The 144179-nt window shown below is 43.8% G+C and overlaps 1 protein-coding gene across 3 annotated transcripts; it reads right to left on the bottom strand.

Moving 5' to 3' along the window:
- Nucleotides 1-30980: 30980 nt before the first annotated feature.
- Nucleotides 30981-130939, bottom strand: rerg (RAS-like, estrogen-regulated, growth inhibitor). 3 transcript variants are annotated; one of them, XM_080207820.1, is made up of 5 exons: nt 130856-130939; nt 122308-122514; nt 63936-63992; nt 44792-44865; nt 30981-32029 (listed from the first exon to the last, which is right to left on the bottom strand). In XM_080207820.1, exons 2-5 carry the CDS (start codon nt 122366-122368, stop codon nt 31622-31624), a joined length of 600 nt encoding a protein of 199 aa, XP_080063946.1. In that variant the 5' UTR covers nt 122369-122514; nt 130856-130939; the 3' UTR covers nt 30981-31621. The 3 variants fall into 3 exon arrangements, with proteins under 3 accessions (XP_080063946.1, XP_080063947.1, XP_080063944.1); XM_080207821.1 differs by lacking the exon at nt 130856-130939 and adding an exon at nt 128221-128327; XM_080207818.1 differs by lacking the exon at nt 130856-130939 and adding an exon at nt 123569-123744.
- Between the last annotated feature and the right edge of the window lie 13240 nt (nt 130940-144179).

Genomic DNA, 144179 nt, shown 5'->3' with positions numbered 1-144179 from the left:
GGAGAGAATGTTTCCTATTGTGGGAGAATTTATAATAAAGGGGTCACTGTTTAAGATAAGGGTGTCACCCATTTAAAACAGAAGGCGCTCACCCCGAAACCAGAAAATCCCACCCAAGGTCAATGGGCCTTTCCATGTTCCACCCTTCGCCCACTCTAATTCTTGTGGCGGGCGCATTCTGGAAAATTCGCCCCAGAGATTAGGCAAAGTTTTTTTAACTCAGAGGGGCATGAGATCCTCAAAAATATTCAGACTCTGCTCCCACCATTGTTTCAGGAAGAGAGTTCCAAAAATTCACGATCCTTAATCCCAACCATCGTTTTTACTATCTTTGATCCCCAATACAAATTTTAAGATGGATTCTCCTAATTGACCCCCATTGTAAAGTATGTTCATCTGTCACTTTTTCACCATTCGCGAGGTTTCATATGGAGACTTGACAGCAACCTCCTGTTAGGTCGTTCTCAGAAGCTCATCCTGACAGCGTTACAAGGCAAACGTGTCATTTTTAACAGGGTCCAACATAATTACATGCTACTGTCTAGCAAATTCAACTGATATGTAACAGCAGCCAGTATTGTCAGGCCAGAATGACCTTACACTATTAACCAGGTGGATACTAATTGTCTAATTATAGACATTGCGCCATGGAATAAACCTACTGACCTTTAAATTGGGAGCTAAACATTTGTTTGAGTGTACTTTTAAACTTACTCTAAAAAAGCAAAAAATAAACACAAAGTCACACCAAAATATTTGTCACAGCTTTTCCCACAAGAAAAAGCAAATTTAAAATATAGAACATTGCAGCACAGTACCTTCAGCCCTCGATGTTCTGCTGACCTGTGAAACCAATCTAAAGCCTATCTAACCTACACTATTCCAATATCATCCATATGTTTATCCAATAACCATTTAAATACCCTTAATGTTGGCAAAACGACTACTGTTGCAGGCACGGCATTCCATTCTCTTCTTACTGTCTGAGTAAAGAACCTACTTCTGATATCTATCCTATATCTATCGCCCCTCAATTTAAAGCTATGTCCCCTCGTGCTAGCATTGGTCCAATTTATGATCTTATTTTAAACATTTATTTCACCTGTAAGACAGATGATGAAAGCTTCCTGGCAAATCCTATCTAGCTGCTTGATGTTACCTTTAACCAACTAGAACGTCCTTAGCTACAATTCAAGGTCTAATCATGTGATGTTAATCCTATTGAACAACCATCTCCCTGACATTTTTCTATGTTAACCCAACACCATCCGGATCACTCTTCGAACAACTGAACTGCCCTTCAATTAAAAAAAAAACAGGTTAAATATGTACTGGACACCTAGTTAATAACAAAAAGGCTAATAATTGCTGCAGTGGCCAGCTATGGTTCAGTGATAGCCACCTCATGATCAGAGGTTTGTAGGTTCTAGTCTCATTTCAGCAAAATCTTGACTGCAATTCAGCACAGTACCAAGGGACGGCACTATTGGCAGTGCCACCTTACAGATGGAGTGTTAAACTGGGGCCCTACCTGCTCTCTCTGTTGAGCTTAAAGAATTTCACACCATTACTTGAAAGATGACCCACAGTCTCCTGGCCAACATCGCTGATGATCTGTGCATGATCACGTTTCTGTTTGTGGGATCTTGCTGGGGTATTGAAGCTAACTGCTGCATTTCCTACATTGCTACAGCAAAAGAACCGCACGAGTATTTCATTGGTTGCAAAGTGCTGGGTGACATAGGCCAGAATTCTCCCATCCCGCCTGCCAATGGAATTTTAGAGAATGCGAAACGCCATCGACGTTTGGGTGGGAATTTCCGGCTTTTAGACCAGCGCGGCTGGAGAATTCCGCCCATAGTGCTTGGTGACAAATGGACCTATGGAAATGCACATTTTACTTTGAATAAATTCATATTAACACAAAGATTATGCAATTTATCTGCAGGGACCATCAACACAGCGCTGAGTTCTTCATATCCATCTGTACTGAAGGAGGTTTGTTTCTGTTATAGAGTGTCTTTTGTTGTTTCTCGAACTCTGTGACCAGTGGTGTTTGAATCTGTAAACATAGTCAGACTGTTATATTAAAAAAATTCTACACATGAAAGTGATGTAAGCATTCCAATTTCCTCCAGAGAGTTCTGTGGGCCAAGTGGGAAGTGTTGAATGCACATATTGTTTCTGTTAGAGATAGCATGTTGCCAAGATCCTCATTAAACTACTTTATTTAAGTTATCAACATTTATTCTTCGAGTCAAGCCAAACAGTAAAAGCGTGTGGCTCGGAGCCTGCTTCCATAAGGGGTTGTTCTGAAGAAATGAAAAACCAGCTCATAGTTTGACTGTTCTTCAAAAGGTCATATAGAATTTGACTCTTTCTTCACATGCATCGGCCATTTTGGTCCAATTGTGCATACGGTAATAACATTTTACTAAGATGCCTGCAGTTTTAGCCAGTGAATGTTGTGTTTGTAATGCTGTAATTCTGGCCTCTTCTGCAACTCCCGTGATCATGTAAATGTGACTCACTATTTCAGTAACAAATTGGTTAAAAGTTCCTGCTCTACCTTATGGAACATTAACATCTCACGATCTAAATTGCTCTCAAAATTGGTTTATTCATTTCCCTTCCTATTCAATTAGCCCAGCGTCAGGAGTGGCCAAGTTTTTATGCTGTTTATATGGTGCAGCTTTGTACTGTCCTCCGTCTGTCCAACAATAACTGGAGGGGTGTAAGGATCGTCAAGGGATCGAGATCTATGATATAAGCATAATGTTGTACAACCCAAAATATCACCAAAAAGCGTCTCTCACAAGCTGTCATTCTTGTTTTGTAGGAGTTAGGAGTCAAGAGGCTTATGCGACTGGTCCAAGCCTCCCATGGTGCCCCTAAAGAGGACCGCCAAAATGGTGGACTCTGTCACTGCCACTTCCAAAGCAAAAGGGAGCTCTGGATCTGACACCTGCAGAGCTGAAGGTTTGGCTGGTGGCTTGTTTTAGTTCAAGAATGGCCTGGGTATGTTGTGCAGACGACTGCCAAGGAGCCTCTTTCTTGAACAGTGGAGTGGCTTTAGTGGCAAAGCCATCAAAATGGTTTCTGCAATTGTCCACCAATCCCAGAAAGGAGACTTCATAATTTGGGCCTCTTTGGGGTTCACCTTAAGTCTCAATACACTGAGGAGAGTTAGCAATTCCCGAAGGAGCTGGAGATGATCCTCCTCCGTGTTTGTTTGGAGGAGGAGAACATCATGAATTAAGCACTCAGGACGAGAAAAGCCAGCAAGCCCTTCAGCTAACTTGATGAAAAATTGAGGGAGAATTATGAAACCCTTGGGATAAACAGATCCACGTATATTGTTGGTGCTGGAAAGTGAAAGCAAGTTTACATCGATACTCACGTTTTAAACGGATGGACCAGAATCCATTGCTAATATTCAAGAGAGTAAAGTGTTGTGCTGGTGGGACTTGCTTCATCATAGTCTCAGGATTGGTTGCAACTTTGGGTGCAGTTCATGGGGTGATGGTTTAATTCTCAATAGTCAATTGTTAATTGCCAGGAACCATCAAGCTTCCAGATCGACCAGACGGGTGAATTATTGATTAATGCCACAGGGCATAACACTCCCTGCTGCAACAGACTTCATATAACTCACAATTTTTTGTTTTCTGTTTGTTTGGTAATCACGCACTGTTTCTATGGTTTCAGGTTGGGGTCATCTATGACCACCTTACTCATTATTTGACCACAGTCATGCTTGTGCTTAGCAAAGACAGATGCATACTGTTTGATAATTTCCTGCATTTCCGAATCGTCAGGCACATCTGAGGATTTTACCCACAACCGCAACGACTGTACAAATTCTTTCAGAGTTTGTTCCAGCAGGAACCTCTTTCGGGGCCTCAGGTATTTCCCCCATCTGTCAAAGCAGCATTTCACTGGGTCAAATGACAAATTACACTTCCTCACTAGGTCAACTCCAAAAATATGTTCTGCTTCAGGATGGAAGTTAACTAATATGGCCAGGTGGTAACAGGCAAGATTCCCCTAAAAGGCCAATTTTGAATCCCTTTTGTGAGTGAATCCGTTTAATATAATGGTTCTTTTAGTGCGCCAAGATAGTTCTATTCCTCTGAATATGTTAAGGGTGGTGCAGGAGACCCCAGTGTCTCATACCATGGCAAGCCACACTTCCTTTCTAGTGATATCATGCTGAGCCACTCCAATGAAATCTCCCCATCGGTGGACATGTATTCAGAGAGTTCGCATGTACAGAGCAGCTTGACTGATTTCTTGTTCTTATGAGAAGTAAGAGGTTTCATATCAGCAGACGGTAAACCCTCTGCCCCTTCTAAAACACATTATTCAAACTTTCCAGGTACAAGAAAATGGGATAATCAAATAATGGGTGCAGCACAGGTCCTCAACTGCAGTAACCATATGGGCAGTTAAATTGGCAAAGCAAGGTAGCCGATAGGAAAGGGCACAGCAGTCCCCAATAAACAAGCAAATAAACTCAGTCACTATAAATCAAACTAAAATTGAGGACCTGGCAGAGGACTAAGGAATGGACGGTGATTTAAAATAAATTTGAGATGGAACATTCCTCATCTCATTTAGTAATGGAAAGCTTTGATAACTGTTAAGGATGGCATCAATCTTAAAGACGAACAATATGTGGTACCGACTCAAGATCACAGTCAAATAATCTACCGGTGCCGAGATATTCAGGAACATCAGAAAATAGAAACGACCACAAAGCAAATCAAAAGCTTGTGCTGATGGCTCACTGTAGGTAAAGCATTATGTAAATAGCCTTATTAGTGTGGGCCCAAAATAACCCAGAGCACTACACTAACAAAGGAGAACTTGGGCGCACCAGAACAGGGGAGGGACCTTGGACAAACCTGCAAATTGATTATGTACACCCTCTGCCACAGTGCAAGAGGGATATGAATACATCCTGGTGACTATTGACACCTTCAGTAAATGGGTCGAAGCATTCTGCACTAGAAATAATATGGCCAAGATAACAATGGACATATTAGTATGGTAGATTTTTACCAGGTGGGGACACCCAGGTAACCCTGAGACTGACCAGTATACCCACTATACCACCCAGGGCAAGCAGAATGTCTTATTGGGAGTAAATCAAAAGTTTCATATAGCCTACCATCCAAAGTCTGGATCGAGACTTTGAATGAATAAACCCTTAAAATCAAACCTGGGTTCCTTGAGCTGTGAGGCAGCAGTGCAAACATCTGTGCCACTCCAATGGTTAAATTATGAAGAGTGATTACACAACCTAGAGTCGTACTCAATGTAATTTCGAAACGTAAACAGTGGTTCAATCAAAGTTTTCAAATTATTAAAGGGAACAGATTAATTATAGAGAAAAATTATTTCTGCTGATTGGGCTAACTTGCACCAGAGGACAAAACCTTTTTTAAAAAGCCAGCTAGAGTGAGATAATTAAACACTCCGATATTGCAGAGAGTGGTGGAAATGTGGACCTCTCCTCAGCAAATGACAACTGATGAAAGGTGAATTGTTAATTCTAAACCTGTGACTGATAGATTCTTGATATCCAAAGGTTTAAGGGAACATAGGGAAAGGGCAAGTTTGTGGAGTTTGATCATAGATCGACTGTGAGCTTATTGAATGGTGGGACAAGCTCAAGGAGCTGAATGGTCTACTCCTCTTACAATGGTGGAGACCTGCACGGTCCCTTTAAGGATCAATGTGTCAGCCACACATAGACCTGGTTTTGCTGAATACAATTGGCCTGCTGGTGACTACTTTTAAGGGAAAGCAATAGGTGAAGACGGCATCAAACGGTCTAAGGCTCCTTGCTTCCATGTGTAAAGGGCCCAACACCTGTTTCAGAGACGAGGCCTGGAGATTTTCTTTGGTACAGCAAGTGGCACACTCCTTCGACAGCACCTTCCAAACCCCTGACCTCTACCACCAAGAAGGACAAGGGCAGCAGAAGCATGGGAACATTTCCAGCCTCAAGTTCCTTCCAAGCTACAAAGCATAATGATTTGGAACTCTTATCACCATTCCTTCAAAATCCTGGGAATCTCTACCGGTCAGCACTATGGATCACTGCATGGATCATAGTTCACGAAGACAGCTCACCAGCACTTTCTCAAGGCTGGGCATGATCATGGGAGTTGCATAAGTGGCCAGAAATACAGCATAACAAATACAAGGGTTTACTGACTAAAACTGCAGCTGTGTTATCAAAATTATGTAACTGTGTGCGCTGTTGGATTAAAATGGCTGATTCTTAAGAAGAAATTCTATTTAACCTTTTGAAGAACACTATTAGTTTCTTTTTCATTTCTTGAGAATAGCCCCTTATAGATCCAGACTCTGAACCACACATTTTTCTGGTTCAGTTTGATTTGAAGAATAAAAGTTGTCTGGCCAGCAATGCCACAATGCCATGAACAATTATATTTTTAAAAATTCAAATGCCAGAAATTGCTGCCGTTCATACCAGGGGGATTTTATGGTCCAACCAACAGTGCATCCCATCTGTGGGCTTCCCGGCAGCAAGGAGTACATTCAGCGGGAACCCCCTTTTGACAATGGCAGAACGATAAGATCTCGCCACCAGCCAGTGTAACACTGCCTTCCGCCACCGCGAAACATACCACTGAGGGAGAGGAAAATCCTGCCCAAAGTGTGCACAAATATTGGGGTGGCACGGTAGCACAGTGGGCAGCACTGCTGCTTCACAGCTCTAGGGACCAGGGTTCGATTTCTGACTTGGGTCACTGTCTGTGTGGAGTTTGCACATTCTCCCTGTGTCTGCCTGGGTTTCCTCCAGGTGCACCAGTTTCCTCCTACAGTCCAAAGATGTGCAGGTTAGGTTGATTGGCCATGCTAAAATTGCCCCTTTAGTGTTCAGAGATGTGTAGATTAGCGGGTAAATATCTAGGGATATGGAGGTAGGGAATGGGTGGGATTGTGATCGGTGCAGATTCAATGGGCCGAATGGCCTCTTTCTGCACTGTAGGGTTTCTATGATAATCTCTGCCATTTCAGATGACTCGGCAGTTTGTAAAGTAGTATCATCCAATTCTTCAGCCTGTGAGTCTTACTTTAATAGCAGAAAGACAAAGATGTACCTGACTAAATTATCCCAATCATCTTCATGAAATAGGACCATTCCTTCAACAACAGTTTTGCCGTAATTTAAAGATTGACTCGGGCTTATTAGAAACATGCAAACTATCAATCCCTGCTCAGAAAACCTTTAGGAGAAAATTAATCTGGTGGAACGCTCTCTACAATCATCATGAAAATTACTGAATTGTAATTTATCCTCAAGACAATTTCACTTTCTAAAAAGATAATTACAAAGAAATTGTGTTCTTGAAAGGCTCAGGTGCTCTTCACGCGAACCTTATTATTACCAGGTTGGAATAGAAGTGTCACTTTTAAATCACTGCCAGGCCTCATTACCATGTCACAGATCATCTGTCCAAGCAAAACATTCCAGCCTGGATATTGATGTCCTCCATTATAGAGCAGGAACTGTTAGGAACTATGGCAAATGTTCCCCAGCACCAAAGTAAGTCTTCAGGAAAAAGGCTCCAGCAGAGAACGTAGGATGGAGGAGGCCCAAAATTTCCACTTTCTTTCTTATGTTGGTTTTAGGTCAAGGACTTGCCCAATGTTATCCAGCTATTATGTAGTATTGGGAGGTGTCACATTGTTCACAACTTGTCACACCAAATACAGACTGGCAGCCACCACTTACAGGTGTAGTACCAGTGGCATTCTTAAACCAGGTACAGACCTTTCACCCAGAGGGTGGTAAGGGTCTGAACTCACTGTCTGAAAGGAGGCCAGAGGCAGAAAGCCACAATTGCATTAAAAAAAAACTTGGATATGCATACATGTCAGGATCTGGAGTGTTATGGACTGTGATCTGGAAAGGGGGATGAAGCTGAATAGCTCTTTCTGCCAGTATATTCACAGTGGGCCGAATGGCCTCCTTCTGTGCCATACATTTCAATGATTCAATTCTACACTCAAATTTCAATACGCACTTTGGATAGATTTGGGTACTGTAGCTTATTGCAAATGCTGGACTTTATAAGACAACAATGGTTTAAACTGTATCCTTTAATTCAAGGCAAAATGGAATGCTCTGGAAAGGAAGATTTGACCAATGAAATCTACCTAAAGATCATGTGAACTAGTTGTCATGGGGATGGGGCTTCAGGTCAAAGCTTTTCAGAGCAAGTTTAAAAATCTGGACAAACATAGGAGGAGGCAGCTAGTGTTGCTGTGTCTAGACTCTCAGACACTCAACATCAGTCAGACAGAGATACCTGAGGATGCAGACCATAAACAGGTGTTGCTATGCCAAGTAGAAACAAAGTGTTGGTGAGGATGGACTCCCTGTTCATAGAGGCAAACCTTATGAAGAGTTAAACACCAAGAAGTCAACAGAGTATCAATTCAATAACACTCAGATGATTGAGTGAAGGGTCTTAATTTTGAGATGACACAGGAAGAGGCTCCCTGGTGGAGCAGGGGGAAGAGATCCTGCTGAAGCCAAGAGGAACTTGAAACTTCATACAGGAATCAGTACAGGTGAGGCTGAAAAATTTGGGGAGCAACCAAAAGTCCATTGACTTTGGCCAAAATCCCACTCGACAGCTCTGTTGATAATGTGGTGGCATGTATAGTTTACATCTTGATGGGAATTACATATGATGAGAATTACATATGAATCACATTACATATGGACTAGGAGAAGGAGCAGGCCACCCAGCCCCTCGAGCCTGCTCTGATATTCAGTAAGATCGTGGCTGCTCTGATTGTAACCCCAAAGTCACATTCCTACCTAACCCTGGTAACCTGCCATCTTTTGCTTATCGCGAACCTGTCTAAAAATAGTTAAAGAGTTTGCATTCACTGCCAGGGACTCCCGACCCTCTGAGAGAAAAATATTCTCCTCATCTCTGTCTTAAATGAGTGACCCCCTTTTTTTAAACAGTGACCCCGAGTTCTAGATTCTCCCACAAGAGGAAACATCCTCTCCACTTCCACCCCGCCAATACCCCTCAGAATCTTAAAGATTTTGGTCAAGTTGTCTCCCACTCTTCTTAACTCTAGTGAATACAAACCTAACGTCTCCAATCTCTCCTCAGAAGACAACCTGCCCATTCCTGGTATTAATCTAGTCATTCTCTGAACTGTCTCTAATGCATTTACATCTTTCCTTAAATAAGGAGATCACTATTGTATACAATACACCAGATCTCACCAGCGAAGTGAAGCATAACATTAGTACTTGTGTAATCAATTCCACCCACAATAAACAGCAAATACTCAACTGAAACATTCTTTGAATAAGCTGAGAGGCAAGGGAAAACAAGGCAGTAATGAAGAATGAGGCAGACAGGGAGATTTAAGCAGTGTGTGTCAAAACAGAAGTTGCATCCACTCTCACAATGCATCCATTGCCTCTTCCTAAAAGGAAGATTAAGGAACTGCTTCAAGTCTCACAGAATGATTGAAAGGGGATGGAAAAAGAATTCAGAGACGTTGCGTGGTGTGTAAAGTAAAAGGCCAGACTTAGCCTGAATGATGGCCAGTAATGTTGATATTCTGTTTGTCTCCTTATAGGTTAAACACTAACATCTGTGCTGGAAGTAGTAATTATGGATACTGTTCATTGTTGTGAAATACAACATGGTGTGTGTATATGTAATTATAGACTGCACTCAGGAAGTGTGGGGTCAGTTTAGTGGTAGCTGCATCCCTTCAAGTGTAGCTCATTGCCAGAAAATAATATTAATCAATAAAACATCCTGTAAAAACTCATAAAGTGCAATTTATAAATCTCAACTGTTTCGCCTTTGGCTCTTTATTAACCACATTATTTATATAACCATCAATCTACTTAACTAATTCCTCATTTTGACCTTATTTTTCTTATCCCCACAAAAGCCTTTATTCGCTCTCCCATCTCAGCCAACCCCGTCCCCTCCCAGGTCTGCTCCCACCCTCCCACCCTACTCTATCCTTGTGCCCTCAGGTTCACAGGACATGAGCATATTTGGCACTACTTCAAGCCACTAATCGCAAGATCTGGCTAGACCGCATCAAGCAGGCCAATTTTGTTGGGGTTAAATGGGGTTCTTAGTGCACTGAGTCTGAAGAGTGAGGGTTCAAGGCCCATGCCAGCAACTTGAGCACAAAACACAGGCTGGCATTACAGTGCAGTAATACTGAGAGAAGCTTGCCACTAGAGGTGCCACCTTTCAGGTGTGACATTAAACTGAGTCCACAACTGCCCTGTCAGAAAATGAGCTTGCCCTGGTAGTACCATCATATCATTGTAATATATCACTGGCTGAACAAGGGACCACAAAGATGTCTACATCATATGTGCCAGGACTGGAACTGACAACCAGTGGAGTGACCACCAAGTAATCCACTCAGCCACCTCCATCATCCTGACCATCAGAGGCAGAATAAACTTGATGTCACTGGACTCCAAGACTCTGAGAAGAAAGCGCTACTCAGTTGGCACCTCAGAGCTAACCCGGTAACAACCAACCGGACAGAGTTGCAGATTTAAATGCCACTGTAGTCCGTGCCTGTGAAGAGGTACTCAGGCTCTCAACCAGGAAACACCGAGACTGGCTTGAGGAGAACGATCAAAAGATCCAAGATCTCCTTGACCATAAACTGGCAGCTCCATGAAAACTCGAGTGAGAGGAAACAAGTCTAGAGGCCACTGAAGGTTAAAGTGCAAGAAAGAACCCACAGCCTAGAGGACAGATGATGTGTGGAAAGACTGCTGGAGACTCAGCAACTCAGTACATGCATGGCTTCTTCAGCACAATTGAAACCATCTGTGGTCTGAGTACTCAGGGACCCACCCACTGAGAGCCTAAAACAGAGAGGCACCCAGTGAAGACAGAGGCAGACCAAGCCTGCAGGAAAGAGCATCTTGAGGACCTCCTCAACCAAGGAGCAGCCTTCGACATGCTACCCGCCACCATCTTAGCGCAAGCCCAGCTCCCCGTGAGGTTGGAAAAGCCATCCAACAGATGAAAAACAACAAGACCTTCAGTACAGATGGAATCCCCGCTGAAGTATTCAAATATGGTGGAGAGGCAGTCTTGACAAGAATTCACAACCTCATCACCCTTGTCTGGAAGGAAGAGAGCATGCTGGGAGATCTCAGAGTTGCCTTAATTGTGACCATCTTCAAGAAAGGAGCCAGGACTGACTAGTAGGTTTTCCCTATTGTCCACCACGGGAAAGACCATTGCAAGAATCCTCCTCAACCACCTCCTCCCAGTGGCTAAACAGCTCCTCCCTGCAGCTTCCACCCAACAATGGGCACAATGGATATGATCATTGATTTGGGCTAACTTATTGCATTGAGGTTCCTGACATTAAATGTCACTGACGGGTCAGGGGGTAATCGCTTCCTGTTTTCACATTGACGTGAAACTCAACTGGGACCTTCTCGTGATATTTTCCACTTGTTTCCAACAGGAAAGGCACGATCATCCTTTCAGCTACAAACTGGAACTCCAAATTCCCATTTAACAGCCTGTACAGAGTTTAGGACAAGTTAGATGTATACATATACGAAACGTGAAACATTACTCTGATAATATCATCCAGAAGGAGCAAACTTAGGAATTCCTCCTGTTAACAACGTCAAGCTGCTTTTCCACCTAAGGGAAGAGAATGGGATGGGTGCTGAACCCAGGGTAATGCTCTGTGAATCTGGGTTCAAAACCCACCGTGGGCAGATAGTGAACTTTGAATTCGGAAAAATCTGGAATTAGAAGTCTATTAATGACCATGAAACTATTGTTGATTGCCATAAAAATCCATTAGATTCATTAATGTCCTTTACGGAAGGAAATCTGCCATCCTTACGTGACCTACATGTGACTCCAGAATGTGTTTGACTCTTACCTGCCCTCAGAGATGGACAACAAATGCTGGCCCAGCTAGCGATGCCCACATCTCACGAACGAACAAACAAAAACCTGTACACTGGAATGAAGGGAAAAATTGAACAGCCAGCCACATTTTCTGTCGATACACCAGGAAATGCATTTAGTATTGAGGCACATTGGACCCACCTGAGTTCATCGACGGTAAGAAGGGCTGGCACGGAACCAGATGAAATCTTGAAGAGCTGGCACCTGATTTTGTTTCTCTTCAAAATGAAAAGCTCCTGGACACTGGTGGCCAAAACCACACCCATTATTTCCCAATACTTCAATGGAAGCGCAAAATGACCATCTGCATTAAAATGGCAACAGTGTGTAACATAATTTACAGTCAAAGAAAGACATTACAATTGCAAACAGCTACGTGCCCATTAAAACTATCAACTGCTCGAAAATGAGCTGGCTATATAATAGAAGGTCGGAAGGAGCTATGAGCTGGTTGTGTGATCAAAGAGTTCAAATGACATTGTAAATATAATCTGAGTGCAGACTGTGTAAATATCTTGTAACACATGGCAGAGAGCCATCCAGTGCATGTCCTGGCAAGAATAGACTTCAGATGGAACTGTGAACGGCCTTTTGAAATAAACGTTCAAGCAAAAGAACATGTCACAACAGAGAAATGTTCAGCATTTAAACCATCTCTTGACTTTGAAACTGATGACACCAGTTGATTTGTCGACATGAGAAACTAATTATGGGTAATGTTTCCGGTAGTAGGTCCAGTCGACTTGGAGAAGCGCAGAGACAATGAGAATTACCTTTGTCTTCAGGCAAACTTCTAAATGGAAGGCAGACTGACCATAACAGAAGTTACAGCCTCGCAGAGGGAGCTGGCAACTCCCATTGGAAAAAGAACACACTCTGAAAAAGACATCTGATATCTTTGGTCAGGAAAGAACGCGATTGATCTGTCTTTGCACTGTCATAGTCGAAAGCAACAACAGGGAATAATGGGCCCAAGATAGGAAGATAGTACCCTGTTTTAAATTAACACTAGTGGCCTCGAGGGAATCTATGCAGTCTGAAAGAACTCGCACTAACATAGCACCTTTCAGAACCTCAGCATCAGAAAGACATTTACATCCAATCTAGCACTTTTGAAGTGTTATCACTTGCATTATAGCAAAACAACAGGCAAAAAAAGTCAAATAAACAAAAAGGAATAAAACTGGAAGGACCACATGGCATCAACTGAGGCACCAGAAACAGCAATAGCACACCTACCTCTGCCAACTCCTCCATACTCCATGCCAAAACTGGGAGAACTGTCTCACAGACCAGCCAAGCAACAGCCTCAGAAAGTCATACCCTACACAAAGGGTAGGATTTTACAGCCACGTTCACTCCAAGGCCAGAAAATCCCGCCCGAGACCTTTGCATGGTCTTTGTCCCTCCCACCCACTACAATTTCTGTGATGAGTGGGATGATAAAATTCTGTCCACAATGTCCCAGACACCACCATAACCATCCCTGAATGTGTCCTGTCCCAGCGACTGGGACCAGAGGCGGTGACAGCACAGTGGTACATGGTTAGGGATCCTGAGATTCCTCAATAGTGCCTCCAGACTCCATGGAGTTCGTGGCATCAGCTCAAACATGGGCAAGAAAATCTCTGACTGATTGTCACCCACCTCCTCCTCTCAGCTGATGAATCAGTACTCCTCCACGTCAAATGTCATTTGGAGGAAGCAGTGAGCATGGAAAGGGCACAGAATGTCGTCTGGGTGGGGGGCTTCAGTCCCTATCACCAAGACTGATGTACCACTACCTCTCTACCACTACTGACCCACCTAACTGATTCATATCTACCAAGCTGGATCTGTGTCAGGTAGTGATGGAGACAACAATGGCAAAAAACTCACCAGTCTACCTGTCCCAAATGCATCTGTCCATGACAGTAGAGATAGCAATGACCACCATACAGTCTTTGTGAAGTCCATCGTCACGCTGAGGATACCCTCCATCGTGTTGTGTGCTAAATAGAATAAATTTAAAACACATCTAGCAGTTTAAATGCTGGCATCCAAGGTGCTCAGTGGGCCATCAGCAGCAGTAGAATTGTATTCAAACACAGTCTGTAACTTCACAGCTTCACACTACTATTATTATCAAGCCAGGAGCTATAAAACAGCACTTACATTTACTAACCCTCTCATTGATGCTCAGTGTGGGCTCTGCCAGGGCCACTTAGTTTATTATAGCTTCGGTCCAAACATAGGGGAAAGAGTTGAACTCAAGAGGGGAGGTGCGAGTGACTGCCCTTGACATCAAGGCAAGATGTGACCAAGTGTGGCATTAGGAAGCGCTGGGAAAATCGAAGTCAATGGGAATGTGGGGGGGAACGCTCCACTGGTTGGAGTCATACTTTGCACAAAGGAATATGGTTGTGGTTGTTGGAGGGCTATTACCTCATCCGAGTGTCACTGCGTGAGTTCCTCAGGGTAGAGTCCTTGGACAGACCATCTCATTGGCTTTCCACAAGAACACAAGAAATAGGAGTAACACTCTATCTATGATGGAACATTCTCAACTTGCAGTTCCAACAACACTCCAGGGCTTTGATACCATTCAGCATAAAGTTGGATCGTCACCCCATCCATCAACTGAAACATTCACTCCCTCCATCACCAGCACAGTGGCAGCAATCTTCGCCACCTACCCTAACCCTAACCCTAACCGTAATCCTAACCCTAACCCTAACCGTAATCCTAACCCTAACCCTAACCCAAACCCTAACCCTAACATGCAGCAGCTCACCAAGACTTCTTCACCCACATCTTCTAAACACAGGACTTCCCCACCACCTTGAAGGACAAAGGCAGCAGACACTTGGGAAGAACACAAGCAAGCAAATTCCCCTTCAAGCCCCACACCATTCCGGTTTGGAAGTTTCCCACTATAGTTTCACTGTCACTGAGTCAAAGTCCTCGAACTCCCTTCTTGACAGCACTGTGCACAAGATAGACGACAACTGTTCAAGAAGATGGCTCACCCCCACCTTCTCAAGGACAATAAGGGATGGGCAACAGATCGTCAGTCATGCCAGCAACGCCCACATCCCATGAAAGAATAAAAATGATTGATCATGGCAAGGTCCCACAGCAAAGGGCAAGATGTTCCATCGGCAGAGATCACTTACCATTGGCCGCTGCTGGGATCTTCCAGTCCTGCCGATGTTTGTGGCATTTTGCATGGCTTGCCTGTCGCGGGAGGTCACCTTCTGCAGAATTGGAAGATCCCACTGGCAGGAAAAGTCAGAAAGTCTCCTGCAATATCCTCATGGCCTCAGACGCATGTTTAAAGCTGGAGGATTAGGCACTACTGTGTCGCCTTTGTGTAAATTAGCCGGTTTAATCTCACAGAAAGTTGTGTCCCCAGTTTGATAGGGAAATATGATTATCTACTAATGCTGTATTTATTGATATCAATCCTGTTCACATCCTCAAAGATAAAGGTCCAAAAACCTTCACTGCTAGTGAATTACTTTTAAAGTGTCATCGTTGTCATGGTGTCGAACTTACTTGGGATGAATGATCAGTTAATATGTTTTTTAAGGTGTCAGCCTTGGCTCTTGCCTCTGAGTCAATGAGTTCAAGTTGCATTCCAGAGAATTGAGCACATCACCTTGGCACTGGCTATTCTTTCAGTTGAACATAGAAGATTAAAAGGTGCTATTCGAAGGAAGGCAGGGAGTTTTCCCTCATTTAATAAAATAGTCTTCAGGTCAGGCAGCATCTGTAGAGGGATAGACAGGTTAATGGCCAGAATGGTCCCAAAAATTTTGTAAGTCCCCAACATGTGGGAAAATGGGAGTAAGTCTTGGTGGTATTTTCAGCTTTATTTTCAGAATGAATCGCTAACACCCTGTGCATCACAAGTGCCCAAGTGGGATTCACTCTGGAAATCAGGGAGTGGGACCTATTCCTGCCCCACAGGCCAGCAGCATAGCACGGAGCAGGCCACTGCGCTTGTGCCAAACTGTCACCATGGAGATCCACACATGTGCAGTGGTTCAGCGTTGCCAGCCTCCAGATCGCTGGCCAGCCCTGCAAACTCCCCATTGCTGGCCTTCCAATCACCACCTCCCGACCCACCCCCCCACCCCCCCACCACCTCTTTACCACCTCCCCTCCAGGACCTCCCCAGGCTAGTCCCGATGGCCCTTTACTCAGCTAGCCCCAATCTCCTGAATCAATTTCACTCCCTCCCGGCAACCCTGAACACCCACCCCACGGCCAATCCCAATGTTTCCCCCTCCACCAATCCAGATGGCAAACCCCGATCATGTCTCCCAGTGATCCTAGTGCATAGAGGCAGTGGGTTCACCCCCTCCACTGACCACTCCACCAATAGGCCCCACTCCCTCTGGTTCTGCCCCTCGGCACTACTTGATGCCCAGTGGGCAGTGCCAAAGTGACACTTGATTGGCACAACCCAAGGGCAACACTCCTTACCTCTGACATCCCGGGGGGGCGGGGGGGGCCTCAATGGCCTCTCTGCCTTCCAGTGGGGTCAGCCGCCTGTTCCCTATTAGTAGGGAGCAGTAGTAAATCCCTCTGGAGTGAACTTCCCCTGGCGGGGGAAGGGAGGAGACATTAGCAGGCTGGGAGAGTGGGCCTACTGATCACATAGAAATCGTCATTTCCATAATTCCATCAGTTCTGTGCCGATTTCTGGCATGCAGCTGATTTCGATGGAAGTTTTTGCCTGGGAGTCTCGTGCAGGCCGTGATACCAGGCAGGAAGCCCGGGAAATGTCGTCTCCTCATGTCTCCTGGCCTGCTGTACTACTCAAGCAGCACAGCAGGCTGGGACAATCACCCTTAATGTTTTGTTTCTGATGGAAACATATCGCCCTTGTAATGACTCGAGGGTGACTCGTTGTGATTTCAAATTAAGAAGGCTTCATTACCAACAATATTAATATGCAAATACAAGCAATGATCAGTCTGAACTAAAGACATGACTACAGTCTCTGCTCCACTGGCTCCAACTGAGATTCCTCCCCAGCCCCGGGTACATGCCCTCGCTCCTGATTGGCTCAGCGTCGCATGCTGCTTCTCCATTGGGGTCTGACCCGATCACATGGCCCTCAGGTATTGCCCCCCTCAAAGGGGTCAATCCTCCACGACCCTGGAACTGCCAGACCTGCTGAGTATTCCCCACACTTTCTGTTTTTATTTCAGATATCCATCTTCCTCAGCGTTCTGTTTTTCAATGAGTTCTACCCCCTGTCCCGATTAATAGATTATCTGATTGTTTAACTCATTCCTGTTTGTGAGCCCTTGCTGAGGCTATGGCTCCTAATATTACAATGGTAACTTTATCTTAAAAGTGCTCCATTGGGTGTAAAGGGCTTCAGGACATCCTGAAGGGTGCCAGATAAATGTAGGTTCTTTCCTTCTGGTGGTTCCAGTGGAGTGTTGGCCAAGTAATTGCAACGTGAATTGAGAAAGGAATGATGGATGAAAATGGCAGTGACACCAGTGGGCCGGGGGGGGGGGGGGGGGGGCGGGGCTGGTGTTGGGATTTTCCATTCCTGCTTTCATTCGATGGGATCAGCAACGGGAGTGGAAAAATCCCGCAAGATGTCCAAACTGTATTTCACATGGTTGTAAAAGTATGATGCAGTGGTCCCTTCCAGTGACGTAACAGGATTCCCGATATTCAATATCGCGAAAGTTATTATCATACATTTATGGCATATTTAGAGCATAACCTTTTGAAAGAGGATTGGCACTTTGGTCAAGAAAGGAAACAACTTATCTTCAAATCATGCACAAGGTACAAGTTAGGAGTGCATTGAAATAATCTTCCCTTGTCTAAGTGGGCTCAGCTCCATTAGCACTCATGAAGCTCAACGCCATCCAGAGCAGAGCAACCTGCTTGGTTGGCATACCAACTACCACCACCTTAAATACTCTCCATCTCCATCACTGGCATGCTTGGAAGAACAAGGAAACAGCAAATCCCCTTCAAGTCATGTACCATTGTAGTTTGGAACAAAATTGTTGTTCTTTAACATCAATGGTGCTAATCCTGGAATTCCCTCTTAAGAATGTAAGCAAACTTATACCATAAGGATTACAACAGTTCAAGAAGGTGGATTACCACCACCTTCCCAATTCTGGACAGGCAATAAATATGAGTTTTCCCAGCTATGCCAAAATCTTATGGATAAATATAAAAAATAATGTGCCTTTAAATGGGCTGTGGGCCTTGTTTTCATTTCTTAATTTCTTATAAATTTTAAAATAAACAAATGTTTATTTATTGGATATATTTCAAATATTATTGTGTTGCATTAAATGTGCCAAATATTTAATTCCAACATGTTTTCAAAGAGCAAAAATGGAAATCTAATCTCTGTGGAAAAGTTTACAATAATAAACTCTGCAGCTTTTGTGAATTTAGAATCATAGAATCACTACAGTGCAGAAGGAGGCCATTCAGCCCATTGAGACTTCACTGACAACAATCTCTGTAACTCCATCTATTTACTCTCCTAGTCCCCCTGACATTAAGGGGCAATTTAGCATGGCCAACCCACCTAACCCATACATCTTTGGACTGTGGGAGGAAACCGGAGCATCCGGAGGAAACCCTGCGCAGACACGGGGAGAACGTTCAAACTCCAGGCAGACAGTGACTCGAGGCCAGAATTGCGCCCTGGTTCCTGGCACTGTGGGGCAGCGGTGCTAACCACTGTGTTTAAAAGAAAATACATGTTTGCTTTTGCAGCTTTTGCTGCGATGAGCATGATTCATCAGGTTTAATGATAAGAATTATCCAGAAGAATTAAGGACAGCTCTTTTCACTTGGTCAGCGTTGGAAATAGACCGTAATTCTGGAAAGGCACTTTGCTTGCAGGCCCCCTGAGGAGGTTGTATGGCTGCAGGCAATTTTTTTGAATGTGGCCGAGGAGGGGACAGCCTGCGAAACATGCTGTCATTTCCAATTGAGGGAGTCCTTTCAGCCCTCACTCCTGGCTGAAGCTTTCTTAATGGGAATTCATGCAGCGGTGCTAAATGTCACACAGCTTGCCTAATTATCACCCCGTGTTTCTTTAACCGCTACTCACCAGGCTCACTGGTCTCTCTTTTAAGTCAGTCTGAAAAATGTGCTTCAAGCTCAATAATTTCCACAACTTCTTAACCTCTTCCTCGCTGTTACGTGTGAACGCCTTACTCTTCCTCTCTCCACTGCTCTCTTGTCACAGGGATATCCACACGGCATCCCTCAGAGTCCAGATAACTCAATCATTTCCCATTGTCGGCTGGTCTTGCTGAAATGGTGTAGGCCTAAATGTTTGAAAGGGACTTATTATCCATTATCCCACTGCTAATAAATCCTAAATCAGAGCACCAAGATTGATCAGTTTTAAAGTTCAGGGTAAAAGCAAAACACTGCGGATGTTGGAATCTGAAGCAAAAACAGAAATGTTGGAAAGTCTCAGCAGGTCTGCCAGGGATCGCAATTGTTTACAATTTACGTAGAATGATTTGGAGTTGGGGATCAAGGTAGTGTGTCAAAGTTCGCAGATGACACTAAGATGAGTGGCAGAGTGAAGTGTGCTGAAAGTCTGCAGTGGGATATAGATAGTCTAAGCAAGTGGGCGAGGGTCTGGCAGATGGAATACAATGTTGGTAAATGTGAGGTCATCCATTTGGGTGGGAATAACAGCAAAATGGGCTATTATTTAAATAGTAAAAAATTGTAGCATGTTGCTGTGCAGAGGGATCTGGGTGTCTTTGTGTAAGAATCACAAGGAGTTGGTTTGCAGTTGCAGCAGGTAATTAAGAAGGCAAATGGAATTTTGTCCTTCATTGCTAGAGGGATGGGGTTTAAAAACAGCGAGGTTATGTTGCAGCTGTACAAGGTGCTGGTGAGGCCATACCTGGAGAACTGCGTACAGTTTTGGTTGCCTTATTTGAGAAAGCATGTACTGGCACTGGACGGGGTGCAGAGGAGATTCACTAGGTTGATTCTGGAGTTAAGAGGGTTCACTTATGAGGAGAGCTTCAGTGAACTGGCACTATACTCACTGGAATTTAGAAGAATGAGGGGAGACCTTATAGAAACATATATGATTATGAAGGGAATAGATAAGATAGAAGCAGGGAAATTGTTTCCACTGGCAAGTGAAACTAGAACCAGGCATAGCTTCAAAATAAGGGGGAGCAGATTTAGGACTGAGTTGAGGAGGAACTTCTTCACAGAAAGGGTGGTGAATCTGTGGAATTCCCTGCCCAGTCATGCAATTGAGGCTACCTCATTGAATGTTTTTAAGGCAAGGATAGATAAATATTTGAACGGCAAAGGAATTAAAGATTATTCTGAGCAGGTAAATGGAGCTGAATTTCGAGAAGATCAGCCATGATGTTATTGAATGGTGGATCAGGCTCGAGGGGCCAAATGGCCTACTCCTGCTCCTAGCTCTTATGTTCTTATGTCTGACATTATCTGTGAAGAGACAATCGAGTTAACATAGAACATAGAACATTACAGCGCAGTACAGGCCCTTCGGCCCTCGATGTTGCACCGACCAGTGGAACCAATCTAATGACCCTCTAACCTAAACTATTCCAATGTTATCCATATGCCTATCCACTGACCATTTGAACGCCCTTACAGTTGGCGAGTCCACAACTGCTGCAGGCAGGGCATTCCATGCCCTTACTACCCTCTGAGTAAAGAACCTACCTCTGACATCCGTCCTATAATTACCACCCCTTAATTTAAAGCTATGTCCCCTCGTGTTAGCCGTCACCATCCGAGGTAAAAGGCTCTCACTGTCCACCCTATCCAATCCTTTGATCATCTGATTTCAATTCTGGATGTCACTTCATCAATGCAGAAAATAGGAAGACATTTCTACTGTTGGGTTGGTTGGGAGAGTAATTGACAAAGCTATCATAGACAAAAAGACAAGGGGAATGTAAATGGTGGCGATCATGGTTAAAAAGAGCACAGACACATTTAGAAATCAGAGTGTACTGATGGCAGAAATCTCACGAGTGTTAATGCAAGCCTTCTCACAAGTAGGCTGCCCTTAACAAGTTAATGAGGTTCCTGTGAAAATCCCCTAATCATGACACTCCAATGTCTGTTCAGATACACTGAGGGAGAACTTAGCATGACCAATGCACCTAACCAGCACATCTTTTGAACCGTGAATGGAAGGCAGAGTGCCTGGAGAAAACCCATGCAGGCTTGCGGACATTGCGCACGCTACACACAGATAGTGACCCGAGGCTGGAATTGAACCCGGGTCCCTGGCACCATGAGGCAGCTGTGCTAACCATTGTGCCACTGTGCCGTCCATGATGGCCCTGAAATGTTCGTTCTATTCTCTATCCACAGATGCTCTCAGACCTGCTAAGATTTTCCAGCATTCTTGTTTTTGTTTAAAGGTTGGGGTTGAGGTGTTCTATTTGATATCACAGTGCTGGTCATTCCAGTGAGTGGCTTGAGTGTTTAATTTTGAAGAGTCCTCCTGTAATGGCTGCTATCCAATGATACAATAGTACATCAATCTATGCTCCGAACTGGAAAGTTGTGACTTGTGCATATCCTTGTATGCCTTTTCCAATTGTTCTCCAAGTTAGTCTGACAATTTGAAAGAAACAATTTGTTTAGCTGTTTTACTTCAAAACAAGTGAATCTACAGAGCAACAGGCATGACTGGATTCACTAAATCCAATGAGGACAACTTGCCTTCATGTAAAAGTGCAAACTAATGATTATGCTACACTCTAAACAAGCCAGTCTCTTTCCCTCAACCTTTCCACACCCTGACGATGCATAGGTCAGACTGTTCCTGGAGTTAATTATTCCTGGAACAGGTTGCTAGTCTGTTGCCAGGAGCTTTTAGCCGGAGGGGCATTGTGCCAAACACACTCAGACAATCTAAGGGGCAATTTTAGCATGGCCAATCAACCTAACCTGCACATCTTGGAGGAAGCCGGAGCACCCGGAGGAAACCCACGCAGACATGGGGAGGACATGCAGACTCCAACTAGAGAGTCCCCTGAGGCTGGAATTGATCCCGGGACCCTGGTGCTGTAAAGCAGCTGTGCTAATCACTGTGCCACCATATACCAGTAAATCACTTTAATCATAAAAATTCCTAACTGCTTTCCTGTATTGGTAAGTAAAAGATAGCAGTCTTGGCTTAGTGATAGCATCCTTGGCTAGGAGACATTAGAAACAACATTAAATAATGAATGTCTCATCACCATGTTGTTCACATTTCAGCTATTAAAATACTGTATGTGCACTTTGCTTTAAAGCACAATTCTCCAAAGGTAACACAATTTTTCTTTATTTCTGCGGACAAAGCTGAGATTTATTTAGAACATAAGAACATAAGAAATAGGAGCAGGAGTAGGCCATCTAGCCCTTCGAGCCTGCCCCGCCATTCAATAAGATCATGGCTGATCTGTCGCTGCTCAGTTCCACTTTCCCGCTTTCTCCCCATAACCCTTAATCCCCTCTCTTATCAAAAACCCATCAACCCGCGTCTTAAAAATATTTAGCGAGGCAGCCTCCACCACTTCAACGGGCAGAGAATTCCAGAGATTCACCACCCTTTGAGTGAAGAAGTTCCTCCTCAACTCTGTTCTAAACCGCCCCCCTTTTATCTTGAGGCTGTGCCCCCTAGTCCTACTGTCTTTTTTGAGCGGGAAGAGTCTTTCCACCTCTACCCTATCCATCCCATTCATCATCTTATACGTCTCAATGAGATCTCCCCTCATTCTTCTAAACTCTAACGAGTACAAGCCCAGTTTATTCAGCCTCTCCTCATAGCTCAACCCCCTCAACTCCAGTATCAGCCTACTAAACCTCCTCTGCACTCCCTCCAAGGCCAAAATATCTTAATATTTAAGTTATAGGAAGTTTGATGGAACCCTTACTATCACTCCTGCTGCTCTTGGCCCACAAGCAGTGGTGCAAATGTATGTAACTCATAGATCCAACCCCTCCCAAATACAATTCCTGAGATTCAAGGGTTGAAGCTAAAGTTGTAAGTGCAATGAAGACATGCAGCCTCCTTACTAGATCTTACTCACACACCCACATCTGTTAAAACTGGAATTGGATGTGTCGGTGGTGGGTTAGGCTCTGGTTTGAGAAATGAAAAAGTTTTAATTTCAGCCCACTCAGTTGTTCTTAGGGATTAAAATATGTCCCCAGTGTCTCTTTATAAAAGCAGTGGTGGGGGCAGGGGTGTTAGTGGTGGGAGGGGGAGTGCAGTCAATCATTCTGTCAATTATTCTCTTTAATCTACTGTTGTTAACTCAAATTCCAAATTGCACGCTTGTTTTCAATACCTTTTCACATTTCTCCTTTTGAAATATTCACCTAATTCCTTTTCAATGACATGTTCGCCTGGTTAGCCATATGTGCCACAGAATTGCACACTCCAACAACAGTAACAATATACGCAGTGTGAAATGATATGAAATTGATTTTAAAGAATGCGACCAATAATTTGTTTTTATTGAGTTAACATTTTGAATAAGCTGATAAAATGTAGTTATGATGTGGAGATGCTGGCGTTGAACTGGGGTAAGCACAGTAAGGAGTCTCACAACACCAGGTTGAAGTCCTAAAGGTTTACTTGGTAGCACAAGCTACGGACCACAAGCTCCTTCATCAGGTCAGTGGGAGTTCTGTTCACAAACAGGACATACGAAGACACAAACTCAATTTACAAAATAATGGTTGGAATGTGAGTCTTTACAGGTAATCAAGTCTTAAAGGTACAGACAATGTGAATGGAGAGATGTGCAAGCATGCTGGTCATCGACATAGATGCCATCATCTCACGTGAGATCATCCACCAGGTAGACGGTACCTACTCTTGCAACTCAGCCAATGTTGTCTACCTGATATGCTGCAGGAAAGGATGTCCCAAAGCATGGTACATTGGGGAGACCATGCAGATGCTACAACAACGAATGAATGAACACCGCTCTACAATCACCAGGCAAGAGTGTTCGCTTCCTTTTGGGAACACTTCAGCAATCGCAGGCATTTAGCCTCTGATCTTTGGGTAAGCATTCTCCAAGGTGGCCTTCGTGACACACAACAACGCAGAGTCGCTGAGCAGAGACTGATAGCCAAGCTCCGCATACATGAGGACGGCCTCAACCGGAACCTTGGGTTCACGTCATACTATCTGTAACCCCCACGACTTACCTGCGCTTGCAAAATCTCACTAACTGTCCTGACTGGAGATAATACACATCTCTTTAACCTGTGCTTAACCCTCTTTCCACTCACGTTGTCCGTACCTTTAAAACTTGATTACATGTAAAGTTTCACATTCCAACCATTATTTTGTAAATTGAGTTTGTGTTTTTATATGCCCTATTTGTGAACAGAACTCCCATTTACCTGATGAAGGAGCAGCACTCTGAAAGCTTGTGGCTTGTGCTACCAAATAAACCTGTTGGACTTTAACCTGGTGTTGTGAGACTTCTTAAAATGTAGTTGAGTTTTGCTACAGTCTTCATTAACATAGCTCTATCTGTAAGTCAGAATATATTGGGCTGTTTGTTACAATACTTTGTGCTTGATTACTTATTCCTTGGAGTAAATCAGAAGATTAAACTGATAATGTACTCAAAACAGGATTACTGCAAAACTGTGACTCACCAATCTGGATTCCCACAAAGCCCACATCTATTAAACTGTGATTTGATTGCAATGGAGTTTATAACCACAAATTGCAATTGCCTTGAAGTATTTAAGAAGATGAGCCATAAAAGACATTATATATGCAAATCTATAAAGAGGAGGCCAAAACTAGCAAAATTCAATTGGTGTAAATGCGACAATACCTGTTTCTCGTAGATCTCATAGAATGCACAAGGAACAATCTGTTTGATGTGGACAGCATTACTCCTGTAAGATAAAGGTTTTGTCAGAGATTGTGAGATTGTTATTTTCAACGCAAGATGATCTTAAACACAAGATAATCCTCTAGTTTTGTTTTGTGTCTATCTTCAGTCATAAGGAGAGAGAGTGGCATGGTGGTATTGTCACTGAACTAGTCATCCAGAGACTCTGCACAAGACCTGGGGACCTGGGTTCACATCCCACCATGGCAGATGGTGAAATTTGAATTCAATAAAAATCTCAACTTATAAGTCTAATGATGACTATGAAGCCATTACTGATTGTCATAAAAAAAAAACCACCTGCTTCACTAATATCTTCTAGGAAAGGAAATCTGTTCTTGAGGGAATTGGATATGGCCCTTGTGGCTAAAGAGATCAAGGGGTATGGAGAGAAAGTGAGAATGGGATGCTGAGAGTGCATGATCATATTGAATGGTGCTGCAGGTTCAAAGGACTGAATGGCCTACTCCTGCACCTATTTTCTATGTTTGTCCTTATCTGGTCTGACTTTCATGTATCTCCAGACCCACAGCAATGTGGTTAACTCTTAAAAAGCCCTCTAAAATGGAGGGCAGTTAGGGATGTGAAAAGAGTGCTGCCCAACTAACAATTTATTCATTTTTTCATACATGGGATATGAGCTTCGCTGGCTGGCCAACATTTATCGTCCATCCCTAATTGCCCGCGAGCAGTTGAGAGTTAACCACATTGCTGTGCCTCTGGAGTCATATGTAGACCAGACCAAATAAGGACCACAGATTTCCATCCCTAAAAGATATTGGTGAACCAGATGGGTTTTTCTGACAATGGTTTCATGATCATCTGTAGCTTCTCAATTCCAGATATTTTTTATTGAATTCAAATTCCGAAATCTGCCATGGCGGGATTCGAAACTTAGAATATTAGCTGAGTTTCTGGATTTATTGTCTAGCAATAATACCACCAGGCCATTACCTCCCCAGATGTTCACATCTTGTCAATGAATCAGCTACATTTTTCCAGTCATGTCTGACTTTACAATCAAAACGTAACAAAATGGTCTGAAAGGACTCATACCAACTCAAAACATAAATTCTGTTTTTTCTCTTCACAGGTACTGCCAGGGTTGCTGCGATTTTCCAGGATTTCCCATTTTCAGAGTGTTTGCTGCAACACACTTTATGAATTGACTCACAAACAGAGGGCTTGGAGACTCACGCTGCAGCCTATTACAAAGAAAGGAAAACACCTCTGCTCATCAACAGATAGCAAGAAAAAATAAAGGAATTCAGTTTTGCTGCCTCTCTGTAACACTGAGTAATACATAATACATTCCTCTCTATTTTGTAGCAGGAGTCCCAAAAGTATTTGGATAAACAATGTCTTTGGCCTACTAGTGGAAGGGAGCTTGAAGTGATACATATACCAGCGCCATAACTAAGTTGTACTTACTGGTGTTGTGTGAACAGCAAAAAATGTTCTTTTATTATTTTGCATGTGCCAATGTTAACAATATTTTATTTTTAGCTCCCGCAGTGCACAGCTGAATCAATGAACTGCACACCCAGCCACATACAGCAATTTTGCTACCATACTGTAGTGAACAGTGGACAATTATAGGCCTGGGTTACTAACATATAAAGATGAGTGTTAGGAAACGAACACGTGGCCTCTAGCCCACAGAGTTCTGCTACATGATTTGCCATCCCTTAACAGTTGCTCCACAATGTCCTGGAGATTCATTTAAAAAGGCAAAGACATGCTCGATTGAGGGGGCATTTTCCCAAAGAAAATTCGGCATTGGCCACGTATAGACTATATTTCACTTTGCTTTTATAAGAGGGATCAGTCATTTATGATGGAGATGAGGGGAAATATTTTCTGCCAAGAGGGTTGAGTCTCGCTGAAACACTTTCCCTCAAAAACCAGCAGAAGCAGAATCTTTGAATATTTTTAAGACAGAGATGGATAGATTCTTGATTAACAAGATGGGGGGGTGGGGAAGGTTATTGGCAGTGGGCAGGAATGCATGGATGACGGTACAGTCAGATTAGCCATGATCTTATTAAATGGCATAGCAGTCTCGAGGGGCTGAATGGCCTAACCCTAATTCATGTGTTCATATCTTGGTACGATCTCTGCCTGAGATGGCAACTAGTCCAGCTCGCCAATGACCATTTGTTGAATGAGCATTCAGCGCGTGAACCAGAAAGATTTTCTATCCTCTGGGAAAGGAAAAGCCACTTTAACATTTAACTACCCTTATATGGATGATCCCTACCCTTCCCCAATCAGTCAAATTGTAACATTCTAGCATTAGGGACACAATCTAGATTTTGTCAATTTGAAGTGCCTTTATCAAGTCTTCCATAAGCATAACCATCTCTAAGCTAAGGAGACCAGTAAGTCTGGTTTTGATGTACTTACCCTTGTGGCCCTCTTTTGGACCCTTTCCAAAGCTTTCATATGACTCATCACAGCCCAAAACCTGACGGTCAAGACATTCTAAGCAACAATGAACGGGATTTTCCATCCAACCCCCACCCCACGTGATGGTGTGTTTTCTGGGGGTGGAGGTGGCTCAGCATTAGCTGCCAATAGGGTCTTCGGGTCCCATTGATATCCACAACACTTTGCATATCTTACCCATCCTATCAACGGGGTAACTGCCAATGTATGAAGAGGGGAGGGCTTAATGGGGATGGCCTTGGGCGGGACTGGAAAATCCCACCTACAGTAAGATCCAGAAAATCCCACACTGTGTACAAGGACAAGATGTGGTGAAAATGAAATAGAAAATGCTGGAAATACTCAGTGAGGACAGCATCTATGGAGATGGAGACATAGTTAATGTTTCAGGATGATGACCATTCATATTACTGGGTAAAGATGCACAGGTTAGGTTAATTGGCTATGCTATATTGACCCCAGTATCAGGGGGATTAACAGGGTATATATGTGGGGTTACGGGGATAGGGATTGTGGCCAGTGGTGATTTGATGGGCTGATTGGCTTCCTTCTGCACAGTAGGAATTTGATGAACTGCAATATTGACATCGTCGCCCTCTTTTGTGAAGGCATAGCCACACCTCCCACCTCCAAACTTACGTTACCTTCCCGCTCTATTATGGGCCCGCCTCTTTCCTTACTTAGCTTCTTACCCCTCTTCACCAAACTCCATGCTTTATACCCAATGCCTGAACTACACACTGTCCACTTGTGGTAACTAATGTTACTTGACTATCTTTTAAAAGCAAAAAGGAGGTCATGTGATCAAACCTGTCGCTACAATAAACTGAAGTGGGAGCATTGCTTGCTCTCTGGGAATGCCCAGAAGTCTGGGCAAGGGAAATCATTCACAGACATCAGCAATTCTTGGTCCTCTATAAACAGTGTGAAACATGAAATCCAAGAATATTTGGAGCTTAAAACAAGAAACCCCACAAACATAGGAACAAATGCCCAGCAGAAAAAACACATGCTCTATACTGTAAGGTAGGCTACATCACCAAGTTCATAATACTATGGTTCCTGGTTGTATCTTGTGGGGAGCTTGTATCATGGTGACAGTCTGTTAGCAACAATCGATACTGTCATTATCCATTTTAAAACATTCCCCAATCAGAGAAGGGGCCATTGGTCCATTGTGCCTTTGATAGCTCTTTGTAAAGTTGATTTATTAGTGTCATAAGTAGGCTTACATTAACACTGCAATGTGACAATCCCCTCGTCACCACACTCTGGCACCTGTCTGGGTACACTAAGGGAGAATTTAGCATGGCCAATGCACCTAATCAGCACATCTTTCAGACTGTGGGAGGAAACCAGAGCACCCAGAGTAAACCCCATGGGGAGAACATGCAGACTCCACACCATGACCCAAGCTGGGAATCGAACCCGAGTCCCTGGCGCCATGAGGCAGCAGTGCAAACCACTGTGCAGGAGACATTCAATCAGTTCCATTCCCCAGAACTTTCCCCATAACCCTGCAATGTTTTCCCCTTCAAAGATTTATGCTCTTCCCTTTTGAAAATGACAATTGGATCTACTTTTATCATCCTTTCAGACAGCGCACTCCAGATCATAACAACAGCTGGTAAAGAAAAGATGTCCTCATCCCACCTCTGGTTATTAATGAAGATTCATCGTTACATCAAGAACCTCACTCAGACAGGGTCGAAAGTTTTTTTGTAGACCTGTGGTAGTTTTGAGAGCTAGCAAGTGAATTCTGTTGAATGAAAGGGAGGGTAGAAAGACTATCCCACAAGGTTCTGGATTGAGGTCATGTTGTACACGTATGGTATAATTGATCCTACACAGCTACTAAAATTCCCACTATAAAAGTTGCACCAGTATCTAAATTGTACACTACCCTAATGCCTAGCACTTCAATGAAAGCTTCATTAAATTGTACTTGAAGAGGACCATATTTCCCAGTAAACTAAGTGATAACATACTTAGGTATTTATTGTCAGGACTCAGGTCTACGTCTGACTAACATGCAATCTTAAAGATAAAATAACTTTGGTAGAAAAAGATATTATTCAAATTAGGACATCTACCTTGTCTGCACATTGATGGCATCATCTGCTGCGCTGTGGACAGGAATTGGCTTCACTAGTAGCAGAAGCAAAACTCAGCTACCAATTTCATTAACATAATGAACAAAAAGCCTTTGTGCTCATCCATGTGGCTGTGACAGAGATGTGAAAAGCACAAATAAATGCCCCTAGCTTGCCCTACGTATATAGCAACCCTGCAAAGTGCAGACACTCCCTCTCTTACCAGCTCCAATGCACACTTGTCAAGTCGGGACAGATCCGGATGCGGAAATGTGTGTACACTGATGCAGTAAATCAAACATTTCAAAGAGTAACAAATATTTCAGGATTTATTTTGACATGGAAAAGCAAGTTACAACAGCAAAGTGACAGCAATTATTTGAGGAGACCTCTTTTATACATTTTCTCAGCTTTTTCAACACTAAGCATACTCCCAAATCAGTGGTTAATTGTATAGTTTAAGGAGTTGCCTGCGGGGAAATAAATCAATCTGATAATAAAACATCTCAAGCATTTCCGGGCATAACACAAATATATCATGTATAAAGTATTTATTTTGTAAATTGTAAATTGTAGCATTGATCAAGTGAATTATCCTTGGGTTACTTTAATTTATTTGAACCTTTTTTCTTGAACAACTCACAAGAGGAATTGTAAGAGCATTTTTTTTTAAGAAAGAAAGCAACATCCTTACTTCCCGTGAGAAAACAGAACAAAAAATGGGAAGCTTGTAGCAAAACCGTTCTAAACTTTTAAAGGCTCTTTGATTCTTCAATGACTCATTAACAAATTCTAATTAATTTAATTAATAGCTTGACAACTCACGACATCAATTAACAATTTACAATCCCCAAAAATGGTAAGCTGCTATAGATTGTACAAGGCGTTGTGTAAACAACGAATAGGAGATGGCCAACCTTGGATTTAATATTAAAAACTCAGCCTAAATGAAAAGGGACCGACTGCTTTTCCAAGCAAAGTATTGACTGCATTTATCATTAATGTCCATGATAAATGGTCAGCAGTACAATGGGATCTGATTAAACTGCATAGTATTCAAATAGATCCAATTTGAGTTGGATATTTTAAACAGCATATATATATATATATGTATGTATATATATATATTTACAATTTAGAACTACATCATTTCAAACATATAGCGATGTTATAATAATGTATACTGATATTTTTCTTCTTCCCCTATTCCAATGGTGTTATCTCTGTGCGGGGGGCAGGAAAGGAATTGATTTATCGGAGACAGTATCTCTCCAGTACTTTACCCAACTGTCTACTATTCACATCCAGAACATTGACAGTCAGTTTAACCATGGAGTGGGGGGAGGGCTTCGCAGGCAAGCTCAATCCAGTCCTCATCATGCACACTACCAGCAGAGATTGCTGGATAGTAATTGAGATTGCGAACAAAAGGGGGGTGGGGGGAGGGACGGAGGCAGGCAGGCGGGGGTGGGGGGGGGGGGGGAGGATGGGAGGATGGGAGGGAGACAGGGGTGGGGGGGAGAGGATGGGAGGGAAGCAGGAAGGCGGGAGGATAGGTTGGGAGAGTGGGGGAGAGGTGCTGAGGCCAACTGCACTGAGCCGACTGTCACACAGGCTCAGATCCACAAACTCAGCACGAGCAATTCTGGGACCAAAATCTGATCCTTGTACCTTAACCAGCTAAGCCATTGTGGTGGGACCCTTAACCTGTTGACAAGTCAGGTTGTTATCTGCAAACCAATATCCTGTGTATTGCACCTGTTCAAACATTGCAAATGAAACTGGCCTTTTCGTCAAACTTAAAAATGAGCGTACCCATCAGAGGAGTTAAAAACCTGAAGTCATTATTTTTCCTCACATGTTTAACCTATTTCAACTTGAAATTCATTTAGTATTTGGGTCTGGAAGGGAATTAAAAATGAGTCTTATTGACTTTTACACAGTGAGAGTTATCAACGCACTCTGAGGTTTGGTACCTAATGCTATAGAACACCATTCATATCTATCAGATGATTGCTGGGTTTTGTCCATTTGACAGATCTGAAGCTTCTTGGAGTTGGAAAGCTAACACCCTTAAACTGCTTATGCCCTATTTTGTGTAATATAATTCTACTTTGTTTTTCAGTTTTGAAAAGACGTTTCACTCCCCACAGGTTTAGCTACTTATTTTGGTCAACATTTTGTTGATAGCCTGCTTGACATGGGTCGTTGAGCTTCTCCGTCTTGTCTTGCCTTGGATCATCTTGCGCCGCCTCACCTCTCTGCACAGTTCATAGAATGCCTCGTTGATGTTGCCTTCTCCGGTGCACGCTGAACACTCGTAAAAAGCGCAGGCCATTTCGGTGGCCACTTTCTCCCCTTCCTCTGTGGTGACCTGCCTGGAGTGGTCGAGATCAGCCTTGTTACCCACGAGAATCAGGGTGACGTTCTTTGGCTTTTTGATTTCATCCAGGAAGCTCTTCAATGAAATCACTTCCTCAAAGCTAATCCTGTCAGTGATGTCATAAACTAGGACAAACCCCTCTGCCCAACGCATGTGACTTTCCCTCTGGACAGCATCTTCCTGAAAAAAACAATGTCACATTTCAGGATAAAAGCAAAATACCGTGGGTGCTACAATCTGAAACTGGAACAGAAAATGCTGGAAAATCTCAGCCATGAGGGCCCTCCACATAGGCTGTCAGACCCACTGAGATTTTCCAGCATTTCTGGTTTTATTACATTTGAGGACATCGACAAGATTACTAATGTACATACAGAAAGACAAAACAGTGAACAATCATGTCCCAAACTACATAAAATGCATTTTGTCAGTTTACTCTTTCAAGAATGGATGGTTATTCTGTGTGAGTGGCTAAAACAGAGCAAGAGTTTAAGTCTAAAGTTGATTTATCAGTGTCACAAGTAGGCTTACATTAACACTGCAATGAAGTTATTGTGAAAATCCCCTAGTCGCCACACTCCAGTGGCTGTTTGGATACACTGAGGAAGAACTTAGCATGGTCAATGCACCTAACCAGCACATCTTTTGGACTGTGGGAGGAAACCGGAGCACCCAGAGTAAACCCATGCAGACACGGGGACAACTTGCATAGACAGTGGCCCAAGCTGGGAATCGAACCCGGGTCCCTAGTACTGCGAAGCAGCAGTGCCAACTTTGGCCCCTGTCTGGGTACACTGGGGGAGAATTTAGCATGACTGATGTACCCAACCAGCACGTCTTTCGGACTGTGGGAAGAAACCAGAGCACCTGGAATAAACCTATGTATACACGGGAAGAACGTGCAAACTGCGCACAGTCACCCAAGGCCAGAATTGAACCCTGGTGCTGTGAGGCAATAGTGCTGACCACTGTCACCATTCCTCCCAAAACTTTAGTCAGCCAGTCTGACCCCATATGTGATTTTGCCCCACCCGTAGGAAATCACTTCAACAAAACATCTGTCACTGCAACATGTAAAACGGTCAGGACCGATACATTTTTGTCCTACATTGTCCCTTCTTCAAAAGCACAGGGAACAACTGCCATTAAACTACAGATGTTATCAATAGAAACCTGACTAAGAGGCTAAGTGGTGGAACGTAACAAATGCCATTAACCCGAGCTCTGGAGCATTTATTGGTAATAACAGAACATACTCTGCTAGCTAATTTATTACAGACTGTTTTATCAAATTACCGCTAAGCCTTATTTCCTTATGTACATATAGAATAGCTAAAATTTCCATCAAATCCAAAGGTTGTGATTGATAAAACCTATAAACCTCATCCATTTACATATAGAGCAACAATCTCCTGAACAACATTCTCCACTACCATCACCAAATGGAATGAGACCACCATGGAAAACAATCCTTAATGGGTCCAACAGTCTACTCTATCACCATGCCAAATCTAATGTGCAACTAGGGCCAGAGGGGACACCAGGAGGATCACCTGGCTTGGGCTACAAACTCAAGGGAGCCTCAAATTTAGACACTTGTTAATTTTTTGGCATTTGATAAAGCACAACTCGTTTTTATGCACATAACGACATAATACAGGAAAAGAAAGCAAGTTTTGCTGTTCCATATTGTGCATCAGGCAATATCTACACAGCCAATCCCACTTGCGTGTGAAAGAGAGGGCAGGTACGTGCATATGTTAAGGCAGCAGTGCTAACACACGGTGGGCAGCTGTCGTACTATTTGTTCACTCTATAATGGATGTTTTTCAACATAGAGACCTCAGAATGAAATTGCAAGGCAAAGGAATTGCTTAAAGAAATACTCAGAGTTGGACTTTCTGGGATGCTTCATAATATCACAATTACATTGGGTATTTTTGTCAGTTTGACTGCGTCAATGACTTCAGGTGAAGGCACTTTTGACATGTTGAAGCAGGAAAAGAATGATCATAGTTAAGCTAAGGGGCAAGAGTGTTTGAATGATCTTGTTGTGCTTAACATCAACTGTGACATTGCACGAAAGCTAACTTTTCCTCAATAGTTAGTGCATTTGCACAGAAAAAGGACAGAAGAGAATTTGTGAAATAAAAATAAATATTCAAATCATATCTCACTTTTGTTTGGTGTCCTATGTTGTTTTCACGTATCTTCATTTTTTTAAATTATGGCTTGGAGCCTCAAAGGCTGGAGGTAGCTGGCCTCCTGTTTGATCATAGCTGAACAATGCCTCGCTTCCTTTCTCCCATATCCCTTCATACTTATCAAGAAGTGACCAATCACAGTCTTGGGAATGGACAACTTATTTTTATGTAGCGTCTTTAACATAAAATATCCCATAGTGCTTCAGGGGGGCCTTATAAAACAAAACAACCCCTTGGTTGAGTGGTCAATCACAAGTAGACCCAGTTTTAGGGCAAGGGACAGGAGATTCAGAGGCAATCTGAGAAAATATTTTTCACTCAGCCTCGAGGATCTAGTGGAGGCTGGAAACCTTACAACATTTAAAAAACATTTGGATGAACACTTGAAATATCGTATTATTGAAGGATGTGGGACAGGAGCAGGAAAATTTCCCTGATATAGGAGGGATATCTGAGGTAGATTCTTTACTCAGAGAGTGGTTGGGGTGTGGAATACACTGCCTACTGTGATAGTGGAGTCGGACACTTTAGGAACTTTCAAGCGGTTATTGAATAGGCACATGGAGCACACCAGAATGATAGGGAGTGGGATATCCTTGATCTTGGGTCTGGACATAGCTCGGCACAACACTGAGGGCCGAAGGGCCTGTACTGTGCTGTATTGTTCAATGTTCTCTATGTTCTAAAATGGGATTAGCATGCCTTTAGTGTAGGTATTGTTGGTACAGATTTGATGGGCCGAAGGTACTTTTCTGCACTGATTCTAACTTAGTTTGAGTGTACAAAAGTATGTTCAAAAAGGGAGGTTTCCCTGCTGCCATCAGACTTTTGAATGGGCCTATTTCGCATCAAGATCATCTTTCTCTGCACCCTAGCTATGACTGCAACACTACATATTATACCCTCTCCTTTCCTTCTCTATAACTGTATGCTCTTCACAGAGGAGGACGTGAATAATTTGCCGGGTGTTAGCGATGGAAAGGTGGTAGGACTGGAGGGTCTCGATGACATTACTGTTACTAGAGAGGCGGTGCTCGACAGACTGGAGGGGCTGATTGTGGACAAGTCCCCAGGACCGGATGGAATGCATCCGAGGGTTCTGAAAGAAATGGCGGAGGTGATAGTGGATGCCTTGGTGGTTATTTTCCAGACGTCGCTGGATTCCGGGGAAGTGCCGGATGATTGGAAAACGGCTAATGTTACGCCGTTGTTTAAGAAGGGTGCCAGGCAAAAGGCGGGGAATTATAGGCCGGTTAGTTTAACGTCTGTGGTAGGTAAAATGTTAGAATCTGTCATTAAGGAGGAAATTGCGAGGCATCTTGAAGGGAATTGCTTGATAGAGCAGACGCAGCACGGTTTCATTAAAGGGAAGTCACGTCTGACAAATTTACTGGAGTTCTATGAGGATGTGTCTCGGGCGGTGGATAGAGGAGAGCCGGTGGATGTGGTCTTTCTAGATTTTCAAAAGGCGTTTGACAAAGTACCTCACAAGAAGTTATTGCAGAAGGTCAAGGGACATGGAGTTGGGGGTAGGGTGTTAGCGTGGATAGAGGATTGGTTGTCAAATAGGAGGCAGAGAGTGGGGGTCAACGGGTGCTATTCGGATTGGCGGATGGTGACTAGTGGAGTGCCCCAGGGGTCGGTGCTGGGGCCTCAGCTTTTTACCATTTATATAGATGATCTGGAGGAGGGAACCGAGTGTAGGGTGTCAAAATTTGCTGATGACACCAAGATTGGGGGAACGGCAAATTGTGTGGAGGGTGTGGAGAGTCTGCAGAAGGATCTAGATAGGCTGGGCGAATGGGCCAGGAAATGGCAAATGGAATTTAGTGTTGGCAAGTGTGAGGTGGTCCACTTTGGTAGGAAGAATGGTAGGAAGGACTATTACTTACGGGGCGAAAAACTGCAGCAGGCGACGGTGCAGAGGGACCTCGGGGTCCTTGTGCATGAGTCGCAAAAACCCAGCTTGTAGGTGCAGCAGGTGGTCAGGAAGGCGAATGGGATGCTGGCCTTCATAGCGAGGGGGATTGAATATAAAAGTAGAGAGGTCTTGTTGCAGCTGTATAGGGCATTGGTGAGGCCGCAGCTGGAGTACTGTGTGCAGTTTTGGGCGCCGCACCTGCGCAAAGATATTTTGGTCTTGGAGGGAGTGCAGAGGAGGTTTAGTAGGCTGATACTGGAGTTGAGGGGGTTGAGCTATGAGGAGAGGCTGAATAAACTGGGCTTGTACTCGTTAGAGTTTAGAAGAATGAGGGGAGATCTCATTGAGACGTATAAGATGATGAATGGGATGGATAGGATAGAGGTGGAGAGACTCTTCCCGCTCAAAAAAGACAGTAGGACTAGGGGGCACAGCCTCAAGATAAAAGGGGGGCGGTTTAGAACGGAGTTGAGGAGGAACTTCTTCACTCAAAGGGTGGTGAATCTCTGGAATTCTCTGCCCGTTGAAGTGGTGGAGGCTGCCTCACTAAATATTTTTAAGACGCGGGTTGATGGGTTTTTGATAAGAGAGGGGATTAAAGGTTATGGGGAGAAAGCGGGAAAGTGGAACTGAGCAGCGACAGATCAGCCATGATCTTATTGAATGGCGGGGCAGGCTCGAAGGGCTAGATGGCCTACTCCTGCTCCTATTTCTTATGTTCTTATGTTCTTATGTTCTTTGTCTGTATAGCATGCTAGAAACTATACTTTTCACTGTATACTAATACGTGTGACAATAAAAAGTCAAATCAAATCAAGTCCTACAGAGTTTCTTAAAGGTGGAAATGTGAGATGGAATCATAGAATCTCTAGAGTACAGAAGGAGGCCATTCGGCCCATTGATACTGTACCAGCAATAATCCCACCCTATCCCCATAACCCCACATATTTATCCTGCTAATCCCCCTGACACTAAGGTCAATTTAGCACAGCCAATCAACATAATCTGCACATCTTTGAACTGTGGCAGAAAACTGGAGCACCCAGAGAAAACGCACACAGACACAGGGAGAACATGCAGACTCCAACAGACAGTGATCGAAGCCGGGAATCGGACCTGGGTCCTTGGCACCATAAGGCAACAGTGCTAACTGTGTCGCCCCAGAGAGGTGTAGAGAGGGAATTTTAGAGTTTAGGGGTGAAGCATATAATTAAAAATAGGGATGCTCAAGAGGCGAGAACTCAATGAGCAGAGAGAACTCAGAAGCATGTGCAGCTGGAGTAGATCACTGAGATAGAGAGGTGGGAAGACCATGGAGGGATTTGAAAATAAGGATCAGAATGAGGCAGCACAGTGGCATAGTGGTTAGTACTGCTGCCTCACAGTGCCAGTGATCCCGGTTTAATTCCCGGTTTGAGTGGCTGCCTGTATGGAGTTTGCACGTTCTCCCTACGTCTGCGTGGGTTTCCTCTGGATGCTCTGGTTTCCTCTCACAGTCTAAAGATTTGCAGGTTAAGTGGATTTGCCATGCATAATTGCCCCTTAGTGTCAGGGGGACTAGCTATAGTAAATGCATGGGGGCAGGCCCTGAGTGGGAGATTTGATGGGCTGAATGGCCTCCCTCTGCACAGTAGGGATGCTATGGAATGTTAAAATGTGAGCATTGCTTGACCTGGGGTCAGTGAGCAATGACGGTGGGTCAATGACGCTTGCTGTAGGTAAGGACAAGGACTGAAACAGTTTGAATGAGCTCGAGTCTTCGGCAGCACTGGAAGTGGGAGGTCAGTCCATAGAGCACAAGAATAGTCAAGTCCGGGCATCAAAGGCATGAATGAAGATTTCTGCAGCTGATAAGTGAGGCAAGGGTGAGGTCAGGTGGCTTTACAGAAATGGAAATTGGCAGTCTCAGGATGGCACAGATGTGTGGCCAGAAGTTCTCTCAGGGTCAGATATACCGAGGTTCTGACAGTCTGGCTCAGCACTCTCGGGTGTCTGACACAGTGAGTTCCCAGTTTCCACTCAACTTTACTCTCAGACTTCAGTTCCGAAATGAACCAGCTTCAATTTACGGATCATCTGCCTCTTTTTTAGATTCTACCATGTCTTCAAGGAGAGCTGGGGATTAGATCAGCCCAAACCCTGCACATAATTTGGGAATGTGGGAAGGAGGCAGGGGTGCTGGGAGGGAGGGAGGGAGCTGTTTCCAAACCTCTTGACCACTTCTTTGAAGGAAAATTTATAGTATGGAGATGACAGAAAGACAAATGACTAGTTCATCTTAGAACCCCTAGTATCTTACTGCTTTCCAGACCAAGCCTGCTAACAAAGCATAATGACTCTTAACAACGATTTGGAGAGTGGATTTCCCACTCAGAACAGACAATTTTGCTGGATTAGTTACAAAGCAATAAGAACAGGAGAATTCTTCCCAGGGTCCTGGCCAATAGTTGACCTTCAACAACATGGATGAATAGATTATCTGGACATTATCTCATGACTGTGTGGGATACTGAGCAAACTGGTCGCCTTGTTCACAACAGTGATAAGATTCCCAAACTATTAAATCTTGCAGTTGAATGTAACATCTGGATTTTCTCCCTATTCATTCTAATTTTATCTTATTCTGGGCTGGTAGTTATGGTTGTGACCAGAATGGTCTAGTAATTGAGCACTACAACGAGCAATGTACTGAAGATTGGCAAGGACTCATCCATGTCTTTAATGAATAACATTCCTCAGCGTGTTGTTTCTAGTTAAGAAATACGCTTTGCAAGTTGTACAATAGAAAGTACAATTAGTGGAGGCAAAGGCCTAGTGGTATTATCGTGAGACTATTAATCCAGAAACTCAACTAATGTTCTGGGACCCGGTTCGAATCCCACCACAGCAGGTGGTGGAATTTGAATTCAATAAAAAAAAATCTGGAATTAAGAATCTACTGATGACCATGAAATCATTGTCAACCGACAGAAAAACCCATCTGGTTCGGTCAAGCCCTTTAGGGAAGGAAATCTGCCATCCTTACCTGGTCTGGCCTACATGTGATTCCAGAGCCACAGCAATGTGGTTGACTCAACTGCCCTTAGGCAACTAGGGATGGGCAATCAATCCTGGCCAACCAGTGTCACTCACATCCCACAATAAATAAAAAAAAAATTAGGGCAGTATTAGAAATATCTTTATTCCTTTTCTATTTATGCAATAGCTGGTCCTATGGTCTCCTTTGTTCTCATTGTGTTATATATGAGTGATGCCACTACTGGGAGGTTGGTGTGTGACCTCAGTCTCAATGAACATGAGGATCCCTAGTGTTCTCTCTCTTTATATTTCATTTCTCTCCTTTTTTGAAGGGAAAGACTCATTGGTATAGTTATGGGAAGTATGTTGGCCAAATCCAATAAGGCCTTACATTCGGTGGGGAAAAGCCCTGGAGTTTATTTATCAGTGTCACATGTAGGCTTATATTAACACTGCAATGAAGTTGCTGCGAAAATCCCCTAGTCACCACACTCCAGTGTCAGTTCATGTACACTGAGTGAGAATTTAACATAGCCAATGCCATGTCCATGGCCAAGGCCATAACCAGCATGTCTATTGGACCATGGGAGAAACCAGAGCACCCGAAAGAAGCCCAGGCAGACACGGGGAGAAGGTGCAGACTCTGCATAGAGAGTGACCCGAGCCGGGAATCAAACCCAGGTTAGCAGTGCTAACTACTGTGCCACCCATAATGGTTTAGGATTCGTGCTATGGAATGGTTCTTGTGTGTTCCTTTTATTTTGGATTTGAAGAATCATTAGTTGGTAACTGGTGCTTCTAAGAGTACAGAGAAGTCTAATTTATATCTGGTGAAATGATTGCGCTGTCCTGTACCAGTTTGTCAGAGTGTGTCACTTTGTTTGTACAAAATAAATGGAAGGACACAAATAAAAACACTTCTTTAAAAAAACTTAATCAATGGCAAAGTGTTTTTGCATGTTTTAAAGACTGTGAAAGGCACTATATAAATGCAAGCCTTTCTTTCCCCTTTCAAAGGGCAACCCACAGCTCACAGAATAAAACTGGAAAACGAACAGAGGGGAAAAAAATACTCTTGAAAGAGTTTTTATCGCTGTTAAAACACAGCAAAAAAAACTGCAGCATCCATCTCTAAATACATGTGACCGTGGGAGCTTAGAAAATCTCCTCAGTACTCAGGGAAATCTGTTACCCAGGTCACGCTGGGGGTGGGCTCCACAACACCAGAATAAAACAACAAAGGGGTAATAAAGATCGGAGGAGTTCCTGTGATGTGTCTTGGCATTCCTTATGGGAGAAGAATGTTCCTTATCCCATCTAGCTTGCTGTTTATGCTTTTGTAACAATCGTTAAAATGATATTTATGATGTAGTAAGGACAGAATGTAAGTATTTTCCCAGCTGGAAGTCTCTCGGTGCACCAAGATCCGAGTTATATGCAATTATTCTTTTTTGACCAAAAACACAAATTATAGCAAGGCTGAGATATTTTGTTCCATTTATCAATGCACTGCTCTGCGGTGCGTATCCTTTTACACAGTCTTAAGATGGCACAGGCTTAATCAATTTTGCAAAAGAAATCCAATAAGTAACAGCTTCATTTTATATTTTTGAGTTAGTTTGCACAATATTACTGAGATTACTATTGCATACAGCCATGGTTCTAAATGTGGATGCTTTGACTTAGAACATAGAAACATAGAACATTACAGCACAGTACAGGCCCTTCGACCCTCAATGTTGTGCCGAGCTGTGTCCAATTCCAAGATCAAGCTATCCCACTCCTTATCATTCTGGTGTGCTCCATGTGCCTATCCAATAACCACTTGATAGTTCCTAAAGTGTCTGACTCCACTATCACAGCAGGCAGTCTATTCCACACCCCAACCACTCTCTGAGTGAAGAATCTACCTAGGACATCACTCCTATATCTCCCACCATGAACCTCACAGTTATGCTCCCTAGTAACAGCTACATCCACCCGAGGAAATAGTCTCTGCACGTCCACTCTATCAATTCCTCTGATCATCTCATAAACCTCTATTAAGTCGCCTCTCATCCTCCTCCGCTCCAAAGAGGAAAGCCCCAGCTCTCTCAACCTTTCCTCATAAGACCTACCCTCCAAACCAGGCAGTATCCTGGTAATTCTCCTCTGCACTCTCTCCAATGCCTCCACATCCTTTTTATAATGAGGTGACCAGAACTGCACACAATATCCCAAATGTGGTCTCACCAGCGTATGGTATAGTTGCAGCATAACCCCACGGCTTTTAAACTCAAACCCCCTGTTAATAAGTGCTAACACACTATAAGCCTTCTTCATGGCTCTATCCACTTGAGTGGCAACCTTCAGAGATCCGTGGATATGAACCCCAAGATCTCTCTGTTCCTCCACATTCCTCAGAACCCTGCTGTTGACCCTGTAATCTGCATTCAAGTTTGCCCTACCAAAATGAATCACCTCGCACTTATCAGGGTTAATCTCCATCTGCCACTTTTCTGCCCAGCTCTGCATTCAATCAATGACTCTTTGCAGCCTGCAAGAGCCCTCTACCTCATCCACTATTCCACCAATCTTGGTGTCATCAGCAAATTTACTAACCCACCCTTCAGCCTCCTCTTCAAAGTCATTGATAAAAATCTCAAATAGCAGAGGACCCAGCACTGACCCGTGGTACACTGCTGGTAACTGGCCTCCAGTCTGAAAACTTTCCTTCTACCACCACCCTCTGTCTTCTGTGATACAGCCAGTTACTGATCCAATCGGCTAAATTTCCTTCGATCCCACACATCCTTATCTTCTTCATGAGCCTACCATGGGGAACCTTATCAAACAGCTTACTAAAATCCATGTATACGACATCACGGATTTTAGTAAGGCGTTTGATAAGGTTCCCCATGGGATAGAAGGAAAACGGGATTAGAATAGGTTGGTGGTTGATGCCCAGCACAGATACGATGGACCCAAGGGCCTTTTTCTGTGCTGCAAAACCCTATCACATAATTGAAAAGAAAGTAAATGTTACATCCAAACTCAAACAAGAATGTCCAAGAATATCTAAGGTGTGAAATTCTGTTGTGACAGACTGTTAAATATTTGTCAGGTACGAATGCAAGTTTTCAACTGGCTGAAGATCACAGAATCCCTACAGTGCAGAAGGAAGCCATTCAGCCCATCGAGTCTGCACTGACTACAATCCCACCCAGACCCTATTCCCGTAACCCCTCACATTTACCCTGCTAATCCCCCTGACACTAGCATTTAATTTAGCATGGTCAATCAACCTAACCTTCACACCTTTGGACTGTGGGAGGAAACCGGAGCACCCGGAGGAATCCCACACAGACACGGGGAGAATGTGCAAATGGCATGCTATCAGTGACCCAAGGCCGGAATTGAACCAGGGCCATGAAGCAGCACTGCTAACCACTGTGCCACTTGGATTCCAGATTCAAATGAAGTGGCACGCACTAAAATTTTAAACCTACGACAATGTTGTTTTTATATTCAGCGAACCACTTAAGAATTGATTGCAGTAATGTAACAGCATTTGTGAGAGAATATTTAAATGAATGCCTTGCTCTGCTCCGCACTCCTCAGCTTTTGGTTGTGTGTGCTCCAGTTTCTGGCTGTCCACCCACACTAAATGACACTCCTTCAAGGACACGTTTATTGTTAAGCAAGATAATTTTCAGATTCTTAACTGAAAGAACCACCGCTGCTTGATTTAAAATGGCCTTGAAGTTATTGAGTGCACAAATCTGACTGGCTTTATGCGTCAGAATTACAGCATATTGCAGTAAATAAATAATGTGTGCTTGGTAAGGACTGATAACGTTCCCATTCATTCTTGAAAATGCATCACGCTTCACGTAGAACAATAATGAGTATTGGTGATTCGTTTGATGTGAGAAAAAGATTAGATAATTAAACAAGAGTGTGTGTAATCCCCATTAACAGAATGTTCTCATTAATACTGAATAAATACCGTCTCCTGAGGGTCACTATACTTCCAAAAAGGGGTCTTTCTCTTGAGGAACATACAAATTCAACAGTAGCAGGAATCACATAGCCCACTGACTGCCAAATTGCATAATATTGGCCATCGTCCTTCTTTCTCTCTCTCTCTCTCTCCCCACCTCCACAAAACAACACCCCCACCCCTTGCCTTGGCTCATCTCATCCTTGCTTTTGTTACAATCTTCAAATTCCAGGCTTGAGCTAATCCAAATCTTTGGTGCCCACGCCTCACACCAAGTCCTTTTCACCTCTCCCCATTGTGTCTGCACTCACTGAACTGTTTTGTCTCCTGCCCCATTGATGGCTTAAATTTAAATTTCTTCTCCTTGCTTTTTGAATCCCTCGATGGCCTCCACCTTTCCAACCCTTTAACCTCCACCAGCCTTCCGAGAATGCCGCATGCCTCCAATTCCGGCCTTTTAACTCATTCTCAGCCCCCTTGGCCCCTCCATTGGCATCTGCAGCACAGTGGTTAGCAATACTGCCTCACAGCGCCAGGAACGTGGGTTCGATTCCCGGCTTGAGTCACTGTCTGTGCTGAGTCCTCACGTTCTCCCTTTGTGGGTTTCTCCTGGATGCTCCGGTTTCCTCCCACAGTCCAAAGGTGAACTGCTCATGCTAAATTCTCCCTCAGGTGCTGGAGTGTGGCCACCAGGAGATTTTCATAGTTTTCACTGCAGTGTTAACGTCAGCCTGTGACTAATAAATACTAATTAGAAAGTTCAGCCTGGCAAGTCTTGAGTTCTGGGACTCTGTCCCTAAAACATTCTGACTCTGCTTGGATCTATACTCCCAAAACCCTAAGCCATCCCTATTTATACAGACCTATGCGCACCGGATTGTGTACTAGTGCACATGCATGTCTATATACTCATGTGCACGCACATGGCATCACAGAAGAATCAGAGAATCCCTACAGTGCAGAAGAAGGCCATTCAGTCCATCAAGTTTATACCAACTACAATCCCAGCCTGGATCTAGTCCCATAACCCTATGTATTTACCCTGTTAATTCCCCTGACTTTAAGGGGCAATTTACCAATCCACCTAATCCACATGTCTTTAGATTGTGGGAGGAAACCAGAACGCCCGGAGGAAATCCACACAAATAGGGGAGAACGTGCAAACTCTACACAAGACAGTCACCCAAGGTTGGATTTGAACCCAGGTCCTTGACACTGTGAGGCAGCAGTGAGAACCACTGTGCCATCGTGTTGTGTATGACCAGTTTCAATGAATAAAACCAGCAACTATCCTGTCACTCTAACCTTTTCAATATCTTCTCAAAAATTTGTTCTAGTTCCTGACAACTGCACTTAGTCACTTGGGAGAAGGTAGTGGCGTAGTACTGCCTGGGGCAACTACTGTTGTGGTAAAGGTGATGCTGTCGATACATTCAGTAGGCCCCACACAGAGAGTCATCCAAGGTTGGGATTGAACCCGGGTGCCTGGCGCTGTGAGGCAGCAGTGCCAACAACTGTGCCACCACGTGTTTCTGTGAGTATAACACACACTGTGGATGAAAACCTGTGGGACTCATTTTAGGAAAGGGGATTTAGGATTAAGGAGATAGGTCAATCTCAAAGAAATATATGTGTTATATCTCCTTTCTAATTGGCATGTCATGATAGTTTCATGATTCCCATACCTTTTTCTGGCGAGTTTTCAAGTACGCATGCAGAAAATAAATTGAGAGAAAATCGTCAAGCAAGTAAATAAATGCTGTACAATGACAAGTCTGAAGATGATCTCGGGGGAGTGATCTGTGTCACAAACTTACCTGGCCTGCTGTGTCTAAGATTTCCATAGAAACGGCTTCGTCGTCAATGGTTGCTTGGTGGCGATAGGTTGACTCTGGCAATTTGTATCAAAAAGAAATCTTGAGTTAGTGCTGATGTCCACATTACATTGGTTGTAGTGCTTAACAGCAGGATATATTTTGCCTTTATTTCTCATGCAATGTAAGAAAACATTTTGACCATTTACTGAGGCACTGTCCCAATAGGAAGCACTTCTGAGATGGACCAATCCCCCAAAATAGACCATTTTGACAACCTTTGCTTGTAAGGTTGTGTTCAGGCCACACGGAAAGCTTTACAATTTAATTGCGAAAAGGAATTAAGATTATGAAATGCCTTATTTAGCTTGGCACCAAGAATTGCTATTTATGAAAACAAAAATACTATTCTTTTTATTAAATCGCAGGAATTAAATGGCCACAGGGTGTGTGTCGCACAAAGGGATATTTTGTCTGCCGTGTTCTCTTCAACTCTGCACAAAGCACCAGTGCGAGTTACTCAAAAATATGTCTCAGAGATACTCATAATAATTATAATCCAACTTACTCTGAGAAACTGACAGGATCAGGAGGAACACCAGTTAGATGGAGCATGAAACCATAGCCTGATACAGGAAGTTTCCTCAATGAGCAGCCTGGCTTACAACTGTGACCAAGTTCCCCCTCAGTGTACCCAAACAGGCGCTGGAGTGTGGCGACTAAGGGATTTTCACGGTAACTTCATTGCAGGGTTAATGTAAGCCTTACTCGTGATATTAATAAACTTTAAACAATATTTTTTCAATAATATTTTTCCACAATATTGAATCAGTGCTGACACACTCATTAAAAACTGAAGCCTTTGCAGAAGTATGCTGGGCGACACGGTAGCACAGTGGTCAGTACCGCTGCCTCACAGCGCCAGGGACGCGGGTTCGATTCCTGGCTTGGGTCACTGTTGGGTGTGGGGTTTGCACGTTCTCCCCATGTCTGCGTGGGTTTCTTCCAGGTGTTCCGGTTCCCTCCACGGTCTGAAAGACATGCTGGTTAGGGGCATTGACCTGAACAGGTGCTGGACTGTGGCGACTAGGGGAATTTCACAGTAACTTCATTGCGGTATTAATGTAAGTCTTACTTGTAACTAATAAACTTTACTTTTACTTTTTACAACCTTTGATACAGTCAAGTGGCACCGTTCACTCACAAAGCTGTCATCTGGGTAGTGGGCTGTACGGATGTACTCTTTTGTCCCTAGCTCCAAGGTGCCACTTGTTCATCTTATTAAATAGAATACTGATGTTACTAAATAGAATGCTGGTGAAATTATTGTTTCAGGAGTTGCTGATTACTGACACTTTCACTGTTTTCAGGATCCTTCCTGCTTCCCTCACACTTTACTCCATCAGCACACCGTTCTCAGTGTAAAGTAAAAGTATATTTATCAGTCACAAATAAGGCTTACATTAACCCTGCAATGAAGTTACATTGGGCAGCACGGTGGCACAGTGGTTAGCAATGCTGCTTCACAGCTCCAGGGTCCTGGGATCGATCCCCGGCTCGGGTCACTGTCTGTGTGGAGTTTGCACATTCTCCTCGTGTCTGTGTGGGTTTCCTCCGGGTGCTCCGGTTTCCTCCCACAGTCCAAAGATGTGCGGGTTAGGTTGGTTGGCCATGCTAGGAAATTGCCCCTTAGTGTCCGGGGACACGTAGGTTAGAGGGATTAGTGGGTATAATATGTAGGGATATGGGGGTAGGGCCTGGGTGGGATTGTGGTCGGCGCGGACTCGATGGGCCGAAGGGCCTCTTTCTGCACTGTATGGTTCTATGATTCTATAATTAACATTGCAATGAAGTTATATGAAACTCCCCCTAGTTGCCACAGTCAGGCGCCTGTTCGGGTCAATGTACCGAACCAGTACATCTTTCCGAATGTGGGAGGAAACCAGAGCACCCGGAGGCAACCCATACTGACAGAGGAAAATGTGCAGATTCTGCACAGACAGTGACCCAAGCCAGGAATCGAACCCAGGTCCCTGGCACTGTGAAGCAGCAGTGCTAACCACTATGCCATCCGGTGCTCTGTCCACACAGTGTGACTGAAGAAATCATTAGGTTTAAGCACAATAACCCCAGCTCATCTCTCTCCACAACCAGTTACAAGGACATCAGAACCTCGCTTTTCAGCAAACACTGTCCTCTTTTCATATCGTATTGATGTCTCATCCGTTCTGCCTGTTAGCTCAACCGGCTGTAGTTTAGTTGGATTTCCATTCTCTGGGTGGTGAATCCAGCAAGGCTCCAGCTTGGAAACACAAGAGCATGAGGCAGTGAGGTCAGTTTGTTTCTCCGGATCTCAATTGCCGGAAAAACACTCAGCGCCCGCGAGCTGCAACGACCTCCTTGCCCCCTCTTCAATCTGTATTCTCATGAGCAAGGCTCCACATTGGGAAGAACTGCCTCAATGACTTTATCCTTGTGACCTTATAACTAAATGATAAGCAGGAACTTTCAGATGTTTCCAATAGCTGCTTTCAATACAACATTCCTCTGTTTCAGAACCTATCCTGTATATCACTGTGAAGGGTTGCCATTCCCTCAGGACAACACAACAAACGCTCTTTCAGATTATCGTTTAATTGCTGTGACCTGTGTCACGGCTAATTCCACTTCCACACAAGATTATTTTAACCATTTCCCTTTACAAGTCACAGTAAAAAAAAAGTTATCGTTTTATTGGCCTCGTCACTGTATATTTAGTCGTGTTAAACGTGGAAGCAATGAGCCCCTGAGGTTTGCGTTTCTTCACATTTCAATTTATTTCCACGGGATCCCTAGAGTGCAGAAGGAGGCCATAAGAACATAAGAAATAGGAGCAGGAGTAGGCCATCTAGCCCTTCGAGCCTGCCCCGCCATTCAATAAGATCATGGCTGATCTGTCGTGGCTCAGTTCCACATTCCCGCCCTCTCCCCATAACCCTTAATCCCCTTGCCTATCAAAAACCTATCAACCCACGTCTTAAAAATATTGAGCGAGGCAGCCTCCACCACCTCAATGGGCAGAGAATTCCAGAGATTCACCACCCTTTGAGTGAAGAAGTTCCTCCTCAACTCATGGGCCATTCAGCCCATAGGGTCAGCCCCAGCTCTCTGAAGCAGGATCTAAGCCCATCCTATCCCCATAACCCTACCCTTTACCATGGCTACTCCACCTAACCTATACATCTTGGGATACTAAGGGGCAATTGAGTATGGCCAATCTACCTAGCCTGCACATTTTTGAACTGTGAGCGGAAATCGGAGCACCCAGAGAAAACCCACACAGATGCAGGGAGAATGTACAAACTCGGCTCGGTGGCACAGTAGGTTAGCACTACTGTCTCATAGCTACAGAGACCTGGGTTCGATTCCCAGTTGGGTCACTGTCTATGTGGAGTTTGCATGTTGTCCCCGTATCTGTGTGGGTTTCCTCCAGGTGCTCCAGTTTCCTCCAACAGTCCAAAAATGTACAAGAAAGGAGCAATCTAGCATGGCCAACGCACCCAAGGGCCCTGGGATGAGGGATTAGTGGGGTATATATGTGGGGTTACAGGGATAATGTCTGGGTGGGATTGTTGTTGGTGCAGACTCAATGGGCTGAATGGCCTCCTTCTGCACTGTAGGGTTTCTATGATTTCTATGCTTCCACATTACAGTCACCCACGGTTAGAATTGAAGCTGGGTCCCTTGTGCTGTGAGGCAGCAGTGCTAACTACTATGCTGTCATACTCATTCTTTGCAAAGTTAACTTCTCCTGCCAATAATTGGTGAAATCCAACAAAATACCAATGAATGAGACTGTGGGCGGGAGGAACTGCCACACAATTTGTGGCAATGGAGGGCAGCTTGCCAGTGGCTGGCGGTGGGAGATCTTTGGTCCTGCCATTGTCAAACAGGATTTCCCGTCGAACACAGCCCTCACTGCCACCAAATGTTGGGGGCACCACACTGGGACTGTAAATTCCTGCCAGCACGAAGGGGTAGAAAATCCCACCCTGTATCTCTATGAGATGTACTATCAACATCGTACAGACCAGAAAGTAAAATAACTTCTACTATATACACTACCTCAAAAAAACTATGGAACAACTTTAACTCTCTTAAAGTTGGCAAAATGTAACATGGTTCAATGCCAACTCAGAAGACTTGATTGTATGTCTTCTAAAAATTTTGTCTTGTAAAAGTTTGTTTAGACAAGTTACGCTTTCATTCGTTGAATAATATTTGCAACTTACAGTTGCAGTCCCTTTAATATTAGAAAAAGGATATACATCTTTGGGAAGGCGATGGTGAGTGGTATTGCTGCTAAAATATTAATCCTGAAGCTCAGCTAATGTTCCATGGTGGAATTTGAATTCATTTTAAAAAATCTGGAATTAAGAATCTACTGATGACCATGAAACCATTGTCAAGTGTCGGAAAAGCCCATCTGGTTCATTGATGTCCTTTAGGGCAGGAAATTTGCCGTCCTTACCCAGTCTGGCCTACATGTGACTCCAGAGCCACAGCAATGTGGTTGACTCTCAACTGTTCTCTGAAATGGCCTAGCCATGGGCAATAAATGCTGACCAGCCAGCAATGCCCATGTCCCACAAATAAATTTTAAAAAAATCACAATAAAGTGAGGGAAAACAGACACTGAGTCCTGATAGGTAAGATTAAAATGGGGGATGGAGGAGTTAAAAACATTGGGGTATTTTTAAAGGAGAAAGTAGCAGAGAGGGGAGGAAATTTATTATTTATTAGTGTCACAAGTAGGTTGACATTAACACAGCAATGAAGTTGGTCAGAAAATCCCTTAGTTGCCTTACTCTACTTGGGTACACAGAGGGAGAATTTAGCATGTACCTAACCAGCATGATTTTTGGACTATGGAGGAAACCCACACAGACACTGAGAGAATGTGCATACTCCACACAGGAAACCACCCGAGGCTGGAATTGAACCTGGGTACCTGACACTGTGAGGCAGCAATGCTAACCACTGTGCCACTGAGCTGGAGTTTCAGACAGTAGGCTCCAAACATAATTGCTCAACCATTAGAATTTGTCTGTCCAGGGATAACATGTCAAAACTTTAGTGGGAGCTGCAGTTTAAGGGTCTCTCACGTAAACGTTTAACATGGGGCTGAGTACAGTACCAGCCACACACTGAAGGAAGGGAACACATGACTTGCATTGAGGGGTCAACACAGTGTTAGATAGCACGCCATGTGTAGAAGCAAACATGGAGACAGTGGTTAGCTTTGATCTTTACTGTACCTGTGTATATAGTTTCTAGTAGTTAATGTTTACACTTGAACCACCCAAGACAACAAATACTTTAATGATACCGAACTATGTTTCGCACCTTACAGCAGGAATCACCGGCATCGCCTGTTAATTATTGAGTGAGCTCCGTGTTTGTCCTCATATTAAAACAGATTAACGGGACAGCACTGAAGCAATCTGAAAAACCTGGCTGAGGTCCAATCTGCCTTTTATCCCAAATTGAAGTGTGCAGATGTTTGTGTAAAGATACATTTATGAAGTCTGAGAAACATTTTCTTGTAGGTTAAATGATTGAATTTAATAAATTTTTGGTCCTGGCGTGGAGCTTAATGCCAGGGACACATATCCACAAAGTGAGAAACAGGGGTCAGCAAACTCCACAGGGATCCTTGTCCATTCATTTTAATTGACAGAAAATATTTCAGGGGTCACTGGCCTCGGCGCTCAGTGTGCAGAGCTCTTTGCTAGGACTAGAAACATGTAGCTTTATCCTCACACTACAGAATCATAGACGTGACAGCATAGGAGGACAATCAAGAATATATTGGTGACAACCTTCCATCTCCATATATCTATACCTTTCTTTAGGGTGGTTTAATAATGTTCAATTAATGACAGATATCCTGTTTTAGTTCTATCCCTTTCCACAGAATCATTAAATCCTACCATGCAGAAGGAGGCCATTCTGCCCATTGAGTCTGTGCTGACCCAGGCCCTACCCCCATAACCACATGCATTTACCCGAGCTAGTCCCACTGACACTAAGGGGAAATTTAGCATGGTCAATCCACCTAACCTGCACATCTTTGGAGGAAACAGGAGCACCCGGAGAAAACCCATGCAGACACGGGGAGAACGTGCAAAATCCACGCAGACAGTGACCCAACCTGGGAATTGAACCCACTTCCGTGGTGGTGTGAGGCAGCGATGCTACCCACTGTGCCACAGAATGGCCAGTGAGTGCAAGGATAGATAAAATAAGGTGCGTTTCTATAGCACCTTTCAAAAATCAGCAAGGAACCAGAATTAGATCCGAAGTTAACAAGTGAGTTTAACACCTACATTATCACTAGTGTGTAAATAACACAGCAATCTGTGGCGAGGAAGAAATAAAGGTGAATTTTTCAATCCCACAAATCATGGGAAGAACAATTTAACGGAAGGGCAGTAATTTCCAGTCCCCAGATGGGTGGGAGATTTCCAGAGTTGCGACTGGCCACAAATTGTTGTGTGACTTTGCCATTCCACTGGTGAGAACAAGAGTTTGCCCTCAATTTTCCCTGAGTTCCAAGAAATTGCTGCATTCCTGCTGCAAAATCAATGTGGAACACTGGGGCAGGTACTTAATGACATGAGGATACATTAAACATTCCTGATCCAGTCAGCTCAGAAAGGGAAGAATTGAGACTACAGGCGGGATTCTCCAGTCTCATCCGTGGCCACCTCACCTACAAAGTGGGAACAGAAAATAAGGCATTCCGGCCAAAGATCCATCAGAAGCACTGGAGAATCCCACGGCGAACAAGGACGGAGATTTCCAGCATTTGAAGCTTCATTCCTACTGATAGGAAACTCTGAATGTTTTAAAAAATGTATTTTTTTTTAAGTCTTCATACCTCTTCTTTCTCTCTCACTAATCACTTGGCTGCAGACTTCGTTACAACCTTGGCCCAATATGGACAAGAGCTGAATTCCGGAGACATAGGGAGAGTGACACTGAGAGCACCTCAAGGTGGATTTTGACAGTGTGCCATTAAGGAGCCCAAGAAAAGTTGAAGTTATTGGGAATTGGGAAGAGGGGTGTGGGGAGGGGGTGCGGAGGTGGTTTGGAAACTCTCCACTGGTTGGAACCATATGTAACACAAAGGAGGACTTGATATAGAGTTGCTGGCATTGGACTGGGGTAGGCGCAGTAAGTAGTCTCACAAATAGGTTTATTTGGTAGCACAAAGCTTTCGGAGTTTCGCTCCTTCTTCAGGTCACCACTCACCTAATGAAGGAGCAGTGCTCTGACATCTCTTGCTACCAAATAAACCTGTTGAGCTTTAACCTGGTGTTGTGAGACTACTTACAAAGGAGGATGGCTGTGTTTGTTTCAGGCTAATCATTTTTCTCCAGCACATTGCTCAAGGGATTCGTTGGGGAAAAGATGCTTTATGGATACAATATGTTGTTTAATTGTTGTTGAGATGGTCACTATTGGTCACAGGCTAATCTGGATCAGCCACATAAATACAAGCACAGATCAGAAGCTGGGAATTCTGTGGCTAGTAATTCAACTCCTAAAATCCCAAATCTTTCTCCCATCGACAAGGCATCATTCAGCAGGAATATTGCAACAGTTTATACAGTTCTTCGACAGCAAAGTAAAGTTTACTTATTAGTCATAAGCGAGGCTTACGTTAACACTGCAATGAAGTTACTGTGAAATTCTCCTAGTCGCCACACTTCGGTGCCTGTTCGGATCAATGCACCTATCCAGCACATCTTTCAGACTGTGAAAGAAAACCAGGGCACCCGAAGGAAACACGGAGACATGGGAGAACACGCAGACTCCACACAGACAGTGACCCAAGGCCGGGAATCGAATCCAGGTCCCTGGTGCTGTGAGGCAGCAGTGCTAATCACCGTACCACCACGCAACACTCATACCCGAGACCTCTACCACCTAGAAGAACAAGAGCAGTAGGTACTTGCAAACATCACCACTTGTAAGTTTCCTGCCAAGTTACACACTATTCTGACTTGGAACAGTATTGCTGTTCCTTCCCTCTCATTGGTCTGAAGTCCTGGAACTCCCTCGCTAACAACACTGCGGGAGTACCTACACTGCGGGAGTACCTACACTGCACAGACTGCAATTGTTGAAGCAAGCCACTCACCATTACCTCCTCAGGGGAAGATGTACAATAAATCCTGTGCAATAAATCCTGACCTAGCCAGTCACATCCCATGAAATAATATTTTAAAAGGCTGTGAAGAACCTTTGAATGTCTTCAGGTTATGAAAAAATATCTTTCTTTTGCTTAAGGGTTAACTGAACAGCAGGTAGTAAGTTAATAAGCTTGTCTGTGTTGGGACAATAAATTCGAATTTGTAAAATTAATCAGGCTACCTCCTTTAAATGGGTTTATAATTTAAGGGGGCATAGTTTATTATAATCAAGTCCAGATTCATTCTTGTAAACATTAACACCACCACAACCTAACACAAGTCCAAATGCATCATAAACCAATCACACAAAGTAATGAATGTAACAGCACAACAAACCAAGTGTAATCAAGTTCTTCCTGTCTTGCCTCAATCTTCCAACGTTTAAGCATAAAATTGGTTTCAAGCATCATAAAATTCACCAAAATGATCCCCATAGACAAATGCCAATGATACTTGCAGTGTGAATAAGTTGAATTTAAGCCAATACTGAATCAACTATTTTTCATTCACACCTCACAAGACGATTTAATGGACTGAAAGTTTCCTCCCTAGGAATCATACTTCTAAATTTATTCCTGTGATGTATTGATAAGGCTATCATTTGTCGGTTTATATGGCCTTAAGAACACAGTTATGAGCCAACTTCCTGAACTGCTAAAGTCCATCTGGTACAGTTACACCTCGAGTGCTAGCCATTCTATACGACTGAGTAGCTTGCTAGGCCATCTCAGTGGGCAGTTAACTTCCAGCTACACTACTGCAAGTCAGGAGTCATGTGTAGGCCAGACCAGGAATGGATGGCAGATTGTTTTTTTTTGTTCAATCATATAGGTGTGGGTGTCGCTGGCTGGGCGAGCAACTATTGCCCATTGCCAATTGCCCTCGAGAAGGTGGTGGTGAGCTGTTTCCTTGAATGGCTGCAGTCTGTGTGGAGTTGGTACATCCATAGTGCTGATAGCGAGGGAGTTTTGACCCAGCAACAGTGAAAGTTTCCTTCTCAAATGGACATTAGTTAATGAGATGGGTTTTTACACCCAATGGATTATAATTTCATGGCACCATTAACTTAGACTAGCTTTCAATTCCAGATTTTTTTTTCAAATTAAGTATTTTAATTTAAAATGCACCAGCTGCCATGGTGGGATTTGAACCTGCTTCCTCAGGGCATTAGCCTCAGCATTACTCACACAGTGGCATTACCACTACTACAACATCTCCTCAAAAATGAAAGTGAAAGGGCTCAAACCCAAATGCAAGCAGGTATATATAACTGGCACTAAACTGAATCATCCAAGTCCAAAAGATTATGGGGTGGTCACAGCACAAAATGAAAATTCTCTGTTCAAAAGACAAACACAAGTCGACAAACACAAGTCACCAAACAAGGTGATCGACAATGTTCTCAAATCGCTTCACGCAGAGCTCCAATATTAGTTTCTCTGATAAATAGTGAATTTTCCACTTCTAGGCTTACAACCCAGCATGGTGCTGAGACAGTACAGAGGGTTTAAACTTTAACAGAAGCATTAATCTTCAGCCTACCTTTTAGTTCAGGTAGAATGTTAAATACACCGTGCCCAATACTGAAGGAAAGGAACGCTCCCAAATTCACCTCCTACAATCAACCAATACCAATATAGTTTATACATTTCATTGCTCTTTACGGGACCTCGTTATGGACAAAATAGCTGCTGCTTAACCTAAAACAGTCACTTCACGTTAACCTGACAGATCTGATTTCTTTAGTTTATTTGGAGCATCGCTGGCTGGACCAGTATTTATTGCTCATCCCTAATTGCCCTCAAGAAGGTGGTGGCAAGTCACCTTAAACCACTGCAGTCCATGTGGTTTAGGTACACTCACAGTGCTGTTAGAGTGTTTCAGGATTTTGACTCGGTGACAGTGGACAAATGCTGATAGATTTCCAAGTCCGAATTTGCAAGTAGTGGTATTCCCTTGCATTTGCTGCCCTTGTCCTTCTTGGTGATTGAGGTCTGGAAGGTGCTGTCGAAGGAGCCTTGGTGAGTTCCTGAAGCTCATTTTCCAGATGGTACACACTGCTGCCAATGTGTGCCAGCGATGGAGGGAGTAAATGTTGAAGGTGGTGCATGGGATGCCAATCAAGTGGGAGTCTTGGTCTTGGATGGTGTCAAGATTCCTGAATGTTTTTGGAGCTGCGCTTATCCAGGCAAGTGCAGATTATTCCAGCATCCAACCTACTTGTGTCTTGTAGATGGTCAGCACACTTTGGGGAGTCAGGAGGTGAGTTACTCACGCTGGAATGCTCAGCTTCTGATCTGCTTTTGTAATCACAGTATTTATATGGCTGGTCCAATTCAGTTTCTGGTCAATGATGATCTCCTGGATGTTGACAGCGAGGGTTTAATGATAGGAATACCACTGAATGTCAAGGAGTGATGATCAGATTATCTCTTGTTGGAGATGGTCATTACCTGGCATAATGCAGCACAAATATTACTTCCCACTTATCAACCCAAACCTGAATGCTGCCCAGATCACGTTACATATGGACAGGGACTGCTTCAGGATATGGTGCTGAACATTATGCATCATCAGCAAACATCCCCTCTCCTGACCTCATGATGGAAAGAAGGTTATCGCTGAAGCTGAAGATATTTGGGCCTCGGACACTACCCTGAAGAACACCTGCAATGATGTCCTGGGACTGAGATGATTGACTTCCAACAAACACAACCATCTAGCTATGACTCTAACCAACAGAGCATTTTTCCTCTGATTCCATTAAACTCCAGTTTTGGTAGGAATGCCAAACTCAGTCGAATATTGCTTTGATGTCACGGCAATCACTCTCACCTCATCTCTTGAATTCAGCTGTTTTCTCTATGTTTGGACCAAGGTTTCAATGAAGCAGATAAACACCTCAGACCGACATGGAAACAGACTGTTAGTTTTAACTAGACCGTGTCACCCAAGTCTCTATTCATCCTTCCTTATCAGACTCTGCCATCATAACCCTCTGTTCCCTTTTCCCTCAAGTGTTTATTTAGTTTCAATACCATTTACCCCAACCATTTCTCTTGATCGAGCAAGTTCCTTATTGCAAATAAGTCCCCATCCTTATAAATCTTTTTTTGCACTCTCTCCACTGCCTCTTATATACTTTTAATAACATACCAAGCCAAACAGCACAAAGTACTCATAAGTGTGGTCTAACCAAGTTCAACACAAGTTCAACATGACTTTTTTGCTTCTCAATTCTATCCCTCTAGAAATAAACTCAAACGCCTGGTTTGTTTTCTCTTCAGCCTCACAACTTCTAGAGATTTGTACTCTTGAGATTCCTCTCTCCCATTTAGACTCAAATCATCCTAACTTATCCCACGACAACAATCTCACACTCATCTGTGTTGAAATTCATTTGCCAATTATATGCGTGTTGTGCAAATTTATTTTTGCCTTCTTGTCAATTTACTGCAGTTATCTTTAGGATTAACTCCGCAGCCTTCATCACCGATTTGGAGATGTTTGAAAATTTAGAAATTTTGCTGTTGATTCTGAAATCAAAGTCATTAATATAAACCGCGCACTGATCCTTGTGGAATCCCATTTGCTACCTTGTTCTACTAAATAGCTGCCTTGTACTTATACTCTCTGCTTTCTACTTGGAGTCAATTAACTATCCATTCTGCGACATGTTCTCTGATGTTGTGTGTTTTCACCTAATTCAATAATCTATATGTGGCACCTCCTGAAGCCCAGATAAATTGTATTTAATTCAGCTTTAACTTCTCTCTCTCTGTTACAGTTTCGAAGAGTTTAATAAGGATGGTCAAGCAAGACGTTCCCTTTGAAATCCAATTCTGCTGCTCACGATTATTTTTCGGTTTCTAGATGCTTTTCTATTATCTCCTTTAATGGGGATTCCATTATCTTTCCTCCCACCAATGTTAAGCTGACTGGCCTATTGCTCCCTGGACAAGTTCCGCCTCCCTTCTTGGACATTCATTCACTATTCATCCAGCCATAGTCCCAAAGGGCCATCGGCACCCCTCGCTATCAGACAGCCATTTTGTCTACTCGTAGTTTGAGGGGAGCCACTCCGCAAGCAGTGGGGCCAGGTGAGGAAGCAAGGCCTCCCTGAATATCACACCCGGTATGGGAATTGAACCTGTGCTATTGGTGTCGTTCCGCAACAAGCTCCTGCCATTTAGCCCACTGAGCTAACCAATCCTTCTACCTTCTTAAGTATAAGTGCTGTGGTAGCTATTCGATACTGTAAGCAATGCCATATCCGAAGGAAATAGGAATGGGATGGATTACCAAGACATAGCTATAAGGGAAAAATGAGGACTGGGAATGAATATAGATCTAACAAATTACTTAATATGTGGAGTAATGTCTCAGCTGTCTCATCTCTAGATTATTTTAATAGTGCAGATGGAATCTCGCTGGATCAGGGTTTTACCCTCTTTGTTCAATAAGAGTGTCAAGGTTATGGGGCAGAGAAGAAAACAGAGTGGACTTGAAAGCACAGCCAGATCAGCCATGATCCTATTGAAAGGGGGAGCAAGAGAGTGGTAAGGTAGCGCAGTGGTTAGCACTGCTGCCTCACAGTGCTAGGGACCCAGGTCAATTCCCGGCTTGGGTCACTGCTTGTGTGGAGTTTGCACATTCTCCCCGTAGCTGTGTGGGTTTCCTCTGGATGCTCCAGCTTCCTCCACATTCTGAAAGATGCACTGGTTTAGGTGCATTGACCCGAACAGATGCCAGAATGTGGCAGCTAAGGGAATTTCACAGTAACTTCATTGTAGTGTTAATGTAAGCCTTACTTGTAACTAATAAATAAAACTTAAACTTTAAATCGAAGGGCTGAATGGCCTACTCCTGCTCCTAACCCTTTTATTCTTGTGTTTTTGTGTTCACTTTGGGTTTGACAAATTTATTTAATTTTGAATATTTTAAAATAAATTTTAAGTGCACATACCATTTTATACCCATCTTTTTTTCACACAATCTTCTGAAGTCCAATTGATCCCAGTAAAAGTTGTTATTTTATATTTCTTCCATTCAATCATTGCTGCTTGTGATTTTATCTTATCCATTCCTAGGGTGCCCTAATTCCCATCCAAACTTTTGTTTTATTATTTATGTGCCTTTAGAATAATTTACTGTTTTATGTTCTTTAATAATTTAGTTTTATATTTGTTTTTTTTCAACTTCTCGCCTCGCTTCCTCAGTTTCTTCCTCCTCATGCATATCCTTGTAACTTAGAACATGTCTAGTTCCATTCCCTCGGGTGTTTTTACACCCACAGTATTGCATTAATGTTTAATTATTTTTTTTAAAGTGGAAAATATTTTTCCTAAATTCTGCTGAACATCTTTTCAAAAGCTTCCCATTCATGTTCTACATCATTGTTACCAAAATCACAATCCATTTTATTGTTTCAAGTTTCAGTCTCAGACCCTCAGAATAATCTTCACAAATCTATTACCCTGGTCTTCATCATGCCATTGTCATAGAATCCCTACAACACAGGAGAAGGCCATTCAACCCATCAAAACTGTACCGACCACAATCCCATCTAGATCCTATTCCCGCAACCCCATTCATTAACCCTGCTAATCCCCCTGATACTAGGCTCAATTTAGCATGGCCAATCAACCTAACCCGCACATCTTTGGACTGTGGGAGGAAACTGGATCATCCAGAGGAAACCTAGGCAGATACGGAGAGATAGTGCAAACTCCGCACAGACAGTGACCCGAGACCGGAATTGAATCGGGGCCTCTGGCACTGTTAGGCAGCAGTGCTAACCATTTGGCCTCCCATGTCGCCCATGTCCTTTTCAACTATTATTTTGAAGTGTATTGTATTATGGTCATTATTGCCTAAATATAGCCCACTTTTGTTTCTCTCATCTGCTCTCATTCATTCTCTTGCATACTGGGTTAGAGCGTAGTCCTCTACAGATTGCTGGAACTCCGTTCACTCATCCCTTTCCTACTAGTCAATCAACATTGTTATAATTGAAAAAGCCCTGTGATTATTATTCGATGATTTTTAATAACGTCCCTGATTTGTTTTGCAATTTTTGTCCTTTGCCTTCCTGTCGGCCACCTCAATTACCACTACTCACATGGATTCCATTTCTGTCTTATTGATGGCAATAACACTTTTTGACTGACATTACATTATCTTTAATAAGTGAGGCTACTATGGTTCCACGTTCCCCCCCTCTGCATTTATTAAATATTTTATATCCTGCATTGTTTAACTCCCAGTCCTTATTTTCCCTCTTGTAACCGCGTCTTGGTAAACCCTACCATATCTAGTTTTTCAGGATACATTATTTCCTACACTTCCCCTTTTTATTTTGGATACCGTGCGCATTATTTGACAAGCAGCTCATTCATTTTTAATAACAGTTCCTCTCACTTTATTTTTACGCTCCAGTTCTATAACTCTATTTATGCCCTGGCCACTTATTTCCTCCTTCAGGTCCTTTGCTTGCCTCTCCTGCATAAATGCATGTCCTTTCTTTGCTTTATTGGGTGGATGGCACATAGCAAACATCTCAAGTACTGAGCAGATAACCAAAGCAACGGCTCACACTTCATGATCACACATCCTACTGTGTTGTGTAGCATTTAACTTCACAAACCAATGACTCTTGTTAACGTTAGAATGAGCAAACAAAGTTTATAATGAAAAAAGAAACTCAAAACCAGATGGCACAGTGGTTGGTACTGCGGGCTCACAGTGTCAGAGACCCTGGTTTGCTTCAGCCTTGGGTGATTGTGTAGATTTTGTACATTCTCCCCATGTCTGTGTGGTTTCCTCCCACAGTCCAAAGATGTGCAGGTTAAGTGGATTAGCCATGGTAAATGCCCAGGGTTATGGGGATAGGGCAGGGAGGTGGGTCTCTACAACATCCTCTGTCTTCAAGCCAATTTTGTATGCAATTGGCTACCTCAACCTGGATCCCATGAGATTTAACCTCGTGCAACAATTGAGCATGCAGCACTTTGTCAAAGGCCTTGCTAAAGTCCATATAGATAAAATCAACTGCCCTCATCAACCTTCTTGGTTACCTCTTCAAAAAGCTCAATCAATTTTATAAGACACAATTTTCCACTCACATAGCCATGCCAACTGCCATGCCATTAGTCCTTGCCTCTCTAAGTGCCTGCAGATCCTATCTCTCAGAATTCCTTCTAACAACTTACCCATTACAGATGCGGAGCTCACCAGCCTGTAGCTTCCAGGCTTTTCCCTGCTGCTCTTCTTAAACAAAGGCACAACATTTGCCACCCTCCAATCTTCAGGTATCTCACCTGTGGCTGTTGATGATTTAAATAACTCTGCTAGGGGACCCGCAATTTCCTCCCTAGCCTCCCACAACGTCCTCGAACACATTTCATCAGGTCCCAGGAATTTTCCTAACTCAATGCGCTTTAAGATTCCCAGCATCTTCATATCAAGTCTGATATTTTCAAGGCAGGCAGCAGCTTTCATCTAACCACAACTCTGGGGTAAATTCAAACCCCCATGTCAAGTGGAATTTTATGTTAGAACATAGAACATAGAACATTACAGCGCAGAACAGGCCCTTCGGCCCACGATGTTGCGCCGACCAGTTAAAAAAAAACAATGACCCACTAATCTAAACCAATCCCTTTTCGTCCATAAACCTATCCACGGATCTCTTAAACGCCCCCAAACTAGGCGCATTTACAACCGCAGCAGGCAGGGCATTCCAGTCCCTCACCACCCTCTGGGTAAAGAACCTACCCCTGACATCCGTCCTATAACTACCCCCCCTTAATTTAAAGCCATGCCCCCTCGTGCTAGCTTTCTCCATCCGAGGAAAAAGGCTATCACTATCCACCCTATCTAAACCTCTAATCATCTTATATGTTTCAATAAGATCCCCTCTTAGCCGCCTTCTTTCTAGTGAAAACAACCCCAAATCCCTCAGTCTCTCCTCATAGGACTTCCCCTCCACACCAGGCAACATCCTGGTAAACCTCCTCTGCACCCTCTCCAAAGCCTCCACATCCTTCCTGTAATGTGGGGACCAGAACTGCACACAGTACTCCAAGTGCGGCCGCACCAGAGTTGTGTACAGTTGCAACATGACGCTGTGACTCCTAACTTCAATCCCCCTACCAGTGTTGGTGACAGTGGTCTTAAGTTGCCAGCTTGAGAACTGGTATGAGCTCACATTGCCTCCATTGGGAAGCCCTGCCAAAATTATTTTCCCTCATCTGGCCAATACAAGCCTCCCCTTTGATCAAGGACATTGAGGGTGGGGGTCCTGCCCCCACAATCTGCTAACCAATCAGAGGCGGGAGGCTCCCTACTGTCTGTCAGTGCCACCGTGAACAGTGATTGGTGACAGGAACGCACCCAATAAAGCCTAGGACCGATGAGGGACCCAGGCCACACGTGAGTGAGGGCAGACTGGGGATCATGGAGAGGGGGTTGCTGGAGGAGGAGGTCCGAAGAAAGGACAGAGTGATAGCTCTCCACTGACATCCCCCTCCCCAAAAACCGGATCCCTCATTCAGGCACTGAATTTGAACGTGGTAATTGCCAGACTCATTACTGGTCGAATACACGTGATGGCAGGTTAAGGCTCACAAGTGGCCATTAATTACTCACTTACGGGCCTCAATGTGTGTCCAGGAGGGAGGGCACTTCTCAAGCCCTCCTGCCTTGGGATTAATCAGGCAAAGACAGGAAATCACCATGATCCCCAACTGCCACTCTCTCGCTCAATTCAATACCCTCTGTAAGATTAAATACCCCCCAGTTCCAAATTCACTGCCAAAGGGGCGTAACATTACACGGGGGTACATTATAATTTCAGAAATCTAAAACTCAAACCCAACATTCCCGAGAAGCACCCAAGCTAGTTTGAATGGGGGCAGACTTGGGGTGGGCTAACTAACCTGCCCTTAAGAGGCAAGTCCATTATTTACATACGTTCAAGACCGGCACATCCCAAATTTTAACAGCCTTTCAGTTGTGATAAATGCCGGCCAGGATTCCCAAATGTCGGGAAGTCCAACAACCAATGGGTGGCACAAGAAGTCAGATCTTGCAGATACGTGCCTTTCCAGCACTGCTTGTGGGCTAGGTAGAGCGAAAGTACATTCCCACAATGACCATTCCTCCATCCACACCATCTCGCACTGCCTCCGTACCCCCCAATATCAGGCTAACTTTCCCATAAACTGTGCCCCCGTATCCCCCATGACCATGATTCATCTCCCCTGACCTATACTTCAGTCTCCACACCACCCAAACCTAGAGTCACTGAGTGGTTATGCTGCAGGAGGAAGCCATTCAGCCCTTTGTGTCTGTCCTGGCTCTTCAAACAAGCATCATTACTTAGTGCCATTCCTCTGCCTTTTTCCTCACACTCACTCTTCAAATAATAATCTGATGCCCTCTTGGATACCTCGATTGAATCTGCCTCCAGTACAATTCCAGGCAGCGTATTCCAGACCTGGATCACTCACTGTCTGAAAAGGCTAATTTCTCACATCACTTTTGTTATTCCTGTAAATCACTATAAATATTTTACGAGTGGGAACAGTTTCTCCCTATCTACTCTGTCCAGCCCCTTCACTGTTCTGAACATCTCTATCAAACCTCCTCTTAGTCTTCTTCTCTCCGAGGAGAATAATCCCAACCTCGCCAATATCCTCATAACTAAAATCCCTCATGTTTGGAACAATTTTTGAAAACTTCATGCGTACTCCAAGGTGTTCACATCCTTCTTATAGCCCAGAACTGTGCAAGGGGTCTACAATTGATGTATTGTATAAGTTCAGCATAACAGCCACGCTCTTAAATTAAACTGAAGTTTATTTATTATTGTCACTAGTAGGTTTACATTCACACTGCAATGAAGTCGCTGTGAAAATCCCCCACTCGCCTCATTCTGGTGCCTTTCAGGAACACTGAGGGAGAATTTAATATGGCCAATGCACCTAACCTGCACATCTTTGGACTGTGGGAGGAAACTCACACAGAACACAGGGAGAACGTGAAACTCCACACAGTGACCCAAGCCAGGAATCAAATCTACATCTCTGGTGCTGTGAGGCAGCAGTGCTAACCATTGTGCCACCATGCACTCTATGTCCGTATTAATAAAGCCCTGAGTACTTTATGCTTTGTTAGCTGCTCTATCCACCTCTCCTGCCACCTTCAATGATCTATGCACATATACACCCAGGTCTCTCTGCTCCTATACCCCTTGTAGAATTTTATCCCTTATTTTGTATTGTCTCTCCATGTTTTTTCCATGGTAACTGGTCTCACAACACCAGGTTAAAGTCTTATAGGTTTATTTGGTAACACAAGCTTTTGGAGCATTGCCCCTTCATCAGGTGAGTCCTCTGATGAAGGAACAGCACTCTGAAAGCTCATGCTACCAAATAAACCTGATGGACTTTAACCTGGTGTTGTGAGACTACTTACTGTGCCTACCTCAGTCCAATGCTAGCAACTCCACATCATGTTTTTCCTACTATCTCACACCTCTCCACATTGAACTTCATCTGCCACCTATCTGCCCACTCCACCAATTAGTCTATGTCTTTTGGAAGACCCAAGATCACTCTCTCATTTCCTCCTCTCTGCTCTTGTTCTGAGGCACCAACCTCACCAATCAATAAGACTGGCTGCAACTTGGAAAGCGAGAAGAAAATTTCAAATGTGCGCCTGCCATTAAGTTCAGCGAGGTGTTCGGTAACCAGTGATATCAGGTTTCCTGGTTGTCGCCACCCACAAATATCAGGGACATTCATGTGAAACATGTCAGCATATGCAGTCATTTGTATTAGCTTAACCAAGCGACTATCTGTTGGCATGGAGAGAGCATTAATATTAATGTAGGTGTCACTCACCCAGCGTGGGGTCATATTCCCAGATGAACCTCTTGGTCAGAAACCGGACCACAATGGCTGTGAAGCGAAGGAAATAAATTAGTACCTATTAAACGCCAATCGTGTTACAAATTGGAAATCAACCAAACTCCACACAATCACAAAATAAATATGGATGAAAAGGACCCACGTGACCTCCAGTGCCCACAACACAGCATCCAATTGCTCTCTAAATCATTACAGGGCTTGTGCTCCACCATCCTATGTGAAAGGTCATTTCACGTATCGATTATTCCTTTTGTGGAGACTTCTTTAATATTTAGGGTAAGTGCTTCTCACATGCACCACTAAGCAAGCCACTTCCTTTGAAAACAGCTTGAGTGGCAGATCCAACTCTTAACCTGTTAAATCTGTCACGGTCCCGCAACAGGCAGAGAAATGGAACTGGGGCAGAGAGGCACAATTTCGACATCTCCAACCAGTCAAAATGAAATTACTTGCCTCAGTGAAGTGGCAAAAAAAAAACCCAGCAGTATGCTGGATCTTATTTAGATTTGTAAGTTCTCACTGACAGAATGCCAATACGTACAACCTCAATCATGGATTACTGAGAATTAAATTCATCCTCTAAACTAACAATGGAAAAGTGTTCGCTTATCTCTTTGTTAATGACTAACTGCAATCGATTGAAGAGCTATATGCAGATTTAAAACATGCAACTCCTGTACTTCCTTACAGAGGGGTAAGTTTTTCACTCAGAGGGTGGTGAGTGAGTGGAATCGGCTGCCGGCAGTGGTGGTAGAGGCGAACTCACTGGGGTCTTTTAAAAGACTTCAGGATGAGTACATGGGATTTAATGGCATTGGGAGTTATAGATAGTTCTATGGCCTGGTAGGTATGGATATGATCGGCGCAACTTGTGGGCCGAAGGGCCTGTTTGTGCTGTACTGTTCTATGTACCATTTCAACAGTAGTTCATTCTTGACTGAGAAATACAGGCACTTTCCATCCCCCATGCGCTGTTCCTGTAGTGGGAGTATTTGTGGCACAATATAGCTATGTTCAAGTGGAATCACAAAATCCTTACAGTGCAGAAAAAGGCCAATCAGCCCATCATGGCTGCATTGACAACAATCCCACCTAGCCCTATCCACATAATCCCACACATTTACCCTGCTAATCCTCCTGACACTAACGGTCAATTTAGCATCCACCCAGCCTGTATATCTTCGGACTGTGTGAGGGAAGCGGAATACCTGGAGGAAACCCACGCAGACACGGGCAGAATGTACAAACTCCAACACCGGAAATGAAGCCGGGTCCCTAGCACATTGAGGCAGCAGGGCCAACCACTGTGCCACCATTAATACATCGTTTATTAGCCTATACATTAGAATGAATTCAGAAGTTTCCGTGCTAAATTACATTCTGAGAAAATCCTGGCTTGAAAGTTTTTGAAAGTAATGAAGGATGCCAGCATTATGCATACAGTTAAAGGGGAAAATTTTATTAAAAGAAAATAATTAATGCACAGTAGCACATTCACTAACAGGGAAAATCTAGTTGGCCCATAAAATGCAACAATAGTACGTTATTGCCTTAGCAGTAACAAATAGTAACCCGTGTGGCAAAATTAGACAGTGGGGGTGAGATCTTAAAATGCAGCGAGCTATGCAAAACATCAATTGACTTGACTTGATTCAATTTGATTTGTTGTAACATGCATTGGGATACAATGAAAAGTATTGTCTCTTGTGTGTATACAAAACATAGCGTTCATAGAGAAGGAAAGGAGGGGGTATGAAATGAAGTGTCACAATCATAGCTAGAGTGTAGAGGAAGATCAACTTAATGCAAGGTAGATCCATTCAAAAGTCTGATGGCAGCAGGGAAGAAGCTGTTCTTGAGTTGTTTGGCACGTGATCTCAGCCTTTTTCCTGACAGAAGGTGGTGAAAGAATGGATGTCCGGAGTGCGGGGGGATTATGCTGATTGCTTTTCCAAGACAGCGGCAAGTGTGGACAGAGTCAATGGATGGGAGGCTGGTTAGTGTGATGGACTGGGCTTCATTCACAACCCTTTGTAGTTTCTTGCTGTCTTGGACCGGGCAGAAGCCATACCAAGCTGCGATACAAGCAGAAAGGATGCTTTCTTCATGGCGGATCTCTGATTTTGGCGGGAATGGAAGATCCCACTGGTGGGAGGGCTGTAAAATTTGCAACATGAAAGGAAAAGATGATTGGTTCATCTTGCCGAGCCTTCCAAACTTCCTACTAGTTTGTTTATTGTGATTCCAAACCAAGTGCTCCTGAGGCCCATTGACTAAAGGAATTTTACACAGGAACACAAGTAGGTCAGTGGGCCTCTCAAACCTGGTTTGCCATTCAGTTGGATCCTGGTTGATCCATATCTCAATTCCATTTACCCAACTTTGCTCTGTACCCTTGGATACCCTTCCCCAAGAAAAATCTACCAATTAAAGCCTTGAAACTTTAAATTCACTCAGAATCCATCACAGTTTGGGTTTCTAAATTTAAGTTCCAAATTTTTACTATCCTTTGTTTGAAAAGATGCCTCCTGACTTAAATGTTATCACTCTAATTTTAATAATATCCCTACTCTGGATTCCCCAACCAGAAGAAATATGTTCTCTTGAATTCCTTTATTATTTTAAATAGCTTGATTAGATCACACATCAATTTTTAACCTAAGATCTCAAAATTTAACACTTTAACCCTTGCATCGTTCTGATGAATCAGTACTATGCCCCTTCTAGTTAAATCATAGAATCCCTACAGTAGAGAAGGAGGCCATTCAGCCCATCGAGTCTGTACCGACCAGAATCCATTCCCATAACCCCATACGTTTACCCTGCCAAACCCCCCGAGACTAGGGTCAATTTAGCATGGCCAATCAACATAACCTGCAAATCTTTGGACTGTGGGAGGAAACCGGAGCACCCAGAGGAAACTCACGCAGACCTGGGGAGAATGTGCAAACTCCAAACAGACAGTGACCCGAGACTGGAATTGAACCTGGGACCCTGGTGCTGTGAGCCAGCAGTGCTAACCACTGTATCACCATGCAGCCCAAACACTGAAGGGGCTTTTAAGCTCAAGTTTGTTTATTATTGTCACAAGTAGGCTAACATTAACATTGCAATGAGGTTACTGTGAAAATCCCCTAGTTGCCACACTCCAGCATCTGTTCAGGTACACTGAGGGAGAATTTTTTTAATGCATCTAACCAGTACATCTTTCGGACAGTGAGAAGAAACTGGAGCATCTAGAGGAAACACACGCAGACATGGAGAGAACATGCAGACTCCATATAGACAGTGACCCAAGCTGGGAATCAAACCCAGGTCCCTGGGGCTGTAAGGCAGCAGTGCTAACCACTGTGCCACCATGTTGCTGAACAAGTTTCTCCAAGGGCAGTAGAGCCCCAATGGCTTTATCGCTAGACTATTAATATAAAACCTCAGCAACTGTTCTGGGGACCCGGGTTCAAATCCCACCAGAGCAGATGGTGGAATTTGAATTCAATAAAAATTATCTGAAATTGAGAATCTACTGACGACCATGATACCATTGTCAATTGACGGAAAAACACATCTGATTTACTAATGTCTTTTAGGGAAGGAAACCTGCCATCCTTACCTGGTCTGACCTACATGTGACTCCAGAGCCACAGCAATGTGGTTAACTCTCAACTGACCCCTGGACAAGGGCAACTAGGAATGGGCAATAAATGCTGGCCAGCCAGTGACACCCATTTCCCACAAATGAATAAAAAAAGGTAATTCCTGGCAAAGACATCTTTCATTTGTGAACCCAATTCCCTAAAGGTAAAACCTCACATGTCCTTCTTTTTCTTCTTCAGGTCTCTGCACAAAGGCAGGGCCAACCCAGAGCACAGGTCCTGAGTGCACCCCAGTCAGAGTGGGGATTTGCTGGCACCAATCTGATCCACGTGAGCTGCCCAGCCAACTGAGCTAACCAGGCTCCCAAGGGTTCTGAGTTCCTGGGGCGATACCTACTTTTCTGTGCATGTTGCAGTCTGGAGTTATGGACAGCGAAGGTAGAGGCTGCAATTTTCTTTCCATCACAAGTTGGAAGGCTTTACAAGTTGACACTCAATCCATTTGGCTGCATTACGAACACACCTTTCTTAGCCATCAAGTCCTGGAGTGGGACTTGAATCCAGAGCTTCTAGTTCAGAGGCAGGAATGCTACAGGAACCCAAACTTAGCATTAGCCTTTTCAATTCCTTTTTGCACCACTGCTGCTCCAAAGCTCTGACCTTTAAGAAAATATTCCTTTTTATCTTTTTTTCAGATCCTGAGGAGGATGATCTCATATTCCCCCCACCTGTCTTAGTCTTGATGACTCATTTTGTCAATATATGCTCTTTTGTTAGTTTCTGCTATCATCCGTTCAACTTACTCTGCCTCTTCACGCAAAGCACTGTTAATTAGAAAGAACAGAGGAGGTATCCAGCAAATCAAGAATTATAGAAGGTCAAGAATTATAGATGAATTATATAAATCAGAAACAATATTTCAACAGAAGATGCAAGAAAGGTGATTGCAATGGGCTGGGCATACTTGAACATTGGAAACAGGGAGCACATCTTTGAGAGCCCTGCATGCAGAGGTACACAGGATAAATAAGAAGCCGAGGAAAACCAAGAAAGCACAATGTCAAAATATCTGACAAAAAAACAAGTGAATTAGTTCAGTCCCATCATCGCTGCCAATGGGAATTTTGTTGTTGCAGTAATAGAGGTAACATTCCTTACTTCACGCTATAAATACAATATTCTAGTGAAAAGCTGTAGCCCCAATTCAGGTCCCTGGGTGACCCCATGGCTCACATCCTGCCAATCCAGAAATTTCCACGTTTACTTCCAATTCAGTGTACTCTTGTTTTAGCTTGTAATCTCTAATGTCGGGCAAGGAAGCGGCTCCCAAGTCCACCCTAGCCAGAATGAGGACCTGCTGGCATCTATCTGATCCAGAACAACAAACTGTGCCAAAGGGTGCCCCTAAGGATTCTGAGTTGCTGTGGCAACGCAGACTTTTACATGCCTGTTATAGTCCAGAGCTATGAATAGTGAAGACAAAGGCTCCAATTTGTTTCTACCATAGGGCTGACCAGGAATCCCACATTCTCTTACAGAGGCAGAGGCAGAGAGTGGGGGTTAATGGGTGCTATTCGGATTGGCGGCTGGTGACTAGTGGAGTGCCCCAGGGGTCGGTGCTGGGGCCTCAGCTATTTACCATTTATATAGATGATCTGGAGGAGGGAACCGAGTGTATGGTGTCGAAATTTGCTGATGACACCAAGATTGGTGGAACGGCAAATTGCGCGGAGGGTGTGGAGAGTCTACAGAAGGATCTAGATAGGCTGGGCGAATGGGCCAGGAACTGGCAAATGGAATTTAATGTTGGCAAGTGCGAGGTGGTCCACTTTGGTAGGAATAATGGTAGGAAGGACTATTACTTACGGGGCGAAAAACTGCAGCAGGCGACGGTGCAGAGGGACCTCGGGGTCCTTGTGCATGAGTCGCAAAAACCCAGCCTGCAGGTGCAGCAGGTGGTCAGGAAGGCGAATGGGATGCTGGCCTTCATAGCAAGGGGGATTGAATATAAAAGTAGGGAGGTCTTGCTGCAGCTGTATAGGGCATTGGTGAGGCCGCAGCTGGAGTACTGTGTGCAGTTTTGGGCGCCGTACTTACGCAAGGATATTTTGGCCTTGGAGGGAGTGCAGAGGAGGTTTACTAGGCTGATACCGGAGTTGAGGGGGTTGAGCTATGAGGAGGTGCTGAATAAACTAGGCTTGTACTCGTTAGAGTTTAGAAGAATGAGGGGAGATCTCATTGAGACATATAAGATGATGAATGGGATGGATAGGATAGAGGTGGAGAGACTCTTCCCGCTCAGAAAGGATAGTAGGACTAGGGGGCACAGCCTCAAGATAAAGGGGGGGCGGTTTAGAACGGAGTTGAGGAGGAACTTCTTCACTCAAAGGGTGGTGAATCTCTGGAATTCTCTGCCCGTTGAAGTGGTGGAGGCTGCCTCGCTAAATATTTTTAAGACGCGGGTTGATGGGTTTTTGATAAGCGAGGGGATTAAGGGTTATGGGGAGAGGGCGGGAATGTGGAACTGAGCCACGACAGATCAGCCATGATCTTATTGAATGGCGGGGCAGGCTCGAAGGGCTAGATGGCCTACTCCTGCTCCTATTTCTTATGTTCTTACCACCTGACACTACCAGAAGCTCCCCAAATGTCTTCTGAAAGCCCACGCGGGGAAGATATATTGACACTCCATTATACGCCATGTTCCTAAGCGCCTCAAAAGTTTCAGTTAGGTTAATTGGATACATGTCTTTCTCAAAGCCACGCTAACTCTTTTTTGTTCAGTCTGTACTTGTCCACGTCCTCAGTCACTCTGATCATAGATTCCAGTAACGTGCCCACAACTGATGCTAAACCGACAGGTCTGTTGTTACCTGATTTCTCTCTCCCTTCCTTCTTAATTAACAAGTGATATTTGCAATTTTCCAAGCCAACGGCACAATTCTTGAATTTAGGGAGCTTTGAAAAATTATGACTAATGCATCAGCAATGTCTCCATCCATTTTGTTTTAATACCCTGGGGTGGAAACAATTGGTTTTGCTTAAATCTGTTATGCTTTTATAATCCCCCTCTCCTGTTAATAATCCACAGCACATTACTGGACCTTCTACTAAAAAATGTGCTGCCTACGTTTCTAATTTTCTCAACTTTGAAACAATATTGCTTATTCCTTGAATCCCAGGCACAAAAGAAGAACTTTGCTATGTTTCACTTCTCATGATGGCGGCATGGTGGCACAGTGGTTAGCACTGCTACTTCACAGCTTATCCCAGTCCAGCGCTGGCATCTCCACATCATGGCTTCACAGTGCCAGGGACTCAGGTGGGATTCTCGGCTTGGGTCTGTGCGGAGTCTGCACATTGTAGAAGGATGGATTAGTAAATTTGCTGACGACACCAAAGTTGGAGGAGTTGTAGACAGTGAGGGTGGACGTTACAGTTTGCAGAGGGACATAGATAAGCTGCAGAGCTGGGCCAAGAGGTGGCAGATGGAGTTTAATACGGAAAAGTGTGAGGTGATTCACTTTGGTAAGAGTAACAGGAGTACAGAATATAGGGCTAATGGAAGGACTCTTAGTATTGTTGACGAGCAGAGAGATCTCGGGGTATATGTGCATAGCTCCCTGAAAGTTGGCACCCAGGTTGATAAGGTTGTTAAGAAGGCGTACGGTGTGTTAGCTTTTATTGGTAGAGGGATTGAATTTCGGAGCCATGAGGTCATGTTACAACTGTACAAAACTCTGGTGCGGCCGCACTTGGAGTATTGAGTACAGTTCGGGTCACCACATTATAAGAAAGATGTGGATGCATTGGAAAGGGTGCAGAGGAGGTTTACCAGGATGTTGCCTGGTATGGTGGGAAGGCCTTATGAGGAAAGGCTGAGGGACTTGAAGTTATTTTCACTGGAGAGAAGAAGGTTACGATGTTACCTGATTGAGGCATACAAGATGATCAAAGGATTGGATAGAGTGGACAGTGAGAGCCTTTTACCTCGGATGGTGATGGCTAACACGAGGGGACATAGCTTTAAATTAAGGGGTGGTAATTATAGGACGGATGTCAGAGGTAGGTTCTTTACTCAGAGGGCGGTAAGGGCGTAGAATGCCCTGCCTGCAGCAGTTGTGGACTCGCCAACTGTAAGGGCATTCAAATGGTCAGTGGATAGGCATATGGATAACATTGGAATAGTTTAGGTTAGAGGGTCATTAGATTGGTTCCACTGGCCGGCGCAACATCGAGGGCCGAAGGGCCTGTACTGCGCTGTAATGTTCTATGATCTATTCTCCCCATGTCTGCGAGGGTTTCCTCCGGGTGTTCCAGTTTCCTCTCTCAGTCCAAAAGATGGGCTGGCTGAGTATGCTGGCCATGCTAAATTCTCCCTCAGTGTACCCTAAAAGGTGCCAGAGTGTGGCACCTAGGGGATTTTCACAGTAGCTTCATTGCAGCAGACAGAAGGCACCAAGTTTTGAACCATTCAAGATATCTTTGTCACTGACTTTCTTTACAAGATAGCATCCGTCAAGAAATGTTGGTGTCTTAACAACCGGCTCACGAGGCCGATGTGATTCTTTGGAGTCGTTTATTTAACCATGGTATTGTCAATAAGTTTAGTACTTATATCTTTTTGACATAAGTCACTGCATGAATTTACTTGGCATCAAAAGTCACAGAAACCAGCAAACTGCTATGTAAGTTTTGCTTGGAGCAGACATGTGTTGATTAATTGTGTGTGTTCTAGTATAAGCCAGACGTAAGGAGATTCCATTTAAAAAAAGACTTCATGTAAACCATCACAATTGAGTTTCAATCTTTCTAATTCAAGATTTAGATTTAATTAGTCAGTGAATAAATCACTATTATTGGATGAAATATAACCCTTTGAAATGATTTTAATAACTACAGTCAAAGGTTTTACCATTGCCCAACTCTAACTGATTCTTTAAAATCCATTCATTTGCCACCCTTCATTGGCAGTATTGAAGGACCACGTAACTACCACCAGTCATTCTCAAGCACAAATCTATTGGCCCATGTATACCTTTCCTTAAACATTTTCCAAAGGTTAGTCAATGCACAAAGTGGACATAATTCCTCAAAAGTGCAAACACAGGTAGTTGAAACCACATCCAAAATGGCCAACAGAATTTTATACTTTTATGAATAGGGACACCGAGATTAACAGTAAAGTAATAATGATGTGCTCATATTTAACGTTGTTTAGATCACTATCAGAGGTCTATATATAGTTGTGGATACTCAGTTAGAGAAAGGGTATCAAAGCCAGAAAGGGTATCAAAGCCATAAAGAATGCAGAATGTTGATTTATCAAGATCACTGTAAACTGGAACTCTTTGCTAGCGAAAACACTAATTCTTTTTTCTGATAGCCTTGCATTTTATTTTGCTTCAAGTCAAATATTTAAGTGAAGCTTAATATCAATTTTTTTCCTTAAAAATGCAATTATCTCTGCCTCAACAACCCTTGGTCACATAGTGTTCCACCAACACTGTTAAAAGAAATTTCTCATAACCGGTCCATAATTTTAAATTGATGACTCCCCAACCAGAATAACTTTATGTACCTGAATTAAGTTTTCTTTTAGCCTTTCTTACTTAACCAGATATAGTTGCACTATTTCAAGACTCCCCTCCTAGCTTTTTTTAAAATATTCATTTGTGGGACATGGGCATTGCTGCCTGGCCAGTATTTATTGCCCACCCCTAGCTGCCCTTGGAGATCAGTTGAGCGTCAACCACATTGCTGTGACTCTGGAGTCACATATAGGCCAGACCGGGTAAGGATGGTAGATTTCCCTCCCTAAAGGACATTAGTGAACCAGATAGGTTTTTTCGACAATGGTTTCATGGTCATCAGTAGATCTTTAATTCCGGATTTTTTTTTAAATTATTGGATTCAAATTCCACCATCTGCCATGGCGGGATCCGAATCCGGGTCCCCAGAACTTTAGCGAAGTTTCTGGATTAATAGGCTAGCGATAATACCACTCGGCCATTTCCTCTGTGAGGAAAAACCCATCTGGTTCACTAATCTTCTTTAGGGGAGGAAATCTGCGGCTCTTACTCGGTCTGGCCTACATGTGACTCCAGAGTCACAGCAATGTGATTGACTCTCAACTGCGTTTGGCAATAAATGCTGGCCATCCGGCGATGCCCATGTCCCATGATAAATTCTATTTATCTGCTATTGGGTTGAATTGATTTTTATGGGTATCTATAATAATTATTCTGTAATACTCCTAAAAAAAACTCCAATGTCAACAAGTATGATGGCTAACTTCAATGAAGAAGGTCAATTTGTCAATGTTGGAATAGGGGTGTGTGTAAAACTGCACATAGCTCACCTTGAAAAAGGGAATATTATAAAAGGAGGCCCACACACCAACTCATACAGGTCACTGCTGAAGCACTTATAGCACTTTTGATGCTTGTAAAAGATAGAATGGTTAAGCTAATAGAATTAATGTGTATCAACATACTGAAGTCTGTTTGAGTTGTTTGCTTTATCATCAACTTCTCTTTCAAGGATATACTATGTTAAAACCTTCAAGTAATAACAATGGGAAAGATAAAACAGAGACCTCAGCAGAAAGGGCAAGATTAGATGAATGTGAAACTGAAGGATTACAGAAGTTAACAGAAATGTAAATCTTAGAGCCTTTGAAAAAACAGGAAGCAGCTGTGAGTGCCTAAATGTTGGGGCACAGGGGGGCCATAAACTATCAATGGCATCAACTTGGTTTAATCATATTGGTCAGAACAAACAATTGCCTAATAAGGCATGGCGAGGGTCTCTGGTTAGGGATGACAGGGGGCTACAGGACATCGTTAGTGCACAACTAGGAGAAGACTGACTATGGTCAACAGATCACAGGAAGGGAAGACTCTGCCCCAGGGAGCTCAGAAGCAGGAACCATTGGAGCAGAGTCTCGCTACACATCTATTACCATTGTTAAGCTGTCTTACTTGGTGATACTTTCATAAACTGTCTGCCTTAAAGAACTTTAGTCAGTACCTTGTAGGTTAAGAACCCAAGTAAAACGAGTTAGGTATTCTTTGCCTCACATAAATGATCACATCTGAGGCTCTCGCTCCCTCCAAGTTTTTTGCACTGCGAAATTCTAAAGATCCTTGCTAAAGGTACACATTCTCCTACATTTTACATCTATTTAACATTGTCCTCAATAATGGTTATTGATTGGCTGAAAGTAAATCTGAATTACAGTACAATATTGTTTTCTATTCCGCAAATAGAAGGGGGAATACCGGGGGAATGGGGGGAGGAGAAGCACAAATAGAGAGGGAATTCCTTAACTTAGAAGGATGTGAATCTTTGGAATTCTCTCCCACAGAAGACTGTGGGTGCTCAGTTGTTGGATATATTCAAGGTTGAGATCTATTGATTTTTTAGAGCTAAGGGGTATGATTGGAGGGAGAAGTGGAGGAACAGAGGGCAAGTGGACGATGGAATTGAGATGGGTCAACCATGATCTTTATCAATGATGGAACAGACTCGATGAATCTTATAGGCAACTTCTGCTCTTATTTCTCTTGTTCTTTCCCATGTCTTATGAGAAATGCCAGCATCTACTAACACAACTAAACATGTTACCTTCTGTAATTCCTCCACTAAAATCATTCTGTGTAAGATCAGCACTGATTGTCAACATATTCATCTGTAATGTTTCTATCTAATGATGGCATTAACCATTAACAATATACAAGTCAACACCTTCATACAATAGCAGAAAAGGAGATGTATATCAATATGTTTGTTATTAGTGTCACCGAGTCTAGAAGCAGCTTTCCAACTACAAGAAAAATGTTGCAAACAACTGCAACCTCTCCATATAGCATCCTTTGAATTGACAAAAGCCTTCAAGTCTGCAAATTATGGGGCATTCTGGAGGGTTCTGAAGAATAGATGTCCTCCAAAATGCATGAGCATACTTTGTCTGCTTCATGATGATGTATGAGTGGTGGTCTTCAACAATGAATCTAATACAAACCTTTTTGTAGTTAAAACAGGAGTTAGGCAAGATTGTGTCATCGCTCCAACCCTTTTTTCCATCTTCATCTCTGCCATGCTTCATCTGATAAGAGACAAGCTCCTTGCTAGAGTGCAGCATATTTATTGAATGGCTGCCAAACTATTGAATCTCAGACTGATGCCATTCAGAGACTAAGACTACCTCACTGAGCTCTGATATGCTGATGGTGTTACCATTAGTGCGGTATAAGAAACAGACCTCCAAAGAATCGCCGACACCTTTACTGAGGCGTACAAGAAGATGGGATTTGCACTCAGCGTTAAAGTAATCAAAGTCCTCCTTCAGCCAGCTCCAAATACACACACGCCCCAGGCCCAGCGATTAACATTCGTGAGGAGTACCTGGAAAATGTGGAACATTTCCAGTATCTCGGAAGTTATCTTTCACAGAAGGCTGACATTGACAAAGAAATCACATGAAATCTGTTGCTGTGGCCTTTCAGACATCGAGTGTTTGAAGCTTGCCACACCAAAGCAAGTGCATGGTCTACCATATAGTTTGATCCTTTCCATACTGTCTGGGGCACAAACAAGAGCAACATATAAGAGGCTCCTCAAAGCACTGGCATCATATCAAAATTGCCTGTGGAAGATCGTCTATATCAAGTGGGAGGGCAAATGTACCAACATCAGCGCCCACTCATAAGCAGCTACCACAGCATTGAGAATATGAGCACCTGCCATTAGCTTTGCTGGGCTGGTCATATTGCTCTGGTGTCAATGCCAGGCTCCCAAAGCATGTCATCTCCCACCTTAGGGCAACAAAGGAGGATAGAAGAAACGAAGATGAAATCCAACATTGACATTGATTCCTGGGTGACTATCGCTGTGGATTGAACCAGATAGCTGCAGCGCGTCTGGGAAGGATCCCAGCATTTTGAGACTCAAAAACAACAAATTAAGGGGAAAAGAATAAGCGGCAAAAAAAAAACCATACGGCCCGAACTAATAACACCCGACCAGACGTGCCACTTGACAACAAGTGACCTACACACCATAAAGCCCGCAGATCCCAAATCAGCCATTTTCTTTGTGGAATTCACTGCCCCATAGCGCAATGGAATCTGAATCGTTGAATGGTTTCAAGGAGATAAATATCTTTCTAATGGAAACAGGGATAAGGGGAGAGAGGGGGAACAGGTAGGGCGGTGGATTTGAGACCCGGGAGAGATCAGCCACGATCTGATAGAATGGCAGAGCAGGCACAAAGGGCTGAATTTGCCTACTTCTGCTCGAAATTCCTATGTTCACTGGCAGGGGACGGTCAATAATAAGTCTTTAGAAAAGAAGTCAAAATAGACAAAGAACATCGGGCTTTGAAGCTGCAAATGGAGTTTCTGGCATCAAGATGGACAGATTTCCAAGTTAGAATATTTGGGACACAATAAGGAAAATATGATCTCTTCATCATATTTATCATCTTTCAGAAACTATTGTCAGTAAGTGTGGCACTCAAATCAGAGATTTTGATAGACTTTTCCATTTTGTTGCGTAACTGTCTGACCAACTGCGAGCAGGAAATATTTGGCAGATATCTCCAGTACTCCCACATAAACAGAGATCTGCCATCAAACTGTGGCTCTTGCCATATAAATGTGGACCAATGTGCTGAACATTTTCTTGGCCCATGGGGGCTTCTTACTGGAAGCATAACCTCTTAAAAATAAAAGACCATGATAATTTATTTATGGTAGCAATCATCAAGATTACCGTTCCAAACCAGACTGACTCCAATGTATCTGGCCTCAAGTAGCAGAGTGCCATGAGGTGTCCCTCACCTACAGGTGCTCAGGGTTGCAATGTGGACTGCAGATGATCTGATTTTAACGTGGAGTTAATGTCCTGCAAGAAAATTCGAGCTGTCTCAGCCAATATATCTGCAAAAATCCTTGAAAAGCAAATATGGAAAACAGAGCTCAGCTCTGAGACAAACAGCATAAATCCAGACCCCATGCACCCCGAACATTCTCTCTTCCACCTTCTTCCATCGGGAAAAGGGTATAAAAGTCAGAGATCCTGTATTAACCGACTTGAGAGCCATTTCTTCCCTGCTGCCATCAAAACTTTTAACCGGACTTGCTTCGTATTTAGTTGATCTTTCTCTGTACCCTAACTATGACTGTAACACTACATGCTGCACTCAGAGAAAATGCTGGGAAATCTCAGTAGGTCTGGCAGTATCTGTAAGGACAGAAAAGAGCTGAGGTTTCGAGTCCAGGTGACCCTTTGTTAAAGCTAAAAGGCATACATTCTGCACTCTCGCATTTCCTTCTCGATGAATGGTATGCTTTGTCTGTATAGGGCGCAAGAAACAATACTTTTCACTGTATACGAAGACATATGACAATAATAAACCAAATCAAATAACAGGAAGAAAGAAAATGTAACAGAGAGGTATGGACAGGGTGAATAAGGAGCAGTTATTCCCTTGATTCAGGGGTCAATCATGAGGGGGCATAGTTTTAGGTGAAGCAGCAGGAGATTCAGGGAGGATTTTAGAAAATATTTTTTCACTCAAGAGTTTGGGGGGGAATCTGGAATGCTCTGTCTGGGAAGGTAGTGGAGGCCGGAAAACTTAAAAACATTTAAAAATATTTGGATGAGCACTCAAAATATCATAACATTCAAGGATATGCGACAAGTGCTGGAAAATGGGATTAGTGCAACTTGTGGTAGTTAATGCTGGTGCAGACTCAATGGGCCGAAGGGCCTTTTCTGTACTGTATGACGCTATTATAAACTGGATGAATGTGACCACATTAATAGTTTAAACAGTGCTACCAATGGTGCCTCTAGTGCCTATTCCAATTTTTTATGTTACTACAAGTAGGAAAAATATCATAAACTTAAAAAAAAGGTTATTCAGTCCATCAGAATTTGTTCCAACTTCACCAATTCTTGCATCCAACAGTTACGTGTTTGTGCCTATTCCTTTAATTCTATCACCATATAGGATTAATCCAAACACATATCAATCAGGCTACTGGCCTGTTCTATTTTTAAGCAGCATTTTGGGCTCACTTGACTCTTCCATTTAACACAGATCACACTGCAATTCTTACTGCCCACACCCCGCACCCCCACCAACACCCCCTTAGCATTCTTTCAAGATTGAATAGCTGAAGCTATAACAATTTTTCTTTATCTCATTTACAAATGGGATCATTCTTATTGCTTTATTCACACCCCTCTCTAATTGGCACAACGATTACTACTGCTGCCTCAGAGAGTCAAGAACCCGGGTTCAATTCCTGGCTTGGGTCACTGTCTGTGTGGAGTTTGTATGTTCTCCTCATGTCTGTATGGGTTTTCTCCGGGTGCTCCAGTTTCCCCACACATTCTGAAAGACGTGCTGGTTAGGTGCATTGACCCAAACAGGCATTGGAATGTGGCGACTAGGGGAATTTCACAGTAACTTCACTGCAGTGTTGATGTAAGCCTTACTTGTGACTGATAAATAAACTGTAAAATAACTTTTTGCAGTATACTCAGCTAATGTATAGTAAGGGATGCCTGGCTACTGTGTTATAACGCTTTACTGTAGCTTCTTTGAACACTGGTTATGTAATCAAACATATGCTTCCCTCTTCAAATGCTTTGTAAAACTGTTTTGCCACAAAAAAAACAATGCAAATCATCAAAATTCTCATTTAGGAGGAAGCCAGGCTGTAAGTTTGGCCAGACAGTGCAAAACAGGTTACAGAGAAACATCTGGAATACCAGAATATCAGGAACTCCCAAATTAATTCCACAGGTGTCTTTGACAATGTGGCTAGATCATCACAGAAGGAAAAGTCCTAGCCTTGCTCAGAAAGCTGACGGTAAACATGAAGAAATGCAACATTCGCATTATCTGGAAAGGGTGATTCCACAATCTGGTACTGAGTGCAGGGCATAGTACCCACAGGGTGCACATCTCCGGAAGCCATAACTGCTCAATGCATATTGTCTTCCCCATTCAATTTTAACTAGTTGGAAAATCACGGGCTGTGATCCCACAGTGCCTCAAAATGGCTGACTACCCCTCACCCATAGTAACATATCAGCCAATCACCTGTGACAGGACAAGACTCAAGATATTCTGTGACAAATGTTATGCAAGAAACCTGCCTGTCCCTATTTTGAGATTCTCATGATTAACTCCTGGTGGCACAGTGGTTAGCACTGCTGTCTCACAGCTCTGTGGATCTGGCTTCGATTCCTAGCTTGGGTCACTGTCTGTGCAGAGTCTGCACGTTCTTCCCGTATCTCCGTTGGTTTCCTCTGGATGCTCCCAGTGTGATAGACACACTGGTTAGGTGCATTGGCCGTGCTAAACTCTCACTTAGCGTACCCAGAAAGGCGTCGGAGTGTGGTGACTAGGGGATTTTCATAGTAATTTCATTACACTGTTAATGTAAGCCTACTTGTGACATTAATAACTAAACTAAATTAGGTCAAGAACTTTTCATTCTGAAGTGTTTTGGATAACTGAGCTGAATGTTAACAGCCCTGGACGAAAGGATTTTCCAATTTTCCATCCTGTAAGTAGCACAGTCATTGGAGGCAATTTCTGCCCCCGGTTCAGTAACCAAACTGCATTGTTTTCTTGCAAAGGAAGCAGGAGGAGTCTTTCGATTGGTTTTATAAGCTGACTTAAAAAGTATCAGGTCTCTCTTCTAACCCTTTAACCAGAAGCATTTTCCAGATATGAGAATATGAAGTGGCTCCAGTGCTGTGAAAGGCAGAGATGAGGAGGAAAATCTTCCCAGAGTGGTGAATCTGTGGAATTCTTTACTGCAGAGGACTGTAGAAGCTGGATCATTCAGTGTGTTCAAGACCAAGATGTGGGTATGCCGGCGTTGGACTGGTGTAAACACAGTAAAAAGTCTGACAACACCAGGTTTTAGTCCAACCTATTTTGGACTAAAACCTGGTGTTGTCAGACTTTTTACTGTGTTCAAGACCAAGGCAGACAGATTTTTAATCAGTAAGGGAATCTAGGGTTATGGAGGTAAACACAGTAAAAAGTCTGACAACACCAGGTTTTAGTCCAACCTAGTTATTTGATAATATACTCACAAGCTTTCGAGGGGACTGCCTCTTCACCTGACGAAGAGGCAGTCCCCTCGAAAGCTTGTGAGTATATTATCAAATAAATAGGTTGGACTAAAACCTGGTGTTGTCAGACTTTTTACTGTGTTTACGCCAGTCCAACGCCAGCATACCCACATTATGGAGGTAAGACAGAAAAGTGGAGTTGAGGATAATCACATCAGGTTAGTCACGATCTCAATGAGTGGCAGAGCAAACTCGATGAGCCGCTACTCCTGATCCTACATCTCATTCAATCCAAAGACGTCATAATGAACATTATCACTTCAGCAAGGTACTACAAAAGCTCCATTCCCACGGAACTGTAACCCAACAAACAGTCGATGCTTTGTGAAGGGAAGGCAAGGTAAAATAAATGGTGAGAAAAAGGGATAATTTGGGACATTATCAAGAAGAGGCCCACACTGGAAGAACCATTAGCATCAGTATAAAATATGGTTTCTGTGACTGTGTTAAGTTCAACCAGCACAGATCAATTCAAACAGAAAAAAGCACCACACTGGGATTATGGTTCTGTTGCACTTTTGTGAAGTGGTGAATGAATTCCAAACCCTGAGTCACAAATGCTCACGAATGAAGAACTGAAACTAGGACTGGACTACTAATTAGCCAGAGCTAACAAAACAACTCCAATCTACGGCTGTTTTCTTTCAATGGAGACATCAAGCACAGCCTCGTTACCTGGAACTAACCAGCAATAGAATCAGATAGAACATTCACCAGCTGTACCTCAAAATATATCAAAGGATGACCACAAGACATGATCATTAATGTAGAAAACAAGGCACGTGCGAAAGCTACTGTGCTGACATGACAGTACAACAAAGGAGAGATTTGCCTTCCCATTGTGTAATGTATATTGCCCAAAGAAAAACTGCCAAAAGATTCCTACAAGGTTAGGAAGTGGAATGACTCTGGGATCCAGACAACACTTTCGAAAGGATGAAAGCTTTAGACAGGAGCTGCTAAATGTGTCAGTGCTCTTCATATATGGGGATGAACAGAGCAATATAATTGATGACAATAATGTTGACTTGAATCACGAACACTAGGACAGTGGTGCAGTTGGACTCTTTATATCTCTTGTTAAAAGATGATTAATCACCCATTTTCTCCACTGACTTTGCCTTCCTTTGTGAATTAGTTTCATTACAATAATTGTGGATCTTGATTACATTCATTAACAATCATGTGCAGCCATGTGCAATTAATGGGGAAGTGTGTGGATTCGTAACAACCAAATGATAGCCACGATGTTGAAACCCCCAAATTATTGACTTCTGGTCACTCATTTATCCATTTGGCACGTCCCATTGATTACTGTTTGCCTTACCTCACAAAGCTGCTTCCTAATTAAAGACAATTGGAACAGTATCACCCACAGCAGGAGCTTAATGAAGCCTAGGATAAGCACAGCGTCCCAAAGATAACACAGGAGAAGTGACATTTCAATAGCTGAAATTGATCTTTCTCTACACCCGAGCTATGACTGTAACATTACATTCTGCATCCTCTCCTTCTCCCCTTTGTACTCTATGTACGGTATCCTTTGTCTATAAAGCACACAACCTTTCACTGTATACCAATACATGGGTGGTACAGTGACAGTGGTTGGCACTGCTGCCTCACAGCTCCAGAGAGCTGGGTTCAATTCCCGGCTTGGGAACTGTGTCTGAGTGGGTTTCCTCCTGATGCTCTGGTTTCCTCCCCACAGTCCAAAGATGTGTGGGTTAGGTTGTTTGGCCATCGTAAACTGCCCCTTAGTGTCCCTAGAAGGGATTAGTGGGGTAAATGTGTGGGGTTGTGGGGATCGGGCATGGGATGGGATTGTGGTCGGTGCAGACTCGATGGGCTGAATGGCCTCCTTCAGCACTGTAGGAATTTTCCGATGCTGTGTGACGATAATAAATCAAATCAAAGACTGCACGTCCAGGAGACGGAGACCATGGTACTCAGACATTCATCTCGCTGGCTGTGAAACACGTTCTGGTGCAGAACACTGCAAGCATCAATAAACATGAGTCACAAAATCTATATAGAAGCAGTTTCATTCAGAAAAAGATATCTTGCAGCGGCCAAAATAGAAACCTTTCAAAAAGGTTGATGCCTTCAGACAATTTAGCATTCCTCATTGAGCCACGATGCAACAAAGCAGCAGCAGATCCAGTTGGAGGGGACAACAGCTTCTGTTAACTTGCAAATACAAACATATTCCAAGCTGCAGAGATTTTACTCAGACAGCTCGCTCAGTGCTAAGTGGTGCAGCAAAGGGAGGATGAGTCACTGTTTTATTCAGTCAGACCTTACTCCAGTTGCCATGTTTGCAGCATTTGGTTCATAATATGAATTATCTGTCAATTTCTCTATTTGGTGAATTTTTTTTGCTGTTTAAAATATAAGACATCTCAGGAAAGACACTTCGGAATCCTACGGGTTGGATTGTTCACGCCTGCTGGATTTTCCCACCCCGCTGCAATGAACGGAGATTTAGCTGGGCGCCAAATTCTCCATCTTCACTGCAGAGGGAGGTGGCATGAACAGTCAAAATGAATGTTAAGAATAAATCCAAAGATGCGCGGGTTGGGTTGATTGGCTGTACTAAGTCGCCCCTTAGCACTGGGGGGGGATTAGTAGGGTAAATATGTGGGGTTACGGGGGTGGAACCTGGGTGTAATTGTTGTTGGCGCAGGTTTGACTGGTTGAATAGCCTCCTTCTGTACTATAGGGATGCTATGATTGTTAGGCGAGTCATCACATTATCATGTATACAGTGGCACAAAGGTTAGCACTGCTGCCTCACACCCACGGACTTGGGTTCAATTCCAGCCACGGGTAACAATCTGTGTGAAGTTTGCATGTTCTCCCCCTCTGTGTCTGCATAGATTTCCTCCAGGTGCTCCAGTCTTCTCCCACACTCCAAAGATGTGCAGGTTAGGTTTGAGTGGCCATGGTAAATTGCCTTCTAGTGTCGGATCACCTCTCCCCACCCAGCCCCCACCACATTTTACATCCTAATGATGTTCGCTTGCACTCCTAGCTCTCAGGGGAGGCGACGGCCTAGCAGCATTATTACTGGACTTTTAATCCAGAAACTCAGCTGATGTTCTGAGAACCTGGGTTCGAATCCCACGGTGGCTGACGGTGTAATTTGAATTCGATTTTAAAAAATCTGGAATTAAGGATCTACTGATGACCATGAAACCATTGTCGAAATTGTCAGAAAAACCCATCTGGTTCGCCAATATCCTTTAGGAATGGAAATCTGCCATCCTTACCCAGTCTGGCCTACATGTGGCTCCAGAGCCACAGCAACGTGGTTGAGTCTCGACTGCCCTCCAAGGGCAACTAGGGATGGGCAATAAATGCTAGCCCAGCCAGCGATGCCCATGTCCCACAAATGAATTTAAAAAGAGCACTGATACCTTGGTCATCTCAGCAGCAAGAAGGTTGCTTACAAACCTCCCAAAATACATCAGGTTTTAAAAATTTATTATTGTCACAAGCAGGCTTACATTAACACTGCAATGAAGTTACTGTGGAAATCCCCAAGAATGCAACACTCCAGCGCCTGTTAGGGAAAACAGAGAATTCAGCACGACCAATGCACCTAACCAGCATGTCTTTCAGACTGTGGGAGGAAACCGGAGCACCCGGAGGAAACCCATACAGACACAGGGGGAATGTGCAGACTCCATACAGACAGTGCCCAAGCTGGAATTGAACCTTCCTCCCTAGAGCTGTGAAGCAGCAGTGCTAAACACGGTGCCACTGTGCCTCTTCAGAAATCTTTGTCAGACATCCCAAATATTTCCATCATGTATGTTCCGCATTCTGAGGCCCAGACCACAATGCTGATCTCAGGCGGGCTCTACAACCTGGTACAAGTGGTCTCTGCCAACTATACACAGGGTCCCTATGAGACCCAACACTGGGAGCACCAAGACTCTCCAGCACCGACAGCCTTTTATAGGGTAGGTAGAGATTTAACCTCAGATAAACCCAAATACAAACTCTAACCAGAATCTGGTATTTCGAGCCCGATCCAGTTTCTGGTCTTTTTACCAGTTATGGTGGCAGCAAACCAGTGTGGTTCAGGACTTTTTGGCCAAACTCTGTCTTAAAGGCACAAGCTTCCCTCAGCTTGAGATTTCTGTAATTCTTGGCTTTCATAATTAAACAGTAGGTTGCACAGTGGTTAACCCTGCTGCCTCACATCAGCAGGGACTCGGGTTCGCTTCCAACCTTGGGTGACTGTGTGGAGTCTGCACGTTCTCCCTGTGTCTGCGCGGGTTTCCTCCAGTCTCCGTTTTTCTCCCTCACTCTAAAGATGTGCAGGTTAAGTGGATTGGCCGATATGAATTGTCCTTAGTGTCCAAATGGGAGGGGCTAGGTGAGATGCTCTTTCAGAGAGTCGGTGCAAACTTGATGGGCCGAATGGCTTCTATGGTTCTATTCTAAGTTTCCAGCTTCAAAACCCATTGTGAGACACTGCAGCTCAATCCTGGAGTTTATGTTCCCTACAAAGGTTTTTTTTTCTCCTTTTGCAAAAAGTATTTGTTGGCAGCAGACAATGTTTTTGTCTACTGCTGAAGATGCCTCCCTGCAAACTCTCCCATCCAGGACTGTTGCATCAGTAAAGATTAAGACTCTGCTTTCTACCTTCCCAAATACACAACCAGTACACAGAATCCTCCCAGCCAATCTTCTGCCCTTTAGCATTTCCCAAATCTTGGGTGTGCACATGTAGACTTGCTTGCCCTATATGGATACCATAAAGTGAGGCAGAAATATTAATCCAGTTCCAATAATATTCCAAAATGATTGCGGCTGTATTTCGACACTTTCTCACGTCACACTTTCTCCCTACCCATGTTAGTGTTTAGGTGAATGCCAATCTAAATCGAATACTCATTCAGACTGAAATGCCACTAACAGAACATTGGGAATTAGGACTAAACTGTGCTTCTGGTACATGACAGAATCATAGAACCCCTACAGTGCAGAAGGCAGCCACTTGACCCATTGAGCCTGCACTGTTAACAATCCCACCCTATTCCCATAACCCCGCTAATCCCCCCGAAACTAGGGGCAATTTAGCATGGACAATCAGCCTGACCCGCACGTCATTGGACAGAGGGGGGAAACCAGAGCACCTGGAGGAAACCCACGCAGACACAAGGAGAACGTGTAAACCACACACACACACAAACAGTGACCCGGGCTAGGAATTAAACCCAGATTCCTGGTGCTGAGAGGCAGCAGTGCTAACCACTGTGCCACAATGCTCAAAAAAGTTGTTCCCAATTTCACCAGGCAAGAGCCCCAGCTAGACCTGATAAAAACTGTGAAATTCCAGCTGGGTCTAGCTCAGCTTAACTTCTAACACTTGGATGGTCCAAGGTGATGGGTGGAGTTATCTTCTCCTGTGAGATCTCTTCTCCTGTGGCTAATTTATTCAGATGTTAGGTGGGCCTCCCGGGCCATTGCTTTCAGTGATGACTTTAATGCCATCGTGGAAACCCCTGCCCCAATCACATAACTAATTTGGGTGAGCTCAGCAGTGAAGCAGGAAGTCAGCTTGGCAGCTGCAGGAGAGTGGAGTTACACTTGTCCCTGGAAGTACCTCTCCATCAGGGCATCCACAGATTCTATGAGCTGAACCTCAACAGCCACTCAGGTAATCATTGGATTCTTGGGGAGCCAATGGCCAAGTTATATTATCACTAGACTATTAATCCAGAAACTCAGCTAATATTACAGAGACCCAGGTTCGAATCCTGCCAGGGCAATGGTGAAATTTGAATTCAGTAAAAATATCTGGAATTCAGAATCTACCATGAAACCATTGCTGATTGTCAAAAAAACCCATCTGGTTCACTAATGTCCTTTATGGAAGGAAATCTGCCATCCTTACCCAGTCTGGCCTAACTGTGACCCCACAGCCACAGCAATGTGGTTGACTCTCAGCAGCCCTCAGGCAATTAGGGGTGGGCAATAAGTGTTGGCCAGCCATTTACTGGAATCTTCTAGACTTTGTTAGTAGCTTCTGACCAGATTCCCCAATTCACTCAACAACTGGTTACAATCAGCGAGCATCTTTGTCTTAACAGTTGGCCAATGGAGCTTAAGTTGCTTCCTTGATCTTAGCAATTGGATGGGATGGTGACCTCACGGTCCAGCAAAAGGGCATCCTGCTCCTCTCCCTCCGCCTGGTCGTGTTGTTCAATCATCCACGTGCACTCATGCCCATGATTTCCTCCTGCTTTTTAAACCTTCTGGATGGTTTCTGAACTGGCTGTTGTGCAGTGACAAGGTGCTGGCTTTCAGCCACATCCCTACAGGCGGCTGTCAACTGAGTCCTAGGTGGACTTGACACTGAAAGGCTCAGAAAATCCAGCAAAGATGCAACTAGCACTGAATGACACAAAGGAACATAGGATAGCCGTGCACTGTAATCTCTCCAGGCCAGGAAGCTTGGGACCAAGTCATTTCTGGATTTCAAAATTTTCTGGATTATGGAATGATGTTAGAATGCCTAACCACACGTGTGAAAACTGGGAAACGTTGCAGATATAAATATTGACCTGAGACTTTAAAAATTGCTACAACATTATAAAGCAGTGACACAAATTGTTTTGCTTATATCTCCATGTTTCCATTTTCAAAGTATTGCTGCAAAAATACTTGGCTCTGCTCACAATCTGCATATAATTGGTCTTTTCAAATAATAGATTTCTGGGCTGGAGCGGTTACAGTCTGGTAATAGAACATGGTTCCAAAGGTCTTGCATCAAAGAGCTTATATTAGGTGTAATGAGAGGAGCCTTGAGATAAAAGCAAAATGACTGCAGATGCTGAAAATCTGGAAAGTAAAATAGAAAATGCTGGAAAAACCCAGCAGGTCTGGCAGCATGTGAACCATAGAATCCGTACAGGGCAGAAGGAGACCATTCAGCCCACTGAGTTTGCACCAAATCCCCAGAAGAGTGCCTTACCCCATTCAACTACACTCCCCTATACCCCACACATTTACATTTCTCATGGTTAATCCACTAACCTTCACATCTTTAGACTGTGGAGAGAGAAGCAGGGTTAACTTTTTGAATCCATATGACGCAGAGACTCAAAAGATTGAGCAGGATTCTCCAGTATCATCTGTGGTGGGACCCATTGAATAGAAACGGTAAACTTGGCTTTCCAGCCAAAGCTCCAATAACCTTCGACAGCACCAGAAAATCCCAGCCGCAAACAAAGGTGGAAAATTCCAGCCATGAATCTATTTCTCTGTCCATTGATGGTGCCAGAACTGCTGAACTCTTTTTTTTTAGCATTTTCTGTTTTTATTTTGACTTGATTTATTATTGCCACATGTATTAATGTACAGTAAAAAGTTCATAGAAGAATCATAGAAACCCTACAGTACAGAAAAAGGGGCCATTCAGTCCATCAAGTCTGCATCGACTGCAATCGCACCCAGGCCCTATCCCCATATCCCTACATATTTTACCCACTAATCCCTCTAACCTACGCATCTCAGGACACTAAGGAGCAATTTTAGCATGATCAATCAACCTAACCTGCACATCTTTGGACCATGGGAGGAAACCAGAGCACCCCGAGGAATCCCACACAGACACGAAGAGAATGTGCAAACTCCACACAGATAGTGACCAAGCTGGGAATCAAACCCAGGTCCCTGGAGCTGTGAAGCAGCTGTGCTAACGTGTCACCACGGAAATTGGGAAGAGGGGGTGCGGGGAGCTACAATTCAGTCCTTAGAAAAAGTCTTGTTTCTTGCTCAGTGTACAGACACAGCATACTGTTCATAGAGAAGGAAAGGAGAGTGCAGAATGTAGTGTTACTGTCGTAGCTAGGGTGTAGGGAAAGATCAACTTAATGAGAGATAGGTCCATTCAAAAGCCTGATGGCAGCAGGGAAGAAGCTGTTCTTGAGTGGTTGGTACATGTCCTCAGGCTTTTGTATCCTTTTTGTATCATTTTATTTGCGATTACAGCCCCTTGTACTTCCTCTCCTATTTGTCCATCTCCTCACTATCTCCAGGATTCAGGATCCATGAATACAGGTGGCCTGCTTCTGGAAGCAGCTTTCTCCTCCCCATGATACCATATAGTATTGTGGCTCGCCTTTCCCAGTTAGAAATGAAACAGCAGCAAGGTTTATTATACACTGAGAAATGACATTGAAGAAGTTCATGTCAAACAGGGAGCTGGCAAGCGAAAAAAAATGTTTCAAGCGGATGGGAGGCATCCAAGCTTGAGAGATTTCAACAGTGGGCACGCTTGTGCTGTGAAAATTAATGGTGACAAAGGAGATTGAGGTATGAAGACAAGACGCTTGCAGAATGAATGCAAATCAAGAGACTGTGAGGGGTAGAATATACTGCAGTTATGCCCAGCTAATACCATCTCCTTGCTGTGCAACATAGTACAGTATAGGCCACAGGCCTTCAGGAAGAGAGGGGGTGCCCTCTGTCTGAACAAGGCATCAGTTGAAGCTTAAGAGCCTCTTTTGGAAGAGGCATGGGCTTCCCATCTGAAGCCTTGCCTCACTGAGAGTTCGGGCTGATGAGAACCCAGAGAGGGAATCCATCCCTAAAATTTTACACCCCTATCCCACCCACCCAGAAACCCACTGGAAACTGGAGAGAGGGGGTGCGGGGGAGAAGCGCTACAGTTCAATCCTTAGAAAATGTATACCCAAAGCTCAGAACAAAGATAGTTGGTATCCTGTTAATTAATTCCTTCGAAAAGTGAAATGAGGTAGTGAGAGATTGATTTGAAAACTGTAGGGATTTAGATAGGTTAAGATGTCAATATAAATCATGTAACACTCAAATCATCAAATCAAGCAAGTCTCTGCTAAATGATTCTCTAATAACCTACACAGTGATCCATTTCATACACTACTCATTCAGTGTGAAGAAATAGCTTCTGATAATCATTAGTGTGGCACAGTAGCACAGTGGTTAGTACGGCTACCTCACAGCACCAGAGGGACCCCTGCTTCGATTCTGGCCTTGGGTCACTGTCTGTGTGGAGTTTACACATTCTCCCCATGTCCACGTGGGTTTCCTCCCACAGTCCAAAGATGTGCGAGTTAGGTGGGTTGGCCATGCTAAATTGCCCCTTAGTGTCCCAAAATGTGTAGGGGGATTAGCGGAGTAAATGCATGGGGTTATGGGGATGGGGTGGACTTTGGATAAGATGCTCTACCGGAGAGTCCGTGCCGTTTTAATGGGCTGAACTGTATCCTTCTGCACTGTAGGGATTCTAGGATTTTACGGATAATGATAAGCAGATTTATTGACGAGTTTGAATCTGTGTCATGATTTATGCAGTGTCCCAAATCTATCTTACACTTCAAATTTAAAATATTGTAAATGCTATAAGTTTACCTATCATTCAATAGCTTCCTTTTGGGATTGGAACGTTCCAGTTTTTCCCCGATAGATCAGTCCTTCCATCTGAATGATTAGGTCCTATCTCAGTAAGCAGCAGCAGACACAGTACTCCAATGCAATCTGACCGGTGCACCGTAGAATCTGATCTTGATTTTCTCTGGGTGACATCTGATTATTTGTCCGTGTAACTCAAATCCTCTCGATTGGCTGCAGAAGTCTATTAAACGCTAGCTTTCCTCATAGACTCCTACAGTGCAGAATTTCTTTTGACCTTATCCATTAATGGAGCTATTTAGATAGCCTGTTCTTTTTTTCTTACTTTATCCATGTCCGTATTGCATTGAATCTATTATCCTACCAATTCAAAAGAAAATCTAACTTTTTTTTCTCCTTTCAACTACCCACTCACTTTCATGTTGTTTGTGAATTTAACCAGTTTCCATTGAGTTTCAGAATCCAAGTCACGAACGTAAATTAGAGAGATACAAAAGGCTCCAGAGGGGCAATTTTTTCACTCAGAGGGTGGTGGGTGTCTGGAACGAGCTGCCAGAGGTAAAAGTAGAGGCGAGTACAATTTTGTCTTTACAAAGCATTTAGACAGTTGCATGGGTAGGATGGGTAGAGGGAGATAGGGGCTAAACACAGGCAATTGGGACTAACGTAGTGGTAAAAACTGGATGGCATGGACGCATTGGGCTGAAGGGCCTGTTTCCATGCTGTAAACCTCTATGGTTCTATGACAAAGGAATTGTCGCAATTCCAGTGTTCAAATACTCCCCTGGGATAAATCACTACCCAAAACAGCTGGAATTAGAAGTAGTATGATGTATCATCTGGGGAGGGTAGTTTTATTTCATGGAAATACAAGGAGGGTTAGATTGTTTCTTTTGATAACCTTGGGTATCACTAGGGTAGAATCACAATAAAGTATGTAAGTCATGAGCAGGAGGAGGTTTGGTGGGCTAAATGATCACATTTATTTTCTTTAACTCTGCTTCAGTTTAAATGCATTCGTAAAGTAATCAGTCTGAGTGCCTCAATTGCAAGTTGAGTTCCAACCAGTCACAGTGGTGCTTACGTATCTCAGCTTGGCCTGGCTACAATGGCCAATGTAAGAGTGGGGCTAAGGAGCCAGAAAGGAGCTCTTTTCCAACAGTAAGAAATGCAAATATTTAGACCATGGCATTTTGAGAATTTCTCCTCTAAACATTGAAATTGGGTAGAGTTAAAAATGCCCCACAGGACCAACAAACCCCTGAATTCCTCATACACTAGATTAAACACAAAGCTGGAACTCAGACCATGTCGAATCAAACTGATTTGGGGCATCAATGGCACAATAGTTAGCACTGCTGCCTCAAGGCACCATGGAGCCAAGTTCCATTCCCGGCTTGTGTCACTGCCTGGGTGGGGTCTGCATGTTCTCCCCATGTCTACGTGGGTTTCCTCCGGGTACTCCAGTTTTCTCCCACAGCCCAAACATGTGCAGGTTAAGTGAACTAGCCATGCGAAATTCTCCCTCAGTCTCCGAACAGGTGCCAGATTGTGGAAACTAGGGGACTTTCACAGTAACTTCATTGCAATGTGAATGTAAGTGTGACTAATAGATAAACTTAACTTTTATTTGAAGTGATATGAGACTATGAGCCCTCAATCTGGACAAGCAGAAACTAAATACTGCAGTGGGTCTCCAACGAGACGGCCATGGATCAGGAGATGCACGAGTTTGATAGTTGCAGTACAGCACTGAGTGAGCACAGAGCGTTGGGTCAGTTCAGGAGATATCAGATTACAGATTCAGGTCAAGCTGTGCAGGGCAGTCAGCAGTACATAGGAAATCAACCAAGGAAACAAGTGAGAACTTTGGCTCCAAGTTCGACTAGATGGTTCACTGCAAACAGTGCAAAAATCAGTAAATAAGACAAGGTAAAGACATAATCTAACAAAAGCACCTTGTTCACTCTGACAGTGAGATCTGATTACTCAGCACATGACTGATGATACCACGCAGTTGGACGGGAGTGATCTTTCAAAAAACAGAAGCTCTGCATTCCTACAGAGACCTAACATGCTATTAGCAATAATAAGTAATGCACAGTCACAGCCTCACATCCTGGTTTATTCAGCAATCCTGTCGATGAAGAATCTCATAGAAGTGGGTGAAGAAAGGATAATACAGTGTAGCAGCCTTTTCTCTGATCCAAACTCATTGTCCTTAATGACAGCATGGGATTGCTGAATTTCACTTGCATTCTTTGTTTACGGGAGGTGGGCATTGCTGATGAGGCCAGCATTTATTGCCCATCACTAATTGCCCTTGAGAAACTGCTACAGTCCATGTGGTGTAGGTACACCCATGGTGCTGTTAGGGAAGGGAGCTCTGGAATTTTGATCCAGTGACAGTGAAGGAGCGGTGATATATGCTGAAATCTTGCTGGCACAGGTTTCCTGGTGACGAGGGGCGCATTCAATGGGAATCCCCATTGACTATAAGATCCATATGATTCTGCCAACCATAGCACGCAGCAGAGAAGGAGAAAAATCCCAGCCATAGTTCCAAATCAGGATGGTGAGTGGCTTAGAGAGGAACTTGCAGGTGATGGTGTTCCCTTACAAACATTCCGGGGAGGCGACGGTTTAGGGGTATTATTGCTAGACTCTTAATCCAGAAACTCAGCTAGTATTCTGGCGACCCAGTATGAATCTCACCATGGCAGTTTGAACTCAATAAAAAATATCTGGAATTACTAATCTACTGATGACCATAAAACCATTGTCAATTGAAAAACCCATCTGGTTCACTAATGTCCTTTCGGGAAGGAAATCTGTCTTCCTTACCTGGCTTGGCCTACACATGACTCCAGAGCCACAGCAACGTGGTTGACTCCCAAATGCCCTCGGGATGGGCAATAAATACTGGGCAGGCAGTGACACCCATGACCCACAAATGAATGGAATTGAACAAAACATCCTCATTCTGCTAGATGGTGGAGGCGATGGGTTTGGAATTTGAGATAAAAATTGGAATGTAAAGTTGCAGTTTTAATTGTAGCAATTCACTTCAAATTCTGCACTTTATTTCAGTCTTAGAGATCCACAACTCCCCCCGCCCCCCATCCCACTCTATTGTAGCTCAGTCTTGCCGTTCCAATAACAGGTGCTGGATGACAGACAGAACGGCTTCATAAAAATCCACCAATTATTGTTCAAATCAGCTTCACACAAGTAGAGTGATGCTATTAAATTCTGAAAATACTTGATTCCTCAAGTCACACCTGGTGAAACACAGCAGAGTAAAGAAGATTACATGAATATAAATCTGTCTACTTCCATCCTCATGCTGCAAGTAAGTCAGTAAACAGAAATATTTTCCCCAGAGAAAATAAATATTTAGTTTTATTAATTATTGTTAGCATCCCTCCTAATGATCGCACCCTCTGTTGAAATAATTGCAAATCTTAACATGTTACCACAATTTTATAAATTCCTACACCCATTGACCAAATCCTCTCAGTAATGTTTAAATGAACCACACAGATTTTCTATTTATGTTTTTAAACTGTGGGAAGGGCAGGTAAACCTGGCATTAAGAGATTGGTGGTTTGCTTTAATTAAATGTTTTTTTCCTCTAGAGGACTGTTATGATTACAGCTTAGGGTTCCTCACTCTCTCTCCAGATCCTGTGTTCAGAAATTCGTCATTTAACCATTGCATAGTTTTTGATAAGCAGGTTCAGAGTCCTCTTTCTTCACAGGACAGCGCAGTGCTCCATGATGGAGAGTCACAGACTCCCAATTGCAATTCCCACTGAGGGGAGCACAAGGGGGAAAACTAGCCGATAAGCAGACTGATCGAGGTTAGATCTAGAACTTATGCTCTTGTCTGGTGAAGGCACACAATGTAAGCAGACTCTACAGAAAGAGCAGACCGCGCTCAGGCATTGCAATGAGGATAAAACATAAAAAATATCATCTACACGGATGTGATTGCACTAGAGGGGGGTGGAAAGGAGATCCACCAGGGTGTTGCCTGGGCTGGAGTGTTTCAACTACAAAGAGAGGCTGGTTAGGCTGGGGTTGTTCTCCTCGGAGCAGAGAAGGACGAGGGAGGCCCAGTCATGGTGTCCAAAATTATGAGGAACATTGACAGGGGGGATGGGAAGAAACTTTCCCCATCAGCAGAGGGACCAATAACCAGATTTGATTAGAAAATGCTGGAAAATCTCGGCAGGTCTGACAGCATCTGTGGTGGGAGAATCGAGCCAACGTTGGGTTCTGATGAAGAGCTGTGATGAAGGGCCATCTAGAATCAAAACGTTGGCTCTATTCTGACCCCACAGATGCTGTAAAAAGTCTGACAACACCAGGTTTTAGTCCAACCGATTTATTTGATAATACTCACAAGCTTTCGAGGTTTCCCTCTTCGTCAGGTGAATGGAGAGTTCTGGCCTCAGACAGAGCATATAAAGCACAGACAGTTTAGAGAATGTGTTTACTGTGTTTACGCCAGTCCAATGCCGGCATACCCACATCATGCCCACAGATGCTGTCAGACCTGCTGAGATTTTCCAGCATTTTCTGTTTTTGTTTCAAATTCCAGCATCTGCAGTATTTTGCTTTTAGCACAGATTTCAAGTGACAGAAGTTTTAGGGGGAATTGAGGAAAATCTTCACCAGAGGGTGGCAGGAATCTGGAATCCAATGTCTGAAAAGGTGGGAGAGGCGGGAAGCTTCACAACATTTAAGAAGCATTGAGATGAGCACTTGAAAAGCCATAGCGTACAAGGCCACGGACCAAGTGCTGGAAAATGGATTTACAATAGATTGGGGCACGATGGCCAATGCTGACATGATGGGCTGAAGGGCCTCTTTCTCTCCTGTAAAATTCCACGGCTCTACGATTAACACCTGCCATGCAATAAAACATCCCAAGGTGCTTCAGAGCAGCCTTACCAAACAAAACTGATGCTGAACCATAGAGGGAGATACTGGGACAGATGTGCAAAAGTTTGGTTAAGGATGTAGATTTTGGAATCACTTAAAGGAGGACAGGGGTACAGATATGGAACGTTATCTTGAGGGAATTCCAGAACTTGAATCCTCAGCCACAGAGGACATGACTGCCATTGGCACAGTGATGATAATCAGAAATGCACGAGGTGTCATTCCATAGAATCTCTACAGTGCAGGAGGAGGCTATTCAGCCCATCGAGTCTGCACTGACCACTGTCCCACCCAGGCCCAATCCCATAATCCCGCGTATTTAGCCTGCTAATTCCCTGACACTAAGGGACGATTTAGCACGACCAATCTACCCTGCACATCTTTGGACTGTGGGAGGAAACCGAAGTATCTGGAGGAAACCCACGCAGACATTGGGAGAATGTGCAAACTCCACACAGACAATGACCCAAGGACAGAATTGAACGCGGGTCCCTGGCACTGTGAGGCTGCAATGCTAACCACTATGCCACCCCATTTATTCCCTGTTCATTAACAATTAATGATCAGAATTTTCCTGGATTACGACTATTCCTTTTAATTTTTACTGTATCAGTGAAAACAGCTGAACTTTGGACTACTTCTAGATTACCTTTCTCATTCCTTCATGTAACAACCAGTGTCAAAAGAAAACACACAGGCACTCTCCTTCAGTAAAACCAGCTTGATGCCTGGCAGAATGCCAGGCAGGAGAAAAATATTTGAACACACTGGTGGCAGATCCACGTGTGGACTGAGAGATGCCACTGCAGCCTCCCACATCGTGGACATAGATGCAGCTTAACACTTCACGTGCCGTATCTGCCTTGTCGTCATCAGTGTAAATGGGAGAAGCCACACTCCTCAAACTCTCAGACTAGCCAACTTTAAACAACCTACATTTACGTAACACCTGTAATGGGTTACAGCGTGAAAAGGCACTTCGCTGGTGTGTAATGAGACATATACTGACACTGTGTCAAATAAAGGGTTGGTCAAAGGGATAAGTACTCCAATGGTGGTAGGTGCCTCATTATTCGAGTATGAATGTCCACAGTACATGCCATTCACGTTGCCATTGTTGGTGCTTGGGAAAGCTTCTGCACCATTTCTGACCTTCTTCTGGCTAAGTTTGGCACAGAGGGTCCTCAAACAACTCTGAAACAAATTGCAGTACTCACCTTAACACTGGCCACTCAGCAACAGCCTTTTCCCAAGAGAGATTTTTATTTTTAAATTCGTTTACGGGATGTGGACGTCAGCCAGCATCGATCACCCATCTTGAGTTTGTAGAATCCTTACAGTGCAGGGAGAGGTCATTCGGCCCACCGAGCCTGCACAAACAACAATCCCATCCAGGCCCTATCCCTGTAACCTCACATATTTACCCTGCTAGTTCCCCTAACACTAAGGGACATTTAGCATGGTCAATCCACCTAACCTGCACATCTTTGGGCTGTGGGAGGAAACTGGAGCACCTGGGGGAAACCCACGCAGACATGGGGAGAATGTGTAAACTCCACACAGACAGTAACCTAAGGCCGGAATTGAATGTGGGTCCCTGGCTCTGTGAGGCAGCAGCACCTCCAGGTGGTCACTGGGATCTTCTGCCCTCGTCCTTCTGGATGGTAGAGGAGGTTTGTACTGCTCTTTTCGTTAGGGCGTCTTTGTACATTGTACTGACCATGTGATGTGTTGTCCTGAAACAGTTCCCCACAGAAGATCACAGAATCCCTACAGGGCAGAAGGAGGCCATTTGGCCCATTGAATCTGCAATGACCACAATCCCGCCTAGGCCACATTCCTGTAACCCTACATATTTACCCCACTAAACCCCCTGACACTAGAGTTAATTTAACATGGCCAATCAACCTAACCCACACATCTTTGGATTATGGAAGGAAACCAGAGTGCTCAGAAGAAATACAGGCAGGTATGGGGAGAGTGTGCAAACTCCACACAGACAGTCACCCCAGGCTGGAATCGAACCCAGGATCCTGGCATTGTGAGGCAGCAATGCTAAGCATTGTGCAACCCCATTGTTTGAAGATTCTGTAATCATCCATGCGGGAGACATGGCCTGCACTTCTAAGCTGAATATTCTGGAGATTCCTCTCCGAGCTTCAAGTCCATCATAATGAAGGGCCTTGCTATTATTTGTGGTTTTATGCCTGCCACCTCTTTGATAGAAGTGTTCCAGAATTTTGATAATGTGCATGTAGCAGACCCAGGATGGCTCTGTGCATAGTGGGAGGGACAATGGCCTGGCAGAGTTGGTGTCTGTCTGTAACTCAACGCCAAAGACTAAAATCAAACTATACCAGACCAGGGGTGGTCAAGAAAGAGGAGAGGGAGGGGAACAAACAGATTTATAGGAAGGGAATTCTACAGCTTAGGTCCTTATTGGCTAAAGGCATAACTGTCAAAGATAAGGCGAAGGAATTGAGACCTACACACGAGGCCAGAGCTTTTAGTAGTTTGTAGAGTTCGGGGAGGTCACAGAGGCAGAGGCACAATGCATGGGTTTGAAATATACAGAGGTCACTGATTTCTTTTCTCTTAGCTAATGCCCTCAGCTTGATTTTACAGGTCTCTGTGTTCTCTTGGGCTGACCTTACACGAACATGGAATTAATCAAGCCAAAACATTCACCACGTCTGCTGCCAACAAGCTGTGGAGCTGTTGAGATGAATGGCGTGTTTTTATAGAACTGAATTCATTATTTTTATGTACTGCAGGACAAATAAACACATTGGCCTTGTAGATACACAACTGCACCCAAACAGATTTATTCTCCTTTATCCTGGTGGCTGATTTAAGTTCTCAATGATACGAAGAGAGGATTAGCAGTTGATCAATAGCAATTCTGCTGCAGTTGATAAATAATACATTGTATGCCAAGTTTTTATTATTATGGGGTATGTTTCATGGGTTAGTGCTGCAGACATACGGACCGTGAAGTTTGATAAAGCTCAAAAGTAGTCATGGGAATTGCAACGCATGATTAACTGTACCCTGAACTTCCAATGCAGATGGCATGTAAACTTGCAGTGGCCTGTTCATTGCAGTGCGTGCCACCTCTAAGCATGCTACAGAGTGGCTACGTGCCTGGGCAGGGCAGCATCATTTAAGGCTAACCATAACTACTTAAAGCTTGCCCGCACTTCTTAAAGGGCAGGTGTGCAAGGCTGAAGGTTCATCTAGGGTGCTAAGACTCTTGCACCAGTCACCCAGGGCTTCTTCACATGAATGCAAGGCAAAGACCATACCTAGCATGCGAGAATCTAACCATCCGCGCCGTGACATTGATCAGCGTTATTTTCCACGTAATCTCCCACCGTCAATATCCTTGGAATTCCCATGGACCAGAAATCGGACTGCCACAAAAATATTTTGGCTACAAGAGCAGGGCAGATGCTAAGGAAGTTGTAGTGAGGAATGCACTTCAACTCTCAGAAGCCTGTCCACCATCTACAAGGAACAAATGAGGGAATACTCTCCTCTTGACTGGATGAGTGCAGTTCCAACAACACTCAAGAAGCTTGACACCATCCAGGAGAAAGCAGCTAATCCAGTGATGTAGGTGGCTGAGATTTTGTAAACGAAGAAAGCTGAATATATTACTCACTCTCAGCCTGAATGTTGTTTAGGTTTTGCTGCACATAGACTGACTGTTCAGTATTTGCAGAGTTGCAAGTGATACTGAACCCTTGGTGAAGCAAAAGTGTCTACTGCACTGTTCTTCGCTAAGATTAATATAGAAGAGTTGCTCATTGAACAATCTGGGTGATACAGCCTCTTGCTGAGAGCTCCTTTTCCCCCCTTTCTTCCTCCCTTTTTAAACAGCTTTCTGTTGCTTCTGCTAATTCTTCCTGTCCCAGGGCAGGCCATGCAGGCTACAAACTACAGCACCCAACTTTGGGAGTAAGCAGTCTCAGCAAAACCCTTGAAACCAGAAGCAAGGTCTCTCTAGCCATCATACTCCGTGTAGACTTCACCAACTTTAATTAACCACGCAAACAATCAAACACTTCTACATTGGCAGCAAGAGTCACTGGAACTCAATTAACAACTAACCTGAAAGTAGTTAAAGATCCCTTTAAATAGCACTGGTGGGAGGTCCTTCCTGCAGTTGAATGCATGTTCAGCCGTGGTAGCTGAAAAGAAGGTATTAGTTAGGGCATTCAGGTTGGAAATTGTACTATAGAAGCATTAATTGGAGTATATGGAAGGGCAGGAACTGAGTTTACTGATCTCTGGGCTAGACTCATGGTCCATCATGTTTCTGGGGCAGATTGGATGGTTAGGTGTGGAAATTAGCAAACTCCAAAAGCACACCTCTGGAGAATAGCCAATTCATTCATTGCAGGGTTTCTTCAGCACTAACTGTGCCCAGGAGCACAGATACCAACAGCAGTGGTAATACAATACAAAAGTGCTGTGACAATCACTATCATTGATAATCAATAGTTAATTATTGGAGACTATTGTACTTGAGGTATGTTGTACATCAATACCTAGAGCACAATTATAATGTGGAGACGCCAGCGTTGGACTGGGGCAGCATAGTAAGCAGTTTCACAACACCAGATTAAAGTTCAACAGGTCTATTTGACAGCATGAGCTTCTGGAGCACTGCCCTTTCACTCACCTGATAAAGGTGCAATGCTCCAAAAGCTCCTGCTACCAAATAAACCTATTGGACTTTAACCTGCTAGAGTACAATTATTCAGAGAAACCTGCGTGTAAGAGAATCCAAAAGCAGAGATTAGTCACATTACAATGAGGAAGATTCCATAGTGATTGATTGATGTTGTAATTTCATTGACAACTCTGGCTTAGAATCTATATCAAATTAACCCTAGTTAATGTTTAACAGTAAGGCACATGCTATAGATATTGTAAATCTTAATTTCTGAAGATACGCATGTAGAGAATGTTTTTATGTATTTGATTTGCCAGGATACAGATGTGATTTATTCATAATATTAGTGAGTCTATTGCAACCAACACTATTTATCAAATATTCTGCGTTAAATAGTTGAGTGAGATGTAAACCTTAAACTCATTCTCAATACCAATAAAATAAATTCTTGACTGATGTTTTAATTACTGAGCTTTAACACTTTCTTGGCAATTTCCCAGGTAAAAATTCCTACTTCAGATCTTGCGCATAGCCCTGTCACGTAACAGAATGCTCACGGACAAAGGGGAAATTCTGGCCCACATCTTCCGGTTTTCGGATCATCGGAGAGCAGGGCCGTGCATTTCAGCCACGTTGCCCCTGGTGCAGATCACCCTAAGCTGAGAAAATTGCGCATGAGCCCAAAGATGGGCCTTGTGCCTGGCACCAGTTTGCGATCTTCCCACTCCCTTCCTGTCGGTGCCAACCGCACCTCACCTGGAAAGGGCACGAGGCTGAATAGCTGGCGATTGACTTAATTTCAATCCCATTAGAGAGTTTAATGATCGTCCCCTCCCGAAATGTTCCCACCCCTCCCAGCGGGAAGTCACGCAAGCGCAAATCACTACAAGTGTGGATAAGGCGCCATGGATTGCGAGGGCGAGCGAGGTGATGAGCACTGCTCACTACTAACCTCCAGGGTGCAAAAGGGCAAGTCAACCACTGCCATGGTGCAGGGTGGTGTGGGGAGCCTTCAAGAGTGTAGGAGCTTGGGGGGAGCTCAGACTGGGCCGGAGGTCCTCAGGTACTGTGGGTGGGGGCTGGGGGGGTAGATTATGAAGTTTGTGAATGACACAAAGATTGGCAGGGAGGTTGACAGTGAAATTGAGTGTCTTGGCCTACGAGAAGATATAGACAGGATGATCCAATGGGCAGTTAGTGGCACATGGAATTTAACCCTGAAAAGTGTGAAGTAATGCACTTTGAAGGAATAATTTAACAAGGAAGTATTCAATGAACAGTATGACACTCAAAAGTTCTGTGGAACAAAGGGATCTTAGCATGTTTGTCTATAGATTTCTGAAGGCAGAAGGGCAGGGTGGTAGGCTGGTGAAAAAAAGCATATGGGATACCTGATTGTATCAGTTGAGGCATAGATTACAAAGTATTTTTTAAAGTTTATTTATTAGTGTCAAAAGTCAGTTTACATTAACACTGCAATGAAGTCACTGCGAAAATCCCCTATTTGCCACACTCTGGTGCCTGACCGGGTACACTGATGGAAAACTTAACATGGCCATTGCATCTAATCAGCATGTCTTTTGGACTGTGGGAGGAAACCAGAGCATCCGGAGGAAACCCAGGAGGACACGGGGAGAACGTGCAAACTTCACACAGACAGTGACCCAAGCTGGGAATCGAATCTGGGTCCCTGGCACCGTGAGGCAGCAGTGCTAACCACCGTGCCGCTCAGGGAATTCATATTAGAGTTGCATAGAACTCTGGTGAGGCCACAGATAGAACTGTGTGCAGTTCTGATCGTCACACTACAGGAAGGATGTCATTGCACTGGACGTGGTGCAGAGGAGATTCGCCAGGATGCTGCCTGGAACGGAACATTTACGTTACGAAAAGAGGTTCGATAGGCTTGGGTCGTTTTCAATGGAGCAGAGAAAACTGAGGCGTTTCCTAATCGAGATGTACAAGGTTATGAGGGGCGTGGACAGAGGGGATAGGGAGCAGCTGTTCCCCTCAGTTGAAGGGCAGTCACAAGTTCAAAGTGCAGGAGGTTTAGGGGGGGGGATGTGAGGAAAAACCTTTTTACCCAGAGGGTGGTGACGGTCTGGAATGCACTGCCCGGGAGAGTGGTGGAGGGGGGACGCTTCACATCCTTTAAAAAGTACCTGGATGAGTATTTGGCACGCCATAACATTCAAAACTGTAGGCCAAGTGCCGCTAAACGGGATTGGTTGGGAGGTGTTTCACACACGTTGGTGCAGACTGAATGGGCCGAAGGGCTTTTCTGTACCGTATGATTCTGTGAGGTCAGGGGTCGCTGGGTTGAGGCTCGAGGCGAGCATCCCCTCTGCCTGCTGAAAGCCCTTTAGTGGGATTTCTTAAGAGGTCACGTTCAAATCCCAGTAACGTGGCGCTGGTTACTCTGCTCTCGGTCTGCCAGACAGGCTGTACGGTTTATTTCTGACATTCCAACTCAGGCCCCACTAACAGTTACAAGCACCAGGTCTGGCAACTGCTGCCTCAATCCAGGCAGCTTGTCAGGTATTAGCACAGCTCTACATTAACTTTACAGTGCTCCCTATAATGACCCACTTGTAATGTCTAATCAAATGAAAGTTAGAAGGGTTGTTTTCCTATCTTCTGTGCAAACTGCACTCCATTCCCGGAAACTAGGTTGCAGCATATGTCCAGAAAGGTGCATTCAGATTTTAGACTGCAAGAGACCCACAACAAGGATGCTCACACAGCGTCTACATGGGTGACAGTGCACTGAGCCCAATGGGGTATCAGGGAGGGAGGGAGGGACTCCCGTGACCGAAACCTGCCAGGCCAAGAGGCTGGCTGTATATCAGAGAGAAGGCACGACAGACTACGTAACTGCACTGGGGGTGCACGCAGCATCATGCCTCATCGCGAGAAGGGAAGGCATTTGGGAGGCCATTGGCCACCATGAAGGAACGTGGGCAGTGCCCACGGCCGCTGAGGAGATGACGTGGTAATGGGTCAGCAGCCAATTGAGCCAACTGGTGCATGGCACTGGAAATGGTGCAAGGCTGTCAGCTTCCAGCATCGTGGGGACACCAGGTGCTGACAGGGATCGGAGGCCGAGGGTGGGGGTAACCTTACAGGCTGTCTTGCTCTCTCTCTCGCTCTTCTTTTCTCATATCTCCCAGAGGAACTATGAGTGTTGGGATTGAGTCAGTAGAACTGCCAGTCATCCTCATTGTTGCTGTGGCAGATGTGGCCAAGTGTGGCAAGACCAATCCAGACTGGGGGCCGCACGTAAAACAAGATGGAGCCACTGGTCAGGGTCAGGACTTGGTGCCCATTGGCCCGAGGAGGGGCCAAAAGACAACAAGATGGAGAACTCCGCTGTACAGGACTCATGTCCTACAATGAGCTTCCAGACACCGTATGCCACAGAAAACTCCACCACAGCAAGGGGACAGCATGGCACCTGTGCCAGATCCTCAGTGACCTGGCACCTCATGGAGGAGGTGGATACCCACTCCCAGTGGCCAGGAAGATCATAGCAGCCCTGAACTTTCAACAACGGGGTCATTCCAGGGCTAGAGTGAGGATTGTGTGGCATCCTGCAGTCATCAGCCCACAAGTGCATCCATGGGGATGTAGATGCTCTGTATGCCCGGGTATCTCACTACATCCATTTTAACCTGGGCCATGGCAAAAAGATGCCCAGGTTTGCTGCCATCATGGTATGCCTCAGGTACAGGGGGCTATAGACGGCACGCATGACACTCAGCGAGCTCCATGGAATCAAGGAGTGCCCTTCATCAGCCGCAAGGGATTTCACTCCCTGAACATCCTAATTGTGTGCGCCATCTACTAAACATCATGCAGATGTGTGCTATCTAGGAAGAACGCATGACAGCTTCATCCTGGGGCACTTGGAGATCCCTAAGATTTTTGAGAATCACCTCCAGGCTGCTGTGATAGCTCATAGGGAAGAAAGATTACCCGCTGAGGCCGTGACTGATGATGCCGGTACGGAGATTGGAGACCGAGGCAGAGAGCCGCTATAATGAGGGCCACGCTGCCATCCAAGCTGTCAGTGAATGATGCATTGCAGCCTATCCCCATCACCGGAATTAAACCCGGACCCCTGACTCTGTGAGGCAGTAGTGCTAACCACCGTGCCACCCTGCTGTGCACCAACCATGTCTGGGACACTGCTGTAATGAAACATTGCATTTATTAGAACGTTTCACAACCTCAGGACATTCCAAATCGCTTTGCAACCAATGGAGCGCTTTTGGAATACAATCACTGTTATAATGTAGGAAACGCAGCAGCCAATTTGCACTCAGAAAGATCTAAAAAAAAGCAATGCTACAATCATCAGCTGATCTGCTTTACAATCAGACAGAAGAGTGAACTTCAGACAGTGCAGCACTCCCTCACTACAACACTACGGGCAGAATTTTCCCGTCCCACTCACCACAGGGATCCTAGCAGGTGGGGGCGGACCACGGTCCATTGATCGGAGGTGGGAATTTTCGGCCTTTTGGGGGGGGACGAGGACAGCCCCACACTATACGTTCACCTAAATTCTCTGGAGTAAAGCTTAAACCCAAAACACCTCTGCAGTCAGGGTAGCACAGTGGCACGGTGGTTAGCACTGCTGCCTCACAGCTCTAGGAACCCGGGTTCGATTCCCAGCTTGGGTGAGTTTGCACATTCTCTCCGTGTCGGAGTGGGTTTCCTCCCACAGTGCAAAGGATGTGTGGGTTAGTTGTATTGGCTAAATTGCCCCTTAGTGTCCTAGGAGATGTAGGTTAGAGGGATTAGCGGGCTAAATATGTGGGGTTATGGGAATAGGGCCAGGGTGGGATTGTGGTTGGTGCAAACTCAATGAGCTGAATGGCCTATTTCTGCACTGTAGGATTCTGGCTCACAGCTGAGTGCTCCATCTGAGCCAAGTCTCACAAAGGTGAGTCGTGACACCCCAAGTTTCTTCAAGGATTTTGACTGAGAGAAGGTCAAAATTTTTTTGTTGGTTAAAATGCTCCCTATAGTCATTTCTTAGCATGAGAAACAGAAATGAGATGACACTGTACATTATTCCACTGCAGTCACTGTACAGCAATTGTTCCTGACAATAGCACGAAGCAGAACCTTATTGGAACGCAGGAACACAATCCATTCTGGGCTCTGTAGAGCCAGACAGTTCACCAACGGCGCCTTTATCCAACCATTTCTTTTTAATATTGGCAAATGGTGAGCTTGCTAATCCTCTAAACTGTTTTTAAGCCTCTTTATATCCTGCTTCAGTGGTGTAAATGCCAAACCTTTGTAACTACTGCACTGTTAACACTCAAATCAATGCCAGTTTTCTGAAAATCCAGGCGTGAGAAAACAACAGCTGCATCAAATCAAAATGGTGGAGACTTTCCCGATTTGTACAGTAAAAGTAAAATTAATCGGGGGACTGTGCAAGAATTTAAAGTTACATTTTAGCAGGGTACGCAGATAAATCTGTTTTCTAAATTTATCGTGTTCAAAATAAACGTCCTTAATTGTAGAGAAATCTTCTCAATCAGGAAACTATGAAGGCAGAAACCAAAGAAAATGAGAGTAAAATGAGGAGGAACCAAGAAAAGCAAATTGGCAGTAGGAATTCTTCTTTTAATTCATTCATAGGACATGGGCGAGGCTGGCCAGTATTTATTGCCTACCCAGAGTTGCCCTTAAACTGGGTAGCTTGCTAGTCCATTTCTGAGGGCAGTTGAGAGTCAACCACATTGCTGTGACTCTGGAGTCACAGCAGATTTCCTTCCCCTAAGGACAATGAACCAGATGGGTTTCTCCAACAATCGACAATGGTTTCATGGTCATCGACAGATTCTTAACTCCAGATATTTTTTATTGAATTCAAATTTCACCATCTGCCGAGGTGGAATTTGAGTCCAGGTCCCCAGAACATTAGCTGAGTTTATGGATTAATAGTCAGGGGATAATAGAGGCCTATGTAGGGTAGAGGTGGAGGGAATGTTTCCTCTAGTGGGAGAGACTAGAACTTGAGGGCACAACCTCAGAGTGAAGGGACGCTTCTTTAAAACTGAAATGAGAAGAAATCTCTTCAGTCAGAGGGCAGTGAATCTATGAAACTCATTGCCACAGAGAGCCAGGACATTGAGTGCTTTTAAGACAGAGAAATATAGGTTCTTGATCAATAAGGGGATGAAGGGTTACAGGGAGAAGGCAGGAGAATGGGGATTAGAATCATATCAGTCATGATTGAATGGCGGAATAGACTTGATGGGCCAAATGGCCTAATTCTGCTCCTATATCTGATGGTCTTAATACCACTAGGCCTAAATAAAAAGCTACAGCAAGCAAAGTAGTGGTTACACAGATACCAAAACTCTTTCTATGGGGCAAAGGAAAATATCAAACCATATTGAACACCACTTTTGCTCTCATGCCTTTGAATAGGCACACCAAGATAAATTTCCATAAAATGTGCACTTTCACCAATATACTCACGGGAAGTTCACACACGTTTCCTCTACAATTTCTACACAATGTGAATGAAAACTCACTGGGGATAAGAACATGAGAGAGAGACCACCCCCCCTCCCCCCCAACCCTTACCCAACGTACACTCCCAATGGGTGAAGCTCAGGATCCGCTGTGCTGAATCATAACAATTTCACTGGCAGATCCAAATGCCTTAAGTACTGCAGAAATAAACAAAAAATCTGGAATTAAAAAGTATAATGAAGACCATGAAGCCATCGTCAAATGTCAGAAAAACCCATCTGGTTCACTAACTCCTTTAGGGAAGGAAATCTGCCATCCTTATCTGACCTACAAGTGACCCCAGATCCACTGCAATGTGATTGACCCTCAAATACCCTCTCAAATGTAGGGCCAGTTAGGGATGGTCAACAAATACTGGTTTTGCCAGCGGTGCCCACATCCCATAAAACGAATTTAAAAAAAATAGCAAGATTCTCATTAACCTCACAGATTGACAACAGCGTCAAGACAGAAATGAAAAATCAATGAAAGCTAATTTAGGAATCATCTGAAGATCTGGGAACGTAAATAATTAAAACTGGAAGCAAGTTTTATTTATCCTGCGTCAGCTAGTATTAGTACTTGAGCCAGATGCTTGGGCTGCCTGCGGTATGCGTTTACTGGTTCTTACTCATGACTGGATAAAGTTTTATTTCCCCACTACTCCAGCTCCTGATTTCCACACTGCATTCCTCAGGGCAGCACTTGGAACCAGCAAAGCTTCTGAATTGAAAACTCCAGGAAGCCCCTGCAATGCAGCCCACGCTCAAATCACTGACTTTCACAAAACCACTTCAAGTAAACAAGATGCTCCTCTAACAAAATCTCACACAGATCTTGCACCCCCTCCACCCACATTGAACACACAATCCAATTGGAGGGAGTCAGCCCTGGGCCGTACGGTGCATTCAGCCTCTGATCTTCGGGTAAGCGTTCTCCAAGGCGGCCTTCACGACACACGACAACGTAGAGTCGTTGAGCAGAGACTGATAGCCAAGTTCCGCACACGAGGACGGCCTCAACCGGGATCTTGGGTTCATGTCACACTATCCGTAACCCCCCACGACTTGCCTGGGCTTGCAAAATCTCACTAACTGTCCTGTCTGGAGACAATACACATCTCTTTAACCTGTGCTTACCCCTCTCTCCGCTCACATTGTCTATACCTTTAAGACTTGATTAAAGATAATTCCAACCATTATTTTGTTATTTAGTTTGTGTCATCATGTGCCCTGTTTGTGAACTGAAATCCCACTCACCTGATGAAGAAGCAGTGCTTTGAAAGCTAGTGGCTTTTGCTACCAAATAAACCTGTTGGACTTAACCTGGTGTTGTGAGACTTCTTAATGTATGGTGACAACAGTGGTTAGCCCTGCTGCCTCACAGCATCAGGGACCCAAGTTTGACTCCCGGCCTGGCTCTGTTTTTGGAGTTTGCACATTCTCCCCGTGTCTGCACGGGTTTCCTCTGGGTGCTCCAGTTTCCTCCCACAGTCTAAAGGACGTGCTGGTTACATGCATTGGCCATGCTAAATTCTCCCTCAGTGTACCCGAACAGGCGCCAGAGTGAGGCAAGTAGGGGATTTTCACAGCAACTTCATTTCAATCTGAATGTAAGCGTACTTGTGGCACTAATAAAATAAACTTATATTTGCTGTTCTGAAACACATGAAAGATCATAAACAAGACAGACAGTTTGGGGATTTGTGCGGTATGCTTTGACAGACAATTTTATTAAATTTCCAATCCGTACCTGTCTCCAACTGGCAAGCTCTCTGCATATTTTAAAAAATTAGTTTTCTCCCTTTTCCACACATAGTCATTTGGAGATAAATACCTCTGAAGACTTGCACATTGATCTGTTCTCCTTTGCAGTATGAAAGCTTCATGTTTTATTCCGCATCCTGAATTTACTATCCAGGGAACTGCACAATTCCCACCTCATGTTCTACCATACCGTGATTCCCTTACAGAATTGAGCAAATAGGTTTGAGACCAATACAAGGTTATAGACTCTTCACCTGTGTCAATGTAATTCTCAAAAGATACCAATAGGAGGTCAAATATTGTGTTATCACCCCAACATTTTTATCTCATCTTTCTTGAACAAATACTTATTGCCTTTACAAACCACCGAATAAGTCAACTCCAATTGGGAATGATTGCGGCTGACACACAAAAACAAACAGCAGAGATTCAATGTTCAAAGCTATCTCTGTATAGTTATGTACAACGTAGGAACATAAAAGAAGAAACATCAAGGTACCAGACTAGAAAAACGTCACACTCAGAGAGATACAAAAGGACTTGGCTGAACAAACTAAGCAAATTAATTAGTGCGCTGTTAAATACGAGATGCCAGGTCAGGAGAATACTGATATTCCTAGAAATTAAGATGTTCTCAGAGGACACAAAAAAAGGGGGATGCTTCAAAGAATGGAGCTTCTTGGATAAATAGAGAAGTTAGGGCAGCACACAATGCTTAGCACTGCTGCCTCACAGCACCAGGGACCTGGGTTCGATTCCCGGCTTGGGTCATTGTCTGTGTTTGCACATTCTCTCTGGTCTGCATGGGTTTCTTCGGGTGTTCCAGTTTCCTTTCACAGCCCAAAGATGTGCAGGTTAGGTCATGCTAAATTGCCCCTCAGCGTCCCCGAACAGGCGCCAGAGTGTGATGACTAGGGGACTTTCACAGTAACTTCATTGCAGGATGAATGTAAGCCTACTTGCAACAAGTAAATAAACTTTAACTCAAGTTAAAGCCAATGCGTTAGTAATACTGCAGGTAATCACATAGAATCCAAAGAGTCGAAAACAAGGCCGAAAATAAGGATAAGAATGAGTTAAAGGGAGTGGCAGCAGATATAATTAAAGGTAATAGTAAGGGTATTTGGAAGCATGTAAAAAGTAATGTTGGAGAGAGGATCAATAAGAGGTGAAGTAGGGAGTCACTTGGTTGCGGTTTGAGGGTCTAGTGGAGGTGAAAAAAAAAATGGGTGGTATGTATCCCCCCGCAATGTATTTTTCAGTGGCAGAGACGGCCAGTAGAGGGATCTTCCGGTCCCGCCAATGTCTACAGGGTCTTTCATGCCCTGCACACTCCAACACTGGGGAATGGGTGGAGTGTCACCAGTGGGACTGAAAAATGCCACCAATGAAAAGGGATTTTGCTTCAACTTTTACAGATCAGAATGCAAGTGCATTGGGGAAGCATATCAAACTATTGTGCAGGTCTATCTGTGGAGAGGAATTGGCTCTGAAAACGCTCGCAGAACTCAAGGTTGTTAAATCACCATATCCTGAAGGTAGACAGAGTCTGGGCACAATTTCTTGAGTCTCTTTAAATACACAAACTAAGCTGTGGAACTGGAGACTACACCACAAAGAACATTGCTCAATGTGGTAGAATAAACTGCCTGATTATAGACCAGTTAGTTTAACATCAGGTATGAGTAAACTCTCAGGCTGCTTTCTTAACATTTCGCCCCACTTATCAGCCGATGCCCGATTTGTCGCCTCTCACAATCTTACTGGCACTGGATATCTGGCGAGATCAGCCTCACACCCAAAAAGGGAGCAAAGCTGATTGTTAAAGTGGATTTAAATTTTACAAGCAAAACTGGGACACTATCGTCTAGGCTCACTTGCCTCTGCAATCTCGCCAGTGAAGGGTCTCTCCGGCAGGGATCGTGTGTGAAGGGGACCTGCCATGATAGCCTCGCTGGTAGGGCCAGAAGCAATTCAGGCGCCCCCCCACTCCTCATGAGGTGGGGGACAGGGGAGGGGTGCCCCTTGGGCAATGCCAGCCTGCCAATCTGCTGGGCATATACCCACAAATCTTGGAGGCTTGGGCCATCATGCCCGTAAAATCCAGCCCTGTAATTAAAATTAGTGACCACTTGAAATTTGTTTTAAATTCATGCATGTAGTCTAAAGAAATATCAACAACATGCAGGGAGATGGGTTGGAAACCAAATCTTAATGTAAATGATGTTAATCAGAAGAGTTGAAAGCAATATGACCGCCCCCCACCCCCCACCACCCCCCCCCCCCCACCCCCAGGGTGGTGCTGTGTTTGCTTTTGTTCTATACATATTAATGATTTGAAGGTGGGTGTAGAGAACATAATCGCCAAAACTGGCCGACAACAGGAAAGTTAACAGGTTTGGCAAACTCTGAGGAGGATCATGAACAAGGTCAGGAAGGTGCAGATGGTTTAGCATAACAGGCAGACAGAAGGCAAGTATAACTTCTGCCTCAATGCCAGGGACCTGGTCTGATGTGCAGCTTGGGTCACTGTCTGTGTGGAGTCTGCACATTCTCCCCACGTCTGCATGGGTTTCCTGCCACAGTCTGAAAGACGTGCTGGTTAGCTGTATTGGCCATGTTAAATTTTTCCTCAGTGTATCGGAACAGGCACCAGGCTGTGGCAACTAGGGGATTTTCACAGTAACTTCATTGCAGTGTTGATGCAAGCCTACTTGTGGCACCTAATAAATAAACTTTACAACTAAGAACATAAGAAATAAGAAATAGGAGCAGGAGTAGGCCATCTAGCCCTTCGAGCCTGCCCCGCCATTCAATAAGATCATGGCTGATCTGAAAGTGGTTTAGTTCCATTTACCCGCCCTCTCCCCATAACCCTTAATCCCCTCTCTTATCAAGAACCCATCAACCCGCTTCTTAAAAATATTTAGCGAGGTAGCCTCCACCACTTCAACGGGCAGAGAATTCCAGAGATTCACCACCCTTTGAGTGAAGAAGTTCCTCCTCAGCTCCGTTCTAAACCGCCTCCCCTTTATCTTGAGGCTGTGCCCCCTAGTCCTACTGTCTTTTTTGAGCGGGAAGAGTCTCTCCACCTCTATCCTATCCATCCCGTACTCCATACAGAAAGGCACTGAAGCAATTACAAGAGGATTTGACACATAACTCTCAGAAAAGATGTAGCAATATAAAAGGCCAAAATAATTTTGAAATGTATAAATTGCATCACGGAATATATCTGTAAGAAAGTAAAGATCAGTAAAGCCACAGACAGCTTACAGAATAGAGTCACGAGGGTGATTCCAGGAATGAGAAACTATAGTTCTGAGATGATTGAGATAATGGGACTTCACTGCAGTTTTGAAGGTTATGAAGGGATTTAAAGAATGAGAGTTTGCATTCAAAATATCTTTTATCATGATCGCAGGACATGACAGATCACATTCTAGCTGGTGAAATATTTATAAAGTGCAGTCACTATTTCAATGCGGCAGTAACACATCTTGCATTTATAACAGGTGTGATTCTCTGGACTGCCCTCAGTGTTTTTCCAGGAAGGAGGCGTGCTGTTTGCTGGGTCTTGCCACTGTCAATAACAATTCCTACTCAAGTCAAAGGTTAGTACACAAGAGGAAAGGGAATAGAAGGGAATGAAATGGGAGGATACTCACAGAGCTAGCTGGCACCAACCAGCTGGGCCGAATGGCCTGTTCCCATGCTGTAAATCCTATACCATGTAAATGAAGGGAAAATGAAACGGTTAATGTACCTAAATTTCAATGGTGTGATTGGGGTGGTGGCCTGGTCAAACAGTATGAGCATGTGGGAAAATAGGAGGTTATGCACTTTGGTAGGAAGACTGGACGCGTTGACTATTTTCTAAATGGAGAAAGGCTTCGGAAATCTAAAGCACAAAGTCCATGGCAGAGGGTGCACTGCCAGTGGGGACAGAGAACCCTGCTGGCATGAACGGCTGGAGAATTCTAGTTCTAGTGCCCCAAACCACTTTTAAGGAGCATTATCGAACAGCTTTGGACATTGAGCCACATCATGAGCCACTGGGACAGCTGACCAACGGTTTGGTCAAGAGGTTATGTTTTAAGGAGCATCTTGAAGGACAAGGGCACAGTGGCACTGTGGTTAGCACTGCTGCCTCTTTGTGCCAGGGTGCTGGGTTCAATTCTGGCCTCGGGTTACTGTGTAGAGTTTGCCCATTTTCCCCATGCCTGCTCCGGTTTCCTCCCACAGTCCAATTACGTGCGGGTCAGGTTGATTGGCCATGATAAATTGCCCCTTAGTATCGGGAGGATAAATACATAGGGTTACAGGGGATAGGACCTGGGTGGGATTGTCACCAGTGCAGGCTCGATAGGCCAAATGGCATCCTTCTGCGCTGTAGATTCTATGAAAAATGAGACATAGAGAGAGACAAAAATAATCAGGGAGGCAATTCCAGAGCTTAGGATCTTAGCAGCTGAATGGTACCAAGGTATATGTTCAGAAGATACCTTGGAGGAAGGCTGAGGCTGGAGTGGATTACAGGAGGTAGCAAGGAAATAGCAGCAAACTAGCAAAGAAACAGGGCCCACAGGCAACAATAAATTAAATGATCAGACAGTCTGTTTTAGTGCTCTTGACTGAAGAGCAAGTGTCAGACAGAACATTGAGAAAACTACCCAGCTTTCATGGAATTTCTTGATGGCCACCTGAGGGGGCTGAAGAGGGCAAAGTTTAACAGATCATCTGAAGGGTGAAATCTTGGGCAATGCACTGATATGTCAACCTAACCCATTTACTCAGGTCTCTGGTGTGGGCCATGAATCTACTGAGAGGCAAGAGTGCCACAATTGAGCCAGGACTGACATCAAATAACAGTGGATGTTTTAAAAAATTCATGAAGCATTTCAATGGAGCGAACAGGGAAAGGCTGCTCCCTCTGGTTGGGAATTCAGTGAAGAAGCAAAATCAATTTCAAATTCTGACTGAGAGTGAGGGGAAAGGTTAGAAGCATTTTCTTTACACAAAGTGCAGTTGGGATAGGAATATAACGCCATAAGGGATGGTTCTGGCAGTAAAGGTTGCACATTTTAAGGGAAAGCCACATACATATTAGAAAGAGATAAAGACACGAGGCAATGGGGAAGAGAACAAGGCAGAAAGGTTAGATTTGGATTGTTTAAGCAAACTGTCACAGTCAAGTGACATACATCTTTATAGTTCTATGATTCACAAATAAAAATATATAGATGAGAACAGTCAACGCAGGACAGGGAGCAGAAAAGCTTTATCAAAACATTCTTTAAACAGTTAAACTAATAACAACAGTGGCATTTCAGGTATCTGCCATTATCACAATTACCCACATTTAACAGGTTTTCATTTGTAAGAGCTGCGACATGGGAACGGTTGACAGAAAAATCCAAAATAAAGTTTATTTATTAGTGACAAGTAGGCTTACATTCACACTGCAATGAAGTTACTGTGAAATGCCCCTTGTCACCACACTCCGGCACCTGTTCGGGTACACTGAGGGAAAATCTAGCACGGCTAATTCACCTGACCAGCTCGTCTTTGGACTGTGGGAGGAAACCGGAGCATCCAGAGGTAACCCATGCAAAACAAGGGAAGAATGTGCAAACTCCACACAAACAGTGGCCCAAGCCGGGAATCGAACTCGCGTCCTTGGTGCTGTGAGGCAGCAGTGCCAACTGTGCCGCCCCCTAAAATCTGTAGGTCATGCAGAATTTCTACTAAGGAGAACTAATGTACAGACTGCAAGATCATAATATTAACCTTCTCTGACAAAAGATATAGAGGGAATACATGCTTAACACAACAAACCTGGGGAGTCCCTGGACTAGACTCTGGAGGACCAGGCTAATGTTCTGAGGACAAGTTTTCAAACTCCACCACGTGGAATCTGAACTAATAAAATGTGCAATTGAAGACTAGGCCAGAATTCTTTGTTGCTGTTCACCCCACCACCACTGCCAGCGAGAATGGAGAAGTTGGCACTCAGCCAAATCTCCATTCACTGCAGCGGGTCCGGAGAAGCCCAGGTTGATTCTTAATTACCCTCTGAAATGGCCTAGCAATTAGGTTTGGACAACAAATGCTGATCTTGCCAGCCAAAGAGTAAAGAAAGAAAAAAAATCACAAGCTGTTATCTGTAATGGCAATTACCCAAAGATAACACAAATTAATTCCTTTTGTAGAATTGTGTAGAAGATATTTTCTTCATTGTAGAACTCCCGTTTTAATTAGCAAAGAGTGGACACGTGGGTCCACCACATCCTAAGATGCTGAACAGCACGTTAGAATTGTAATTTCTATTGCAATGCAAGGTGGCAGCCAAAATGCACACAACAAAATCCCATACAAAGTAATGTGATCAATGGCTAAACGGTTTGCTTTTATGGCACTGGCTGAGGGGTAAACATTGGCCAAAACTCCCTTGCTCATCTTTAAATCACACCAATTACATCTGCCTCGGACAGCAGATGGGGACTCAGTTTAATATTGCACTCAGAAGACAGAAGCTCCCTCCTGGCTGCCCTGAACTGTCAGCCGAGGTTACAGGCAGGTCTCCAGTGGGATCCGAAGCCACGACCTTTTGACTCAGACACAGGAGTGCGATCTCTCAGCCAAGGCTGACATCAATTACCACAAGAGGTCAATAATAAACTTCACCAATTATATGAGCATCGTTTAGATATTGGACTATTAGACCAGAGAACAGCTTTCACAATCTACTTTCTCTACATTACAAATCTACTCAACTAATCAGTATATTTTGGCTATTGTCAATTAGTGATGTTTTTAATAAGTTCCAACTATTCTCATATATTTTCACATCTAATTTCCTATTGCTTCTTATGATAACCTTTGCATTAGCACTGCATTTTCCTTACTTTGCACAATACATCACATTTTTGCTTCAAGCACGGGGCTGGGTTTTAAGTCCTGGATGAGCCAAAGCTGGGATGGTGTGGGGGAGGTGGTCAGGGGTATATGTAAATCCCGCAAGTCACCACAGCACAACCACCAGCAGCTTTTTAACTCAGTAGCCACGAATCCTTGGTACTCAACATAACAGCATAATAGGAGCAGGAGTAGGGCACACAGATCTTTGAGCCTGATCTGCCACTCAATAAGACCATGACTGTTCTCATCATGACTGCAACTCCACCTTCCTGCCTGTTGTCCACCCCTTGAAGACCTTATAGTTGAAGAAGCCGTCAACTCACCCTTGAATCGATTTCAATGATTCAGCACTCTGGGGTAGAGAATTCCAAAGATTTAGGAACTTTTGAGGGAAGAAGTTGTGCCTCATTTCCATCCTAAATAACAGACCCTCTATTTTGAAACTGTGCTGTCAGTTCTAGATTCTCTCATGGTGGGAGGAACATCCTCTCAGCATCTACCCTGTTATACCCCCTCAGAATCAGGTACGTTTCACCTCTCATTTTTGAAAACTCCAATGAGTGAACAGTCCACCTGTTCCGCTTATCCACTTGAAACAACCCTTCATCCCAGGAAACAATCCAGCGAACTTTCTGTGAACTGCCTCCTATGCCGTGCTGCCCCAGCACAGCTTCAGCCCTCTCAATTACAACGTTCTCTGCACCTTGCCTATTGGAGTGACAGATGGGTTAGTGGAAGTTCTCTATCGTACAGGTATTTACTTGAGTCATGGAAAGATCTTAACAAAGGGCAGGGATTTTAGGCAAGAAGTGTGCTTGGCACACTGTTCTTTTCCATCCAAGATCATACCAGCAAATTAAATATTTGTCACAGAAAGTCCTGCCAATTTTCTCCCATTGTCAGGAGTGCTCTGATGTTAGACCTGGAAATCAACATTACAAGAGACACCATCTCTTTCACAACTTAGTATTCTCATTTTACAAGCTTATTTTCTTTCAACTGATGTTTTAAATTTAAAAATTCTGTGTAGCTCATAAATAAGGTCATTTTTAATAGTTCACTGAGTTATATTCCAAAGAAGTGATATTATTGACCTATCACAGTGTCAGCATGTTCAATCTCAATATTTTAAAATGACATCATCAAGACAAATTTAAGGATAAAAGTATGAACATGATGCGAGATCATGGCCAATATTTCCTGTGTCGTGAGCTCCTAAAAGGTGGGAATAAAGGTTCCAAATGCTGTCAAATATTTAGGACCAAATGTCTTGACAAAGTGGCCAATGATAATGGTCTTCGCTTATGTTCCTTTGGTGATGTGCCCACAAAATAAAAATGCACTGAAGGAAACTAAATATTTCACAGGATCCAAACAAGCAAGTAGTTTCCCTTTCCCAAAAGATGTTTCTAAAGTTAGTTTATTTATTTATTAGCCACAAGTAAGGCTTACATTAACATTGCAATGAAGTTACTGTGAAATTCTCCTCATCGCCACCCAAGCCGGGAATCAAACCCAGAACCCTGGCGCTGTGAGGCAGCAGTGCTAACCACTGTGCCATCATGCCAATATTCAATGCTGACTAGTATCCAGTCAAAATCAATGCTGTCATTGATGGTTCACCCTCTGACACTTATACACATTAACAAAATGCTTTGTTCTCTCTGTTCTTTGCACCAATGATTTACTCTATCATCCTGCACTAATTTCTTTTGTAGATAATTTCACTGTATGCTCATTAGCTTCCTTCAAGGTGCCCAAAGTCCACTGAATCCGATGGTTATAGAATCATTGAATCCCTGCAGTGCAGAAGGAGGCCATTCTACCCATCAAGACTGCACCACTCAGGCCCAATTCCCATTTACCCTGCTAAACCTCTGACACTAGGGTCAATTTAGCATGGCCAATCAACCTAACCCAGGCTTATTTGAAGTGACAGGAGAAACTGGAGCACCTGGAGAAACCCATGCAGACATGGGGAGAATGTGCAAACTCAACACAGATAGGGACCCAAGCCGGAAATTGAACCCAATTCCCTGGTGCTGTGAGGCAACAGTGCTAATCACTGTGCCATCCCTGAAGTTCTCCCTTCAATGTGCAGTCAAGATTAATGTAAGAACATAAGAAATAGGAGCAGGAGTAGGCCATCTAGCCCTTCGAGCCTGCCCCGCCATTCAATAAGATCATGGCTGATCTGTCGTGGCTCAGTTCCACATTCCCGCCCTCTCCCCATAACCCTTAATCCCCTCGCTTATCAAAAACCCATCAACCCGCGTCTTAAAAATATTTAGCGAGGCAGCCTCCACCACTTCAACGGGCAGAGAATTCCAGAGATTAAGCCGATACATGAGTGTTACTTTCAACTTTTAAGAACACAAAGCTAGAGGACTTGAGGTGGAGCAGCTTCAGGCTGTAGAGACGAGAAAAATCAGCTTCTCTGTAAAGACGTGAACGCAGCAATAAAATAGAAGGATGGGACTGATTAAAATTCATGAGCTGAGAAAGTCTCTGCGCAGGGACTCTGCAATGGCAGCTGCCTGAGTTCACACGTTTCCACATTTTATGTCAACACTTGTTGCATTTGTAGTGCTTTTGCTCCCAAAGAGTTGCTAATTTGCCCAAGAAAAATCCCAAGTAGCAGTGAGAGAAAATGCTGATGGTTGATTAACAGGAAAGCATTAACGATGCACCTTTATTTTCTCCTTATGCTTTCAATGGAACAGCAACAATCTAGTATCTTTCCAGCCTTTCAAGGTGCGGTTTCTTCCTGTCTCACAAGGTTAAGCAAAAGCTTTTACCTTTAATGGCTCTGTCTTTGGTCCTGCTTCAGTTATTGAGATACTTGGCCGACCTCCAATGACCTCAAGTGGAGCTCCTTAACTAAAGCTACCTCCGAAAACCTTTCTTCCTTCATGCCAAAGAAAAATCTTTTTCCCCCTCAGCGACTCTTACTTTCCTACGAACTTTAATTCTGCCTAAGAATTAAATATCACGTGAATGTCTAGAGAAAATTGCCAATCACCTCACTGTACACAGGGTACAAGTAAAAGCAGGTTACCTGATTCTTCTCTCTCACCTCTAACTTCACAATCCCTCTCCATCTTAATCTTTGTTTTTTACCATTCTGATCAATGGTACTGAGATCAGTGCTCCTGAATATTTTATTCCCATCCGTCTGAAGTCCCAGATTATCTCCATCTCTTTCTCTATCTGTGTATCTGGTTCTATTTGTCGTCTAACCCCCCCGTGTATCATTTTCCACGTCAATTGTTCTTCACCCTATCCAACTCCCAAAGTGACATCTATAAACAAAAGCAAAGGAAAATAGTTGGGAAAATGAGACTAGCCCGCCATCATATCACCAGTGATTAGAGTCTTGTAACAGTACAGTCGCACTAGGTTCTTTTTTTTGCATTGCTGAACTAACCCTTCTCAGCATCCCTTTGCTTTCTCGAACCTGTGAAGGGCAGGAAAGGGGGAACAGTGTGGAATAGCTGCACAAGCATGTGATATTGGCAGCAGAATTATCAGGAAACCAAAGAATAGACACATACAAGTAGGCAATGTAAAGTGGAAATACAGGGGAGATCTCATTGAGACATATAAGATGATGAATGGGATGGATAGGATAGAGGTGGAGGGGCTCTTCCTGCTCAGAAAGGACAGTAGGACTAGAGGGCACAGCCTCAAGATAAAGGGGGGGCAGTTTAGAACAGCGTTGAGGAGGAACTTCTTCACTCAGAGGGTGGTGGATCTCTGGAATTCTCTGCCCGTTGAAGTGGTGGAGGCTGCCTCATTAAATATAATTAAGACGCGGGTTGATGGGTTTTTGATAAGAGAGGGGATTAAGGGTTATGGGGAGAGGGCGGGAATGTGGAACTGAGACACGACAGATCAGCCATGATCTTATTGAATGGCGGGGTAGGCTCGAAGGGCTAGATGGCCTACTCCTGCTCCTATTTCTTATGTTCTTATGTGAACATCGTATAAAGGCACTCTGGCAACTGTTATGACATTGCAGGAGTTGGGGGTAAAATGGGAGTCTGTCCTGTAGTATGGGATATTTGAAAGGTCTAAAGGAAGGGGAACGGGAAGTCAGTGCCTGGTCAATTTTCGGCTTGGGTCACTGTCCTCCCCATGTCTGTGTGGGTCTCCTCCGGTTTCCTCCCACAGTCCAAAAGATTTGCTGGCTAGATGCATTGGCCATGCTAAATTCTCCCTCAGTGTACCCAAACAGGCTCCAGCGTGCAGCGACTAGGAAATATTCACAGTAACTTCATTACAGTGTCAATGTAAGCCTAGGGGCTAACGTAAGGCTGGGTAGCATGGTGGCACAGTGGTTAGCACTGCTGTCTCACAGCGCCAAGGATCCAGGTTCGATTCCTAGCTTGGGTCACTGTCTATGAGGAGAATACACATTCTCCCAGTGTCTGTGTGGGTTTCCTCCGGGTGCTCCAGTTTCCTCCCACTGTCCAAAAATGTGCGGGTTAGTAGATTGACCATGTTAACATGGTGGGTATTCTGTATTCAAATCATTTTTAAACAAAATTAACTTCATTATTATTAAACTTCTTGTTTAGCTGGAGTAATTCATTTTCTTGGTTTATTAAAATTGCCTCAGTGTCAGGAGGATTACATAGGATAAATGCAAGAGATTATGGGGTAGTAGGGATAGGATCTGAGAAGGATTGTGGTTGGTGCAGACTTGATGGGCCAAATGACCTCCTTCTGCCCTGTAGGATTCTACTATTCTGCTTGTGACACTGATAAATAAATTCAAACTTAACTACAAGTGGTCAAATACAATAGATGCCTGGCAGTCGATCTTCCAAACTATCCTTGATATCAGGGAATGGAGAATGATCCCAGAGGGGAAGACAAATAACTTTAAAAACAGATACGGGCAATGGCAACTATCCAATCAAATATATTTAGCTCGAAAAATATTTTCCAACATTGCCACTTACTCCTGCTAACTAACTTTTGGGACCTGCTCTCAGGCATTCATGTAAAACATGACAACATTGTGCTTGTCTGCCATCTGTTATTTTCAATGGAGCATTTGGCTTCCTCTGCTGACTGTCTGCAGGGGCTTCTGTAACCACGGCTCCAATTCTACACTGTGGTGTTGCCGACTGTGGCAGATGTTATACTGATTGCAGCCCAAAGCCCCTCACAATTTCATTGTTGTTGTTGTTCTACCTTAGATTTGCTAAAACTAAAAGTGAAAATAATCAGCATGGGATACCCAACCTGACAAAAGAGCGACAACTGTCGGTCAGATTCCCGGCTGGGGTCACTGTCTGTGTGGAGTTTGCACATTGCCCGTGTGTCTGTGTGTGTTTCCTCTGGATGCTCCGCTTTCCCTCCACAGTCTAAAAGATGTGCTGGTTAGGTGCTAAATTCTCCCTCAGTGTACCCGAACAGGCACCAGAGTGTGGTGACTTAACTTCATTGCATTGTTAATGTAAGCCTACTTGTGACACTAATAAGGTTTAAACTAATACCATTTGACTTTGCAATCATCTCCCCACTTTTATCAGTGACAATGATGCCTTGAAGAGGGCTTTGGATAATTGCTTGAATAGGAACAATGAGCAGGGTAATGGCACTAAATCATCATGCTCATTCAGAGAACCAGTGCAGAATTGATGGGCCAAATGGCCTCTATCTCATAGAATCCCTACATTCAGCACATCGAGTCTGCACTGACCGCAATCCTACCCAGGCCTTATTTCCATAACCCCATGCATTTACCCTAGCTACTTCTCCTGACACTAAGGGAGAGTTTAGCATGGCCAATCCACCTAACCTGCACATCTTGAGAGTGTGGGAGGAAACCGGAGCACCCAGAGGAAACCCACACAGACACGGGGAGAACGTGCAAACTCCACACAGACAGTGACCCAAGCCGGGAATGGAACCTGGGCCCCTGACACTGTGAAGCAGCAGTGCTAACCACTGTGCCACCCTGTAACAACTCTAATTTAAAAGTTAATCTTATCAGACGTCCAAGCTCGCTGCCAGTCAGTAAATGAGTTTCACTTGCTCATAGCATAGGAGGATAGTGCAGACAGACCATGAGAGCAGCCACGAAGGGGGTCTATAATATCTTGGCTGGTGCAGGAGAACAGGAAACCGGAAAGGATGGAAATAATACTATGAAAATTAAGTTGAAGTTGCAACTCCCATCTTCCTGCCAGGTTTTAAGACAACCATTAGGTCATGTGCATTGTTCAAGAAATTTGATTTCAAGCAATCTAGTCTAAAATATTGAAAGCACTGACAGAAAGGTAAGATCTTGAATGCGAGCAGCTTGTTGCCAGGTAATACATAGGAGCAAATTTTCCTCCTTTCTCTAAATGCAATTAAATTCAGACTTGATCTCACTGAAGGAGAGTGGAGACTACTGAAAAAGTAATTATTTGGTGGTACGTACTTTGCTCTTCAGTTTTAAGAACCAACTGGATATCTCCACATAACTTCAGATTCCAGATTAATCTGCTTACTATGAAATACTCTGTGGTTATAATTGGCACTGACTTGGATGTGATTCACTCTTCATTTTTTTTATTGTTGGTGAACCCAGTATGGAATCAATCACATTCCATTCTCCCTGCGTCCCCTTCCCACACACACACACACATATCCTATCCCAGCAGTTATGATGCACGTTCACACATCTCTCGAAAAAAAAACCTCAAAAATTCTCTCCTGCATTTTGTTTTGGGAGCAAGCACTAAAAACACTGGTGCCAACTCACGAGAGAGGTGAGGGGGGGGTGCACACTTGCCCACAGATGGCACTGACTGAGCTGGCTGCCTGTATTCAGAGCTGGCACTTTGAACGCCACAATGTGAAGCACAGGAGGTACAGCAAGGGAAATAATAGCAGCACACGGCTCAGAGAGGCAACTGTTCTGTGAAAGGAAATATTCTTGAATGGGAGGCAGCAGCAAGCCACAAACATCAAAATAACTGGCACTCCCCACACACTAATAATAATGAACAGTCGCGGTGCTTGACTTTGATGGACCTTTCATGCATTCTGTGGATTAGGGTAAATATTGCCAATTCCACATTTCAATTTAAACCAGTCACCCGTCCCCAGCCGTTTGAATGGATAGATCCACATTGTTGCATTGTACTCAATGACAGCTCCCTGGTACGATAGCAATTTACAACATAGATCATATCAAAGGAGCTGAGACAGGGGTTGGGGGGGGGGGGGTGGTGGAGAGAGACAAAATTATACTTGGTTACAGGTCATCTCCCGAGATTTGACCGCCCCCCACCCCATTTGTATCTATTTTCTTTGTACCTGACTTGCCAACGCCAGCTCTCCCGAAGACGGCGAGTTTGACTTCGGCACTCTTCGCCATGGTCCAAAGAGTTCGGGAAGGGAACCGGCTCGGTATTCAATCGGTGAGCAGCAAGAGAGAGCAAACAAATCCCGGCAGGAAGAAATAAACTTTTGTCAATCCCAAAGTCGAAGTTCACCATTTCATTCCGGCTGAAGAGGGACCCTCTGAGAGAGCGATGGAGAGATTGAATGGGGGGGGGGGGGGAAGAGAAGAAAAACAGGTTAAAAGTTACTTTTTACTTAGTAATCCCCTGGGCACCAACCAAGAGAAATCTTTGACAGAATGGAGATGTTTCAGCAGGCTTTCAGACTTGCCCGTTTTCCAGGGAAGGTGCTGTACCTGTAATTACATTGGCACTTTCAGCAATGGGGAGCATTACAATCATTTCTCACTGCAGATATGGTGACTAACGGTACTGCTGGCAGGAACAGCATGCAAAGAGTCTTTCCATCTCCACCTGGCTCAGGGGAACAGGGGGCAGACCTGGCTCAGGGGAACAGGGGGCAGACCTGGCTCAGGGGAACAGGGGGCAGACCTGGCTCAGGGGAACAGGGGGCAGACCTGGCTCAGGGGAACAGGGGGCAGACCTGGCTCAGGGGAACAGGGGGCAGACCTGGCTCAGGGGAACAGGGGGCAGACCTGGCTCAGGGGAACAGGGGGCAGACCTGGCTCAGGGGAACAGGGGGCAGACCTGGCTCAGGGGAACAGGGGGCAGACCTGGCTCAGGGGAACAGGGGGCAGACCTGGCTCAGGGGAACAGGGGGCAGACCTGGCTCAGGGGAACAGGGGGCAGACCTGGCTCAGGGGAACAGGGGGCAGACCTGGCTCAGGGGAACAGGGGGCAGACCTGGCTCAGGGGAACAGGGGGCAGACCTGGCTCTACCTCGCCCACACTCATTCCCAAATGCCACAAGGTGGGTGGGGGGGGGGGGGAACGGGGGAGATGACTGGGTGGGAGGTGGATATCCACTCCACATCCCACCACTTCTGCACTGAATGAGGAGCAGAAGGTACTGCATGTACACTCGGCACTGTCACTGCCCCCCACTCCGACATCCCCGGTAACTCTCAATGCACCATTCAGTTTCCACCCTCCCCAGTGTGTATCATTAACTTTCCATCTCCACCTAGAAATAATCCCCCTTGCTAAAACTGCAGGAGGCAAACAGGAACAAAACAAGCACAGCACACACACAAAACACAACATACACAACACACCGGCTGGTTCCATCTGCTCAGACTCCTCTCTCCCTCTGCAGCTCTGCCACCCTCCAGCTCAGGACAAGCACTGTGCAGCAGCCCGGCTGGAGATATATATGTGGGTTGTCCTCCTGGGTTGCAGGTTCGGGAGGGCTTTTTTTCCCCCCCTCCTCTTCCCCCTACCAGCGACTCCGCCACTCAGCAGAGGAGTGCCTGGCGGCTGAGGTTGGGATGTGCCTTTGACAGAGAGAGCGGAGCCTCCTCCAGCGGATCGGCCGCAATATGCGGACTGGAGCGCAGCAGAAGGTGCACGGGATTGGCATCTCACTGCTGCCAGATCAGGGACACACTTGAGACGGTGAGAGAACATCCCTGACAGATGACAGGAGAAATAAGAAAGTAGAAGACTGTGGGTGTGCTCTATTTTCTCTGCCTCCGCCCCGCCCCAAGGTCAGAAGCTTAGAATCGCAACAGTGCAGAAGGAGGCCATTCAACCCATCGAGCCTGCACTGACTCTCCTGGGACTTTTACTCAATCCCACTCCCCACCCTATCCCCATAACCCTGTCCATTTTACAATGGCTCATCCACTTAAATCTACACATTTTGGGACACTAAGAGGCAATTTTGCATGGCTAATCCACCTAACCTACACATCCCTACACATTTGCTACTCCAAAGATGTGTGTTAGGTTGATTGGCCATGTTAAATAGTCTGGGGGATTGGCAGGGTCAGTGAGAGTTACGGGAATAGGGCCTGGGTGGGATTGTGGTCAGTACAGACTCGATGAGCCGAATGGCTTACTTCTGTGCTGTAGGGATTCTATGATCTTGGGGCACCAAGTGGCTAAATTGTCCCTTGCATGACCAACCCACCTAACTTTCACATCTTGGGACAATAGAGGAACAATTTATAGAACATTACAGCACAGTACAGCCCCTTCGGCCCTCGATGTTGTGCCGAGCTATGTCCAAACCCAAGATCAAGCTATCCCACTCCCTATCATTCTGGTGTGCTCTATGCGCCTATCCAATAACCGCTTGAAAGTTCCGAAAGTGTCCGACTCCACTATCACAGCAGGCAGTACATTCCACACCCCAACCACTCTCTGAGTAAAGAATCTACCTTGGACATCCCTCCTATTATCTCCCACCATGAACCCTATAGTTATGGCCCCTAGTAACAGCACGGCTGTTACATTTAGCATGGCTAATCCACCTAATCTACATATTTTGGGACACTAAGGAGCAATCTAACACAGCCTAACCTGCATATCTTTGGAGTTTGGGAGGAATCCGGAGCATCCAGAGGAAACCTACACAGACACAGAGAGAATATGCAAACTCCACACAGACAGTCAGCCCATGCCGGAATCGAACCCGGTGCCTGGCATTAAAAGGCAGCAATGCTAACCACTGTGCCATGCTGTGTTTAGAATCCTGGATTCAACTGTACATTTTGAGTGCACATTGAAATTGTCTAAATCTATTACTATCTGGTTTCCGTGTCAATTTCTGGCAGGAGCAGCTGTTTTGCTTTGCAGCCTTTGCACTCTTGCATCAGAAAGTTGTAAGCTGAAGTCTCACTTGACCACATGCTGTACTGTGACACTTCAGTGCAGTGCTGCGGGAATTGTTGGAGGTGCCACCTTTCAGACAAGATGGAAAACCAACAACCGCCCACTTGGGTCAATATAGAAGATCCCATGGCTTTATTTCGAACAAGGGCAGATGAGTTCTCAAGGCATTCGGGAGAACTCATCTGCCTTTGTTTGAAATAAAGCCATGGGATCTTCTATATTGACCCAAGTGGGCGGTTGTTGGTTTTCCATCTTGTCTGAAAGGTGGCACCTCCAACAATTCCCGCAGCACTGCACTGAAGTGTCACAGTACAGCATGTGGTCAAGTGAGACTTCAGCTTACAACTTTCTGATGCAAGAGTGCAAAGGCTGCAAAGCAAAACAGCTGCTTCTGCCAGAAATTGACACGGAAACCAGATAGTAATAGATTTAGACAATTTCAACTCACACTCAAAATGTATAGTTGAATCCAGGATATACCTGTCTGAACTAGCATTACTTTAAAAGGGCAGCTTATCTGGTCATTGCTATTGTGAGGGCTTGCGATGCAAAACTTGGTTACTAAGCACCAGCCTAAACTTGTTAATGCTAAAAGCCTTATTTCAAAAATTTTTATTCTTTGATTAAAGAAACCTTGCAGAATGCATATCCAACTCTAAAGCAAATTCATGGTTCATCACAATGAAAGCAGAATGTTTATTGATATTTCTGCTTATTCAAATCTGTGCTGCTGCTAAACCACTTCCATCAGTCTTGTGCCCTCAGCAAGAAGCCTCACTCAAAAGGCGCGCCAGTCAGCATGTACTGTATCTCCTACATTTACACAGTTAAAGCTCCCCACTGAAAATAGTGAGTTAGTCTTTATAGAACACTTACTGTTTTAGTGGGAGTCGCTTTAGCATCAGTTGGCTGGACAGTTTGTTAGTGATGCAGTGTGATGCCAAAGCATGAATTCGGTTCCTATACCACATGAAGGCCCCACCTTCTCAACCTTGTCCCTCGCCTGACGTGTGGTGATCCTCAGGTTCACTGGTCGCAGCCTTTGGTCATCTTGGATTATGGTGACTTTACTGTTTTAGTGCTTGGCTCAGAAGAAGTCAAAATATTGGGAGTCCAACTCAGGTTCTAGACAATTGAGAGCATATGGACTGACACTTAAGTGCACTACTAAGGGAGAGCTGCATTACTGGAAGCACGATCTTACAGGTGAATTGTTAAAGCAAGGCCCTAAACATAGCCTTGGAAGTTCAAGGGAGTCATACCCCTCAAGCAGCACAATTACTTGCTTTCTTCCCTGCTGTTGGTGGAACATTACTATTCACAAACCAACTGCTGCGTTTCTCTGAACAACAACAACAGGAGCACTTGAAAACTATTAACCATGCAGTTTACCATGGAGCATTCTGAGAATTTAAAAAGCTCTGTATAAATTCAAGTTCACTTGCTGTCTCTTTTTATCTTACCATCCTTCAATATAGGTTACTTTTTCTGGAGAAGTATAATCGGCACAGAGTTACATAAGAACATAAGAAATAGGAGCAGGAGTAGGCCATCTAGCCCTTCGAGCCTGCCCCGCCATTCAATAAGATCATGGCTGATCTGTCGCTGCTCAGTTCCAGTCTCAGTTACAGTTAATATAATTGGGTGGAATACTTAAAAATAAAAGACTGCTCGAAGCTTGAATTTTTTATTTAGAAGTATTATGGGGACACATTGCACAAGTTTTACTGAGACTATTTCGATCTATCTTTATTTATTAGTGTCACAAGTAGGCTTATATTAACCCTGCAATGAAGTTACTGTGAAAATCCTCTAGTTGCCACGCTCCGGTGCCTGTTCAGGTACACTGAGGGAGAATTCAGCACAGCCAATGTACCTAACCAGCACGTCTTTCGGACTGCAGGAAGAGACTGGAGCACCCGGAGGAAACCCACACAGACACTGGGAGAACATGCAGACTCCACATACAGTGACCCAAACTAAGAATCAAACCCAGGTCCCTGGCACGGTGGGGCAGCAGTGCCAACCACCACGCTGTCCTAGCTGATCAGAGAGACATAGATTGCTCATATACCTTTTAACATTCTTGTTCATTCCTGTCTGGCAAGCAATGGGGCAATTTAGTGTTTTATTTCAATCTGTATTCTGAAGCTTGTTGTTTCTTCCTGATTAATGACAGCAGCCGTGATGAGCATCGAAACTGGCAGCAAAGTGGGAACAAACTGAACCAATTCAATTTTTTCCATTTTCTACAATACTCTCTACCTTTTTTCTGATCATGGAAAAAAAAGAGAAATTTTAGAAATTGTATTTTCCAAAAAAAAATCTGCCGTTGTCAGCTCGATTCTGTTAATAGCTGATTGATGAGCTTTTAGAGAAAGATGCGGCAGTGTTCCCACCAGCGGATATTAAAACTACTATGTGGCAATTAGCTCACCCACTCAGCTATAGTTAATTCAATGATAGAGCAAACACACGCGTTGGCAGAGTGTCTGCTACATCATTGCTGTTAGTGAGAGGCGGTCGCCCAGAGATGCAGCTCTAGCCCACCAAGTATCACTGTCCCCATTAAATGTGATCTTTTCCCCAGCCACCTTCATTCAAAGCCATTCCTGCCAGCACCCCTGGACTTACTGTGATCATGCACCTTTGGAGCAACATTAACAGGGCAGATGAGAAGACAAACCCTGTTGGATCCCCTGTAATTAGTATGACGTGGATAAGGAAGGAGCAATCATTCATGCTCCCAGGAGGGCAAATTCTCAGTTAGGGCTGTGAGATAGAAGCAGTGGACATGAGTGCATAATATTGATTCCATTCCCACTGCTATCCTATGCAATTTTAGATATCACAGCAAAGCAAAATCTACCTCCAAAACTCTATCATATTATGTCTATCATAACTTACAATTCAAATCATTGATCTCTTAAAAAAAAATCTGCAGATGGACAAATTAGTTAATCAAGCTGCGCAAATTCTCTGCCTTACATGCCCCCATCTCAAGCAACAACTTTAATCTTATTTGATGAATTTCACTGTAATTAAAACACAGGGGTATCAGCGGAAGAGAATTTTTACAGTAGTTACATACATGCTGACGTTGGTTTCATCGGGTCCTGAGGTGGACACACAAAGGGGGTTGTCCAGTGGCCTAGGTGGTCAGAAATTGAGGAAATCGAATCAGTGCCAGTCACTATGTAACATCAAATACATGGCCCAAGATTGAAAGAGCTTCAGTAGCTTTAATGCCAGCAGTCCACACTATTATTCAGCTTATTCCGCTGAATCTTTGGGCTTTGTATTTCTAATTTTATATTAGAAACTAATCCCTGCCCATCCTTAAAAACTGGTTAGTGTTTAATATTCAGCATTTCAAAGTAAGATTGGTCAAGTTGTAAAAAAAAAATCTACATTTCGGCTATAAAGCGGATTATAGTAAGTAGAGTATCTTATTAATCCTCGGGATAGGCAGGTTTGTACTGGCAAATTACAGAAAAGCTGGAGCTTCTTGATCACAGGAGACAAGGTATACTTTTGGGAGCGGCTGTTTAATCATTGAGCAACAAGGTGACGTTGTAAATTAGTTGCAGCATCAGCCACTGTTGGGAGTAGGAAAACAGTTAAATCATTCCAGAAGTGGGGAATGATATGTAACTGACTGCAGAGCCTGTATAAATCTAGCAATTTATTGCCATCACCCAAACTAATCCCCATCGTAAATTTCCCGTCTTTGAAAGTCTTCAGCTGACAAGCTACTATCTTTACCTTGGAAACAATTTCATATTTCAAAATGGATTTTACAGCATGCAGTCAGAATATGTGTAGACACAGGGTTGAAAAGGCAAATGTTTTCAATCTGCAAATACAACTGATAACACTCATCCTTCCAAAGTGAAAGACCTGCCTCCCTCATGTGAGCGCTCATATGTATTCTGAATGCATCATTAACTGCTCTATAATCTAAACTATTCCCTTTTGAATCTGTATCAAGGAAAACAAATCATACGACCTGATGGCACTAGATGGACGGCACAATGGCAGAATGGCTCGCACTGCTGCCTCACAATGCCAAGGATCCGGGTTCAATTCCCGGCTTGGGTCACTGTCTATGTGGAGTTTGCACATTCTCCCCATGTGTACATGGGTTCCCTCCGGGTGCTCCGGTGTCCTCCCACAGTCTGAAAGATGTGCTGGTTAGGTGCATTGACCCCAAAAGGTGCCGGAGTGTGGAATTTCATAGTAACTTCATTGCAGTGTTAATGTAAGTCTTACTTGTGACTAATAAAAAACAAAGTTTAAAAGATGATAAAGCAAGCATTTCCACTCCTCAAATGCACATTTTTCCATCTGGTCATTGTGGACTGGGGACGATGGAAGGTAGTTCAATTTGACAATGTTGCATAGCCACTGATGTTAAACCAGGAGAAGTTTTGTTGAAACTTAACCTTCCAACCCATCGAAATTTAGTCTCCATCCCATTGCTGGTCTCCTGTTCTTGCCTCATATAATCCACCAATGTGCAAGCAAAGAGTTGGATATGCACCTGAGCTAGTTCCCAGGGCCAGCTAAAAGCCAAGACCTACTTCAAGATTTGCTAATTAAAATAGCAAAATAGTGCAGATGCTGGAATCTGAAACAAAAAAAGAGAAAATGCTGGAAAATCTCCGCAGGTTTGACAGCATCCGTGGGGAGAGAATAGGGCCACCGTTAAGTCTAAATGACCTTCATCAGTTCTGATGAAGGGTCATCCAGATGCTAAACATTGGCTCTATTCTCTCTCTACCGATACTGTCAAACCTGTGGAGATTTTCCAGCATTTTCTGTTTTTATCACTAACCATAATGTTACATGTGTGTACTGCATTCTATCATTTAACCTGTGCAAGTGATATAATATGTAATTATACAACAATTGCAATACTAAAGAATTATGCATATTAAAATTGTTACATTGATTCAATATACATGCATAATTTTTTTAAAATGTCATAAATTGTCATACAATCATCTGAAACCTTTATACTTTACTCTCTGGCCAAGTATTACACATCATAAACTCTCTTTTGTTAACATAGGTTGGAACAATGTACTTGGTAGAACATTGATACCTAATAAAATTCTAATATTTTATCCTAAAACATGTTTATCAATCTGCATAGAGTGGTTCTGAAATGAATTGGGCCTAAAAAAAAGTGAACTTTGCTGTTATCCACAAACACTCAAAGTACTTAACGAAAGAAAGCACTAAATTTGCTTTGTAACCGTGCTTTAAGAATCAAGAATGAACTAGAGTTTAGGATGCAGAATTGGTTTAGTTTTATTTTGCTGTCTATTTTGTCCTAACCATTTTCACACTGTTTCCCTTACAGCCAAAGCACCTCCCCCTTCAGATATATTTCCCCATCATCCAAACTGCTCAGTTTTCCTCGGTATGCATTTTGTTTTAACTTATTTTTATACAAAGCAAATATCCCTTAACTCACGTGCACCTCACATTTAATTTCGCCCGAATGCAGGTCAAGAATTTAATCCATCCCTCACAGGCTGTGCAATGCTCAATAATAATCAAACATCTAACTTTGGGAAAGCTCTCCCAAAGGCAATATCCACCCTCCAGACACAGCAGAAATCTCTTCAAAAACGCAAACCTTACAATACATTCCCACACGTCTGCACCAGAGACACAGTTTCCAACATGTTGGACATTAAACCATCGCACAGACTTACGGTAAGGTGTTGTTCACGCACACAGGACTGTCTCCCTACAACTCCATTCCAACGATAGCATATCCAACCAAAGACATTGTTTTTATATAAGGGTTAGTGATGGACAATTTAATTCACTTTGATTATAACTTGAAACAATTACGCTTTGGTCATTGATTACATTTTTGATCCACACAGAGGACAGGCAGATTTAAATCACTGATCCCTTTCCAGGGCCTAAGCTTCGAAATCACAGAATAAACCTGAGCTGTAAATCCATTTGACACTTTACAGGAAATCAAATCCTACTTGCTAAAGGATAGCAATTTTCTATATTAAATTGACTTTTTTTGTGTCAAAAATATTGGTCTATTATTGTAATCTAACAGCTTTATAACTATTCCCCATTTGGGAAAAAAAAATCAGCCCACACTATTCATACTTTTTTTGGTTTAATGCTAATTGAGTCAACCTTTGATTTTATTTATTGTCACATCTAATAGCATACAGTGAAAAACATTGTTTCTTGTGCGCTATACAGGCAAAGCATACCATTCATAGAGAAGGAAACAAGAGAGTGCAGTATGTAGTGTTACAGTCATAGCTAGGGTGTAGAGAAAGATCAACTTAACGCAAAATAAGTCCATTCAAAGGTCTAACAGCAGCAGGGAAAAAACTATTCTTGATTGGTTGGTACATGACCTCAGAATTTTATATCTTTTTCCCGATGGAAGAAGGTGGAAGAGAGAATGTCCAGGATGCATGGGGTCCTTAATTATACCAGCTGCTTTGCCGAGGCAGCGAGAAGTGTAGACAGAGTCAATGGATGGGAGGCTGGTTTGTGTGATGGATTGAGCTACATTCACAACTTTTTGTAGTTCCTTGCAGTCTTGGGCAGAGCAGGAGCCATACCAAGCTGTGATACAACCAGAAAGAATGCTTCCTCTGGTGCATCTGTAAAAGTTGATGAGAGTCATAGCTGACATGCCAAATTTCCTTAGTCTTCTGAGAAAGTAGAGGCATTGATGGGCTTTCTTAACTATAGTGTCGGTATGGGGGAAAAGGTTGTTGATGATCTGGACACTTAAAAACTTGAAGCTCGCGACCCTTTCTACTTCGTCCCGCTGATGTAGACAGGGGCATGTTCCCCTTTCCACTTCCTGAAGTCAATGACAATCTCCTTCGTTTGGTTGACATTGAGGGAGAGATTATTATTGCCACACCATTAGATTCTCTATCTCATTCCTATGCTATCTCGTCACTGTTTGAGATCTAACCCACTACGGTGGTGTCATCAGCAAACTTGAAAATCTGTTACCCAATCTGAGCAACCTCTTGGTTCGTCTGAATTAGTGACATTTGGTTACATCTCTTCCTCAGTCCAATAAAACCTACAATTGTAAGTTTGAACTCATTTTCTGCCAGTTAAGCCTTTTACTGGAAACTGCGGACAATGATTTGTGTGAACTGTTCTTTGAACAGTTGCTATTCTGATGCATTTACAACCTCCTGCTTGAGAAAAAGTTAGCTATTCGCCAACTTTCTCTGGTGCAACTGAGTTACTGGCAGACCATCAATATTCTGGTAAAAATAAATTAAACTTTTATTGTTTAGCACAATTTTTACGTGGCCAAAGCCTTTATACAGTGCTATCCTGCTCCTTCTTTGTGCACTCAATTAGTTCAATGTCTTTGTTCACATATTTTAGCGCATGCACAGGTTAATCAAAGTGAGAGCCATGAGAAAACTTAATGTTAATTATGATTCTAATTGTCACTTACAAGTTCACTGAATACAGCAAAAATTATTATTGAGCGCAAGGATAAATTTTTCCTTGAAAATTGCTGTAAAGTGTTTCAGTTATGTGATGGCTCATGCATCACGTGTCTTTTATTCTGACAATGTATATTTGATTTGTCACTGCATTATATCCAATAAATAACATATGTCCGTGCATACGTCTGGGAGTCAGATGGGATTTTGTATCCAGTTACATGCACGTTCACCAGAAAAATTTACAGTTCATTATCCCTTTCCGTTGAAGAGTCCTCAGGAGATCATCTTTTACATCTCATGGATTATTTCAAGCTTTGAAACTTTCAATTCATTGGTAGGGGGCCTTTTCCAGAAAGAGTGGATGAAAGAATGTATTGTAATGTACTGATTTTAATCAGGCATGGATTCTAACAGATTCTACAATAGCTCCTCACAGTGATGTCTGCTTTCTGATTTCTTCTGCTTTGACAATCACTTCAGCTATTAAATTCACAGATGATTGGTTCGCAAATCCACAACCTCCACCACATAGGAGGACAAGGCAAGTAATTGCATGGGAACACCATCCAGTCCAATTTCCCATTCAAATCACAGACGTACGTATCGCCGTTCCTTCATGCTCACTGTGTAATAAAACTCTGGAACTCTTACAGCACTGTGTGATTAGCTTCACCACGTGGACTGCACTGTTTCAAGAAGGCAACTCAGCGTCACCTTCTCAAGGTGAACTAAGGATGGACAACAAATGTTGGCCTTAACAATGATGCCCATAACCCAGAAGTAAAAGCTTTAAAAAGAGGGATCATGAGAATCTCAGCACATTCTGATGGCAACCTGTCCTGTCTGACACCTCATATTCTAAATGACTTATCTCTGGACATGTGCAAGTAGCCTTTATTTTTGCTGGAATTAGTACTTTCAAAAACTGTGATGGATTCCATTTAAAATGGATTTGATTTATTGCACAGTGAGTTGAGAGGAACACAGAAAATGCTGGAAAAACTCAGCAGGTATTTTCAGATTTCCAGCATCTGCAATATTTTGCTTTTAGTTTAGTGAGTTATTGAGGTGGTTGATGTCATTTCCATTCCACATTTATTTTCTCATCTTCAGTTCCATCAAAGCATCATCAATATTGGGGGATGGCGGGGTTGGTGGTTAATATCACTGGACCAGTGTGCCACGCTAATGCTCTGGGAACCTGGGTTCAGATCTCACCACGGTGTTGGTGGAATTTGAAGTTTATAGATCAGGAATTGAAAGCTAATCCAAGTAATGGTGACCATTAATAATTATATTTGATTGTTGTGGAAAATCCATCTTAAAATCATAGAATCCCTACAGTGCAGAAGGAGGCCATTCAGCCCATCGAGTCTGCACCAACCACAATCCCACCCAGGCCCTATTCCCATAACCACACATATTTATTCTGCTAATCCCCTGACACTAAAGGGCAATTTAGCATAATCAATCAACCAAACCCGCACATCTTTTGAGTGTGGGAAGAAACCAGAGCATCCAGAAGAAATCCACGCAGACATGGGGAGAACGTGCAAACGCCACATGGACAGTGACCCAAGGTCAGAATTGAACCCAGGTCCCTGGCAGCAGTGCTAACCACTGTGCCCCCGTGCTGCCCCCATGTCCTTTAGGGAAGGAAATCTGCTGTTCTTACTTGGCCTGGCCTACATGTGATGTAACACCCATATCAATGTGGCTGGCTCTTAAATGCCCTCTGAAATGTTCAGTACTAGGGCAATTAGGACCGGGCAACATGAAAGAATAAAATGGCGGAGGGGTGGAAATATGGGGTATATATTTTGGTTGGCAATACCATTCCTGTCAGCATGATTTTATCTATTTATTCATTTATTATTGTACAAGTAGGCTTACATTAACACTGCAATGAGATTACTGTGAAAATCCCCTAGCTGCTACACTCCGGTGCTTGTTTGGGTACACTGAGGGAGAATTTAGCAAGGCCAATGCATCGAAGCAGCATGCGTTTCAGACTGTGGGAGGAAACCGGAGCACCCGGAGGAAACCCACGCAGACATGAAGAGAATGTGCAGACTCCGCACAGACAGTGACCCAAGCCAGGAATCAAACTGGGGTCTTTGGCGCTATGAGGCAGCAGTGCTGACCACTGTGCCGCCCCAAACACACAAAGCAAGAAAATTTGGTAAACTCTTACAGTCCCAACAGAAATTCCCTTCCCCCACCTCCACCTCTCATTCTGCCTGGTTTTCTGACCTATGAATTAATATCACACATTTTACACAAGAGTTTCATTTTTAATCCATGCCATCCAACGCAAGAACATGGGGAAAATTGTGTTCACATGATGCCTCATCAAATGGAGCCATTCAGATTTGCGCTGGTTACCTGGGAGAGTCATCGTGGTAGGCCAGCACCCGTGCAGGAAGTTCAGTGTATTTTTTTATTGCTGTCTCAGAGTTACAAAACCAATGCTCAGAGTGGACAGCGAAGCCCTTAATCCAGCCCCTTGCTTGCTCCAGAAATACAGTTCAGATTCAAACTGAATCCAATTCACAGTCTCCACAAGAGAGACATACTAGATCCAAGCTGACAAGAGCAGGCGTTACATCTGATCTCCGACTTGATCCTACACGAAAGGTTGAGTCGTTCAGGCCTCCTCGTTGATTATTTTTGAGCCTTCAGCCCTGAGGAATTGCGTAGCGTCATTTTAAGCTAAGGAATCCAACAAAATATCCAGCCCAAGAGTCTCACTCTGATTATAATCAGTAATTCTCTTTCAAATTTTGTTTGTTTGTTTTATGTATGTTTTGATCCTTCTCTCTTTTGACATCAGGGCGTGTTGGGGCCCATTTGCATTGAACGTAAGAGAACCAAACGCTTCAGCCTAGTTGAAACATATGCCGGGTTGAGCAGAATGTTTATTTAAAGAGTGGATATGATGAAAAAGGCCTTAGAATATCAATGCTAATTCCAACTCAGGAGCTCGAGAAACATCCAGCGAGAAACTATAGGGTCCTGTCCCAGTTGACAGCTTTGAAGTCATTTTTCATCATAGCAGTTCTTGACTAGATCAGTGATTGCAACACAAAGGTAAGCAGTTTTACAGCTAGACTTGACCCATGTGATCTCCTAGACTTGTTCCATCTATCTATGGGGGTGGGGGAGGAGGTCAGAAAGGAATTTTCCAGAGTATTTCTTCCAGGGCTCTCTCTGTGGCTTTGCTTCGCCAAGGATATTATCTAACTGCTAGGGAGGTGCAGAGGAGTATCACACCTCATGTATGGAGTTAGTTTGATGGGCCAGTTAATATCTTCCTGATTCACATGATAGCTCCCAATTGCAATATTCCACAGATTCAGGTACTTGGCATAATGGCTAGCAGTGCTGCTGCCTCACAGCATCAGGGACCCGGGTTTGATTCCCGGCTTGGGTCACTGTCTGCGTGGAGTGTGCACATTCTCCCCATGTCTGCATGAGTTTCCTCCCACAGCCTGAAAGACATGCTGATTAGGTGCATTGGCCATGTTAAATTCTCCTGCAGTGTACCCAAACAGGCGCCGGAGTGTGGCAACTAGGGTATTTTCGCAGTAATTTCATTGTAATGTAAGCCTACTTGTGACACTAGTAGATAAACAAAACTTGATGACGGTGCAGAATATCAGAGCTGATAGTCCAGAAACCACATTCTGTAAACTTGTCATCCCAATAACCATAGGAAGTAGCCTTTGTCAGCTCTAAGCAACACAGGAGCAGATGTAAATCTGTGCTGATTGTTTCTAGTACCTAAGATCCATCCTATGCATCAGAGGCTGGTCATGTATCAGTCACCTAGGTTCTGTTTGAATGGTGTACTGCTTGACATTCTTTGAAAAGGTCATTGTGCTAAGAGTTGACCCTGAGAATCACAACTCAAATGTCAAGTCCTGATATTGTATGAGTATGCATAGTGGGAAATGAAAGAGCTGTGGGTATGATCTCGGTGCATGGCAAGGAGCAAACATGGAGCAGGTTAACAAGCAAGACTTTGCAACTTGCACATTTGTCTATTATCTAGGATGTATTGTTGTGCAGCCATGCAATGGCAGCTTTCTTAAGGACTGACATCTTCTTGATCAGAAAATCCTACAATCCAGATGGAGGCCATTCAACCCATCGAGTCTGCACTGACTACAATCCCACCCAGTCATAACCCCATGACCCTGTGCATTTACCCTATTTAGTCCCTCTGATTAACATGGCCAATCCACCTAACCAGCACATCTTTGATTTTACACTATTTACTGTAAAGTATTCCTGAGACCAAGGGGTTGTACGACGCATACACATTTCTTTCTTTGTCTTCTAACCTGGTCCCTAGACATTCAAGTGCTATGGTCAACTCCTATCAGGAATTGTGCACTGCTGTCCTTCTATTCTGCTCCAACATCAATATAATTATCAAGTAACTCTCAGCTCAGGTAAATCCCATCTCCACAGTGAAAATGGGGAGACTGGAGCACAACATACCTAGCATTCACTGATATCACACCTGATCAACCTGGTCCGCATCCCTTCATGTATGTTGCCCTCATTGCCTTTCTCCCTGGCGAGGTTGTGATCTGGCAGTAGGAGCTTAATGTCAGCCTTGTTAGTACTGGGAAGTACTGAAAGAGCTGGAACGGCCATGCATTAGCCCCAGGAAGAAACAACAAAGAGCACTTCCATTTACAGATCTTGTTCTATTTAATTAGTATCAGTGTCAAGTGGAAATTGCTATGCACTGACGCTAAATGCGCAGTTTAAATGCGTCATTGCAGAGAGGTGGCTCGATGTGCTGAGTCTAAACTGGATTTAAAGTCAAACCTTGGAGAAGCATTCTAAGCCACTGTGTCACTTAATCCCCGAGTGTGTTTCTGATTTCAGCTCAAACCGCCTTCTGTCTGTTGATGGACAGGTTTCACAAAGTCTCTTTGAAAGAACATATAAACCTCGCTGTAAAGCAGGAGGAGAGAAAAAAAAAGGTAATAGAAAACACTGGCAAAATTGCACAAAGCCATATTGCTCTGTGCTGATAAAGTTGACCCGAAACAATATCCTGAACTGTAATCTCAGACCTTGCAGCAGTCAAAAACTATACAAATAACACTTGTTATGTTCTGTGCGTCAATGAGCTCAATGGGATGGTTACATGTTCTCACAAGCTACACATTGAAAGGAGTGACAAAGGAAAACCATTATCCAAACCAAAGGAGGCACTGGCACATTGGAAACAAAGGATAGAGTACCTGTATTTACAATGCATTATCTCCCAGAGACCATGCAGGGGTGGAAGAAAGAGCAACTGAACACTAAAATCAAAGAGCAGGAGAGAAAAAAAAATTAGAGATGATGGAAATAACTTTGCATTATTCAAAGCAAATATTTCTCTTTCATTGATTCTACCTCTTCATCTCATTTTTCATGTGATCATCCTCTTTACTTGAAAAGCTTGACGTACGAGGAATGTTTGAGGACTCTGGGTCTGTGCTCGATGGAATTTAGAAGGATGAAAGGGGATCTTATTGAAACTTACAGAATACTGAAAGGCCTGGATCGAGCAGACGTGGAGAAAATGTCTCCACTGGTAGGATAGACTAGGATCTGAGGGCACAGCCTCAGAGTAAAGGGATGACCTTTTAGAACTGAGACGCGGAGAAATTTCTTCAGCCAGAGGGTGGTGAATCTGTGGAATTCATTGCCACGGAAGGCTGTGGAGGCCAGGTCATTGAGTTTCTTTAAGAGATTGATTGGTAAAGGGATCAAAGGTGGGGAATGAGGTTGAGAAACATATCAGCCATACTTGAATGTCAGAGAAGATTCGATTGGCCAAATGGCCTAACTCTGCTCTTGTATCTTATTATCCTGACCTAATTTTATTTTTGTAACCTCTTTGGCTTCTCTTTATTTTTTTTTAAATAGTCCTCCGGTCTGCCAAACTTGCAATGAAACAAAGCCAGAATACTGTGGAATTCTGAAATCATATAAAAATAAACTAAAGTATCTGGGCACACGCAGCAAGCCCAGTGACATTTGTGGAGAGAGAAACAGAACTAACTGTTAGGGTCGTCAGGACTGGGAACACTCAGAGGTTTTACGACGGTCAAGCGGGAGAAACAGAACAAAGGGGAAAGTTTCTGATGGGGCAGAAGACATTAAATGACAAAAGAGTTGCTGGGGCAGAACCAAAAGGGTAGCAGTGGAACAAGTAAAGAAACAAAATCGGTGTTTAGAGGAGATTATAAATGGCAGAATAACGAAGAGTTCCTTTCAGAAGCAAAAACTAAAGTGAAACAAGTTTAAGACTGAAATGTGCAAAGACAAAATGGGAGCAGAAAATAGGCTACTCAGCCTCTTCAGCATGTTCCACCATGCAGTGAGAGAGGGTGGTAGCACAGTGGTTAGCATTGTTGCCTTACAGTGTCAGGGACCTGGGTTCAATTCCTGCCTTGCGTGACTATGTGGAATTTGCACATTCTGCCCATATCTGCATGGGTTTCCCCCTACAAAGATGTGCAGGCCAGATGGATTGCCCATGCTAAATTACATGGGATACTCGGGTGCAAGTTGTGGGGGGGGATGGGGTTGGAATGATGAACTAATGAGGTAAATATCTAGGGTTACAGGGATAGGGTCTTGGTAAGATGCTCTGTTGGAGAGTCGGTGCAAAGAACCAAATGGCCTCCTTCTGCACTGTCAGGATGCTATGGCTAATTGGTGTCTTAAGTCCATTTATCTGCCTTGGTACTGTGTATTGATATTCCATTAATACTGATTCAATTGCATCAATCTCAGTTTTGGCATTATGAATGGACCCCTTGGGCAGGTTTTTCCATCAGCGCTCACTCCAAACTTGGAAAATCCCAACAGACCTTTGCATGATCCACCAGCTTGCTCCCCGCCCCCCCGCTTTAAATCTCAAGTTTTTTTTTGTAGGGAACATATCCAGATTTCCATTCCCCTATGTGTGAAGGGGTGCTTGCTGACATCACTCCTGAACGGATAGCTCCACTCCTGGGTGACATTCAACCAGAACAGCTTGGGGAAATGCAAGCTGGTGCAAGGGTGAAGGAGATCCATAAGAGTTGAGGATCAAATCTGAGTTTGATGCAGTAATATTATTCCCGTATTCCCACACACCCATGAAGCTGAACATGGGGAGAGCAAACATCTAGCCCCCCCTTGTGGAATGTGTACAGGATTACAGGAAGGCAATTCTGATATCCAAGCTGTAAATTCACTGGATCAGAGGAATAGTTATTTTATATTCATTGTATTTGACTGATCCTGCATAGCTGTAAATAATTACTTCTCTAGCTGTCTTTTCAAATGATGACTACGATGCTGGATTTTCTGACTTTAGTTTTTTATCGTAGATCAAAAGCAAGTTAGTTCCTTTGTCACAGCCAGTAAATCAAACAGCCCTTCATTACTGAACTAAGCTCCTACATGCATGAAAACTATAAAACATCACAGAAGCCTTTATCTTTCAAGTGAAACTAATTGCGAACACCGAGCTGCGACAGTTAAAATATGTTTGTAAAATTGCCAAGTGGTCATAAAGGGCTTTGATGTGTATTTGTGAAGCTTCACATGAAATAATACTGGGGTACGGTTTGCATGGTCTCCCTTGCCGGTCTTATCTGCAGAGTTTCAACACTTTCCTTAGGATTGGAATTCTACAATGCAGGAGGCAGCCATTTGGCCCATCGAGTCTGCACCAACCACAGTCCCACCCAAGCCCTATCCCCATAACCCTATGTATTTACCCTGGCTAGTCTCCCTGACACTAGAGGCAATTTAACATACCTAACCCGCAAATCTTCGGAGTGTGGGAGGAAACCAGAGCACCTGAAGGAAACCCACGCAGACACGGGGAGAATATGCAAACTTCATACAGACAGTGATCCAAGCCAGGAATTGAATCCGGGTCCCTTGCGCCATGAGGCAGCAGCACTAACCACTGTGCTACCATAATCTGTAATCTCTCTCAACTGCCCCACTGACTACTAATAAAGTAATTCATAACTAACATGAACGTGATCTCACAGTGCACATCAGGACTTTGTATTAGAGGAACTAGGAAGCCAGTAGGTCTGGAGTTTTATATATATACTGCTTTGAAATCATACCAATTCTACAGTTAAGAAAGCCCACCAACGCCTTTACTTTCTCAACAGACATGGTCATTACGACTCACCAATTTTTACAGATGCACCATAGAAAACATTCTTTCTAGTTGTATCACAACTTGGTATGACTCCTGCTCTGACCAAGACCTCAAGAAACTACAAAGGGTTGTGTATGTAGCCCAGTCCATCGTGCAAATTAGCCTCCCATCCGTCTACACTTCCCGCTGCCTCGGAAAAGCAGCCAGCATAATCAAAGACCCCACATGTCCCGAACATACTCTCTTCCACCTTCTTCCATCAGGAAAAAGATACAGAAGCCTGAAAATATGTACCAACTGACTCAAGAACAGCTTCTCCCTTGCTGCCATCACTTTTGAATGGACCTACCTTATGTGAAGCTTTGTCTTCACCCTATCTGTAACTGCAATACTATATTCTGCACCCTCTCCTTTACTTCTCCTCTATGAACTCTGCGAATGGTAGTCTCTATAGGTCTCAATAAACAATACTTCACACTATATTCCCATAATGACAATAATAAATTAATTCAACCAACTTAATATTACCTCCTCCCAATCTTTTAAACTGCTTGTCAAAAAACAACTATTTACCTGGTACATTTCTGGGTGTTCCTTTCCAGCACACCATCTCTCTCAGCTGATCTTGCAACTTTTTTTATTTGTTCATGGGACATGGGGTATCACTGGCTTTTATTGCCCATGCCTCGTTGCCCTTGAGATGGTGGTGAGCCGCCTTCTTAATCACTGCAGTCCATGTTCTGTGGGTCGACCCACAACGTCATTCGGGAAGGAATTCCAGGATTTTGACTGTGAAGGAACAGCAACATATTTCCAAGTCAGGGTGGGGAGTGCCTTGGAAAGATATCTCTTATTGTAATTTCATTGTTACTTTGTTTAGATTCTATAGATTGTCATTAAAAATTGAAATTTCACATTTAACATCTGTAAGATCGTTTGACATGACTGTTTAGCCAAATGACAGCCTCTTAAGATTAAGATGAAACGCCATTGATTTTCATTGGCCCAAGAACGCCTGTTGTCTCTTTCCTAAATGCATTACAAAGAGCGATTTACTTTGGCAGCTTGTTTTCTTCACAGAATAGCTCAGAAATAAACCTTCACTGACTGCGCTTAAGCAAAAAAAATAAACTTTTGGTAATTCTTTCATGTCAGGTTCAATTTGCAAAGCCCTGCTCCCAGTTTGGAGCCTTGCGACAAGGCAATCAAGTTTGAAGATAAGGGGATAAGAACTGATTGTCAGGATCAACCACACATCTAGCAATATTCCCACCTGGGAACCTCACAAAATACTCATTCACCTTACTGTTCTGTTCATCTGACTACTGTGAAATCATCTGTTCTGAACACAGATATCATACAAATAGAACATTATCCTTAAAAGTGGCTCAAATCTATATTCTCAGGATGTAGAACGCAGCAGATCAGAAGGCGGCCAATTGGCCCTTTGTGCCTGCGCTAGCTCTTTGAGAAAAGACTATCCAATTAGTCCAATTCCTTACCATTTCTAAAGACCGCTGCAGCACAAAGGGGTTCACCCCCTGATAGGGCAGTGCCCGGGCATGACCCTCTTCCCCTGAGCATCTGAGCTCCCCTAGGTGGTCTGCTTGGCAGGTGTAACCATGAGAAACTGATCAGATTTCACACCATTCTGCTGTTACGCCAACGTGAATAGTTCATCTTTTATTTGTTATTCATTCATGAGACATGGGTGTCGCTGGCTGGCCAGCATTTATTGACAGATGGTTTTTTTTTCCCCAACATTTATTAACAGTTTCATGGCCATCAATAGAGTCTTAATTCCAAATATTTTTTATTGAATTTAAATACCACCATCTGACATGGCGGGATTCGAACCAGGTTCCAGAACATTAGCTGAGTTTCTGGAATAACACTGTGGCGATAATACCACTAGGCCATCACCTCTCCGATCTTCTGGGGGTGGAGGGGATAATGATTCAGGTGTAGGGCCTGATAATGATATGTTAATAAACACAAATATTTTTTAACATTGGGAAAAGCATACCCATCACTGACGGGGGAGGGAACAATTATGTCACATGTTATGTTGACACGAACATCCATGACTGCTCTCATGATATTATCCACAAATGTCGTCGAATCCAACTGACACGATCGGGAGTGGAAAATCCAGTCCTCTCCCTTAGCCATCAAGTTCTGTAGTGGGACTTGAACCCAGAACTTCTGGCCTAGAAGTAAGGATAGCACCACTGTGCCACAAGACCTCCCTCAGTCCCTTGCAAGTATATATCTTTTTGAAAGCTTCCAGCTCGTAACAAACTGCTGCAAAATACGTTGTCTTGATGTTTCCCCTGATCAATTTGCCTATTATTTCAAATCTCTCCCCTCTGGTTACCAACCCTCATACTAGTTATTTATTCAATAAAAACCCTTCATAATTTTGCCCATATTTAGATACGGTGCTCTAGAATAACGAATGTTTTTTAATTTCCAAATCCATTCTTCTTTAAAAACAAAGCTATAATATATACGTACAGTCAAATGTTGTATGTTAATGCTCCTGTGAAATGCCTTGGGTTTTTTGCAACCACATTAAAGGTGCTACATAAATGCAGGTTGCTGTTATTGTGCTAGGTCAGGAGATCAGACCACTAATCAGAAGGAATGATTAAAGGGATGGGGACTTGCTTGGTGTTGTGTGTCACAAACTGGTAAATTCATTTATAGGAAGGTGTTTATGAATTTTTCACCATTTTCTCACAGGGGTTATTCCCTGACCTCCCCCACAAAATGTCATTACATAATATTGTCAAACAATTGTCCTATTTGTCAAACAGCGCCAACCTTCTCACAGCTGAAAAATATAAATGTTGAGCAGTAACACAAGGGCAAAAATACTGATTGCATTCTTTCAGTAGATAGCTAGGTTTACTGGAAGACAAGGTTGCAATGTGGTTTGAGTTGATTCTCCACATTGGTGAACCTCAGGGTCAGAGCACAGTACTGGAAAATTGATTCACAGGCCAGGATTTTCCAGCCCCGTCGAGGTGGAACCTGCTGCGAGAGATTCAGCAACCCAGCCTAAAGTCCATCGACCTTCAGTGAAACCGGACAATCCTGTCCACAATACCTGACCACTCTCTGCCTTCTTACAGAGGAGCAAACATAGTGATGTTTGAACATTCTGCACCCCTGTGACAAAGACAAAGTAGTAATCATGAGGCGGTGTTGGGAGAATAACCTGAGCATCACATTTTCTGGAGTCAGGGTCAGGTCAGGCAATTTGAATAAAACAAGTAAGTGCCCAAAACAGTACTGGCGCTCTTTAGGCACCCTTTAAGGTGGGGGAGGGCAACAAGCAATGATGTTGGATTGAAAGAGCACACAAACAGGAATTTAGGG

The sequence above is a fragment of the Carcharhinus amblyrhynchos genome, chromosome 19 (genome assembly GCF_965287045.1).
Source record: "Carcharhinus amblyrhynchos chromosome 19, sCarAmb.v2.hapA, whole genome shotgun sequence".
NCBI lineage: Eukaryota > Metazoa > Chordata > Chondrichthyes > Carcharhiniformes > Carcharhinidae > Carcharhinus > Carcharhinus amblyrhynchos.
Note: the sequence above shows the minus strand (reverse complement) of the source record. Positions and strands in the feature narration are given on the sequence as shown.

Bases quoted from the DNA above. Each gene is read 5' to 3' on its own strand.
- rerg (XM_080207820.1), bottom strand. From the start codon at position 122,368: ATGGCGAAGAGTGCCGAAGTCAAACTCGCCGTCTTCGGGAGAGCTGGC. The intron at 63,993-122,307 runs GTACAAAGAAAA...TTCGCTTCACAG, and splicing joins AGCTGGCGTTGGCAAGTCAG to CCATTGTGGTCCGGTTTCTG. The intron at 32,030-44,791 runs GTAAGTTTGTGA...TGTTTTTTTCAG, and splicing joins TCTTAGACACAGCAGGCCAG to GAAGATGCTGTCCAGAGGGA.